The 121,896-nt window shown below is 44.9% G+C and overlaps 11 protein-coding genes and 1 pseudogene across 11 annotated transcripts in view; 5 read left to right on the top strand and 7 right to left on the bottom strand.

The window, feature by feature from the left end:
- Window positions 1-284: 284 nt before the first annotated feature.
- On the bottom strand, window positions 285-6,383 carry LOC128459128 (GTPase IMAP family member 4-like). Its single transcript, XM_053444230.1, has 3 exons — window positions 6,280-6,383; window positions 3,812-5,067; window positions 285-299 (listed from the first exon to the last, which is right to left on the bottom strand). The coding sequence occupies exons 2-3, from the start codon at window positions 5,048-5,050 to the stop codon at window positions 285-287; spliced, it is 1,254 nt and encodes a 417-aa protein (XP_053300205.1). The 5' UTR covers window positions 5,051-5,067; window positions 6,280-6,383.
- Window positions 6,384-6,506: 123 nt separating this feature from the next.
- Window positions 6,507-13,607, bottom strand: LOC128458760 (coiled-coil domain-containing protein 134). The gene is made up of 7 exons (XM_053443729.1): window positions 13,470-13,607; window positions 10,398-10,528; window positions 10,102-10,223; window positions 9,185-9,269; window positions 8,616-8,797; window positions 7,695-7,766; window positions 6,507-7,582 (listed from the first exon to the last, which is right to left on the bottom strand). Exons 2-7 carry the CDS (start codon window positions 10,498-10,500, stop codon window positions 7,457-7,459), a joined length of 690 nt encoding a protein of 229 aa, XP_053299704.1. The 5' UTR covers window positions 10,501-10,528; window positions 13,470-13,607; the 3' UTR covers window positions 6,507-7,456.
- A 1,353-nt stretch (window positions 13,608-14,960) lies between these two features.
- Window positions 14,961-48,879, bottom strand: LOC128458705 (meiosis inhibitor protein 1-like). Its single transcript, XM_053443659.1, is given in 32 exon segments — window positions 14,961-15,907; window positions 16,495-16,622; window positions 20,798-20,932; window positions 21,310-21,455; window positions 21,800-21,881; window positions 23,856-24,034; window positions 25,335-25,419; window positions 25,707-25,879; window positions 27,467-27,577; window positions 27,671-27,787; window positions 29,648-29,831; window positions 29,919-30,001; window positions 30,142-30,355; window positions 30,738-30,888; window positions 31,724-31,904; window positions 33,519-33,616; window positions 34,251-34,311; window positions 35,807-35,918; window positions 36,343-36,490; window positions 36,957-37,034; window positions 37,593-37,739; window positions 37,829-37,963; window positions 39,172-39,271; window positions 40,228-40,347; window positions 40,433-40,547; window positions 41,113-41,291; window positions 41,395-41,595; window positions 44,635-44,740; window positions 45,966-46,039; window positions 47,070-47,120; window positions 48,445-48,568; window positions 48,736-48,879. Coding segments are annotated over 32 exon segments (4,017 nt in total). The 3' UTR covers window positions 14,961-15,852.
- A 2,378-nt stretch (window positions 48,880-51,257) lies between these two features.
- Window positions 51,258-63,985, top strand: LOC128458706 (ankyrin repeat and fibronectin type-III domain-containing protein 1). Its single transcript, XM_053443660.1, has 19 exons — window positions 51,258-51,406; window positions 53,110-53,452; window positions 53,772-54,048; window positions 54,155-54,355; window positions 55,547-55,660; window positions 56,111-56,208; window positions 56,649-56,739; window positions 57,392-57,499; window positions 58,065-58,164; window positions 58,754-58,883; window positions 58,990-59,109; window positions 59,336-59,442; window positions 59,546-59,660; window positions 59,972-60,138; window positions 60,647-60,824; window positions 60,908-61,070; window positions 61,167-61,333; window positions 61,461-61,665; window positions 61,849-63,985. The coding sequence occupies exons 2-19, from the start codon at window positions 53,291-53,293 to the stop codon at window positions 62,526-62,528; spliced, it is 3,183 nt and encodes a 1,060-aa protein (XP_053299635.1). The 5' UTR covers window positions 51,258-51,406; window positions 53,110-53,290; the 3' UTR covers window positions 62,529-63,985.
- Window positions 63,986-64,464: 479 nt separating this feature from the next.
- LOC128458746 (GTPase IMAP family member 4-like) lies at window positions 64,465-65,989 on the top strand (annotated as a pseudogene).
- A 25-nt stretch (window positions 65,990-66,014) lies between these two features.
- kdelr3 (KDEL endoplasmic reticulum protein retention receptor 3) lies at window positions 66,015-69,596 on the bottom strand. Its single transcript, XM_053443730.1, has 5 exons — window positions 69,188-69,596; window positions 68,736-68,836; window positions 68,028-68,186; window positions 67,676-67,928; window positions 66,015-67,232 (listed from the first exon to the last, which is right to left on the bottom strand). Exons 1-5 carry the CDS (start codon window positions 69,276-69,278, stop codon window positions 67,189-67,191), a joined length of 648 nt encoding a protein of 215 aa, XP_053299705.1. The 5' UTR covers window positions 69,279-69,596; the 3' UTR covers window positions 66,015-67,188.
- Window positions 69,597-76,543: 6,947 nt separating this feature from the next.
- On the top strand, window positions 76,544-78,563 carry kcnj4 (potassium inwardly rectifying channel subfamily J member 4). Its single transcript, XM_053443715.1, has 2 exons — window positions 76,544-76,572; window positions 76,958-78,563. Exons 1-2 carry the CDS (start codon window positions 76,550-76,552, stop codon window positions 78,561-78,563), a joined length of 1,629 nt encoding a protein of 542 aa, XP_053299690.1. The 5' UTR covers window positions 76,544-76,549.
- Window positions 78,564-92,754: 14,191 nt separating this feature from the next.
- Window positions 92,755-98,326, top strand: sox10 (SRY-box transcription factor 10). The gene is made up of 5 exons (XM_053443696.1): window positions 92,755-92,817; window positions 94,944-95,779; window positions 97,135-97,397; window positions 97,539-97,615; window positions 97,658-98,326. Exons 2-5 carry the CDS (start codon window positions 95,352-95,354, stop codon window positions 98,324-98,326), a joined length of 1,437 nt encoding a protein of 478 aa, XP_053299671.1. The 5' UTR covers window positions 92,755-92,817; window positions 94,944-95,351.
- Window positions 98,327-102,818: 4,492 nt separating this feature from the next.
- Window positions 102,819-104,741, bottom strand: polr2f (RNA polymerase II, I and III subunit F). Its single transcript, XM_053443742.1, has 5 exons — window positions 104,601-104,741; window positions 104,368-104,437; window positions 103,961-104,091; window positions 103,424-103,495; window positions 102,819-103,283 (listed from the first exon to the last, which is right to left on the bottom strand). Exons 1-5 carry the CDS (start codon window positions 104,618-104,620, stop codon window positions 103,193-103,195), a joined length of 384 nt encoding a protein of 127 aa, XP_053299717.1. The 5' UTR covers window positions 104,621-104,741; the 3' UTR covers window positions 102,819-103,192.
- A 455-nt stretch (window positions 104,742-105,196) lies between these two features.
- Window positions 105,197-111,580, bottom strand: LOC128458713 (MICAL-like protein 1). Its single transcript, XM_053443668.1, has 15 exons — window positions 111,406-111,580; window positions 110,985-111,195; window positions 110,308-110,356; window positions 110,020-110,161; window positions 109,598-109,671; window positions 109,351-109,481; window positions 108,305-108,945; window positions 107,532-108,202; window positions 107,120-107,242; window positions 106,738-106,864; window positions 106,538-106,628; window positions 106,271-106,344; window positions 106,005-106,119; window positions 105,730-105,776; window positions 105,197-105,643 (listed from the first exon to the last, which is right to left on the bottom strand). The coding sequence occupies exons 2-15, from the start codon at window positions 111,137-111,139 to the stop codon at window positions 105,510-105,512; spliced, it is 2,574 nt and encodes an 857-aa protein (XP_053299643.1). The 5' UTR covers window positions 111,140-111,195; window positions 111,406-111,580; the 3' UTR covers window positions 105,197-105,509.
- Window positions 111,581-111,952: 372 nt separating this feature from the next.
- LOC128458720 (ADP-ribosylation factor-binding protein GGA1) lies at window positions 111,953-118,492 on the top strand. Its single transcript, XM_053443675.1, has 17 exons — window positions 111,953-112,038; window positions 113,092-113,176; window positions 113,304-113,379; window positions 113,533-113,631; window positions 113,734-113,857; window positions 114,004-114,104; window positions 114,267-114,347; window positions 114,716-114,853; window positions 114,985-115,066; window positions 115,215-115,328; window positions 115,418-115,558; window positions 115,728-115,792; window positions 115,872-116,059; window positions 116,345-116,571; window positions 116,681-116,850; window positions 116,960-117,070; window positions 117,266-118,492. Exons 1-17 carry the CDS (start codon window positions 111,996-111,998, stop codon window positions 117,374-117,376), a joined length of 1,956 nt encoding a protein of 651 aa, XP_053299650.1. The 5' UTR covers window positions 111,953-111,995; the 3' UTR covers window positions 117,377-118,492.
- A 54-nt stretch (window positions 118,493-118,546) lies between these two features.
- The window catches only part of LOC128458721 (probable ATP-dependent RNA helicase DDX17), a 7,450-nt gene continuing 4,100 nt past the window's right edge, over window positions 118,547-121,896 (bottom strand). Inside the window, exons 12-13 of the mRNA XM_053443676.1 lie at window positions 119,952-120,188; window positions 118,547-119,838 (exon numbers count right to left, since the gene is read on the bottom strand). Of these exons, the coding sequence (XP_053299651.1) occupies window positions 119,375-119,838; window positions 119,952-120,188 (701 nt within the window). The 3' untranslated portion in view covers window positions 118,547-119,374. The remainder of the gene's footprint in view (window positions 119,839-119,951; window positions 120,189-121,896) is intronic.

Genomic DNA, 121,896 nt, shown 5'->3' with positions numbered 1-121,896 from the left:
AATGACGTCCATCCAACCGGGTGACACACAGAACGATGGTGTGTGTGGGATTTGTGCTTTGTGATAAAGTGTAGTGCACTGGGATGAACTGGGTTTAACTGCAGGAGAGTTGATGTGTGATGGTACAGAACATCTCCACAGTCAAAGGATTCAGATTGATGGAGACAGACAGTTTTTAATCTTGTAGAGCCTTTGCTGCACCACAATTATAAAACACAGATAAGACAACAGATGTGTTGACATTAAAACAGGAGGAGAAAAGTCATTCAAATGCTTTATTGTCTTTAGTGCTCGTTTGACTACAACAAAAGTCATAACACGAGTGAACTGGTGATACATTTACAGCAGCTGGTGCTGGATGTTCCAAACTTAATAAACACTTTTCAGATATAGTGACATGTGAAACACCAAAAAACACACAACCCACTGTCACCCTTTTGGATTTAAAATATGATTTAATACGTCTTTTATCCTTTTGTCTATTATTTTAATAAGATCCTGTTTCCAGCAAAGTGTTTCTTTAGAAAGGCCAAAAGAAAAATTCTAAAATTCATGTCACTCATTAAAAAAAACGTACAAGACTTTTTCAGCAGCTGTTTCCAATAGAACTTTTCTCTTTCCTATAAAAAGACTTAAGTTCTTGTTCTAAACCAACCGGCTGATGAGTCACAACATTAAAACAATCGATTCATATAAAAAAAAATTTATGGAAAAAAAAAAATCTCAAGTGTTTAACTAATATCCTTCACCTGTCATCACACTGAAAATATCACTAAACTCTCACACCAGCCTTTTACCAGTTTAACACCACAATGCTCCAGCTACTGAATATTTGAGGAATTTTAATAGCAACACAGACTGAAGGTTCTTTGGAGTGCAGGACTTCATCAGGAGATAATATGATTAATAATTAATTAACTAGAAACCAACTCCACTCTCAGGCTGTATTTTATTTGAGCTAAGACTGCTCCTGCAGCAGCACCCCAAGCTGATACAGTTACATGTCATTTTGGCTGACGCTTTTGTCCAAAGCGACTTACATTTAGTACACTCAACATTTATGAGAGGCCATTTTAGGGGTTCAGTATCTTGCCAAGGACTCTTCGGCATGCAGACGGGGAAGGTTGGGGATTGAACCCCCAACCTTACCACTTTATCACCTAGGCCACACCGCCTCTAATATAGAGAGAACCAAGTACAATGTATTGAAATCCGGTGCTGCTATACCACCCTGAGCTGCGACTATTCCTGCAACAAGACTATGAGCTAATACAATGATACACAGTGCTGCTGAAGCTGAACGACCCTGAGCTGTGACTGCTCCTGCAGCAGCACCCTGAGGTGCTACAGTGGTAGACAGTGCTGCTGAAGCTGAACCACTCTGAGCTAAGACTGATCCTGCAGCAGCACCCTGAGGTGATACAGTAGTAGACAGTGCTGCTGAAGCTGAACCACCCTGAACTAATACTCCTCCAGCATCAGCACCCTGAGGTGCTACAGAGGTAGACAGTGCTGCTGAAGCTGAACCACCCTGAACTAAGACTCCTCCAGCATCAGCACCCTGAGGTGATACAGTGGTAGACAGTGCTGCTGAAGCTGAACCACCCTGAACTAAGACTCCTCCAGCATCAGCACCCTGAGGTGATACAGTGGTAGACAGTGCTGCTGAAGCTGAACCACCCTGAACTAAGACTGATCCAGCACCAGCACCCTGAGGTGCTACAGTGGTAGACAGTGCTGCTGAAGCTGAACCACCCTGAACTAAGACTGATCCAGCACCAGCACCCTGAGGTGCTATAGTAGTAGACAGTGCTGCTGAAGCTGAACCACCCTGAACTAAGACTGATCCTGCAGCAGTACCCTGAGGTGCTATAGTAGTAGACAGTGCTGCTGAAGCTGAACCACCCTGAACTAAGACTGATCCAGCACCAGCACCCTGAGGTGCTACAGTGGTAGACAGTGCTGCTGAAGCTGAACCACCCTGAACTAAGACTCCTCCAGCATCAGCACCCTGAGGTGATACAGTGGTAGACAGTGCTGCTGAAGCTGAACCACCCTGAACTAAGACTGATCCAGCACCAGCACCCTGAGGTGCTATAGTAGTAGACAGTGCTGCTGAAGCTGAACCACCCTGAGCTAAGACTGATCCAGCAGCAGCACCCTGAGGTGCTACAGTGGTAGACAGTGCTGCTGAAGCTGAACCACCCTGAGCTAAGACTGATCCTGCAGCAGCACCCTGAGGTGCTACAGTGGTAGACAGTGCTGCTGAAGCTGAACCACCCTGAACTAAGACTGATCCTGCACCAGCACCCTGAGGTGCTACAGTGGTAGACAGTGCTGCTGAAGCTGAACCACCCTGAGCTAAGACTGATCCTGCAGCAGCACCCTGAGGTGCTACAGTGGTAGACAGTGCTGCTGAAGCTGAACCACCCTGAACTAAGACTGATCCTGCACCAGCACCCTGAGGTGCTACAGTGGTAGACAGTGCTGCTGAAGCTGAACCACCCTGAACTAAGACTGATCCTGCAGCAGCACCCTGAGGTGCTACAGTGGTAGACAGTGCTGCTGAAGCTGAACCACCCTGAACTAAGACTGATCCTGCAGCAGTACCCTGAGGTGCTACAGTAGTAGAAAGTGCTGCTGAAGCTGAACCACCCTGAGCTAAGACTGATCCTGCAGCAGCACCCTGAGGTGCTACAGTGGTAGACAGTGCTGCTGAAGCTGAACCACCCTGAACTAAGACTGATCCTGCAGCAGCACCCTGAGGTGCTACAGTGGTAGACAGGGCTGCTGAAGCTGAACCACCCTGAACTAAGACTGATCCTGCAGCAGCACCCTGAGGTGCTACAGTGGTAGACAGTGCTGCTGAAGCTGAACCACCCTGAACTAAGACTGATCCTGCAGCAGCACCCTGAGGTGCTACAGTGGTAGACAGGGCTGCTGAAGCTGAACCACCCTGAGCTAATACTGATCGTGCAGCAGCACCCTGAGGTGCTACAGTGGTAGACAGTGCTGCTGAAGCTGAACCACCCTGAACTAAGACTGATCCTGCAGCAGTACCCTGAGGTGCTATAGTAGTAGAAAGTGCTGCTGAAGCTGAACCACCCTGAACTAAGACTGATCCTGCAGCAGCACCCTGAGGTGCTACAGTGGTAGACAGTGCTGCTGAAGCTGAACCACCCTGAACTAAGACTGATCCTGCAGCAGCACCCTGAGGTGCTACAGTGGTAGACAGTGCTGCTGAAGCTGAACCACCCTGAACTAAGACTGATCCTGCAGCAGCACCCTGAGGTGCTACAGTGGTAGACAGTGCTGCTGAAGCTGAACCACCCTGAACTAAGACTGATCCTGCAGCAGCACCCTGAGGTGCTACAGTGGTAGACAGTGCTGCTGAAGCTGAACCACCCTGAACTAAGACTGATCCTGCAGCAGCACCCTGAGGTGCTACAGTGGTAGACAGTGCTGCTGAAGCTGAACCACCCTGAGCTAAGACTGATCCTGCAGCAGCACCCTGAGGTGCTATAGTGGTAGACAGTGCTGCTGAAGCTGAACCACCCTGAACTAAGACTGATCCTGCAGCAGTACCCTGAGGTGCTATAGTAGTAGAAAGTGCTGCTGAAGCTGAACCACCCTGAACTAAGACTGATCCTGCAGCAGTACCCTGAGGTGCTACAGTGGTAGACAGTGCTGCTGAAGCTGAACCACCCTGAACTAAGACTGATCCTGCAGCAGCACCCTGAGGTGCTATAGTAGTAGACAGTGCTGCTGAAGCTGAACCACCCTGAGTAACAGTTGCGTTTGCTGCACCTACTGCTGCAGTTTTAGCTGTGCCGACAGCTGCTCCCTCCCGAACTGCAACTATAGCAACCCCAGCTCCCAAGACTGCTCCAACGCTTGCTGCCATCCTCACAGCATAGAACCCGCTGGAACAAACCCGCCCGAGGGCATCCAAAGCATCCTCCCTTGGACTGGCAGCCCCAGTGCCAACAATGGCTCCCATAGAACCACCCACGACCCCCCCTATTGCTGCTCCCACTGCCAGGGCCGTTTTCCCTGAAGCTGCTGCCACTATGGCCCCCACAGCTTTCCCAACCCTTGTGCCTCCCGCTACAGACATCCCTGCTAGTTTACCTGCAACGAAACCCACAGAGTTTCCCAGAAGGTAAGCCCCACCAGCAGCTACCAAAGGGACTGCTATGCCAAACAGTATCCCAAATGCCATCCCCGTGGCTCCAGCAGCTACCATGTTCTTCACTCTTCCCTTCGCTTCCCCAACACACTTCCTCAACATCCTTTTCAGCTCCTCCCTGATGGCAGCTTCCGCCTCTAAAAAAATTGCGTTGGTATAAAACCCTGTGGTGGTCTGCCTCACCATCATGTCCACCTTCATCAGGAGTTCTTTCACTTGCCCTGAGTTACTTGGGTCTTTGTTGTTGAGGACATGGTACCTGCTGCCACACCTGTCAATCAGAGCCTTGAGCCCGGCAGGCGCAGTCTTACTCAGGAACTCTTCAATCCCCATCCCCCCCAAGTCATCACCTCTGGTAAAAAGAACCAGAGTGTGGTGACGGAGTGCCTCCTCCCCAAATATCTTTGACATCTCACTAACAGCCTGGTTCTCGTCGTCTGTGTATCGTCCTATTGGCACCACCAGGAGGAAGGCATGAGGCCCGGGGGCAGAGAGACACAGACACTTGGCTATTTCTTCAATAATCTCCTCCCTGCTGAGGTGAGTGCCCCCGAAACCTGGCATGTCAACCACCATGACTCTCCTGATCTTCCTCCCTGCGACAGCCTCCTCCTCCTCCCCCTCGTCCTCTTCCTCCTCAGCTGACTCTTCCTCTGCGAGCACGACGCTCCCGAGCTCACAGATCTGTGTGACGGAGCTGCCTCTAGTCTTAGACAGGAACTGCCTCTGGCCCAAGATGGTGTTTCCAGATGAACTCTTGCCACTTCCTGTTTTTCCGATGAGGACGAGCCTTAGTTCTTGGCTCCAGCTGGTGTCACAGTCATCACCTTCCCTCTCAGCCTCCATGACACCAGGTTCCATGAGCTCCTCCTCGTCTGCTGAGGGAGGAAACAGAGATTTTGAGATAAACTTATTACAGATCACCTGCAAACACATAGAAACATGCACACTGAATATAAGTTAACTATTGATACAAAAACAAAGAAAAATCTAGCTTTTGTCCATTTAATACCAAGGGCAGGCAAAGTGCTAATATAAAGAATTAATTAAATATCAAGTAGGAAATTAGCAGCAATAAAAAAACAAATAAAACTATAGTCTTCTCCAGTCTGCAAAATTGTTAATAAAAAATACATTTGTCAGGCAATAGGATAACAATATGCTTTTAAACTCGTTAAAAAAAATCTGTATACAAACCATAATTTTGTAATGGATTCTAGAATCCTGCACACAGGTATTGAGGGAGTTGCCAAGACAACTCTGTTTATATAGCAAGCTAGATCAGTGGTTCTCCACTGGTCTGGCTTCAGGACCCACCATCATCCCTTGATGACAAGCCGCAACCCAAATCAAGGAACATTTTCCACTTCTCAATTTTATTTAATGTAAAGATTGTGCAGTTTGAACCTGAGATAGTAAATAATATCACAGTATGCCAACACAATAAAACAAGTTCAATGATAAAAGAAAACGACCAGCAGGTGGCGATGGTAACATGGAAACATTCTCTTTTACACTCAATTAGCTGCATTTTAATTAAAGACCAAAAAGTGCATATTAAGGACACAATGTAAAACAACATACTGTTGGCACTCCGCTGCATTAAAAATCCCCTTCAAAATAAAAGCACAGGATTTTTTTCCTAACACTTTGTTTTGCCCAATCAAGGGCCGCGACCCACTGACAACGGGTGCGCGACTTTCATAGATAGGAAGGGAGCGAGATGGCTCACTCCTCAGCTCGTTCCATCAGCACGTCCGGTAAAACGACGTTTAGCTCAGCTGCACGGCACGAAAAACGCGCGCTATGACGTAACTAACGAATCAACGACGACTACTGTTGTTATTGATTTTCATCAAATAAGTCGATTAATCGTTTCAACACACAAACGACACAAAGACAAAGTCACACTGAAGGATCAAGTATCACGTTTTAACCCTAAACACCTCGCTGTCATTTATTAGCCAACGTTAGCAATAAACTTTCACTTTTGAATGATTACCCTTTAGCCAGCTAGCCTTAGCATGCTGCTAACTTATAACCTTATGACAGAAACGTCAACAATCAACGACATGAAAATTTGTTCTCACCAGACTCGATGTTGTTCTCTGGTAGTTTCGGTTCAGCTGCTGGTTCCTCCTAGACTTTAACTAAAGCTCCACCCAAACAATAACAATGTACTTTGTTATAAAGGGTTTAGTGGGTCTGCCCCCTACTGGCTGGTATGGTCTTTGCTGTGACACACCTACAAACTAAGACTAAAAATAAGACTCACACACCCACACACGCACGCACACACACCGAGAGAGAGAACATGTTTTACATATCAGAGTCACTTTATTTCTTTACATCTGAAAACAAAATGGCTTGTTCATTCTGCAGCAGTGATATTCTGTCTCTGAATATACATAAAGTCTGTTAACAGTCGTTAAACTATTTTATTACCAATTTCCAGCGAAGACGAAAAGAAAATGATAAAGAAACAGAAACAGAAACTGGAGCTGGGAGCTGCAGCTGGATGAGAAGTCTACGGATCTTTACAAAAAAGAAAATCTGATTAATAAGGGATTAAAATAACTCCAGGGATTGGTCTGAACATAAATCACAAATAGAATCGATGTGAAAAGGAAACATGGCTGATGATCCACTCAGATAACAAAAATGATTCAGAATGATTCAAGCGAACAAATGTAAGAAACGTGATTACAACTCGGAGCAGCAGCAACACATCTCACTTCAAAGAAATGACGACAAATGTAAACAACATCTTATTCCATCAAACTGAACCTTTTCAGACACAGACTGCATTTCAATGAGGTGAGGTCAAATATTTATAGATATTTGGCAGCCACGCGTATTCAAAGCAGTCTGGACACGGAACACTGGGGGGGTTTGCAAAGTTCTGAAGCTAAATTTATTGAAATTTCTTATATTCCCAAAGTACAATAATGTAATCGTCAAGTTATCAAAAATGTGTTTCCCCGTTTGTTTTTAAAACTCCCGTTTCACCTTTGACCTCTTACACCGCAGACAGACTCACATCCACCTGGGTTCTACTTTGTTGTGTCACATCGAGGTTTCCTCTCCTCTTCACAACAGAGCACCAGGCTTGTGTACCAGTGACGGCAGCTTTTATTTCCGTCACTGTCATCTGAGTCTACAAGTCAAGCTGTGTGGACTGTGCGGATGCTCCTTCTTCTTCTTCTTCTCCTCATCCTCCTCATCCTCCTCCTCCTTGCCGCTCTGCACAGGCGCCGGGGTGCAGCGCTATAGCTCGGTGCGAGAGCGTGATATACGAGGCCCTTTCCTGATTTCTTTCCTCTTCTCTTCCTTCCTCCTCCTCTTCTCCTCCTCCCTCAGGATCTTCTGGAAAGCCTCGGCTGTGTGAAGCACCTGCAGCACATTAGAAAGGGTCAGAGAGGCTGTGTGTGACAAAAAAAAGAATCCATCTCACCATATATATCCGTTACAGGTTGGAAGGTCCTGACCCGGAGGTCGTACTCACATCGTCTCTCTCTGTGCGGTACGGGTTTAAGAAGTCTGGCGTTTTGTCGATTATTCCCAGCTCCTGTGACATCTGAGAGAGAAGTGGTACAGACAGAGGACAGAGGACGAGAAGAAGAGGGAGAACGTCATCACTCCATCAAGACAGAGACGTGGAAAGGAAACAACACACCGTATCACTTATTCTACAGCTTTAGAGAAGAGGGTCGTGAAATGGAGAGGAAGGTGACCGAGGCACAGAGCGAGGGCAGGATGCACGACTTCAGGGTTCTAAGTGCTTCCAGTCGCAGAATTAATCCACTGTTTAATCCTCTCAGGTCACAGATTAATCCTGAGAGAGTTTAGTTCATCAATTCCCACGTCAGACAGGGAGACCCGACTCAGCTGCTTTGCCTTTTCTTTTGAAGCTTCTAAGGCAACAAACCCCTGGTTGGATAAATGTTATGATGACTTGACACATTCTGCAGCGATGAAAGACGTATGAGCTGACACTGAGAATTTATTGCACCTGTCACATTTACCTCACCTGTGATATATACCATTTAACCCCCTGCACTGAAAAGTATTCATCTATTTAAATGAGGACATATGTTGAATTCTAAACTATAACTATTCTTAATTTGACAATGATTCAGTTTAGAGCAACGAGACCAAACTGTTCTGTTGCTGTAATAAAACCTTAAAATGTGATATTTGACTGTACTAACATTTTGCTCTGGTTTTAATTACAAAGAAAATAGCTATTATTGCCATAATTACCTAAAATCAGACAGTCAAGGCCTTTACTTTGAGCCTGAAACCAAATTAGTCAGTATTTTCAGCTACTTTATCCCGGCAACAACCTTTCCTCGTTGAAGGATTCAGTGGATTGTGATAATACAGTTTTTAAAAGGTGACGGTGCAAGTCAGTGTCTGGTCTTACAAGCGTGAGGACATGCTGGTGGGCTCCTCCGGTGAAAACCCCCGTCTGGTTACAGAAGTTCAGGCCCCAGCGCAGCAGCCCGCCCCAGTCCGAGTTCCGGTCGTAGTAGTGGTGGACGATCCGGGGGAAGCGCAACGCCACGTCGCCGAAAAACGCCGTGTTCTCCACCACATGGGAGTATGCTGCAGGGAGGAGAAGACAGAGGACAATGAAACAGGAGGACATTTTGATTTGTAAGATAAATGTGTGCATAGAAAAACACAGAACATGGCGATAGACAGAGAAGGAAGAGGGACGAATAAACCTGAAAAGAAGGTGAAGATAAAACTCAAGATTCTCCTGGACAGAGAGTTGAAGAGGATGAGGTGACAGAGGTGGAGCTTTCACAGACGAGTAACAGACAAACCAATCAGAGGTGACAGAGGTGGAGCTTTCACAGACGAGTAACAGACAAACCAATCAGAGGTGACGGAGACAGAACCAAGCGTGTGGGAGACACGTTGACCTACATCAGCAGAGACCCTGAAGAAAAAGAAATGATGAAAGTGAGGTGTGAGTGTGAAGCAGACCTTCCTTGATCTTGTCGTCCATGGGGAAGGGGTCGTCCGGCTGCATGTTGGCCGTGACCAGGATCTGCTTCGAGTCCTCCAACACCTTATAGAAGAGACACAGAGAAGAGAAGTCAGGTTTATTAGTTCTACGCTGGGAATTCAAGTTACTGTGGTGAGGACGGAGAAAAAGGGAGTCAACATCGATGCTATTTTTTATATTTCATGGATCCTGAGGGGACTGACACTTATGAGTGAGTGCCACTTGGTGCAGATCTTATTAAGAATCCAGATATGTTTGATTTAAATGGGGTGTGTGTGAGGCGTTGGTTGTTTTGGAGCCAGTGTGGACAATCAGGTTGAGGCAGATTGAGAATTCTTTCCACTTTCCTTAACAAGCCAAGATAAACTGGTACCCTGAGCAGAGCTACCTGCTCTCTGGGCTCCTTCTTCCTACTGTGGCACTTTACACACCACTTCATGATCACTTAGGTAATAAGGTTTCTTCTGAGAGCCGAGATTTTCACAGTTTATGTTTTATATTCCAACAATCATGGCTGAGATCAGAGTCAAGGTCTGTGGAAGGATGAATAAAGAAGCCACATGGGGCAGAAGCTCTATCTCTCACATTCACACAGCGGCACAAGAAATGCTGACAAGGCGATTCAGCCTCCGAAGGTAGACTGTGCTCGTCGTCCTTGTGAGAGACGCAGAGACGCAGAGTCGCCCCCCCCCCCCCACAGTGGGAGAGAGTGGCACAGGGAGCAGCCGAGTTTCGATTTTACATTCAAATGAATGCGAGGAAACATGCTGATGAATGTGTTCGCTGGATTTGAAGCCTTTGATTCTCTTATCCTTCTATCTGCTGAGAGCAACAACATGCTGGATTTCGCTGGTGGCCACACACACACACAGACAGACACACACACAGGTCCTACCTTGAAGAGTCCTTTGAGCATGATGTCTATGATCTTGTACTGCTGGTTGATGTCGTTCAGCTCCACCAGGTTCTTCAGCGCGTTCAGCTGATCCTTCCTCTTGGTCTCAAACAGCCGCTTGTCTGACAGGAGGAGATCAGGAGGGCACACACTCTTCATGAGGGCATTACACACACACACAAATGTGTTCATGAGCATGCATTAGTCCACAGACACACACACACACACACACACACACAGGTGTGACTGTGCACCAGGCAGCAGCAGCAGCCTCCACACTGACAGCAGAAGGATACAGATCTCCAGGTTGGAGTCGTGTCTGTGTCTGTGCGTGTTCGAGTCCGCCGAGCTGAGGGCGACAGCGGCCAGGGCCACGACCACGGCACAGAGACTCTGCATGGTCACCAGGGGGCAGCAGAGAGGCACTCTACGAGACACAGATGACAAGTCATGAGACACATCGATCATCACATTGTTAAATCTCACATTAGTGACACAGGATTGAATGAGTTCAAACCATGAGGGTGAATATCACATTTTCTTTTGATGCAGAAACAATCTCGTCAGAAATCTGGACTTCCACTGAAATGATCTTCTTCTTTCAAAGCTGCTCGGAAAGGTTCCGTCCGCTGTGAGGCTTGTGGAATATGTGAAGCAGAGAGACCAGGGGGATGTGTGGACAATATGGACGGCCAGAGGGGATCCAGCAGTTGAAGAGGAGGCGGGGGGGGGGGGGGGGGGGGGGCTCCTTAAGTTCCTTCTAAAAAACACATCTGATGTCTGGCACTTGGAAAACCCCAGAGGAGCATTTACAGTCTCTCCAGCAGACCGGCTCTCTGCTCTTTGCTCTCTCTCCCCCCCCCCCTCAATCCAAAGCAGCAACATGTTCATTCAGAGGCTCTTTTATTTTATACATTCGAAAGGGAGGCATTGAAAGCATGAGGAGAAACACGACAGCTAAAAATAGGACCTCATCAAATGAAAATTTGAGAGTTAGCCAAATTATTAAGAAAAACACGAGTGGAAATCAGGAGTAACTCGAGGGAGGCAGCAACCAAAGTGTTGATAAAGAGCCACAACACATAATTCATGCATATTTTATCAAGAGCTCCATCAATACACAATCAGAGGGGCGCAAAGGGGGGTAAGGAGGTGGAATGGGAGTAAAGGGGGAGTCAGATTGTGAAGCAGGAGGAGGACGGGAGGTGAGATGTGAGCAGAGGGGTGACGGGGCGGGTGGAGACGGGCGGGCGGGTGGAGGTTGGGAAGTCGGACAGCGAGACCCTGCAGGAAACAAAAAGCTTTCCTGGTGAATATTTCATCTACTTTTGCTGAGACACAGCGATAAAAACAGAAAGACACAGAGATAAGAGAACAAGGAGGAGAAGGAGGAGGAGAACGAGGCTTGATTCTGCTCCGACGAAATTAATCTTTACAAGCTTGGCTGTCAAATCCTGAAAGCTGCCGGACGAGGAAGTGAGCAAACCTCGCAGGATGTGAATGTTGATTTGTCCCCTTAAGGATCTCACTCAAATCAGATTCAGAGCCTGAAGACACTGAAAACAAACTCCCTGACGTTTGCAGCTTCTTGAATTTCTGCTGTTTGTTGTCGTAAAAGAAAAATCGACTTTTAGAGTTTAGAGTTTAGAGTCAGCAGAAAGAAGTGTTCCCGAAGACAGCTGAGCGAGGACAATGTTCGATTAAGGTCCAATTGGTGCATTCTGGGAACATCTTTTGGGTTTCGTCCCAGCCTTCTGAGAAACGCTGCTCTAAATATCCTTAAGTGCCGGTGGAAAGCTTCAGTATTTGTAGAGAACAGCCGCGGGGGTAGAGGGGGGGGGGGGGGTCTCTCCCCCGGCAGCAGCTCATCGGGTGAGTTGATGTTCCGAGCAGGCAGCTCTATATATATATATATACACGTAGCTCTGACAGATATTTATGAGCACAGAGGTTGTCGTTGTCGTTAATGCAGTCAACATATATTTCCAGCAGATGCTAAACTTTTCATGTGGCGAGGGGGAAAAAAGTGCTGAGACCTTAAGAAGCAGCGTGGGGATGTTAAGGAGGGGATCAATCTTCTAATGCCTCCATTAACTGTGAGCAGGCAAACCTAATTACACCGGCTGATCGCTGTAGGAAATCAAAGTCAGAGGAAAAAGCCACCGGTGAAGCACTTAGGTTTGAGGATCAGGTTACACGTGGAGAAATGAGAAGATACCAAGTTCCCCCGTGAAGCTTCTTCTGGGCTGCGAGGGAGATAAATAAGGGATTTGACTGATAAACCAAACATCATCACTTTATCCTGCACCTCTTCTCAGACACACCAGCCCAGCTCCCTCTCCATCATCACAGGATATGTCCTCCCATATTCTGGGGACAGACTCCCCATCATGTGTCCCAAGCTGGGGGGAGCCTGATTCAGTTCTGGAGGTCTGGAGGCAGAGTGGTTCATGCGAAGCCGTGAAAGCCCACGTACATCTCTCTTGGCTGGAGGAGATTTTTCCTCTCAGCCCCAACGGCTCTCTCCTGCAGCACGGAGGCTTGAAGTTTGATTTCCTGTGTGGGAGATCCAGTTTCCAGCTTGGGGCACCGATATCTAATCACTGCATCGAGCTGTCAGGGTGAGACTCCACGCTGTGAGAAGATCTCCCACCACCACACAGTGTGATGCGTATCTGCATCTCCTCTCCCTCCAAAACACAAACACAAACAAATTCAATCCGCTCCCTGCTGCCGACCGACCGACCCGGTGACACTGAGGCCGAGGGAGGGAGCTGAACCCTGAGGGGAGAGGAGCTGCAGAGGGGATGGAGGAGGAGGAGTGGATCCAGATCTCCCTCTGGCCGCCTGCTGAGGAGGTTTGAGGTTCAAGGGCTGACACATTATCTCTCTCTCTCTCTCTTTTCTCTCTCCCCCCCCCTCCTCTATCATCATTCATGCAGAGTCAGAGCCACGGGCATGCGTAATGGTGATGATGGCTGAGTGGAGACTGGCATGTGCACCATCAATTACAGACATGACTTGATTACACGTCCCCTTCATGACCCAGGACCCCCCCCCCGCAGACACCTCGTCCTTCTCGTTTACATCCCATAATTGCACGTTCATTCACGCGCTGTGACGTGAGACCATAGACTGTAGGAGACACGTCCTCGAAGCTGATGAGCATCAATGTCTCTCATCGTTATTTTACATAAGGTTTCCTCAATTGGAAGTGCTCGTTCCGCCTGTCATCGCGGCTCCTCTGCCCCCGGCCGGAGCCACCATCCCGCGGCCAGCCCCGCACACCCGACCCGGTGGTGGTGGTGCTGGTGGTGGGGGGGGAGAAGCGCTGGAGCTTCCAGACACACAACTCGCGGATCACTCACCTTGTTGTAGCGGGGAAAGGGGCAGCGATGCACGGCGGCGATCAGCCCGGTTCGATAACCTCCGGATCCCCACACTGCGCGTCGGCGGCCGGCGGAGCGGTGACGTGGGGGGACGGGGCGGTCGGTCTCGCCCCTCTCGGTCCTCAGGTGGAGCTTCTCATTCACACGCGGCTCTCGCTGCTCCAGTCCGCCCGCGACACGATCTCACCGGCGGCTGCGACCTGGACGAATGACGGCAGAGCACGGAGGAAGGATGTGGTTTCCGCACGGAGGGTTTAGAGAGGGACACACAGGCAGCGCGTGTGGCAGTGATCTGTTTCCCCTCTGAGAGTTTCCTCTGCTGCAGGAAGACTTGGAATACAACAATATAAACATGTGAATATTAATAATATTATCATTTAATCTGCAAAGCTGAAGAAAGAGCACGTGAGCTTTGAGGCTGAATCACCACCTCATACCTGGGGCTGGGAAATATCAGAAATAAGAATCCTCAGAATAATAATAATCATAATTATCACAACAATAAGAATAACTTTATTTGTGTAGCACTTTTCTGAACAAGGTTACAAAGTTCTTCATAATAAATGTTGGCAAAAAATGTATAAAATAAAGGCTGTTCAATTCAGTTAAATATTAAGATAAGATAAGATAAGATAATCCTTTATTATCACAATGGGAAGAATTGGCAATGTATTACAGCAGCAAGAGTCAAAAATAGGTAATAATAATAAGTAACATGCAATACTTAATCTAAGGAATATGAGAAAATATAGGAAAATATTTAAATCCAATTAAAACTAATATATACAGTTTAAAGACATGTACAGTTAATGGACATGAACCATTGTTATTGCCTGGACAAGTGAATATAGCTCAGTTAAGAGAGTAAATGTCCATAATGGGTGCATGTAGTTTAACTGGGAGCAGAGCTGGTTGTTCAGTCTTGCTGATATACCTAATATAATAAGGTCAAGACTTTAAAATGTATAGCGAGGAACCCAACAGAGAAAAAACTCCTCATTAACTGGAAGAAACCTGTAGAACCAGACTCAGTGTGGGCGACCTCTGTCTCGACCGGGATAATAGATGTCACATTATTATTTATTTTTACATTTAAATATAGTTTTTTTTAGCTCCTGAGTGAAGGTCGTGCTTCTAAACTCTTCTTTTTTTGGGCAGAGAATGACAAACGCTTGCTAAACACTAAAACACTTTGGTATAATTATTGATATTGTTTTATTGCCCTGCACTGAAAAATAAATGGTTCACTTGAGCACAAATTAATTCCCTTTGTGTTCTTTCATGGAAAGCTGCCAGGTAAATTGAAGCTCATCTAATACCTCTTGCACCAAATTTATCTGGCACACATGTTTTTTTATTAAACGTGGGTAAACCTGCTTAAATTGAGTCGTTTCCAGTTGCCAGTAGAAACGTTTGCCAGTTTTTCATCATGTTCAAATGTTCAAACTCTCACCTCGCTGTCTCTGCAAATTAACACGTCCGCTTGGGTGTCAAGTTTCCAGCACCGGAGGCAGAGCCGGATAAAAACTTGTGTCAACGGCCAGAGTCTGGAGTACAACCCCCAACCCTCACTGGGATCGAACCTTCCCCCCAGGCACAGGGATTGGCCTATGGGGTGAAGCCAGAAGCCAACAACTGTAATTACCAAGTCAATTACTTCTTTTGCTGCTCTTTCATTTCATGTGTCTCATGAGTCACAGGGATTCAAACGTGTCCCCTGCTCACAGCCTCCGGGGACCCGAGGGATTAAGCAGAAAAACAAGCAGTATTTTAATTTGACAGTTTTTTTATTTCAATTTGCCAGAGAGGCCACTTAACAGAATCCATGAACGTGACTCGCTCGTCCCGATCCTACATTAATACAGTAACGGCAGGTTTGACCTTGACCGGTGCTGAGACTACGCAGCTGTAAAGTTCTAAATTAAGCAACATCTTTATGAAGATCGTGTCCTTCAGGTGGTGAAGGAAGAAGTAGAGATCGTCTGGTTCGGGGAAATTAATGTTCGAACATAGAAGAAGAATCATAACACTGAGGTCGGCCTACAACAAAGGCACAAATGGGTTTTAAATCAGAAATCAGAAAAAGTACAACGTTGCCTTATAATCACAAAAGCTCAGAGATGAGTAACTCGTCTTTAACACCACCTGTGAATTCAAAGTACTTCAGAGAAAACAATTCAAGGCTGTGAAGTCTTTCACTGTGGCACTTAAGTTAGGAGCCTGCTGCTTTAAGATGAAAACAGAGAAACACAAGAAGCATGAGGAACTGCAGGGATTAAAGGAAACTTAACAATAAATTAACAAGTAAAAAGAACTGTTAAACTCATCATTTATAAACTCCATGTTTAGGTTCCCGGGAACATCAGCCGGTTGTCAGAGTGAAATCCGACAGGCAGACGAACACATCTCCAGCGTGTCTGCAGAGACGAGTCAAGGAGACAAAGGAAGGAGACGAGTCAAGGACACAAAGGAAGGAGACGAGTCGGGTTCTGCTGGTTTCTTGTGTTTGTTAACTATAAATATCACACGACAATATCATTTTTATATATCACGAAGCAGCAGCTGTGCTAATATCAAACTGCGCTGACGTTCACAGAGTATATGAGAGTGTGTGGGTGGATGACAGGAAGAGTGCATGCCTGTGTGTGTGTGTGTGGGGGGGGGGGGGGGAGTAAATCAGCATGACGAATGTAGAGCACCTTTAAGTAGTGACTCTGAGTGAAATACAGTTAATGACTCTGATGTAAAACATTGAGACTAAGTGAAAAGCACAACACACACGATAAATCGCCAGAGAAAATCCATGGGGATGTTCCGCTGACTCGGAGGAACAGAACGATTGTGATGATGACGCGTTGCTGCTTTAACAAAACCCCCGTCAGACACACAAAGGCACGTTGGAGGTGTTTGCAGAGTGTGAGTCGGAGTCCCAGTACATGTGAGAGTCAGTGTGTGTGTGTGGATTCTACAGATTAGAGGTTGTTTCACTTCAGCTGAGGGATACAGGACGTTGCTGGGCGGACTGGGAGAGCAGCTCTTGGCTGGTGTCTGGACGCTGAGGGCCTCCATCAGATTCCTGACTCTCTGCTTGTGCTCCTCTGTGGGTGGCGGCTGCAGGAAGCTGCTCTGGACCTGAGCGGACGAAAGAAGAACGAGGGATTTATTCGGTGGTGTTCAGAAGAGGAGGAGAGGCCGAGCGATGTGAGGAGGGAGAGATGAGAAATGGTTTGTGAGGTGAGAGGACAAAAAACCCAAAATACTGAAGAATAGATCAAATAAAATGTCTTCAGAGAGAAAGTGGTGTTGAAGTCTTTTGGCTGGACCAATATCTCAAATTAACTGAGGTAAACAGATGCTATAATGTAATCAGGGCTCATTTACAGACACTGTTGCCAACACACACATTTACTCACTTTATAAACACTTCAATCTACTTTTATTCGTATTAAAATCCTCAAAAAGCTTGTAGCTACAAATTTAGGATAGAAGGATTCACTTCATCAGTCCATTAGACATTATGATGTTGACCTTTGACCTCTAAAATCAAATTACTTCCACACACGGTTCAGCCACAAACAAGCATTTGAACTACTACATTTTTAAATTGAACCAAAGAGCCACTTAGAAAATATAATACCTGAACCCTAACTACCACTTTCCAAAGCCTTCACCTTATCTCACCTTAAAACTGGCCTCACAGTAACAGTCAATGATTAACGTGAGTAATACAGAAACTAACTTCAAACACGCGCCCACACACAGGGGATTTGCAAAGTGCTAAATGAGGAAGCAAGACAGGAACCACTTCTACGGCAAAAATGAAACAATTGGTTTGAGCTGTCAAAGGCACATACAAGAGATAAAATGTGTTCAAAGGCTGTGGAGCAGCAAATGGAGCTGTACTGTGGATGTAGCTGTCTACTTCAGACAGTAGAAAACAGAGAACACTTGCCATACGCAGCATTAAGGAAATTAAAATCTCATGGAGAAAACCATCAAACGACCAGAGGAGGCTTTTCAAAAGGTCACAGATCACAGACGGCAGCTACGGACAGCAGGGGACTGGTTCATGAAGAATCGCCAAGCTGCCACTGATCTGCTGCCAGATCTCTTGCCCAAGGACACTTAGGCAGGTAGACTGAACAGTGTGAATGGATCCAGATTAGTGGAAAGACCAGCTGAACGTCCTGAGCTGCTGACGCCTCCTTTCACACCTCACTGAGATCTTCACATCCAGCCTGAAGATCTGAGCTGAGTGATGATCAAGAACATGGAAATAAATCTGCTTTTTACACGAAAAGAACAGAAATTAACTAATAAATGTCCTGGAGGTCGTCATGAAGGTCGCCTGCGTCTGTTAAGAATCACTGAGTAATAAAAGAATATAGATACAATACTGTTGTGAGCTGCATCAGCACAATTATTGGTACAACAATGTCCCCAGTTTATCATAATCCTCCTCATGGTCGTTATAATAAGGCAGCTGCACTGACGGCTGCAGGGATCAGAGACTGCTGGTATCTCTTGGTTTGAACTGGTGCAGGATTTAAGTTGGAGAGCACGAGAGCTGATGGTATTACAGAGGATAAACAAACAGACGGGATAAAGGCTACATGTGATTACATCATGCAAAGTACTCACCCACCCCCCCGGAGTCAAGGCTCACTCATACGACTAAAACAAGAGCAGATTCTGGATCCAACAAGGCTGCAGCAGAAGACTACAACAACTGACATACTGTAAATTCACCAGTAAGAGAGAAGCAGCATTCGAGATTAACACCTGAACATCTGCTTTTTATTTGGCAATAGCAAGCAAGTGTGTATTTTGAGGACAAGGGGCAGAATAAAGAAATGCCTCTAACACTGTTCAGTAATTGAAAAGAGCCAAAGGGGCGACCGGAGGTGAACGAAGTGGCGTTAACAGGGTGAGAACAATATGGAGTGCAAAGAGAAGCAAGGAAACAGGGGGAGAAGTGAAAGGTTGGGCATTATTAGCAAAAATTAAAAGGGGATAGAAAGAGTCATGGCTGAAACATTCCCACAGGACTCGGGGCGGGGGAGTTATTAGAAGTCTGCAAGCTTTGGAAATTATGAGAAGAAGTTCTCCCCTTAGATCAGCTGTGATCTGACAGGCTACAGTGTGAGCAGAGCTTCTCTCCTGCTTCTACTCAACACCGGATCAGACACGTCCAGTGAGAGAAACATGTATTCAGAGGCGGAAATACCCAGAGGCTGTGAAAGCAGATGATGCATGTGTGCTCACAGTGTGAGTGTACACACACGTACACAGCCTCAGATGGTGGTTGTGTCAGGACTCGTGGGGGGGGGGGGGGGGGAGTCAGATAGTGATGTGATACCAGCTCACTGACAAATGTGCTCAGATAATGTCGCCATAAACTGAGATTTCACTTCAGTGTAAAAGCAGTTTGACAAAAGTCGTGAGAAGCGTGAAGTGTGTGTGTGTGTGTCTGTGTGTGTGTGTGTGTGTTTGTGTGACAGATTGAAGCAGAGGATGACAGGAGAGAAAAATCATACTGTCGAGAATGTTGGGAGAACATTGAACCCTGCTTCCCTTAAACTGCCTCAGACACACACACGCACACACACACACACACACACACACATACACACACATACACACACACACACACACACACACACACACACACACACACACACACACACACAAGCCTTCACACAGTCCATGAATCCCTGGCACACACCGCACTGTGAGCTGCAGCCATCATTCTGTCACTCCTCAGATTCGGAGCCACCTCCAGAATACTAAATGCATTTCTGGTCCTGTACGTGAGCAACCTGATGGAGCTGCTGCTCTTCCGTCTGTGTTCAACGAGTCTTTGAAGCAAACCCCAAAGGGCCTGTATGCAGTCGCTGCTAAGCTGCTGTAGCTTTAACAAGAAGGACACAAGCAAAGAGCACTTTATCAGTAACAACTGCACATCTGCTTATTCAGAGAAGCCAAAAACGTGTCAACACTCCCGGCTGTTGGTGGTGATCTAATAGAGCGGGGGAATGTTTTCTTGGCAGACGTTGGTTTGAATGCCACAGTCCATCTGAGTGTGGTTTGGGACCATGTGCATCATTTTTTAACTGTTTATTCAACAGCTCTCAGCATCGAACACGGTTCAATGAACATGACAATGAGATGAGTACAGATGTTAATGAATCTAAGACACGTTGGAGAACCGCTCACTCAGCCCAGATCCAGAGGTTGTCTGGTTTGCATGTGGCCACATTCTTTTAGCTGTGGGGACACAAATAAGTTCTGGGACACATTGGAAGGAGCACCTGACCCTTAATGACACAATCACAAGAGTGAAAGCAGAGTAAAGTGGAGATAGACAAACATCGTTGTGTGAGAACAGACAGAGAACATGCATCAGCTAACTGGTGACCGTTAACATCCCACTTCACGATGGTCTTTAAACTGGTCAAAGCTCTCAATCAAAGTGGTACCTAGCGTCACTGTGTGAAATGTGTGGAAGTCCCACTCTGTTGTAAATTGTTGGTGCTGCTGTGCTAAGTGTTTGCATCTCACTTGCATGAACAATCTTCCCCTGCTGTCTCCGTCCTGCTCTTCACGGCACATGAGAAGGATTTCAATCTACTCGACGCCCTGTGTGAACTCAGAGTCTGAACTTTGTCTGAACTTGATGCCAGAGCTGCTCCGGATGTGGATTTGACTGGTGTTTCACTGTGTTCAAACATGCATCCATTATATAACATGCCCACTAGCCACACCTCATATAAAACCGATACTGCGTTCAGCAGAAGAGCAGAGTCCTATCCCAGAGTAGAGGTTCATGATGGGAGGAAAGTTCCCCCACTGACGGAGGATCGGGTGTCAGAGTGAACAAGCCTTTTTGGCAATATTTTAGATTTAACCCGAATACCCAAAGGGAAACGGAAAACAGTAATGAAGCAAACCTGCAAACATTGTCTTGAGAAGCTTGCAGCCTCCAGAGGCAACACTTCTAATCAACACACACTTTAACCTCAGGAGTGAGGCTGCCCACAGATCACTCTCACGTTAAAGATCAAACGGAGCCGCCTCCAGATACTGAACCGACAAATCTATCTTTGTAAAAACATCTGGTGACTCGTGGTGTGAAGATTTCCACTCCGCTGCATCCCGACTTAATTTATTTTCTAATTCATTCATTCCAGGAGCTTAGATATTCATAGCTGCCAGTCAGAGGCCTGTTGCTGAGAGAATCTACACAATGTCCTCAGTATTTCATGTGTGTGTGTGTGTGTGACCCTGCATGTGTGTGCACAGTGTACCTGTGTGAGGAGGAGCCTCAGGGCCTGTGCTGCTTCTCGGCTGATCTCCTTCACCCCCGTCCTCTCCACCGCCTCCATCACCTGAAGCAGGTCAGGCTCCCACAGGACTGACGTGCTGCTGTGCTGCAGGAGCTGCAGAACACACAAGCATGCATGCACACAAACACATACACACACACACACACACACACACGGGTAGATATACACATCAGAAGGCACAATCATGCACAGATGCAGTCACAGGCAAAACACTGGAGAATTAGAGGGAGGATGTGTGAGAGGAGATGCAGTTAGAAATAAATGCACACAAGCAAATCACTCAAACATGTTCATCTGCTGAAGTAATTGGTTTTTGTCGTGGTTGATGTTGAAGTGAATTAAATCTGCTTTAATTTTGTGAGAAAATTTAAATCAAGAAAAGATGCAGAGCTGCATTATTCACCAAAGTGTGGAGTAACGTGTTTCTGACGTTTTCATTCCCGCTCACAACCATGTCCAAGATATCATATCAGATTTTAGTGGCATGGGTGTGACAGTGTGGAAGCTCTCACCAGTGTGATGAGTCTGAGGATGGCAGGGTGCAGCAGGCAGCCGTCTCCTGAGTTGAGCAGGCAGTAGAGGAGGAATCGAGTCCATGGCTGGCACACCGCATGTTTCCCTGCACACACACAGACACACACAGACACACACACAGGAAACAGACCCGGGGGAGAAACATGACAAGTGAGGATCCCTAATTCAGATGAGTGCTGTTTAATTTGGTCTATTCCTCCGCGTGCAATTAATAAAAATGTTAAACGACTGAAATCTTGCCAAAAGCCACAACATCAAGACATTAGGAGCACGAAGAAAAACAAACATGCATCCTAATGTGTTGCAGACAGCGATAATATAAAAAGAGAATTAAACACAACATAACAGACACAGCGCTAACACTCTGGAATATTATTTTAATATTGTCTCTTTACAGATTACCGACACTGTCTCCCTCTGTCCTGATACCTGAAGTATCCCTCTTCCTCTGAAGGAAGCCCAGCAAGGAGCTTAGACAGTTGACAGCAGCTCTCAGCAACAGCTCGTGCTTCTAAAGAGAAAGTTAACACACAAGAGCAAAGATGAGTGTTCACACAAAAAAAGAGAATCTTAAATCTCTAAAATGTCAAACCACTGAGTCACAGAGATGTGCCTGTGTGGATTGTAGGATATGAGCACAAACGCAGCAACAAATGAACAGAGAGAAGACATGAACAACCCCCACACCCCCCACCCACAGACAGACACACACACACACACCCACGGACACATGCTTGCTAATGGACAGAGATGAAAAAAGGGAGAACAAGGGAGAATCAGCGGGAGAAAACTCAGATATTTGGATAACACTCGTCTCTCTTGCAGAGTCGGTGCTGCCAGTGAGAGCAGCGTGGTGTCCAAAAATACTAAAGTAGGCCAGGTAGATTTAACAGAGGACAGTGGAGAGTTACAATCTGATCTGGAAGCAGAGAGGAGATGGGAGAAGAAAAGGTTACGAGTGAGAGGGGATGAGGGAGCAATGGAGGTGAAGTGGCTGGAGGTCGGAGGAAGGACAGATGCAAAGAGGGCGGATGAGCACATGCACATTAAAGGGCAGGTTTTAATAAGGGAACAAAAAAGAAGGAGGGACAGAAAGTGAGGAAATAAGGAGAGGAGAGGAAGATCCGCTGTGATGATTCCTCCTGCCACCACACCAGAGCATCAAGAAAGCACAAAACGAGGAGAGAGGAGGGAACTGTTACTCATATCAGCTGCTGCCCAGCAGACGACAGAGCACTGAACCATAGAGCTGGAGCTCTAGTTTTAAACACAGAGGAAATGCCACTGGTGTGGAACCAGAAGCTGCAGACGAGGATAAAAGACAATTCAACATGCACAACATCCAATTATACCAGTTTAATGTTTTATCCAGAGTGTTTTCAGATTGTCAGAATTGTATTTATTCTGTAAATATACATTGTTTATATAAATGATATTCCACGTCTCAGAATCTGAATCCAAATGCACAAGATGGTGATGTTTGCCTCTGGGATATTTAGATTCTATTTATGGATAGTGGGAGGAAGTGGAGATGCTTTGATCATCTTTATATAGATGATGTATAAATACACAGGTTTACTCTTGACCTGTATCCGGATGTCCTGGAACTGAGCACCTCACAGTATGTATCTCACTGGCATAACTTCACACTAGTGCTACTCCTCCTGCAAGCCTTGGGATTCATTGATTCACAAGATCTTTGCTTCATTCATAGACCATTAACTGATGTAAGCAAAGATATGATTCAATGTGCCTGGTTGGTGTGATAGATCATATTAATGTCGTACTGCTATGCACTGTGTGTATTTTCACTGCACAGCTGACGATATGAGATAAGATACATTATGATCCATTTCATAAACAGTGTATATTCTACCTTATTTTCTTGGACTCATATTTTGCACCATATCTCTCTCTGTGCTGGTTTTCATCCAGAAGTAATGTTTCAAACTACCAAAGTCAATAAACCAACTACACGTTATTACATTTTTTGAGACACCTGCGATGCTCTGGCTGTGTGTGTCATTCCGTTATGCTAACTGCTAAATCAATTGCAATCTAGTTTTCTGCAGAACCTTGTTAGTGAACGGCAAGTTCAATGTCATGCTGTCGAGATTCTAAAGATTACCTTTTGGATGTCTCTGCTGCAGGAGACACAGGATGGAGAGAATGCAGAGAAAAGGAGAAAAAGACCTCTGCGTATCATTTGAGGCTGCAGCTCTGTGAGCAGATGGTTGTGTTCATGTATTTGAGGAGAAATTGACTCTGACAAATCTGATGTGAGCACTTTGGTTTTAAATCTGTGAATTTCTTCATATATTATTTACTTCCATTACAGTGGAGAAATTAGTTTTGGTTGTTCCTGCCTCCTACGAACAGGAAATGTGGAAAACGTAGACTCAACATTTTTCTTTTGATTGAAAATAAAACATTATGTTCAAGATTGTTCAATACATTATGTTATAACCCCCAGAAGTGGTACAACCTGCAATAGAAGTCCAGTGAGAGCAGTTGAGAGGCACTGGACCCCCCTGGAGCTGAGCGGGTACAGCGCTCCGTCTTGGACCCCCGGGGGTTCAACCAAATCAGAACCAGTGCTCACACATACGACTGTTGATACCAGGTTAACGTCAAGTAGAGCCTGCAGCAACCTCAGGCCGCTGACTGGAAAGAGAAGTGAGAGAAGAAAGAGATTGAAATGATTGGAATCAGAAGAAGATGGAATGCATAAACACACAGAAAGGAAGTGGAGAAAGCAAACGAAAGTAGAGGGCAAGGCCACAGAGGAAAAAGGTGCACAGCAGAACAGAGGGTGTGAGCGAGAGAGTGAGTGAGTGAGTGAGTGAGTGAGTGAGTGAGTGAGTGAGTGAGTGAGTGGGAAGTGGAAGTATGAAATAGAAAAAGATATTAAAAGCCGGCAGCAGAGGGAATAGAAGCACAGGAGAGCAGCAGAATCACAGATGAAAGGAACTGAGGGCGTGTTTTGAATAGAAATTGTGACAGAAAGGGAGCGAACGAAGTGAAAGAATCCAGAGACGAGTGTAAAGAGTGTGTGAGGTGGTGAGAGACGGGCTGAAGGAAGGGCAGCAAGGCTGAGGGATCAGAGTAGTGATGGAGACACAGAGAGACGTGGTCCAAAGTGACTGCTAAAACACAGCGGGGTCCAATGTGCGACCTTTCATCTACTTGAATTCCACTTATGCTGTGTACACTGAGATTAGAGGTCACTGAGGGACGGAGGAGTCAATTAGCGGCAGCAGAAGAGAGAAGAAGAGGCTGAGCATATACCAAAGAGAAAAAAAACCGAACAGATAGAAAACAGAGAGTAGAAGAGGAGGCAGAGTGAGTGAAGGAGTGAAGAGAGAGAGACAGGCAGGCAATGAGAGGGGGAGCCAATACATCACAGCGATCGTGACAGGCCACTTATCCAGCTGACAGATGGAGACAGAGGAGCAGCAGGGATGATCTGTCTGCGAGTGCTGTAGCAGGATGTGGGCCACTTTATGTAATGAAATTGTGTGTAATGCAAGCCCAGGGTTTTTGGGTTACCTCCCGATGCATAACATTAACAGTCCCTGTCCCCATGAAACCTTAAAAAACCAAACAGTGGTGAATCTCATTAGTCTGTCCTGAGGTTTGTGCACTGTACGGAAGGTGGCTGGCTGCAGTAATCAGAGCTGCTTGACTTTGCTCACATCCGAACCCAGCTGACGTGCACAGTGGTTCAACACATGCGCTCGTGTGGCTGAAATTGAACTGAACAGGAGGGATTACGTGAGTAAAATGGTATAGAATAATTAAAACAAGACAAAACACGAGCTGCTGGAAAGCCACTGGAGTATTCTTAGGTTACACGTGCGTGCTAATCAGTCAGCATTATGAATTGTTTCAGCTTCTGCTGCCTGCATGAACAGAAAGTATTTCAAAAGATAATCATCAGCTAAAAAATTCAGAGTTTTGTCACCCAGCAGGAGATTGTCTGTGTGTCTTTTCCGAAAGAGCAGTCGCTCCACAGCTGCGTCCAGACTCCAGCTGACGCTCTTATGGACCTTTAATAATGATGAAAGATAAAAAGGAAGCAGACGGGAGCGAGGGGAGAGTAAGAAGAATAACACAATTAGGTCAAAAGCTTCAACAGAAGTAAGAATGTATTACGTCTGCCGTGCCAGCAGAGAGCCGAGAAGAAAGTGCATTTTAAACAGATCCAATTTGTGTTTCATTCTGCGCCCCACATCTGAATCTGCGCTCTCATGTACAGGTTCTGTGTCTCGCCCTTGACTGTGGGAAGTTTGGTCCTGAAGTTGTGATAAGAGCAGAGCTGAGCTGCAGCCTGTACCTGAGCTGAGTGAACATGCTGCAAGGTAATGAGGGAGGACAGGAGGAGCTGGCTGCAGCACAGCAGGGAGGAAGGAGGACAGGCTGATGGAGAGAGGGATGGAGCAGAGGAGGAGGAGAGGGCTGTCTGCAGCTGGTCCATCAGTCCACTGTTGGAGAGCAGCATGGAGACAGCTGGGGAGGAGAAGGCTCTATGTCATCACACTTTGATGGGATCTGCACTTGTGCAACTGTGCGTGTGCTTGTGTGTGTGTGTGTGTGCGTGTGTGTGCGTGTGTGTGCGCATGAATAGCAGTTGGTCTGGATTTGTACGCGGTGACACACTCCAGGCAACCACTCCAACAACTACCCATTTCTGTGGCACCTGAGACACCTTTGGGACGTATGTCAACTTTGGAATGTGTTTTAAGCTTGTTAAATATGACACACACACACACACACACACACACACACACACACACACATACACACACACACACAGGTGCTCGAACCTGAATGCAATGATTTTCTCACTTTCACTTTATACTGCAACTGGAGTCTGGCACCTCAGCCTTAACCAAACCAGGTGCATATATATATATATATATATATGTGTATATATATATATATGTGTATATATATATATACACATGTATGTACAGCTGCCAATTGTAAGAACTAGAAAAACTACATTTAAGTTTACTATCTGACTGTTTGCTTTGAGTGTGAGAGACTGAAGAAGGACTGTGCTACTCTGGTGCAATACACCAGCAACTATCTCGCCCAAGGTTGATACACCCCCCCCTCACCACCAGGGATGCAGATGGTGAATAGAGGTACAGGCTGCAGCAGAGGCAGAGTAAACCAATGCTTTGGGCATAATTATCTCCACCTCCCAGTGGCACCCTGCTCTCTGGCCACTGGCCCTATTGACAACAACTGCAGCCCAGTAACCTCCACTGAGGCTTGTTCCCCTCCAAGTCTGCGCCTGCAAATCATTTACGTTGTAATAAAATCAGTTCCAATCAAAACGTCATGTCGTATAATTGATGTTGTTGATATGAGGCAGTGGAGCATGTCTTGATTCATCTTGTTGATTATGTTGACGGCAGCTCACGGTAAATTATTCATTACCGAGTTCCACAGAGGAGCCATCTCTTCTATATTTCGGCTCATTAATTGCATTGTTGTGTTTGTTGGATTCTGTTGTGTTTCCCCTCGAACAGACATGTCTAAAATAATAAAACCTTCACCTAACAGATTCCCTCAACATTCATGTTTCTCTCTTATATGCTTAAAATAAAAATGTACAGTTTTTGTGCAGCGTTTATACAAGACATATACGTCTACTGACCATGCTACTGCACAAGTGTCTGTTTGTTTGTTTTTGTTGTTTTGTCTATGTGTATACAGTGGTTAGTTTTAGCAAGGTGACAACACAACTGTGTGAGAAGCTTTCAGACATGACTGCAGAACTACATGTGCACAAGTGTCCAAGTGATGTCCAGGACTGAGCCACAGCCTCTGCATCATAAAGATCTACAGCAGGTGTCAGCTTGTGTGATTATTATTTCCTCTGTGTCTCAGTGCAGCACATTGTCCAGGGTCAGCCGCTCACCTCTGTCAACACAGGGCAGGAGAGAGACGCTGAACCGGGGGGGACAGAGGGAGCGAGACACAGAGACACAGAGACACAGACAGAGGGGGAAGAGGGTTTGAAAGATGTCAGGATAGTAAGGAGGGTGAGACAAGTATGTGAATCCAGAGAAGAGCGTGTCTAACCTCTGTCAGCACAGTGTGCAGGACAAAGGCTCAGGCAGCAGTACAGGTAGCTGAACGCAGGCAGCAGGCTCTCCACATTGGTCGGTGTCAACTTTCCTGCGATATTACTCACTGACACACACAGACAAAGGGTTGTAGAGTCCAGAGGGTTAATAGATCAGGTAGGTTACTACACTAAGAACCAGCAGCCCCTTTGAACATTACCATGGTAGAGCAGCTTGAAGTGCAATTCATCCGTCTTTCTGTAGGAAGAGGATGAAGACGAGTCACTGGCCTGCATCACAGAAAGCAGCTTCAGCACCAGAGGGAGCGAGTTCACTGCTGAACAGAAAGAGACAAAAGACAAAGTACGACTGTGACCGGAAACTTTAAAAAGAGACAATGGTGTGAGAGACAAATCAGCGAAGAGAAAGAAAGCTGAGAGACAGTGGTGTGTATGTGTGTATGAGAGAGAGGAAGAGGAGGGTGCAGTTAAAAGACAGACACTCATCCTGAATAAACCTTTCATCTCGCCTCATTACTGAGACAGAAACCTGTGATGTTCCCCGGGTAGTTTTTAGACATTGTCCAAACTGACACTGTTAAGTGAGGTAACACGAGTCGGCTGGAGCATTCAGTACAGTGTTCACCAAGAAGAAGCAGAAAGAAGAAAACTGTTTAAAGGTGCAAGAAGACAAAGTGCAGGGTTACCCTAACAGGAAGGAGACTGGAGAAGGATCCGGCAGAGCATTCATCTACATACCCCTTTCACTGATGTAGTGCATTGCATTAAAACATCTTCCCTCTGGATGCTGCTGCATTAGAATAATATAAAGTATATATTAATGCAAATTACAGAAGACTCAACTGGACCACATGAAGCCGAACGCTCTGTAATCCCCACAGGGCCGGGGATGAGCAGAGAGCATGCAGAGGCTAACCACTGCAACAGATTCTCACTCCCCAGCCGGCTCATGGGTGTTCTGCCCTTTAGCTGCGCTCATTAACCACATCCAGTAAACAGATAGAACGATGACACCTCGTCCAGAGGCGTCATATTAGAAGTTCTAGAGTTTTAATATCTGATATCTTGAAAGTTTGCCAATTTTAGCAGGCAGTAAACAGGAGGCATAGCTGCCTTTACAGTTTATACCCCTTGCATGCACTATTTATACACACTAATAATGACTTTTATTATAACAACGCATTCTCATAACCATGTCATCACAGTGTAGAAAATGCTGCCTGGTTTATGGCCCAACAAACATAAATTGTCACAGGTAATTCTATTTAATGATCCAGTATAAACGAACTATTACACTGGGTCCTGACGCAGCGGTCCAACAATTATTAGGAGGCAAAATCAGGCGTAGAATGTTTTAGCCTCGTTTCCTAACTTATAATTAGATGTCTGAATTAAAACATGATTTATTGTGATTATATTTTTACATACATATGAAGTTTGTTTATTTCCAGAGTGAGTCCCAGAGATAAAAGTGTCTGTCATAGGGAATGTGAGGTACACGATGTAATGGCCGTTCTCTGGAGAGACATTTAACAAAAAATATCTTTTACTAATGAAAAACTTTCCAGTCAATATGGAGACACGGGCATCTGAGACAAATCTAGCTCGGGTGTGGCTGATGAAGTTGACTCCTTATTAAACTGAGATTTAATTAAGAAACTTTCAGAGTTTGCTGTGTGGGGAGAAAAACGACTGCCAGGCTGGATTTGTTCTACTGCGTCTCCCAGTGCAGGAGCCCACTGGGAAGACTCATATACCCGCGTGCATGTGTGGGTGTACTATTGGTTTTGAGCTCGTACAGAGTTGAGACAATTTCATTTAAAGCTTCCACTTGCTATGCAAAGTCTTAACATGTTTGTCTGAGGCATAAAAACACAGAGGAGGAAAACAGTGTTGCATCATAAAACGTGAAATCAGCCGAGTAAAGACCAACATCTATCTCAAGTGAAACGAGCTGAATCTGGTCTTTAACGATATATAAAAATAAAAGAAATATTCCAATTTTCATCTCCTCTACATGAATCTCCTCTGATAAAAACACTGCCTGAATGATTATGAAATGTCCTCATGTCGCTCCTACAGGGTAATTGCATTTTTGTCTCAAATGCATGCTACAGGAAATTCAATAACACTTGTACAGATTGAAAAACTCCCTCTGGCAGTTAATTGTCTCTTACCTTGTGTGGTGTGTCCCTGCCCGAGCCCATGACCCTGAACCTCCACACTGAACCTCTGTAGTGCCTGCAGGAGCCTGGGTTTGGCACACAGATCCACCTCGTAGTCTCGTCGACCACCCAAAAGCACTTGTAGCACCCCCAGGGCTCGCTCTGCCAGGGGGGGCTCCCTGGTGCACAGCATGTCCTACAAAAACACACAATCAAACACAAAGACACAAACAGACTAGAAATGAAAGTGTGATCATTTAAATGTGACCAGGTTGTTTCTTACCAGAAGGGTCAGAACGACAGTCGGGTACTTCAGAGTCAGAAGCTCCACGGTTTCTATGTCTGGCTTCTGTTCCGGCCTTTCTCCTGCATCACCTTCTTCACCTGCCTTAACCCAGTAATGACATCCAACCGGCTCTTCATCAGTTCAGAAGAGACTATATAACAGTCTAAAACATTCTATGCAACAGAAATTAACTTGTGAAACTCAAAGTTCTGTCTGAGACCGACGTGGAAGAACGACGGCTCCCTCACCATGGACGTCCTGGCATCCGCCTCCTGTGTTTGCTTGGTCAACCAAAGTTCCAGGACCAAGGCCCCAAATTTCTCGGCCAGCTCCGGATAGCGACAGATGAAGTGGAGGAGTGCGGGATGGTGAATGTAGAGGGATGAGAAGCTCTGGCACGACGACAGCGCCTTGCTGATGCAGCTCAGAGGAGCCTTCGAGTAGGTTGATGAAGAGAGATGGATAAGTACTTTATTTCAGATGAGCCCACACACACACACACACACAAACCCCAATGTAAGACTACTTTATCCTTAGCTGTCAAAAAGGTTGATCTATAGTCATGTGCATCACAAGGTTTTATGCATCAAAAGATGAATATGAGTCTTCTAGGTTTGATTCTCAGTGTTGCGTGGCCTCTGGTCCCAGCACATGATGTCCTTGTCATCAATGGTGAACACCTTCATCTTCACGAAATCTTAAATACAGTTTAATGTGGCAGTGCTTGTAGGCAAACTTTGTCTAAACTGCACTTTGATACTGCACCAGTTTACACAAGTGACAGGATGTGTTGTGTTTACTGAGCTGATCAGTTACCCTGTCCAGGCCGGGGCTCTTGTCCTGTGTCACTGCCAGCAGGTAGAGGGCAGAGCGGAGCACCGAGCGAGGCAGGAAGCAGCTGCCCTGCTCCTGCACCGACTGCAACAGCCACAACACGCTGGAGAACACTGTCTGGTCTGGGAGGAGCCTGACACACACACACACACAGACACACAGACACACAAGAATGAGGACACTAACTTATTTCCAACACTCATACGTGTGGCCAAACATTTACATATGAATGTACACAACCATCAAGACATAGAATGTACTTGAATGTCAAACAAGCATCAGCAGACACGTCGGGTGTGTGGGTGACAATGTGGACAAATATACAAACTCTGTGTGCAAAGCAAAGAGCTACAGGTGCGTGGTGATGTCACAAACCTCTGATGCTCTCATACATACACAAACACAGTGAGTTGGAATGTGTACCATCGCACAGACACGCCACCAGAAAATCACCACACTGATGCTGCTTCGACTTTCATGAGCCCAGTCTCGTTATTTAACAGCCACACGTCGTATGGACAGATCTTAGATCAGACTACACGTCGGCTACACACTCAGTCCTTTGACGATGTAAATCTCCGGCCACGGCTGACATTGATCTTGATGAGACCACTTAGTGGCAGGGAGAGACTTTCATGGCCTCCCAAAAGTTTAACGCAAAACCGAGGTTTCACTGAAGGACAGATCCAACTTGCTGATGTATCTCCGAGATCATAAAATAAGTACTTAAGAAAACCCTCACAGGGCCGTGGAGGTGCTGCTAGAGCAGGGAGAGAACTACAACCCCCATGCAAAACCAACTAGTTTCCTGCTAGAGCAAAGTGCTATCAGAATAAATACATGCTGTAATATGTCACTACAGTGATTCTCTCATTTGAACTGTGGATTTTTTTTTAATCCAGACATTACGGCCCTGTGGCATACAGAAATGATATGGGAGAATAAATGTAGTACACCTGAACACCTACCTGTCTCCCTGCTGCAAGGCAAGGTGCAGCATGATCACCACACAGTACTGAGTGGCCCTCGGCCCTTTGTGTTCAGACAGCTGGAGTCCTGGGGCCTCGCACAGCAGAGAGGGCCAGTCAGACAGACGCCGACACACAGAGGGAAGGTTGTACAGCAGAAGGTTCTCCACCTCCTCCACATCTGGAGGAATGAGCAAAGAAACTCAGAAATGGAAAAGAACTGAGTTTAATCGACACTAGTAAAAGGAGGAACAGGACAGACTTATAGAAAGAGGGAGAGAGAGATACTGTAGGAGAAGTAAGCATAGAGAATCTGGAGGAAGGAGAGAGATGAATGATATCAAGTAAAACACAGCAGAAGACTCCCTGAGGCCTCATTTAAAATGGCCTATTACTCATCGATGTTATGTTTATGACTAAAGCCAAGCCAAAGCAGTGATTAATGCAAAAATGCATCTAGGGGAAAAGTACACTGATTTCACACTATTCCAGTTATCTATATTATAACCAAAATCTAAATCCATCATTAACCAAGCAATGACTGTCATCGATGCTTCAATTAAATTGGAATATTCTGAGCAAATGTACTCTAGGAAAGTTGGAAGAACATTTATTTTTTCTGAGTAAATGAGGTCCCTGAAGAATAGGAAGACAAGATGAAGAAAGCACGTGGAGCGATTTGAAGAAAAACAGTAAGAAGGGACGTGAAGCTGCGAGGGATAGATGAAGGAGGGACCGTGATGAGGAGGGCGTGGACGTCTTCAAGGACGGGAGGACTGAACGACTGGGAGAGGGGGGGGAAAAGATAATTATGTGAATAATACGACATAAGATGGGAAGAGAGAAAAAGAGATATACCAACTGCTTTGAGACGTTGACGAGCAAAGGAGGGGAGTGAGGGAAGCGGAGAAGAATATGAGATGCAATAAAGATCGAGTTGAGAGAGAACCAGGGAAAATGGTGCTGTGCAGTGAAGTCTCTTGCAGGACAACCCAGGCAAGAAGGAAGGAGACAAATGTAGTGTACAGTATGAGGGAATCGAAGGGAAGCTGGGCTGCAGCTCTGAAAGAACTGACACAAAGAGAAGAGTCCCTGATGCATCACTACACACTGACTGTAAAGCCAAAGCACGGTCTGTGGGGAGTGAGACTTATAATCAGCCAGTGAGGAAAACACAGTAAAGAAGGTAATTGGAGTTCAGGAAAAAGAGAGAAAGCGGACAGGAGATAAATAAAGACAGGAATCAAGCTGGGAGATGGCCGCCTGGCCGGCTGCAGATTGATGGCAAGACAGAGCACAGAGGTCTGGAGCTCCACTGTGGAGGAATAGTGGGAAATAAATGGCACTGAATAGAAATCGAGGGAGCTTCTAGGATGACAAAGTGGGAACTAAGAGAATGTGAGAGGGGGAATAATAAATGGGAGGAGAGGAGAGGAGAGGAGAGGAGAGGAGAGGAGAGGAGAGGAAGTGGAGGACAGGCATTTTCTTTAATAACCATAGATATGTTACGGGCTGCAGACTTTCTGTAGGTGACTTCAAACCAAAGTATTTTTATTTCTTAAATACATTTCTGGATGGGATCTTTAGGCTATTAATAAGATATGATTTAAACTTCTGACCTGATATTCTTTCCACAAAACTGTTCAACCTTGATAATAATCAGCAGTTTCCTCACCACAGCTGCCTCAGGTTAGTGGTAGCTTCACACAAAACTGACAGGAACAACAGGGTTTTCACTGGTGCAGCATGTAGCTCTGTGTGCGGTGCAAGAGTGTGTTTGTGCATATTTGCATACCAGACTGGTAAGAGCCAGAAGCAGGGTCTGACTGGGAAAGTAGACACATACTGAGTTTCTGTAGAAAACCACAGCAAGACGCATTCAGATCTGGGTTCCTGCGAGACGGAGAAAATAAACATGAATACAAAGAGAAGACAGACGGATGTGAGCAGGAACACTGAGAGAAAGAATAAATGAGGACACCTGAGACAAATACAACACACATCCTCCACAGTTCACGACCAACAGAGGGAAAAAGAACTGTGAGACACGGGAGAAGCTCACAACTTCGACCTTTCAAATATGAAACAGAGACACAGTTCAGTTGCATTACAGCTCAGAGCAGAGGGGCCTAAAGCCTCCACAGGCAGCCACACTTCTGACCACACTAACTAACACAAAAGGACAAACAGACACACTAACACAATGCAACCACAAAAGCACATTTGCTCACATACACTTAACTGTGAAATCTAAATACACGCATAAAAAGAGACGGAGGCTTTGAAGCTGCAGATCTGTCGCTGTGAGACGAGGCTGAGAAGACGGCTAACTGACAGATGCCAGAGTTGTGTTATCTGTCTCAATGTGCTCCGACAGAGAAGGATGAAAAGAACCTAACTCTCACAGTGGTTTAACTCACACACACACACACACACACATTTTTTACACAACAGTGCTTTGTTAATTGCTGTGTAGGGGTGCGACTGAGTATGTGTGTGTCCCTCGAGGTTATCCTGTTACAGTTACCTGTTTCCCGCACAGAGCAGGCCTTTGTGTTCAAGAGCCAGCCGGAAGAAACCAGAGGATGCTGCAGGGAAGAGGAGGAGAAGAGCAGAATAAAGCAAGGGGGGGGGGGGTAGGGAAGAGGAGAAAGTTAGATAAAAATGTTATTTATGTAAATGTTTGCACCTATTGTAAATCAAATTCTGTGACTAAATACCTGAATATTAGAAAAAGGCAAACAGTCTAAGGACAAAAACAAATCTTGGGTTCGACGTCTCATTGGTTTTAAATGTAGAGGAGGAAGATGCCTCTACTGAGAGATCAGTCACATGGTTTAGTCTCAGATCGTGACCCCCCTAGAACGTCACATTTTGATTACCCACAGGTTTTAATGCATCTCTCTGCACACATTAATTCTAAAAATAGACTATAACATCAAAGAATAAAAGCTCATCATATACATCAGAGATAATGGGACATCCTGTGTTATTCAATAGGGAAAAACCAGGTCATAACACTGTTTAATGTCTTTTAGTGCCGTAGTGAGAGTGAATGAAAATGAAAGAGAGAGAGAGAGAGAGAGAGAGAGAGAGAGAGAGAGAGAGAGTGTGCTTTTTAATCTCATTTAGCTACTAGCTCACTTTCTTCTGGAGCTGTGCCAAGTCGCTGCTCAGTCAAATCTGCAGAACTCTGTTTCAGCGCTCGCAGCACAAATATAAAGCTTATGTTTCTTCTTTTTGATGCCGCTTCTTGTCTAAACGCCCCGGGCAAGAAGTTCCCTGTCAATAATTCAGGCTCATCGAGTCAACTGCCAGTTTTTTAGAGAGAATTGTTTAGTGCGATGTTACATTTAATCACATTATTACCTTTGAATGAGAGAACGATCAACTGTTGCTGTTTTGGAATAAGTTCAAAATTGCACAAAATATGGATTTTAGTTTTGTAAACACTCGCGAGCGATAGAAACCACTGAATGTTCCCACGGTTCAGTGGGAACATTATGTGATAATGATGTTTTTGCATGATTACATTGGAACTGAAATTGCTTGGGGTTTTTCATTATTTAGTTTAGTTAGACATTTTAAATAAAAAAAATTACTGTAGGCAAGATGTTGAAGTGAAAACATAAATCTTGTTTAGATGGGGCGGCTGTGGCTGAGGGGTAGGGTGGTCGTCTTCCAACCTGAAGGTCGGCAGTTCGATCCCCAGTCTGACCCATCTGCATGCCGAAGTGTCCTCCCATAGAATAACAAAGTGCTGCGAGTAGATGCACTGTATGAATGTGTGTGTGAATGTAAAACTGTACTGTAAAGCGCTTTGAGTGACTAGATCAAGACTAGAAAGTGCTATATAAATACAAAACCATTTACCATTACAGTTCTCTGAGGTACATATATGTCACTGGAAAGAATTTAGCCCCAGTTTGTAAGAAGCCAGCAGTAGTAAGACTGAAAAGTTTGGCCACTGTGCCAGTCATCTCCGATACTGGTTTCATGAATCTCACCACAGTTAAACAGAACTTTGTGCAGTGATACTAGATTTAAAATTTAAATCATGGAATACAGCTCTTTCTCACTCACCTAGCTTATTTGCAAAGTCAGGCATGAGGGGCGGGAGGAGGGTGAACTGGGAGGACAGGATGGAGTAGAAGTACTGCAGTATCTGAGCGTTGGGTGCACGCTCGTACATCCTCTACACACACACACACACACACACACATACACACTAACATCAAATCACAGACAAATGACCAGGACTTCAACTGTAAACTAAACATTTTTCTTGTCTGACAGATTTTTGGCTGGAAGGGAACGAAATTTAGAAAAGTATTATATTAAACAATTAGTTGCACTACATCAGACTCAGTGATCGATGGATCAAACGTCCCTGTGTTCACAAAGGTAATGAGAGAAGAGTCTGTGTGGCTGTGTTTATTAATACAGTCATTTAGAGGGAACAGCCGGACAGGGCGCGATAATCACTGTGACCTATTTCTCAGAGAGGAGGGGGGGGCAGTATACATTTCTCTTGTGTCTGGCTACACTTGTGTGTTTGTGTGAAGTTTAAGGTGAGATGATGAGTTGGTCGTGTGCACGTGTGAGTGTCAGAGTCTCACGGTGACGGTGGGAATCCAGATGGAGTCACAGCAGTGAAGCAGAGTGCGACACAGAGACTCCAGTGAATCCTGAGAGGAGCCTTGTCTGGACGGAGCAGTGAAGGCGTTCTCCTTCAGAGCAGGGTCTGAGGCACACTGCTCAGCCAACCTTGGATACACACACACAGACACACACACGCACACACACACACACACACACACACACACACACACCGGTATAAACTCAATGTCTTAACTAGGGCAGTGTCTATTCTAAACCTGCCTGATGGAATGGGTTGTTCTTTGCCTGTGGTGATGCTGGTTGCAGTCTTCTTACAGTAACTGTAAAAGTGACCTGCAGTAATTAAGCCGCAACCAGTAAAGACCGGCTGCTGGACCACAGAACCCTGAAGCCACGCCCCCGCTGCTGCACTGAGAGCTGCTCACCTTTTAATTTAATCTAGGGGAATTTGAGTGTTTGACGATATGACAAAATAAATCTTTAAATCAACTTCAATCAATAAAGTTCTACTAATCACTGAACAATGAATTGACTGAACACTAAGTAGATCAGTTTTTTCGCTCCTGAACTTCCTGCTTAACTCCTTGAACATGTGACTTGACAGCGCACTGACCTGCATGCAGCCTGACAACAAACCAGGGCCTGGAGCAGAAATCCCTCGGACCTGGAAGCCTGGCTGCTGAGGCTTGACCTCCTCACAATCCCCTGGAGAACAGAGAGAGTGAGACGGGAATGAAACAGAACAGGGGGAGAGAAGAGAGCAGAAGTGAGACGAGACACGAGCAAATATGATTACATCACCGAGGAAATTATCATTTTATCAAAGCATATCATCCAAAAGATTTCCTCCAGGAAATCATTAAAGATTTATCTAAAACAACAACATTTCTTTCTTGAGACCAACACCAAGAAAACGCTGAAATCTACAGTAAATATCTGCCTGTTGGGTCCAATTAACAGCCAGTGAAGATTAATCTTCAATCTGTATTATGCCTCATTATAAAGTGAGTGCGATTATAGATAAACTCATTTTTTATTTAAAGTTCAATTATGTCAACCAGGCAAATTTTGATAGTTAAATAACATTCACTGTCACGATATGCAACAGTCTTCCAGTTAAGATTTTGACAGGGATCAGATAAGGACACACTATTAGGTCAAAATATTAAATGTCATTATTAACCACAGGAAACAGTATTTGGAGAGTTTATTCATGAGAGGGGAGCAAACAGACATTTCTCTTAACCACCAGTTTATGAATGTTATTATCTGCTGACTCACAGAGCTTCTCCGCTGAGTGGAGGAAAGTGGGGACAGCTCAGAGAATCTGTCTGTGATGGCCTCCACCAGTCTTCCCACCTCGCTGTACTGTACTGGTCTGGCCTGGTGGTTCAGTCTGGAGAGTTCAGAGCGGATTGTGAAACAACACATCCTTGCTTGAGTGTCCTTGACAATGTGTGAGTCGGTAGGTGTGTTTGTGTTCACCTGAAGAGGGCGGAGGCAGCACTGACTCCCTGTGTGGCCACCAGCAGGCAGGAGGAGGAGACTCCGGCTGCCACGGCCTCTGAAGCCGCCACGAACCCTGGACCGCTGGGGAACAGACGCACGCTCGGGGGCTGCCTGCTCACATACACATATAGACATACTTTTAAAAAATGACATTAATTCAAAGATAAATAAGTCGACTGTTGATGTCGCTAATCAGCAAAGAAGAATAGATCCTAGACCAGACAGAAAATAGGGACAAATTCAACAAGAGCCAGTAAATATGTAAAGTTAAATAGTGTTGCACTGTAATGTTGAGTCCTTGGCAAAAGTACAAAGACAGGGGGCAAACTTTAGAGATTTTAGCTGATAAATGTTTTCCACATGGACGTGAATAAAGGCCCAACAAAAAGCAGACCGGCTGTTCTTTTGCCTTATACCTGTCATTGTTTGGCTTGATGTGCCAATACCAACAATGACAGTTTGCTGAGTCCTTTTGAAGCCTCTGTGTCACTCACCTGCAGAGAGACAGACACTCACTTTCTCTCTTGCACTGCAGGTTCACACAATAAACAAATAGTGCTGACCTATTGGCGTTACAAAGATCACCAGTTTATGTCTCTGGTCCATGACGCAGCGCTACAACATCTGTTGTGCGGTTGTTGTGCTGACTGGCTCGCTGTTGCCACAACACGAGTCGCATACGACATCTTAAATAACACATCCATGCACATAAAGGTGCGCGCACACAGACACACACACAGGCTGGTTCAGCACTTTAAGAGCTCTGGTCGAGGCACTTTTTCAACGTTCCACTCAGCGTAAAGGACAAATTTCTCCTCGCCATTTGAAATCTCTTCTCCTCTGTCTCCTTGCCGTGTGCCGGGTGGAACATGCCATTAAAATGACGCCAACCTTGCAGAAATATGACAGTGTTTTACAGGCTTGTGATATACTTTCATCCGTGAGCCAGCAGACAGTTAATTCAAATCTAATTAAACTTGTAAGTGCACCATATTTAACATATTACTGTGTGTCAGTGAAGCTGAAGATGTCCACGCTGTTCGCTTTGGGTATAAAATGAAATCATCATCATAAATGTGTGAGGTTTTGTAGATATTACAACAGATAATGCTGATTGAGTCAATGGGTCACTAACCACTGCAAAATCAATAGTCTACAGATTAACTCCTTTAAAATATGATCACTATTCCAGATCAGCAACATATCTTTGCAGGGATCAGTTCAATTTCTTTGCTCATTGACTGAAAATCCTGTTCAAGGGAGCTGCAGATCCAGTGGAGTGGAATCACTGTGGCAGTGTTCCAACAGACCAGTCTCACCTCTCCAGTATCTCAGTCAGGAGCAGCAGACCTTGTTTCTGCACCTCCAGGTTGGACAGCCGCTGAGCCTCCTTCAGACTGCGCACCAGGGATTCAATACCTAACACACAAACACACACACACACATACACACACACTGCGTCAAATACATTCTAATAATCAACTTTACCCACAACCAGACATGCGGCCCCCTCTCCAAACACTCACATTAGTCCGATCTTGCTCAGTGCCAGAGTTATTAGAGTGGCTCGACTACACTAGAGGCTACGGCAATTTCCCATCTCAAAATGAGTGCCATGCGCATGAATACAAATACACGCACAAAAGGCAAACCAACACACACAATAGTGCACGTGAAACAAAGTGGCAGTGGTACATGTTTCTCATTATCTGTAACACAACGTCTGATGTAGCTCATAAAGAGAGAGTGGCTGCACAAGATGCACTGTTTCCTGGTAAATTAGCTCTGCACTTCAAGTGTGTTCGATTATTTATTGAAGTTGAAGTGCTGCAGGATTAAAAAAACACCAGTGGAACCTGAAATACATCTAATGCAAAGGTGCACAACAAACACATAAACCCACATGACACAACTGTGGGTCAGAACAATGTTCATCATGTTTTGTTGGGACTGATAATCACTCTTTGTTATTGTTATGTCTTGTCTGATTTGTTGGATGTGTCAGATGTGTTGCCAAATCAGCAGCAAAGTTTACATGAACCCTGCAGTAATAAAACATCAGAGCAACACAACTTAAAAAAAAACTGAATATTGCAGTAAAGTGTGAAACAGGAGTAAATGACTCCACCACCACCTGGAAGGTTTCATAAAAATGTAATGTTACTGATTGAGACGTTTCTGTGTGACCTGTAACACGGCTCATCTCACCATCAATTACTCATCAGCAATAGTTTTCTGAAACATTAACCGATATACCACCAAACATAAAATGTAAGTTCTATTGGGAGACACACACACACACAAAGACACACACACACACACACACACACGATGATGCCTCCTGAGTGTTTGCCTGTCTGTCTGAGTTCTCTCACCATAGACAGAGTGACACTGGGAGAAGAACAGCGGGTCCTCGGTCAGTAACACCAAACAGCTGTAGACTGACCACAGCAGCATCTCACTGGTAGTACTGGCCAGACGGTCAAAGAGAAACTCTGTAAGAGAAAAGAGAGAGAGAGTTTAACAGGGATGACAGAGAGAGGCAGCTGTTGGATGTGTGTGTCTGTGTGTGCACATCACCAGGTATGTCCGCCTGGATGAAGGGGGCGCTGTACTGACTGGGAGAATGAACCAGCACAGCGGCAATACACTTGGAACTGGTCACCTGCAACATCTCATCCCCACTAAGCAGCAGCTGTAAGACATGTTTCATGGGCTTGATATGAATCCACCAATCAACTGAAGACATGATTTCAGGTTACTGATGAGAGACATGAAGTAAATGGAATCTGCAAATTAGTTTGATTTATTTTATTGCTTAGTTTTAATGTAGAACTGTTCTTTGCCTTGCAGCTAGAAAACCATTTCATTTTCTTTGCCTACAGTTTATAATAGCTTGTAGTTTTCAGGCAAGACTGATTAACAGTGAATTTCTCTGGTGGAATTGATTCGAAAAACAACACGTTAATTAGGTTTTAGGATATAACTTAGATTTGGGTGATTATTTAGTCAAGAGTTACTGATCTAGAAAAAGAGACACTACCCACGTCATGAGCTCTGCTGTAATGTGAGTCGTGACCCAGATAATCTAACTACACGTGGATTTCCCAGACACGAAGAGCAAATATTTGTCCAAAGTAAAACCCTCCTAAATCCCCATTCAAAGGCCCATTAATCCAGGATCTGAACTTCTTGTTATGATTACAGTCAGAGCCAGAATGCAGGTTTTGGGAGTGGGAGCAGGATGTTTAGACAGAGACCTGTTTCAGTATGAGAGGCAAATGGCAGCAGTCAAGAGATTGTTGCTCTTGGTTTTGGCTGAGGATCTGGCTGTTGTCGGTGTGGATGCTTTGGTTCTCATGGCACATGATCTGACTGTCAGTGCAGTTCATCAGAACCGACACAGCCTCTGCCAGCTGCACTAGCAGCCACAGCAGGCCTGAGAGATCAGAGACAAGCAGAAAGAACAGCATGCACGTTCAACCCTGGAAAAACTGAACAAAGGTACAAATCATAACATAGAAAAATAATGTTTTTCTCACCAACACAACTTCTGATGAGCTGAGGGGAGCCTGCATTGGCCAGGGTCTGCAACAGTAGGACACACAACCTGTCTCTGATGGCAATGGGCAACGACTGGGCTGCAGATCCCCTGAACAGTTTGAGCCACACATACAGGACCGAAGCCTTCAGGCCTTCATCTGGATAAAGCAGAGCTGAGCACAAGCTCCCCAGCAAGGACCCTGGTGGACAGAGCGGGGAAACCGAAGCATAAACAACACGTAACAGCTAAGAGACAGGTAGAGGTAGAATGACTGAGTAAGTAGAGGAGGGGAAACCCAGAAGATGAGAAGACCGTGAGGGAGGAAAGAGGAGATTGGTAAAAAAAAGTTCAAACTAGAATTGTCATCCTGCAGTTTTATGCCTCTGCCAACAAACCTTTGACCCCTGAAATCTAACCAGTTCATCTGTGGGTCAAAGTGACAACTGGTCAAAATTTGAAGACATTCCATAAGGGCACATTAGAGATTTCATCTTCAAGAGGCCACTGGGACTTTGACCGACAAGGATTCTTAAGACAGCGTGCCCAAGAGGCTAAAAGGGGGTTTGTGATGTCACAGTAACTTTGAGATTAATTTGACTTCGAAACAATATCGGTCTCAAAATAATGTCGAAAATACCAAAAATACCATAGTGGATGAAAGCAGGGGACATGAGAGCCATTTAAACAAAATACAGATCAGATAATAGGTACTGGTAAACTGCATGAATATGCTGCTGCACAGTAGGAAAGAATAATTTATAACCAGGCTCTTTTAGAAGAAGTATCTTTACACAAGTGAAATAACCTTGAGTGTTCAGATGGTTATTATAAAAAATAAACTAGTGCAGTATAAAATCAAATTATTAGATTCATTAGAGGCCACACAAGACGGAAAGTGAGCCATGAAGACAGGAGGCTCGAGAGAAGAGAAGGCAATGACTAAATCAGTATAAAGGAGTGACTAAATAAAGAATGTTCATATTGGCAGGCAGCACTGGAGCTGGAAGGAGACGGAGGAACAGAAGAGACAGAACCAGAAGGACATGACAGAGTAGGACAGGCGAGCCCGAGCCCAGCTGCCCCGTGAAGCAGATGAAACCCAATGTGAGGCAGGAGAGGCTCCCAGACATGTTTGATTAAACCCAAATGTATGAGGCGGCCAAGATGAGAGCCGGGCGTACAGAGAGGAGGGAGAGGAGGAAGATAAGACCTCCACAGACCGAGGAGGGAAATGGAAGGACTGCGTAAAAGTGGTTAGAAGGATGGGTGGGAAATAAAAGCCTTACTGTTGTTTAGCACCACATTTTTATGACACTCACATTCAAACACAGAGAACTGAAACATAAAGATTAAAGAATGTAATGTTCCTTTCTTTGTCGGAGAAAAACTAACGGCTCTGTTGTTTTTCACCCTGCTTGGCAAAACCCCTCCGTCTCCTCTCAGCTTCCAGTGTATTTAATCTTGTGACCCACCTGAATACATAACCCCAAGCACCAAAACAATTCTCTATGTATTTCTTTTCCATCTCTGGATAGATATATAGTTTAAAAGTACAGAGGGACCTGTGGAAATATCTTTTCCATATATGTTCTTTTGAGAGAAGGTAAGTCCTAATCACTGATCTGGTCTTCCTGGCTTTATCTCTGTCTGCCTTCCTCTTTCTCTACCTCATTAAAGCTTCCTCCTGCCTCCCTGCCTCCTCATTGTGTCTGTATCCACTCCTGAGTCAGAACCAGAGGGAGTGGGACACCAGCCAGGCAGAAGCAAGAGAGGGAGGGTGGAGGAGAGGGAACGAGAGAATGCAAACAAATGCAGGCAGAGAAAGGATGGTGTGAGACCAGCAGAGGGGTTAATCAGTTGGATAGGCCGACAGACAGATAGACGGAAATGCACAGGGTGCTCTGGGCTCGTGTTGTCACTGCCGCGCTGCTGTCGTTAGTGCAAACAGCCCTTCAGAGACATGCTGAGTGACAGACCACAGACAGGCGCACACAGTCAATAGTGGCCGCCTGCATCTCTCCTCAGCATCACAACAACCTGCCGCTACCTGCAGCTGCTCAGGGGGAAGCATGCAAAAAATACATGGGAGGTGGACACACACAAAGCATATTGAAGAGAGGCCGGCTTATTTGGCATGAGGCTCACAATTACTCTTGCCTGTGAAGAGAGGCACTCAGGCATGGCACCAACACAATACAACACACATAGACGCCTGAAGTAGTGTAATGGTTCAGTGAGGAGACAGACCACCATCAGGCGGTGGTGGCAGAGATCAAATCGGCGAGTTTGCGTGAGAGGGGCTGGTTAGGGGGCACCATCGTTCTGCCTCACCACACTGCAGAGTTATACACAGATCTATAGACACACATGTATTTATGTGGTGCGTGTGGGTTGATTTCAGGGAAACAGTCGGATGAGTGTGTTTGTAACTTTATATTTCTCGCCATGAGCTGGTGTGGCAGTGGCGGCGCAGACAGAATTTTAAGTGTGGGCACAGCACGGTTATCTCCACGCAGCCGGAGTGAAACTAAAAGGTTAGAACAGTTGAGAAATTGAATTGAGAAAGTTCAGTGCAGAGGATATGTAAAATAGAGTTTTGTAACTTCTCATAATTTCACGGTAGCAGAGGGTTTGGAACCGAGTGCAGCCTACAGGAGTGTTCCAGCTGTGTAGTGGATTCTGTTTCTATGCAATTAAGATAAAATAACCAAAATCTAAATATGCTGTATCGTCACAAATTGCTGGATCTCAGCGTCTGAGGTGAACGGACCCTGAATTAACTTTTATTTGAATTGTGACAGCTTGATGAGCCATCGGACCTGAGCTGACTTTGTGTCACAACTGGATTCTTTCTGTGGATCATCTGTCTTCCCCTCGGGGCAAATGTATGTGCACAAGGAAGTCAGCGATCTGGGTTTGCTACAGAGCAGTCGGTTAAAAACTGATAAGGTTTACTTGCTAAAAGACGATTCATGGAGGTAACTGCAGCTTAACCTTGGTCCATTATTCAGTCTCCCTAACTATGAACATCAGCTTCTTCATCCGAAAGTTAACAAGGCAGCGATGTGGATGCTGAAATCATTTCAGTTCATCAGCAGAATAAGCTGCACATCAACTCCCCTCTGTTCTTGATATGAGCTTTAAAAAATTCTAAACTTACATGAAAACACACTAATGTTCTTGTGAGTACATCAGATGCTATATGACACGTGATTGTGTGTCTGCGGCATCGACTCACCGTACTGAGTCACCAGAATATTGGCCACGTTGCGGCCGGCTTCCACCAGGGTCCCCAAGAGGTTGAATGTGGGCTGGAAACCTTTCAGGCTGTGCTGGTCACTTAGCTGGACAAAGAACGCACACATTTAAAATCAATAACAACAGACACACATATATTTAAAGGAACTTGTCTGGAGGTAAATGGCAAAGAAGCACACAGTGTGACAGCCCTCCTGATTTCTGGCTTGGTCTGTTTCTTCCTTGGAGGGAAGAGAAAGAGCCTCGTTATCACATGTCTGCTGCTCCTCAGCTACTTAAGCTGCTGGTTTCAACTGGTTTCTCTCTCTCTGGTTTGTTGTTTGTGTTCAGCTGCTCTTGTGTTATTTGCTTTGCAGCAATCCCAACTGTTGATTGACATACTTTAGTTTGATATGGTTTAATTTAATTTCTGTTGATTTCAGATTCTCTAGATGGATGCAATCCATCTAATCAGGTAAACATTTCTAGCAGATTTGAAGGAAATCCCTCTGCTGCTGTGTTCCCAAGACCAAACGCATGTCTTGTGAGGGTCACAGTGACATTGACCTTTAACAAAATACAAAAACTAATACAAAAGAGAAGACATTGTGCCACCTTTGAAAAATTCCCCAAAGGCGTTGTTGCGATATTGTGTTGATAAGAATGAGATGGACAGACACGCCGACAGATGGAAAAGCAGAAAACATAATGCCTCTGGCTCCTGGCTCCTGCCGGTAAGGAGACAGAAAGATCTGCTTTCAAGGGAATTCATTATTTCTTGTTTACTATATGTTGACAACAAATCCTGCTGCAACTACTTTAACACTCAACTCCAACACTCCTGTTTATTCTGCAGAGCCACTGACTTATTGAATTCACACTCTCTTTGTCAGAGGACAAAGCTGCTTCTTTTTCCAGCTCTCAGTCATTACATCTTCGTAGAGTCAATGGAGGGTGCTTAAAATACATTTCCCTGAGAATGGTGTAATTAGGCTCTTTTCTAGTTATGTAAATGAGACTTGTCGGCACCTGTACTTGGTGCTATACATCTCTGTCATCATCAGTATACAGAGCCTTACTGTTTACCACCTGCAGCATCAGCTGCTAAGGGAAGCTTTTCCACTACTCCCCCAGAGGTGTCACAACAGCAGCAAAGGGGGGGGGGGGGGGGGGGGGGGGGGGGGGCACACGGTGTCTGTTTACTAAACAGCCCTCGGAGGATACGCTGCTAGTTACACAAGTGGCGTTAAAATTTGATGATGTTGAGTGTGTTCCCGTGCCTGTATGTGAGGATGATGTCTCTTTGTGTGTCTGTAAATGTGTTTGTCTCACCTGTTTGTCGATCTCGTCCAAAACAAAGCGAAATGACACCTCGCTCTGGAGCTCTAAAAGCAGCTGAACCAGCACTGACGCACGCATCACAGACACACACATCAAACAGAAACCCACACATAAGCATTCATTAAATAAACACCAGAGTTTAACACACTTTCACACTTCCAGGAAAATCTCTGCAATCTCCTGAAAAGCACCACGACAGTCTGAGGTGCACATTAAATAAAAAATGATGAGTAATCATGTTATGACAGTGGCACATGTTATCTTACTGACAGTTATTGTGATAACATGTGTTGCTCTCCACAGATTCCTGGTGTCAGTATTCTTTATGCTATCAACAGTTCATATTATTCATTAACATAAACTCTGACGTCATCATCACAAGCACCAGGTCAATCCAGGTAAAACCACACATCTCACTAACTGCTTGGGCTACTTCATTGATTCTCAAAAAGTGTCTCCTCACACACATAGGGATATTAAAAATGCATTATTTATAGAGCTCAAATTAGATTCACAGTATGTTCTTCACATGCATATTAACTGTGCATGAAACAAAATCAGAGTCAGATTCAAAACACTAGACTTACTTCTGCAGCAAAATGATCCCTCAGGCATTATGAAGAGAGCTACCATGAAATCTTTCTGTCATTTGCAGTTTCCCAAACATATCCTCACTTTAAAAGGCTTAGTTACAGCGAAACCAAATGTCTGTGTGCTACAGACGACTTGTTTGCTGGGAAGCCGACATAAAGAGAAGATAGAGACAAATCTGAATATAGCAGCATAGAGAAAAGTAAGTACTTCAACTGTGCACGGCACAGAAATGAAAGAATATCAGCATGAGAAAAGGAGGTCAAAGCCTTCAAAAAATTTCATTTTAGATAATGGTTCTATTGAGTCAATGCAAAATTACCTTAGTTACCAGCAGCGACCATTATCCCAGTCACAAAGGGTGTGTGTGTGTGTGTGTGTGTGTGCAGGTCTCAGAAAACGACCGGGTGCATGTGTGTGCACTTTCAAATTATCTGCATCTTATATATTATCTGCCCAGAGAGTCTGTGCACGTGAATGGAAGAATATGAGGAATGTGTTCACCTTGCTGAACCTTCTCCAGGGCGCTGACGTCCTCCACGGTGTGAAGCATCCCTGGGGACAGAACAAGAATGACACGCTTAGATTTAAGCAGCAGGCTTCACAGACACATAGAAATGTACAGAGGTGCCATGGAGGTATAATAAGAAAAATGAGGTTAGAATACTGATTCATGAAAAAGGGGCGAGCAGTAGGGGTGTGCCAGCTTTAGAGGATGCAAGGTACAGACACATTAAATGGGGATTTAGGTTGTGGAGCTTTGGGCTCTAACTGATCCTAAAGAGTCCTAAAACTACAGTGTGTGTAAAAGCTGTGTGAGAGTCACAGATGTTACATAGTCTGTGTGTTGGATTAGATTTAGACAAAGCGAGTTCCCTGCAAGCATGTAAACAAGTATAATGTGTAGTGGGGGGGATACAAGGGATATTTTAAATTGGATTACGCTGCAGCTGAGTTCAGAACAACATCCCACAAGCACTGTAATGGCTCTTTTAATGTCTTGTCATATTTGGCCAGAGCCTTTACAGACAAAGCATTCTACCCTATATCCGCTCATGGCACTAATTTGATTAGAAGTAAAATTATATTGGCCCAACTATTTAATGCAGCAATAACGTAGAGAAATTCATCAAGTGACGGGAAAGTATCGGCAATGTCCTCTAATGATGCCAAACCATTACAATCGCACTGTGGTATAATCACAGCAGCGGTGGAGAATGAGTTCAGTACCGATTCATTCCCTGTGTAATGGCTTAATGTGATGAGTTTTATATGAAGACTTTGTCTAACTGTGCCATCGGCAGAGTATTCAAATACATACATAACAAGCACAAAGAATAATAGTCTATTCCTCCCAAAGGCTTTCACATTATGTTTCAATTGAATTCCCCTTCTATACTATTTGACAGTCGCTGATGTTTTATGCCAAAGTTCCACAACTTTACTGGAGCTTCTTCAAACATAAGATTATTAACGATAACTTTTATAGAGAAAAGCATTTAAACACAAACAAAACATGTCCATCTGACCATAATCCACATGAATGATTATAGTGGGTCGGCTATGATAATAAACTATGGAATGGCTATGGAGGACAACAGTACATTTCTTTGTTATTTATGGAATCTTTTTTCTATTGTTTTGATAAACTGGAATTAAATTTACTATTGTGAAGAACCCTGTTGCTTGCAGCTCAGGTAAAGTGATAAGATCTGTCTGTCGATCTCTGACCTGGCAGAACAGCAAGTTCCAAGAATGAGGTAGAGATCCAAGAAGATGGAAACACAAGCCACTGATACGTCAAGTGTGAGATGGATAATCTGTGTTTCCTGCGTTCCTGCAGAGGCCTCTTGTTTTCTATCTAGTAACTGGTGCTCACCCATTAGTGAGGCTGTGAAACGCATCAGGACTCGCTGGTCCTGCTGCAGCAGCTCCTTCATGGCCCCTGGAGAACACTTCAGCACCTCAGTGATACCAGACAGGGCGAAGGACTTCCTCACTGACTGTACAACACAGACACATGTAGGGAGAGGGGTTAAATAAAACCAGTACAAACAAGTGACTGGGAGAGGACGTGTTAGTGGAGAACAGTCATCTTTAGCCTAACATTCACCATCTGGTCAAATGAACATAGTGGAGTGATTCACTTATATGTCAATACAACTCTTACTGCCATGTCGTCACTCTCGATCATCTCCATGACACAGGCCACGCAGACCAGCAGCCCCCCGCTCTCTGAGGTCACCAGGCTGCGGCTCCACTTGGGGTCGTGTCTGAAGTGGATCTTATCATGGACGATTTCCCTGCTCGTCATTTCTGTCCCGTCTCCTTAAGGAAGCAAACGCACAACCTGGCTGATCAACACACGATGAAAAGTGCAACTCACACAGGTGGAAAACAAGCTAGCTAGCTAGCTAGCTACTGTCACAAGCTCACAGGGAAGCAGTTTGTTTGTTAGCTCGCTAATTAGCAGCTGATTAGCAACTTACCTGTCCTGTGCTAGAAAAGTTGTGATGACGCCCTCAGTTAGGATATGTAAATTTAATTTAGTTCATTCGTTAGATGGATAAATTTATGAAGTAGATCAAAATCACATCAGTGATGCAAAATGGCGCCATTAGCCTACAATCCCCCTTTTCAATCAAAACTTTATTGAACACTTTTGTTTTGACAGAATGTACATAAAAAATGTTTAATAGTAAAAAGTACTAGAATACTGATAAAATATTCCTCCATTAAAAAAATAATAAGTTTTATTAAAATTAATGAATAATAGCAAACAATATCTGGAGGGGTTAGGTAATGTACATGCTATATATAAATACACTTTATTACAGGATCAAGGCCCACATGGTAAAAAAAACAATACATATATTTTTTTTTTTCACTATTTAAAAGTGATAAAGATGGTGCATTCAGCGAGTCTTTATTCAGTGGACCTCTTCAGATTAAAAGGGTAATTAAAGAGCTAAACCGAATGAGGAGGAATGTGCAGTTGTTTCCAAACCGTCAGGAAAGATTCACAGAATATTAAACTTTTTTATTTTCTTCTCAATGGTTTGTTCTCCCACTGCAGAGTTCATTTATTTACACAGCAGTAAAGTGCAGCCACAGTTCAAGGTGTAGAGCTCGTTATCTCACATTTCAGCCAAATGTTTATATAATTCACGTCCAAATAAAGTACCAGCACCAGTTTATACTCTAATGACCGTCAGGGGTGAATAATAAGCTGTGAGTGTGTGCAGGGGGGTGCACGAGTTTGTTTTGCAGCATCACTTACTGTGAAAGCCACGATTCGGTTATCACCATGACAACAAAAGCCTCTCGGCAAGTGAGAGACGGTCTAATGATACGAGTGGGGGGGGGGGGGGGGGGGGGGGTGTCAGCCACGACCAACATGTCAATGTATAATCTCTCTGTGCTTAAACACAGTTCTGTGCACGACATGAAATGAAGCTCGGTGCGAGTGTGTGTTGCAGTGTGTGCATGAGTGTGTGCATGAGTGTGTGCACGAGGCTGATCTCTCATAGTTCTTCTGTGTGTAACACAAGTTTCCTTTGACACAACGGCTGTGCTCCAGCAAACCCACTGAAGGCGCAGTGCAGTCTGCGTGTGCAGGAAGTGGTCAAAGGCTTGTTGGGCTGATGAGAGGAGAGAGAGAGGCAGACCTGTGACAGCAAGGGGGGGAAGATATTAGTTTCTAAAGTCTCCATCTGCACTGGGACAGGAGCTCAATCCGTCAGACTGTGCAGGTGTATTGGCCCCTAAGAGAGAGAGAGGAGAGAGAAAGAGGAGAGAGGAGAGAGGAGAGAGGAGAGAGGAGAGAGGAGAGGAACCAACAGAGAGACAGACAGAGAGCCCTCCTCAGAGCTCAGGTGGGAGCCGACTCATATATCTGTCAGATTTATTTGACAACCGTTTCACACAGATAACTCTTCAGGGGCCCAGTGCAGCACAGAGAGAAATGGATTCAGCTTCGGTCCGAGCACGAGCGGAGACAACTTAATAAACCGTGACATGCAAACATTTTCCACTCCATTGCTGACCCTTTGATTTCCTGTCATTTTACTACATATATCTTAAAGCACCTGGGTGTCCTGTCCCCCCCCACACACACACACAGTTTCTCAACAACACAGCAGGACAATTCAACAACAAACTTTAAAACCTCTAAACCACACATGTTCAACACTTACCGTGACCTTTTAACCGTCCCCATGTAAACACAGAGCAGGTAGGAACCAAAAGCAAGGGGAATGGAAATAAGAATATAAAAGTTAGCCAATGTACTTATAGTTTTGTATATTCTTTTCTATGTTTACGTATTGTTAGGTGTTTAATGTATTTTTAGTTTTGTTTTGACTTGTGACGCACTTTTTTAACAATGTTTAGAGATGTGCTATATAAATAAAGACATTATTAATATTAATACAGATATTATATTTAATGTTGAAGCAATTTAAATTACTTCTGAGATATTATAGAACTTAATATACAACAGAGTAGTTTTAGTAGTTTAGTATGTATATAAAAACAAGTATTAAGTCGTAATTGATAAAAACATGTCTACAGTAACTAAGGTTTCACAAATTTCCAAGAAGAAGAAGAGAGAAGTAGGAAGAGGGCGGGACAAGGCACCCGCGAGCGCGTTCGTGCATGTGCGTGCACGTGCACATACGCGTGTTTGTGTGTGTGTGCGTGTGTAGGCAGTGAGTCTCTGGTGCTGCGTTCAGGTGCGTTTCACCCTCAGAGGTGAACACTCCTGAACTCGGGACGATGGATTAACTCCGATCCGCAGGTTTTTATCTCTGACAAAAAAACAACATCGAGGGAAAGTGACGGTAAGAAGAGAAGGAAAGTTTAACTCAGTATTTAACTTTTCAGGGCGAAGCTTTATTTTAATTTAACCTGGTTTCACTTCATTGTAATTTCACTTGTTCCTAGTTTGTGTTAGTTTATTATCTGTCTATGGTTTTATGAAATTACGATATTCACATAGCATTCCTCAGGATTAAATTGATTCAAGTTGTTCCAGGATGTGTTGTATCTTGTAACTCACTTTTTAGTTGTGTTAGTTTCTGTGTGTGTGTGACGCTGAATCATGCTCTTGTTGGTAAAAAGCATCATAATCTGATTAGTTTGAAGTTTGGTTGCCTCAAATAATCCACAACTTTAATTTATTTAACTGCAGATACAAGTAAGTCATATTTTCCATAGTCCTTCACACATATGGATGTACTGCATTATTTTCTGGTGCATTCTTAGTATTACTCATCAGATGTTTCCAAGCACAACCTGTGAGCCGTAGCAGAGATAAAAAAAAAGAAGAACTTCACCACAGTGTGAGATACTGACGTGCAACAAAAACCACAGTTAATCAATGAGTCTATTAATACATCAGCTCAGTTTCTGTTTTAATTGTGCACATCTCCACCCGGCTCCTGGGCTGTTATTCACTCATCTGTAGACACTTCTCCTCTCAGGTGTTTTGCCTTGTCGCCTTCTAGTGTTGCCTCAAAAAAAAAAGCTAAACACTGAAGCTACATCTCCTCTTTCAAATGTCTCGTCAGCACTTTCCACGACTGATCTAAGACATAACAAACAAAGAGGGCAAGACTCCACACCAATAACACGGCCCCCCCCCCCCCCCCCCCCCCTATAGACAGACACATGCACTCTGCAGGCCACTGAGTCACACAGTGAGGTAGCATGTGCAGTGGTAATGTGTCACTTGTGAGATGTGGCGTCATTGTGGTCGGAGACATCTCATTGTGTCCTCAGATAGCACCAGCAGCCAGGGGAGTATTCAGTCTCACACGGGGACAGGGAACCACTCAGAGGCCGGACTGGACTTGATAGAGGGATGAAATTCAGAAAAAGCCCCGAAATTTGAGGCGATCCACTTTCCCCTTTGGACGGGAAAGAGGTGACGAAACAGAGACATGACAGAGATGATAGAGTTTTATTATCCTGGGTTTTGATAAAGATGCTCTTCAGATGTGAATGCTTGGGGCGTCTTGTCTGTAGGGCTGTGAAAAGAGAGTGGGAATGAGAAAGAAGACAAAACATGAGAGAGGACACTTGTTGACTTTGTTAAGGAGACAAAAAACTATGCCACATGGATACGCTTCAAGTGTTGAATAGGAAAAATTGTGAAATGTGATTTATTACAGAAATGCAAATGCAATGGAATAGTTTTTTTTAATTCATTATATGAAGAGATTGTCATTTATTTGGCTTTGCTACATGAGAAAGTTTATGTGGGGTTGTTGGCTCTGTGGCGCTGAGAGATTCCATTCAGAGCAAATTAAAAAAACCTGGGCCACATCATAGAAAAGTAGAGAAAAGGAATAAAAGGCAAACTAGTTAATGCTTCAAGGCGTTTTCTCATCTTGCAACTTTTATCCATTCATCCACCCACATAGCAGCTCCCCATGTACTCGTCCTTCAAGTCAGTTTGCTTTTAATGTAGAATAATGGGTGTGAGTCTGACTGTATATTTTGTCCTTTTTTATTTCCTTCTCTTTCATTTTCACTCCTCTAGACTTGTAATGACTTTCACCTTTTTCCACCTTCCTCCATTCTTCTCATCTCGTCTTCCCTCTCCAGTCCCCCTCTCCATGAACTAACCAATCTGTCACACCTTCAACTAGTTCTTCACTCTCTCCAGCGTTTCTCCATTGTCCTGCTCTCCCTCTCCTCTCCTCTCCTCTACCTCTTCTGTCATGTCTGTATCCATGAGGAACCCCCCACAGCGCCGGCGCTCTCTGGGTCCCGTCTCACCCAAACGTTTATACAGAAACCTGTCCGTCAGACTGAGGGGTGGAGAGTCATCTGTTTCCGGGGAAGTGGACAAACTCAAGCACCTCAGCAAGTCTGCAGACGCTGTAAGATATATTCTAATTGTCATTTTGAGGGGAGGTGCAGTGTCTGGAATGAAATGTCCTGTCCTCCTGACTGGGCTTTCATTACGGCTGATATATACAGTATTAATGTGATATCCCAGGCGAGGTTTTGATTCATGATTTGATTTATGGTTATATGTCCTAATTACTGTCACAGCCACTCCCTCCTCCTTTGGAAAGTAAACCTCCTTCCTCTCCGGTAAAATAAATCTATGCTCCCTCTTTTTCTATCTGTCTCCCTCACCCTGCCATGTCCTCCACTCTCTCTCTCTTTTGCTCCCTACCTCCTGCTCACCATAAGTACACCACCCTTTGGGAGGCCGTGGAGAACGAGGACACTTTGGCTGTACAAAGCCTGCTATCCAGAGACCACATCAGCAGTGGAGGAAGAGGATGCGTAGGAGCAAGCCTGTGGGAGAGGGGAGAGAGGAAAGAAAGGGACTGGGAGAGAGAGCGGGTGAAGGGGGTGAACAGGATGAGCGAGCAGGGCCTGGTGCCCCTGGACGTGGCGGCCCTCACGCACAACTCCCCTCTGCTCCATGTGCTGACAAAGGGCGGCGCCAGGCATAACCCCGTTTGTAAGTCTTATAAAATACCAAAAGTCACCAAAATGCCTGTCCTGAAATGATGTCACAAGTCCGTAGTTCAATGCAAATCATATTCAGATCTTGTTCTTCCTCTCAGTGTGCCGACCGGCCGAGTGGGCACTCAAGCTGGACACTCTGGTGGCACTGGCAGGTAAACGGGTGGAGGAGCGGAAGAAGGAGTTGATGAGGAGGACCAGCACCGGGCCTCAGGCGCAGGCTGACATCCAGAGACACATCCGCCTCTGGAGCCTCAGGCTGCAGCTGTACTGCCGCATGAGAGAGAATTTCCAGAACACAGGTCAGTGGGGCTGGGTGAGCTGGTGGCTTTTCCGGAACCCGGGGCATCGGACACAAACTGGGTTGTTTTCTTTCTGTCAACACTTGTTAGTGATACAGACATTTCCTGTCCTCCTCGAACTCTGTCTCAACAAGTTAGAACTATTATCTTTCTAAAGTCCTGCATCCCTGCTGACAAATGTTACAGTCATCAGGTATTCAGCCCAACGACTTTCTTAAGTTTCAGTGACTTCTCGACTGAACTCCTCGGTGGCCTCTCGAAAGTCTCGCTCCAACTCGTTTCACCTCATTCAAAATTCAGCGTACTTCCTTGCTTCAACCTTTCTAAACTCTTCCACCCCCGCTACACCTCCTCCACCAGCTGTCTGTGTCTGCATACATTTAATACCTTGTTGTTAGTGTACACACACACACACACACACACACAAACAAGTAAAAATCCACCTCTGCAGTACCTCCAAGAAGAGGTTTGATGTTACCTCTGTGTTGGTGGGTGTTTCTCCGATTAATTATCATCCATAATATTATAACCATCCAAGGTAGATTTACGAGATTGTGAAACGATGTTAGCTGGAAACACTACACTACCCAGAATCCTCAGGTGCAATAGCACTACGATATATTACAACACTACAAGATGTGTAGTTCTTTTTGTGAGGAATGTCTCAGACGTCAATGGGAGAAATTATTCAGAAACTTACATCCAGAACCAGAGCCGTTCTAAAAGTGGGTTCCCGATGTTACGCTCCATTTGGCCTCTAGGTTTCCCCGCTCCAACCGGCTCAACTCATCTCTCCATTGGTTCAATCCCATGTTTTTTTTTCAGAATGATGTGATAATGTCCCCCTCTGCACTTACTCTAATTGCTCCGTATAAACATCTCTGCTTTGCTGTTCTTTCATTTCTGGATAATGCACTTCCAGTTTTCTTCCCTGACTGCTTTATGATGACAGTGTTACTGTTGAGAGGCGGCTGAGCACAATAGCTGAGTCGCTGCTCACCATTAATTACTTTAACGACCAACATAAACGTGTCAGCTGTCAGATCTGTGTGAGGGCAACGGTTTAATAATCAAATAACCACAGAGGTGGCTGCTGTTTGACTCAGGCAGAGTTCATCTGCTGTCGGCGTTTGTTATAATTCATCACTGCTCAGTTTGAACTCTGCTCTGCCTCCTACGTGTTTCCCCCAGAGCTCCCAGGCCCCCCCACTCACGTGTCCATCGTGGTGACCAGCACGTCCTCGTTGTTTGTGACCATCAAGGAGCCGGAGGGTGACACCATAGGGCTCATCACGCGCTACAGAGGTAGGTGATTGATAACAGGAGTTTTGATTTACAATGGATGGATAGATAAATAAGAGCTTGAAAGAAAACTACCAGAGACCCGTTGGCTGCTAATGTAAGCTAGTGTGTGTTACCCCCCCCGTCTAATCTAATCATTTCAAAATTTGAGTCGGAACCTGGTCCAGATTGGCTCAGGTCATGTATCCACACTTTAAGACTTAAAATGGAGGGAGACATGATGGATAGATAAAGGAATAGATGGAATATTTGCTGATTGGTCCAACAGGTATAACCGCTCTGTATTTATTCATCTAGTTTGCTTCACACATAGTTTTACGACTTCCAGATTAAGGCCAGATTAAGCGCAGGTGCAACAAGTCCCCGACAGTGTAAAACACCCAAGTCCTTACTTCTGCACGGGGCGGGGGGGTTCGAGTTAAGCCGGAGAATAATCTGTCAGTGTGTTCACAGTGGAGTGGAGCTCCTCAGACAGCTTCAAACGCATCCTGTGCTCAGCCCAAGTTACAGAGACCAAGAATCCCTCCTATAGTGTCAAGGGACTCATAGATGTAAGTCACTCAGTACACACACACACACACAGACACACACAGACACACACAGGCAAGCAAACAGCAAGGCATCCACAGATTCTAGCTGCAAACACACACACACACACACACACACACACACACACACACACACACATACACACACAGATATACAAACCTATATTTAAATAGTTTGGTGACATGTAATTATACACACACATACTGTATAATACACACACACGATAGCTCTTGACCCACACACACACACACTGTATTTATCTCTCCCAAATCATCATCCACTGTTCTGAACCACTTCCAATGTGAGAACACTTGTCCCTCTCAACTTAACCAGATGAATTCATAATGAGAGCAGTGTGTGATTTGCTTTGTCCCTGGAACGGAGGATTCATGAGGTTAATGCATGGTAATAATTTGGCGGTCTGGTGCTTCTCTAAATGCAGGGAGTGCATTACTTTGTTAGAGTGAGTGCCTACAATGTGAAAGGATGGGGTCCGCCTCAGTGCTCCACTCCAGCCAGCGCTGCCCCCTCCAGTGAGTATACTGAACTGCAAACTTGGATGAATGTGGAGTTTCCACAGTGAAGGGGCTCCGTTCTGTGTTCTCTTTGTCCCTGTGTCATGAAATCATTTGGCTGACACCAAGTGTGATGTGATTCCACTCAAGGCTGCTAGATTAATGAATTATTAAAGATGGCCTTGTGAGTCAGTGGGCCTTGTCTCCAAGGCACTCAGAGTTAGAATTCAGCTCATAATCTTTCTTGCATTGCAACTTTTGCAAAGGCAATTTCATTTATATTGAACATTTTATTTACAGAAACTCACACTACACTAAACAAACCCCCCAAAAAGTTAGATATAGAGAGACACAGATGTTTCACATACTGTGATTTGCTGAAAGACATGTTGCATGATATTCTTGAATTTGAGAATATGGTGAAAAATATTAAAATAAGTGCAAACATCAGAATTGAAGCACAGTGTTGATATGAGTGATGTTCTGCATGTTGCACTCAGTTCAAATAACTTAATCTAACTGGTAATTCATGTAAAAGCAAATATTCTCTTGGATTTGTAAAAACTCAATATTCAGCAGTCGCCTGCGGACGAGCTCTTAATGTCTTGGATGATTATGACTATTTGAAAAGAAAATGAAAGTGATGGTTTCTCTCTTGCCTCCCCTGCAGGTTGGAGGGAGTGCACCGGTGTGAAGTCACAGTTCAGAAACCACGAGGGTCTAGTGAGGAAACTGCTGGAAGACGCCAGAGAGCCACAGTACAGAGGATACTGCATAGGTAACACTCAGATAATAAAGATCACGTATATCCAGGTTCTGACTTTATACTGTAAACATTAATATTTGTTATTGTGTAGTTTTACAATATTGCTCTCAGTGTTATATAGTACCATTAATATCTCTGAATAGAACAAAATCTGTCTTACTTATAGTATTTAAATCTATTACACTTCTCTGTGCACTTTGCCTATATCTCAAGTTTCTAAAGGAAAATATAAAAGTCAGATGAGCTTCAAAGTGTGAGTTTTTATTTTCAAAGTATTGTTGACGCACACATGTTTTTGTTCCTTTTTTTGTCTGTACATGAATACATTATTACACTGAAATGTCAGAAAACATATTGAATATCAGGAACATGCAGCAAGTTCGTTGTGATATTCCTAATATGCTCATATTGCTGCGTTTTACTGTACAGAGCTTTATATCCATGTTCTTCATGTGTCAACTCTTCTCACTACAGAGGGAAAACCTTGTCACACCCAGTCAGAGCGTTTGCAGTGAATCTATTTTGGCAGATAAAGTGATTCTCCTCCCATGTGATCCTCCTCTCCTTCTCTCCACAGAGAGCTCCAAGCCCCAGAGTCCCAGCAAGCGTCTGTCTGTGTCTCGAGGCATCAAACAACTCTTCCAGTCTGCCACCAAGTTTGTTCGCCTCCTACAAAGGTAGCGCTCCATCTGTCTCACCTGCCCAAATTACCGGGAGGGTTTGGGGGAGTTAGGGCATTGGGAGTGATGTGATCACAGCAGAAAAGTGAGTCCCAGCTCCCGAATCTGTTCAGCTTATTGAAGAAAGAGCAGAGGTGGCTATTGAAGTTGCTGCAGCCGCAAGATTGATGATGATGATGAGTCGCAAGTGACGGGTCCAGACTGAACTGTCACTTACTTATAGTGGAGCACATTTAGCACATCACAGTAGATAAATGGGACGGCTCTGATGGAAGAGACGGGAGCGCAGCTGTTATAGAGAGGAGCTCCAGCAATGCTTTAAATCAAGTAGAAGTTAATAAGACAATGAAGGTGGGACAGGTAGTCAATATAGGTTTGAAACCAGACAACAAAAGAAAGACCAGATATTCAAAACCAAAGTAGAAAACATGAGGAGAAATTTGTCCTAAAAACATAAATCAAAAGTCCAAAAAGTGTTTCAAAAGCTCAAATATATAAATCTGAATATTGCATAACCTGTTCTTTTGTCTGTTGATGATTTGATTTCATCTGTGTGTTTGGTCTCTTCTCATTTCGATCGGAATAGGGGCGTGTACTTGGCAACTGTGTTCTACCACAAGGAAAACATCCTGGTGACGGCTGAAGATCAAATCCCGCTGGTGGAGATCCAGTGCTGCTCCACCTCCATCACCCAAGACTTCCTGTGGTTTGCTAAGGTGAACTGTTTGTGTTATCTATGTTATGTTATTTGAATTGCAGTTTGAAATGGATGTAAGCTGTATACTTTATTTAATGTAATGTAATGTATATGTTCCCTTGCAGTTGTCCTGTGCCTGGCAACAAGTGCCCTGGCTCCAGCAGGCTCTGTTCTCTGCACACTCCTCCCCCTCCTCCCTCCTCCAGAACAGGCACAACATTTTAAGAGCCGTTTCCCAGCTGCAGGTAGGAAGTTAAGCGGCTTACTCAGCACGATGAGAATTATTACAATGGGTTAATTGCTTTTTTAATTACCTCTTTACATCACTTCTTCCTCCTACTGCCTCTATCTCCGGCTCCAAACCTGTGCCCCCCACAACCTCAGATTCACTGCATTAATCCCTGATATCCTCATTTCTATTCATTCATTCATCCTCATGCTTCTGTTTCACCTCTTCACACCACCTTTCAGTCTTCCCTGGGAACGATGGACCTGGGCCAGGTGCACTACGAACCAGTGAAAGACCGGCAGGGCAACGTACTCTTGGTGACTCTGAAGGAGTTCCCGAGTCTTCCCAGGTGAGACTGAGCCTTTTGTTTCATTCTGTTAATCCCTCAGCTTTTATTCCCTCCACATAGAGTCCATGAGGATTCTAACTCTAACTCTAACTCCCCCTCCCAGTCCTCCCGACCCTCCGCTCCACTGGATGCCCTTGACCCGTCTGGAAAAGAACCGCAGCAGAACTCCTCTCCTGCCTGAGCCCACCGCCATGGACATGCTCTTCGAACAGCTCAGGGTGAAGCTGCATATTTATTTGTGTTTGTGTATGTGTGTAAAATGAGAGAGACAACATCTTTCATCGTGGACACACAGCTACGTGCAGCAGAATTGATTGAACACTCAATTCATTTTGTCTGAGTGTTTTCGCCACTATATTATTCAGCCATGTTTTTGCACAACTCAAACAACCCCAGACACGCACTGGAATAAATGAACCCACAACAAAACAAAACAAAATGAGATGAAGGAAACAGAAAGGCCTCTCAACACTCCATCTGAATAATGTCTCTTCAAATCAGCAACAACATGTGTCTCTCTGTTGTGCAGGAGAAGCTGTCCCTCCACAGGCACAGCATCCAGTGGGCCCAGTCGGGTCTGTACGTGGGCATCCTGAAACTGTGCAGCTCGGTAGAACAGATCCGGGTTCTGGTGCCTCAGAGGCAACCCAATCTGCTCTGCCACACGCGGGTCCGACACAACTCCCACGTGTCCAGGTAACACGAGCACTGCTGATCCCATCCGAAGTCCTCCTCCATATTGAATAGTGCAAATCATACTTTTATCGTTGACAAGCATTCTCCAAAGCCAACTCACATGCTTTAAAAAGGATATAGTAAAGTTAGTAGTTTTGGAATTACGAAGGAAGACAGTAAACCGCAGTTTAAAGGTTCAGTGTGTAGGATTTAGTGACATCTAGTGGTGAAGTTGCATGTGGCAGCTGAATACCCCTCCCCTCACCCTCCCCTTGCAAACATGAGAGAGAACCTAAGGAAACCTCCACTTGGCATAAAAACTCAAAAGGCGTTTAGTTTGTCCAGTTTGGGCTTCTGTAAAAAAAAAACATGGCGGCCTCCTTGGAGAGGATCCGCTACTGATGTAAATATAAAGTATTTAAATACAAAGGCTCTATTCTAGGGTCAAGAAAACAACAATTCGTACAATATGGAATATAAATATTATTATAAATATATATATTATTATCGCTGCATTGTTGTGCCACAGAGAAGAGTGGACGTGGCTCCAGAGTCATGTTTACACCGCGACCAGTGGCAGCAACCAGAACCTGTTCAGCGGCGAGGACGAGAGCCTGATGGAGAACAGTGGACTGGTGGAGTTCGTCAGGTCCCTGAGAGCCGCCATCACACATCTGCTGACCAAGCTCAACATCCCCCTCTACAGGGTGAGACTCCTCTCAATCAGCTGCTTTCTACACGCTCCTTAATGCCGGCATGTTGATATTCTGTTGTGCCGTGTCCCCCATAGGCCTACCAGTACGGTGTGTACACCCGCGAGCTGCTGCAGTTTGGAGAAAAACTGTCCGTGCTGCTGCTGCTGCCTCCCAGTGAGGACTTCAGCTCCAGTTACTGGCCCCTGATGGGCACCAAGGAGCCCGGCCTCACCATGCCTCTGCAGACCTTTGAGCTCGGTAGGACAAACGGCCGCGGTCCATAGATGGATTTTTTCTTTGAGTCTTTTTCTCTCCCTTCTGATGTCAAGATTTCTCTTTCTTTTTCATCCCCAGTTCACTTCTGGACGTACGAACGCGACTTCCTGACCCAGTACTGCCAGGTCTGGGTGAGGCTGGAGCTGGACACACATCTGGCCCAGCAGGCTCTGCGGGAGGCGCTGGACACCAAGGAGGTGCAGGAGGCCCGAGAGCGGCTGAACCGCATCACCGAGCTTTCCCATGTGAGATCATGAACGCGTGTATAGCCTCAATGAGGGAGATTAATAAGAGATAAGGCTTTAACTACGTTTGACCAATCACTGAGGCCACCCAACAGATTAAATAACATGTGTTTTCTTGCTTTGTCAGCGTCTGGACTTGGTGTGGAGGGACGCCCGCTGGATCATGGACTGTCTACAGTGCGTTCGGTCCAAGCAGTGGGTGGGGGCGGTGCCTCTGGGTCTGGTGATGGGCGGAGACCCACCGCCACGTCCTGATGGTGAGGACGAGGAGGAGAGCTCGAACGTCAGACTGACGTGGCCCAATCGGATGCAAGTACAGAGAGCCAATACAGGTACGATCATGATGTGGATGTAGATGAGACTTAAGAGACTGAGGCAGGCAAACGGTTAAATCCTATAATCGTTCTTCATGTGTGGAGACAAACTCCAGGAAATGTACAGACCAAATTTTCCAGACATTTTCTTGACTGATGCTGTAAATCAAAGACTAAGACATTTTTCCTGTTTCCCTTCAGAGAGTTTAGTCAGCTCGACTCAACCGAACGTGGTCACTGTGGAGGTTTCCCCTCCAGCAGGAATCACGGTCGCTACTGAAGGCTTCGCCAAACTGGCGTCAATGGAGGGCGTGGCAAAGGGAGGTTACCCTGTGGATATCACCGGCCAATCAACGGCGGACTTGACCAACATTGGCCCGTCTGAAATATGTGCAACCACTTTAATCGAGTCTGGACTAGAGCCTGGTGCCGTCGCTCAGATGGACGTAGGGTTCACGGTTCTGGACGCGCAGGAGGCCTACAACAATGAACAGGACTTTACTGCCAGCATCACTGAGGTAATCCGACCGATGGAGATGTCGGAGTTAGTGGACATCCTCCCGACACTGAGTCTCATCGAGGAGGAGACCACCACTGGTCCGCCCACACCATCAGTCATAGACGTGCTGGAGAGCTTTGGACTGGGGATCGATGAAAACAACACGTTGTTCGACTTGGGGAACTTCGGTTTGATCAGCGAAGCCGGGACCCTCTCCCAACACAACCTGCACTGTGACAACAGCAGTGAGGCCCACGGTGAGGATGTGGCGTCACAAGAACAGGATGCGTCGGCTTCTCGCGCCGTGTCGAGAGCCACCGGTGGTGACTTTCCAGTGAGAAACCAAGTGGAGTGGGACAGACCCTCCAACAGCTCGTCCTGATATCAACTCAACCAGCAACTACTTTGAACTTGTGTCCTTTTGAAACCACAGCCGGCTGCGCGCCACTGGTTCCTAGAGTTTTAGGTTTGGAAATTACTTTGGATCAGTTCCAGTTTATCTGGATTGCTAAGGCCCCTTTAGGCGACATCCATACTACAACGTTTTCCTGTGAAAACTCTGCTGCAGTTACACCGGGCGTCCACACTACTCCGGAGTTTTAGAGCCGCTAAAACAGAGAAGTTTGGAAACTCTGCCGGTCTGGATGAGCAGAAACAGAGATGTTTGGAAAAGAAGATGCAGACACACAGTTTGCTGTTTGGGTATTTTCAGTCACTCCATCCACACTACTATTATGAATAAAAACGTGGTAGTGTGGTTGTAGCCGTAATGAAAGTGGAATTTACTTGATCATCATCATCGCCTTCCTATAACTCAGCAGAGGTTTTCTTTTACTAATTCGTTAACACTTTCAAAACTGTTCCTCGTGCAAAGACCAAAAATGTATTTGTTCACCTGAGCAAGACAAAAGTAAAACGTCTGTTCACAGCTGTATGAATCTCTAATGGAACCATGTGAGGCTTTGCAGAAATCTTCAGTCACTCTTCATCCACCTGTTATAAAGATGCCACGTCTGTGTTTCTCTTTGAGAACATGGATCAAAATGCATTAATGCAGCACAAAATCTATATTCCAAGTCCACAATACTTACATGATATATACATTGACTTGTGTAAATAATGGATTCTTAACGGGGATTCAGTGACCTCTAGGGGTCTTCAGAGGTACTGCCAAATAACTGTCTAAACATTAGAAAATCTAACTTTGCTTGAGAAGGCAGACACAATCCTTTACATACACATGATGATGAACTAGTCAGTTATGTTAAATAGTAATATTTAAATTTAACTTGAACGTGCAGGTGCAGAGCAGCAGGGTCACATCTCAAGTAATATCATACATGTCTTCACTGTGAAGGTGAAACATGTAACAGACACACAAATGACAGTGAGTCTGAACTTCTTCATGTTGATGTTTTGTATTTTGTTGTTCACTGTGTAACGAGTGATTGAAGGGAAACTGTGATGTGTGATATTTGTTTGTGTTTCTGTGTGTGTTAGCCATCTGGAAAAAGGTGCGAGTGGACAAAAGTGTTGAAGCAATTGAGAAAAAACTGTTACAGGGGAAAATCCAAGTGACTCTTTAGATAGAACTTCATCTAACGCTGATCTGAAAATGGAAAGTGAAAAGAGAAAGACGCTGTTACTCGACTTATAATAATAATATATGTGGTTTGAACTTCTCTTGACCCATAGCTGATCGTTTCTAATGTCCGGTCCAGCAGAGCTTCTCGATGCAAAGACTGAAGTTCCAGTGGCAGTTCTGTCACATGACCATCCATCACACTCACTACAGCGTGGGGGGGAGAACAAGTAATAAAAAACAACTCAAAGCTGAAACACTGTGATTCTGATTTGTTTGACTTCTGTGAGTTTTTAATTGTTTCAAAAAAATTTTTTAATCCTGCTCATTAAACATTTGCACAGATAGAATTAGATTATACCGCCCTCCAGTGGTCAGAGTAGAAACTGCAACAGCTAATTCAGTTTTCTTATAGCAGGACGTATATTTCACCAACGTGATATTATCAGGACTCGCAGTGAAAGTTAGTCACTGGTGTAAAAACCAGTCTCCTCTTAATAATAACTTATTTGGTGTTGTAGTTTTTAGATTTTTGTTTTGGAGGCGGAGTGGAGCATCTCTCTCTCATCACAGGACTGCGACAGATGCGCAGATGCTTCTAGCGGTTTGGTGGAAATAGATAAAAAAAGATAATTCAAAGGAAAAGTGCATCTGAAAACACACGAGGTATTTAATAGTCGACGAATCAGCGTCAGGACGAAGGTTGTTGCTTTTAAATCACAGCACGTCTGTTGGGATGTCGTCATCTGGAAATGCTGCGTCACATGAAGGTATGTGGATTTACTGTCATCACTATCATCACTGTCATTAAGACTGGACTGTATATGATGACAACTATTTTAAGTATACATCATACAAACCAAACAGCATGTGGTCCTTAAAATGTCAAATAAATAAAATAACCCAAATAACAAATATAATAACAATCATTGTCAATGTACTTTAAATATTTACCACTGAAATCTTTAAATGCAAGTGACAACTGGTCAACATGTAAAGATAAAGGCTGACTTGACATATCGTGTTCAAGAGGCTGAACACATGTTGTGTGAGGTCACAGTGACCTGGACCTATGACCTTTGATCACCCAAATATAAATCAGTTAAACCGTGAGACTAAGTGGACATTTGTCCCAAATTTAAAAGCTCCCTGGGCATTCTTAAGATATCGTCCCCAGAGGCATAACACATCATCCACGCTATATAGAACCAAAACAATTATTATTATTATTATTTGCTCCACAGTCTGTGCAGCATCATCCCCGCCACCAGGGGCCGACCCCCTGAGGCTCGTCCTGCTGGGGAGGACGGGAACAGGCCGGAGTTCCTCGGGCAACACCATCCTGGGCAGGTCGGCTTTCTGGGCCGACGTGTCCCCCTCTTCTGTGACCACGCAGTGCAAGAAGGAGACTGGGACAGTGCACGGGCGCAGCGTGTCTGTGATCGACACCCCGGGGTTCCTCCACACACGGCTCCCCCCTCAGGAGGTCATGGCGGAGGTGGGGCGCTGTGTCGTCCTGTCCTCCCCGGGGCCCCATGCCTTCTTAGTCACCCTGCAGCCCTGCAGGTTCACAAAAGAGGAGAGGGACACCCTGGAGTGGATCAAGGCCACGTTTGGTCCTGAGGTCTGCAGGTTCACCGTGGTGCTGTTCACCGGGGGAGACCAGCTGCAGGGCAGACACACCGGGGACTTCCTGAAGGAGAGCAAGGAGCTGCTGGAGTTTGTCAGCAGCTGCCGTGGAGGGTATCATGTCTTCGATAACAGGGACAAGACAGGAGAGTCCCCACAGGTGGAGCAGCTGCTGAAGAAGGTGGACAAGATGCTGGAGGACAATGGAGGCGTGTGCTACACCAACGTGATGTTCAGGGAGGCCGAGATGATGACCAAGGACGCACAACAGAGGATTCTGGGAGGACAACAACTGGGGTCCCCTCAGAAGTTTGCGGAGGTCAAAGAGGAGCAGGGATCAGAGTTAGAGAGGAGGAGGAGGAGGGATGAGGAAGAGGCCAGGAAGAGGGAGGAGGGACTTTTCTGGTGCGAGCTGGTGACTGCGGTGGGGAAGGGAGCCGCAGAGGGGGCAGGGATCATGGGGGAGGACGAGGGGAAAGGGAAAGTCGTGAAGAAGGTGAAGGTGATGGAGAGGGCAGCGGCTCTGGCAGCATCGCCTCTCTCCATCACCTCTGCTGCCAAGGTGGTGGGGGGGGGCCGTGAGGGAGGGGAGCAAGGTGTTGTACAAGCACCGGAAAACGTTCCTGCACTGAGGGAGACTCGACTGCTTCACATGTGGGGGGGGGGTTATGGTCTTTATTCAACAACTCACTCATTCCACTGTGTGTCACACATCGGATTTGTCTTAACACTGATGCACCAGCACTTTCAGCCCACCCTGCCAATGCATGTGTGTGTGTGTGTGTGTGTGTGTCGGGGGAGTTTACAGAAAGGTAAACATCCTGGTGAGTTTCCGTCCAAAGAACAACACCACACCCTTTATATGACTGAAGTCATGTTATAATAAAATAAATGTCATAGCAATTGTGTGCAATTTGCCTTTGTGTCAGTAACACGCTCTACAGACATTTTACAGATATTGAAAATGCTTTGATGTCGGATTTCACCTCAACACAACAGGACAGTCAAAGACCCGGGAGGGACTAGAACACATGTTTCACTAAAGCGTCTCAGCAGCTGTTGGTTCCATCTTTGGTTCCATTGAGGAAAAATACAAAAGAATTTTTCCCTTTTTTTCTCCCATGAAGAAACTTTACACGTTTGATAAAAAAATACAACGATGACAAAAGAGGAAACAGTCAAAGTTAACATAGTTGGCAATTAGGAAAAATGATGCTTGCACACCATGGTTAATAAAGAGTGTGTAATCACATGATCAAAGAGGAAGACACTCAATGGATGATTACAGTGTCCACATTTACAAATACGATAATATGTGTAATTACTGTAAATCCTCAGGAAAGACCAGTGGTGTCTAGAAGTGTTTGGGAACTCTCCAACAGGAAAAACTGGATCTGTAGCTACACTGTGTGGCAACTAAAGCTCAACACAATGTGACTCTGAGAGCTGTACAAAAAGGCTTCCGCAACTTTCAGGCACATCATTTTGTGGATTATCTCTCTGCAGCTAAAGAGGGGAAGCTAAAGACCGACACACAGTTTGCATAGTGTTCTCAGGGACACAGCTACAGTGTCACATTTCAATCTTACAAAAACAAACAAAAATACATCTCTAACTTATAAACACACACGCTCGCAAAACGCACAGTCGCAAACACAAACTACAAGTCGGACAGAAATTCAATATCGAGAGTTGCAAAACTTGTTTTGGTCTAGAGAATCAGGGCAGACCTTCAGTCTCATTATTGATAAACACGTGTACAGTTAAATGGCTGTGTTGAAATGCGGCGCGGTCGCAGGCACAGGTCGGTGGTTTGCCGCAGACTTCTGCTTTAAACCGGCATCGGCAGACTCATCTTTCCTTTTCCTCGAAGTACTGTGACAGGGCAGGGGGACAGAAAGAGAGGACAAACCAGTTAGGATTTAAAAGTGAAAGACTTCCCCTCTGTCCTTGGTTTACCAGCTGAAATAACACCCAACACTATTCACACTCACGTGACCAGATTCCTACTCATCTCTGTGTCTACTGAATAACTTAACAGCTCACAGTAGACAGACAATGCTATTCAAACATTATAACTCATTAAATAGATTAAGTACATTTACAGCCCGGGGCTAGGTTATTCTTTATATCTCAAATTAAGGAAAGGACAGGAAATATAACATAACAACATTACAACTTATAATAGTTAATTATATCAACAGAAATTCAGGTGAAGGCTTCTAGATTCCTTGCACTGATCTGAAGGGATCACAGGCACAAGCCTCCACAGTCAAAAGTATTTATACTAAATACTTTACGTTTATATCTCTACTGACCTCTTGTGACGTAGAGGTAGAAGAAGTCGCAGTAGAAGATGGTCTGCACGACGCCGGACACCACCGCGATCTGGTCGAAGAAGCCCTCCGTGTGGTAACGCCACACCCAGTTGGCGATGTAGAGGGCTCGATAGAGGCCCAGGAAGAACAGGTAGTGGGTGGTGATGGACTCCGCCTCGCCAGTTTTGGTGATCATGAAGAGCTGGGGCATGATGGCCACCGCCTCCAGGAAGATGGAGAAGGTCCAGAGGATCTGGGTGGAGGCAGCAGGAGGGAGACACGTGAGTTTCGCTGTTATCATCTTTCAGTGGAGGCATTATAAATATGAAGTTTAGTGAGAAGGATTGTTTACCTCCATCGGGGTGAAGGCGTAGTTCTCCAAGAAGGACAGTCCGATGACGGGCACCAACAGGAACTCGATGCGGAACGTATCATTCTCCGCGTTGAACGTGTTCCTGAAGCGCATGTAGATCAGGTACACGGTGGCATAGGACATCGCCAGGAACACCACCTGAGACCCGGGGGCAACATGGAGGAGGCCACAGTGAAACAGTGAAGGTCCCGCATGCAGACATTTTCAGGTTCTTAGAGTCAGCTACTAACTTACAAACTTTAAATCAAAACCGTGTGTGTTCTTTGTTTTAAACAGTAAAGATAAGAGTTGCAGTTTTCGAGCCATCCTCTGTTTGTTTTTCATTTGCTGAATTTCTCACTTTACTGTCTCCTAAACTTTTTGGTCCCCGTCAGGATCCTGTAGATCGATGACTCAGGTTTTCCAGCGATCAGAATGTTCAACAGTTTTGATCTGTTATCTCGAAGTTGAGATCTACCTCAGTAAGAAGTGAGCCACCTTCATTAAACTGAAAACTCTGAGTTAAACCTGAAGTTACCCTGATAACCACAAATCCTGCTTCATAGCACAAGCTGGTGGTGAGAGTCACACACAGAACAAATCTATGTTTTCCCTGGGGTTGTGTTAGGAACAGGAAACATGTGTGTGTGTGTGTGTGTGTGTATGTGTGTGTATGTTTATCTGTGTGTTTGAGATGTCCACACTTACCTTCATGACCGTGTTGTAAGGAGAAATGAAGACGGTCAGTAAGTCGAGGTACCTGGTGGTGAAAACCAGAGCAAACAGCACCTGGGACTTCCCGGAGATGCCTAGAGAAAAAGAAAAGAGATTATCCATCACAACAGGACCAGTGCAGATGACGTGGTTCTGTCACTGCTGGTTTTCTGGATTGAATCAGAGCAGAAAGCAGCTGAAGATGTAGTCTGATGTGGAGAAGGTGGAGCAGGCAGCAGATTGCTCGGTTAACTTTGCCACGTCGCTTCCACTCGTGCAGAACTCCTCAGCATCGTGCAAACACCAAACAACACACACATCTACAGCAGGTCTGTAACATGCATAGTGTGTCTGTGCACTGGTGCATGTGTAATGTGAGGCAAATCCCAGTAATACCAGTGGTGTAACAGAGGAGTGGGGGTGCTGCTGTGGCGGTGTGAGGCTACCTGCACAGGACCTGGACTTCCATATCTTCAGGAGCAGGAGGATGATGGCCACCAGGTGAGACGCGTCACCCGCCAGACGGAAGACGTTCATGTTGTTAACGTTGTGCTTCAACAACAACAACAGCAACAAACAGAGTCTGGATACTACAACAACAACAACAACAACAACAGGCCTGACACGTCCCCAGGAGACAGGGCAGAGTTAGTTAGACTCCACAGAAAACTACGCCAGCTAAGAGGCTAGGAGGACTTCCGGTTCGTCCAGCAGCGCACAGGTCGATCCTCTGGAGGACAAAGTGAGTGACGGTGGAAGTTCGGAGGTTTCTGGGCTGAGTGGCAGCAGGAGGTGCAGAGGAGAGGAGATCCAGAGGAGGTGACGTGGCTGACAGCTCACACAGCAGGAGCTAGAATCAAGCTAACCCGGATCCGGCATAGGCGCCGTTGTTCCGGCTCTGGTTTTTCAAAGTAAAAATCGCGCCTAGTCTTTACGCATATTTGCATTTGTCGTTTACCTCCATGCGTCTTTCTGTAAAACGTGCGTGTGTCCCGGCTGAACTCCACGCGTGTACACCGCCAAAAACAAGTCATAGAGGGGTTTTGTTAAATTGTGCTATTGTTGTATTTTGAAAAGCTAAATCCCTGCGTGTCCACCGCTGCTTGATTTATTTCCGGTTAACCTCAGTCATCTTCAATAAGCTGAGGGTAACAGCAGGTGGCGCTAGACTGCAGGCAAAAAGCAATTAGAAGAAATTTTCAATGGGTGGAACTTTATTATGTCTATCTATCTATCTATCTATCTATCTATCTATCTATCTATCTATCTATCTATCTATCTATCTATCTATCCGTCTATCTATCTATCTATCCGTCTAGATAGATAGTGAATGTACTGGCCTGGTTAACTGTAATTAGACGTATAAATGTAATGATATAATCAAACTGTGATAATCTCAGATAATAGATTCAGTAGATGACATCAGTGTCTACTGGTAAATGATGAACAATCATCTGTAACATGTAAATATCCCATCATGCACTGAGAGGTTTGACTTCTCTCCACTGACGACGTGCAGCATTCATGATTTCCAGTGTTTTAAAATGTCTCTTCTCCTGATGTTTCTCCACCCACCTCCCTTTCTTCTGTCCTGTGAATCACCATCAGAAACCACTCGCCCTCCATCTGTCATCACTGTGGTGTCTCCCCTCAGATCCCACCTCCTCCCCTGTCGTCCTCCTTCTCACGTTTTGAATCCTACTTTCATGTTCGATGCAGTGGAACCGGCACGGGGCACCTGAGGTCACAGAGGAAACGCTGTCAGCCTACTCAGAGTGCATGTGTGGTGCATGGAGAAGTGAGGGGGCACCACACAGCACCGGAGAGCACCGGCCTCCTCCTACACCCCTGAGCCTTCTGAACACAGAGCCTGGGCCCCTTCATCTGCCACTGGACTGTTCCAGCAGAGGTGTTCTTATCTTTTTAAAGATTCCGCTTCACTCGGCTCCTATTTGTGTTTTACTTCAGACGAGCATGTGGCTGGAGGTAGATCAGCAGACAGGAAAGGTGCTGTGTAGAGAACATCCTGTGGACAGAGCTGACCCATATGTGCTGTAGTGATGAGGTTGTTCTGAGCAAAAGGTTACGGGAACCTAATCCGACACCCAGGCCTGATTAGTAGCTATTAATACACACACACACACACACACACACACACACACACACATGTGGCCTGAGGAGTCTGTCCTCCCGGTCATCTCCTCCCTGGACTGGACGACCGTTTGAAACCCTCCATCTCCTCCCGTCCTCTGACACAACCCATCTTCACCTCTGCTTAGGAGATTCAGGTTCTCCCCCCCCCCCCCCCTCCCCTCTGTGCGTTTGTTTGCAAAGCAACATTACACAAAAACAACTGAACACCTTCGAGGTCAAGGAAAAACCCATTATATTATAATTAAAATGCATCTATTTCTTAATCATTGCTAGAATAGAATATTTTGGACTGAAATCTGGGAGTGTGTGAAATTTGGTGCAGCTTGATTTCAATTTCAGCAGTTTGGTGCCATGTCTGTTTGATAATCACGCAAAAATGAGCCAAAATGACCTTGTGCATCATTATGATTTTTCAGGCTCTATATTCTCTCAATTCGCCTCTTGATTTTTTGCATAGATCTGATTTTATTATCAGCCTGTTTACCAGTGTAACAATGAGGAAGCTGTTCAGATTCACACCGTGGATTTTCCTCCCCTCGGGCTCGGCTGCATCTACAAAGACTCATCTTCTTCTCATCTGAGAAAGAATTCAGAGAAGCCGCTCGATAACGTCACCACCTTCCTCTGTTGTGGGTCGACTGCTGAGTGAGGCTGACCTGCACCAACCAGCAGACGTCTCCAGCCGTCTGTCCCCAGTGGAAGCAGTGATGCAGTACGGGGCTAAATGGGACAGGCTCTGTGAGACTGGTTTCATATTCATATTCAGATATTATACCTGTGGATTCTGGATGAAGATCAGACCGGTAAATGTGAGAGATGACAAAGTTACACCGCTGTTAATGTAAATTACGAAGCTGGTGGAGCTGCACCATCAAAGAGTTGTAAGGGAAGGAAGAAGGAGAGAGAGGAGAGAGGAGACAGTTACATACTGTAGTAATAATAGTGGAAATACCCATATGTCTAATGATGTTATCAATAATACAAATAGAAAATGTAGTAGTAGTAGTAGTAGTAGTAGTATCAGTCCTGCCTATATTTACACGGCATGGTACAGTTACATGACAGTTGTGAGTACACCTGAAGTAAGATACATTAGTCACATGAATATTGTCTGACTGGGAAGTTTGTGTCAGTTCAACTGAATTTTTAATAACACAACAAAACATATATTGTTTTTTTAAAAGGAATTTATTTGATCTCACATCAGGGAGTCTTGATTGATATGACATAGAAATGACCCGGTGGCTGAATGTTTATTTTCATTTTTAATAAACACACAGAGAATGACGTGAGTGGTATAATTTAGTTATTTTATATTATCATATAGTACTTTTTACCCATTTGCTCATTCTACAATTTTTTGGAAAATCTTTCCAACAGCTCATTTTCAACTTAGCATCTGAGAGTTTCTTGCATTATATTGTAAATTTTGCAATCCATCCCTGGATGAGAGGAAACAGCCTTTAGTGCTCACAGAGCTGTTGGACTCTGTGTGTTGTTTCCATGCAAAGCTTCATTGAGATCCCTGTATTATAATACATTATTTTAAAATAATGTTGTCTACTCAATCCCTTCATTTCCAAAATGTCATATTTCCTTTGTCTTCCACCTCGTCCGCCTCATGACTCAATGGAGTTTTCACTGGTTTCCACATCAGGCATCATTCAACACCTACACATGCTGGGAGAGCTCAGATAAAGTGGCAGCCCCTCTGTAGTCTCATCTCCTTTTTCTTTGCTCTCCTCTCCCTCCCTCCAAAACCCAATCTCATCTGCACATGGAAGATTGACACAGCATTTACAGCTGGGGGGGTGGGGGGGGGTGCATGAGTACGCACAGGAGAGCGCTCACAGACAGGATTATATCAAGTGAAGGAGGCGGCGGAGGACAATGCAGGATTAAAAAGAGAGAAACAGCAGGGATGGAACGATGAATAAGCAACAAAGGAGAAACTAGAAGAAGAACGTGAGGAGAGAACCGGGGACAACGAACCCTGAGGTGTCAGGATGTGGGACCACGGCCCTGGACTGTGAGGGGGGGGGGATTTTGAGACGTGTCAAGGAACTGGAAACACAAGCGAGTGACAGAAAACAACAACAACCTTGAAAGAGGTGAGTATCATTTATAACAAGTTTTTTATTTGTTGATTAAAGTTGATTGTTTACATCTTTGCTCTCCAGAGCTGTTCTAACTTTGCACCCAGACACTCGTCGATTTCCCAGATTCCTCAGGGAGATAAGAAGCTGCGTCAGAGAAACTAAAGCTCAGGCATCATGGAAACTGCTGAGTCGTGTGTGATCAAGTGAACAGTCACACTATTCCTTCTCATACTCTAAATCTAAGGCATGACATCACCTGGAAGCAAATGAGGACAATATTCAGACAATGATGCTGATTGTGATAAGATGTGTTACATAAAAATAACTCTCCGCCCTCTTTTCCAAGCTTTTGGTCGGTTTGTTTATTAGAATTTGTTCGTCATGAAATCGAACCAAAAATAAATGCATCTCAAGGTGAAGCCTCATGATGCCTGAGGGCGGGAAAATAACAGAAAACACAAATCAACAGCTTCTTACACAACGGATTCAGTTTTTCAAATGGTTGTGAGCTCAGTTTTTGATACAAACTGTGTACAACACCTATAATTCAAAGAAAATGTGCAAAGTGTTAATTTGAGACCAAAACATAAAGAAATTCATTGCTGAGGGTTTAAGTCACCTTGACCTGAAGATGTCTTGCATTCAGATACTTAACACTGATGCATTTAACCCCAGAAACTGACCAATAATACTTATAACAGGTTAAAGCTGTGACGAGCATAGACGACTTGATGAGCTGCAGATGATAAGATGTAATGTGATGTAATGTGATGCTTTTAAACCTGTCCCTGATAACCAGATAAAAGGGGATCATGTGGTTAGACCGATAGAAGCAACTGACCTGTGACACAAACGGGGGAAATATAGTTTTGCAAAAATGAAAATAGGAAAACGCTGGAACAAGACAAAATGAAGCTAAACCAGTTCAGAGGTTGTCTGGGATGTGATGATGGTGTGGGAACGATGGGCTGCTCTGTGGGCTGGCTCGTGATGAGCAGAGGTGAAGCCGTGCAGGGAAAGTGTTGATCTGCTCTCACGTGTTTGTTTAACACGGTTGTTTGACGCAGGGAAATGAACATGGGAAGTTCTCAGGGGAATGAGGATTAACATATCTTCACTAGTGATTAATAAAGAGCGTTAATCTTATCTAATTTGGTCAGAGGGATCCTCATCTGTGGGGAATTACATCACAAATGTTCCTCCCATTAAGAGAGTAAATTAATGTTAGAAGCTTATTCTTTTCCTTTTAATAAGAGAAGGTTTAAAGAGTAATTAAGTAAGTAAACAAGGTACAAAGTGCTTTATAAAATAAACAGATTTAAAACAGACCAGAATGAAAACAGGAAAGATAACAACAAATAAAATACTAAAAACAAACTAGGAACTACTGGTAAATGTGGTTAATGTCATCTCCAGGGAGAAAGAGACAATGAGCCGATCCACTCGAAGTCACATCTGTGCACAGAGCTCAGGTATTTACACTGGATGCAAAACTTGCTGATGTAATCGTGTGTCATCGCAAAGGCTTTAGGGGAATGGACACTTCTTCATCTTAATCCCGAGGGATTACCAGTCAGGAGATGACCCCCACTTTCTTATTTTAGTGTGGGAGGTTATTAATCTTGTGATTTACCAGATTAGGAGTCAGTCATGCAGAGAAACAGGAAAAGAAACTGCAAAGTCAATTGATTTTTAATTAAAAGAAGACAATTAAATGAACAAACTAATAAGGTTTTCAGTCAAATTCTATAAAAACACAAAACTTCAGAGAAATCATGGCAGTTTGGCTGAATCAGTTGGAAAAAATCTTATAAAACAATCAGACATATTGTCTCTTTTCCTCATTTATATTTCTACTCAGTGAAAAACATAGTCTCCTTTAACTGTCAGCCCCCCCCTCACATTTAAAATCTCCTTTAGATCGAATGTAGATGTCGTGTTGCTGCTCTCGTGCCCTTTCAGTCCCACCCCCCCCCCCTCCTCCCCCCTCTGACTCATGTGATAAGAGCACTTAATACTCCATACTACCCTCCCCCCCCCCCCCCCCACACACACACACACACTGTGTCTGTGATGACTCCCTCCTCTCCATCCCCCAAATGCCACGGGAGATGGGTTCCCATGGAAACCAGCTTCTGTGAAAGTCCAGTTTTTAACTGGTGACCACTTACTGGTTTGCACTGGTGTGTCTCATCTCTGCTGCAACAGAACCGAGGCCACCAGAACCCGGATCTTTATCTGGATCTGCATCACCTTGCTCTCACACACACATAGATATCAGTCTCTATGAATGATGGAGAAAGTCCTGATCCAGATCCAGATCCAGATCCAGATCAGAGCTCATGATGATCCGTCCGGTTGCTTCTGCATAAAACTGTTTAAAATCCAACGATCGAACATAATGAACCTGTTGCTCCGACAGTGAATCATCCCAATGTTCACTGGTTCCTTTTATAGACAGAGCCTGAAGGTGGAAGATGTAGTTTCACAGCTGGTTGGTTGGAAGCTGAGCTCACCTGTGAGGAGCCACACACACACACAACATGTTATTATATAAACCTCATACTCAGTATTCACACATGAAGATTGTTTCAACCTGAGCACATTCACTTCCCTGAGATGATTTTACAACACCTGTGTCGTAGAGAGAGAAGTGACAAAAACAAACAGCGACAACCTATTGGAGCTTGTGTTTACCGTCTGATGGAGAGATTACGTGAGAGGATTTTCTTTGTATTTCTGGACAAAAATAAGTCCTGAGCTCGACCGGTGTTATTTAATACCCGGGGTCGTGCAGGAGAAAGGTTGTTAGGCAGTTGTGTGCTTGTGTGTAAGTGGGAAAGTTGTACAGTTGGAGAGGAATCTAATGATATTTGGATTTTTAGGTATATCATGGAGCATATGTGTCAAATCAAAGTGCGCTCACAGATGAATAACACCCACACACACGTGCAGGATTTTTCTATCTCTGTTGAATAACACATGGAGACTTAAGACTTATTATGAAAAGATAATCCTTTCATAGCTGTATGGTTTCTCAGGGTCAGACAAGGTCACAGCTCCTTAAGACATTTCACAGAAGCAGATCAGGATTATGTCTTAAATCCGCATCTTTAATTTAGGCCTGCAGCCTGATGTTTAAACACATTGTGAAACCAGAGTCACATCAGGTTTAAAAAGAGAGCTTTGTGGTCATCAAAACCTCTGGAATTTAATAATACAATTTTTCTGAAGCTACTTGTTCTTCCTGTAAATGTCTGTCACTTCATAACCAGAAGGTTCTGGGTTCGAACCTGATGGCATCAGGCTCTTTCTGTGTATGTGCTTCCCATGCAGGTAATATCAATATGAGACCAATCGAGCCCCCCCCCCCCCCCCCTTGACCTTCCAAGTACAAGTGGTAAAGATATTGGAACTGATATGTTCATGTCATTCTCTTCAGTGGTCTTCACACTGACTCTAACCCCGCTTGGTGCTGGAGACCTGGTCTCCGGGAGCAGGACAGAGTCTGGCCTCGGACCCTGCCCCCCCCCCAAACCAGTGATCGTTGGTGCCATGGGATCAAGTAGGTCCAACAGGTGAGGGATTAACAGGGAGTCAGGATTCTGTACTGAACTCTCTGATAATGATGTGGTCCTGGTGAGTTTTATAAAAGTTTCAAAACTTTGTTATATGTTAATTTCGGAAAGACGGACACTGACTCAGATATAATCCAATAATCTGTGAGGATCCTTCTCACGAGGCTAAACTGAACTCACCTTCCCAGCAGGTAATCCTCCTTCGAAAGGAGAGCGACAGGTTCGTTTGATTCACACCAGGATCAGTCTGAAAGATTTTGATTGGTTATCAATAACCCTGAGGTCAGGGGTGAAAGACAGGACAGGTGTCTAATAAAAGACGACCATAGACTGCACGTTTCTACCATTTCCTGACTCCTTAACTCCTCCTCTCTGCTGTTGACAGGTACAGCATTGTGTCGGGCGTTTTACCGGTGGACGAGCGCCAGAGGATCGCCAGCTTAGGACTCTGCAACGGCCACAGCTCCACCAGCTTCCAGCTGCGCTCAGCCGGCGACACAGAGACGGACGACAGTCGGAGGAGGTCGGGAGAATCGGTGGTGTCCAGCTCGACCACACACGGAGGGATGAACAACTACAACGGAAAGATTCTGACGAGGGGCTCCAACCAGGTGCGGAGCAGGTTTGTTAAGAAAAATGGACAATGTAATGTTGTGTTGACCAACATGGAAGACAAGGGGCAACGCTACCTAGCCGACATCTTCACCACCTGCGTGGACATCCGCTGGAGGTACCTGCTGCTTATATTCTGCACCAGCTTCATGGTGTCCTGGTTTTTCTTTGGCATCATCTTCTACACCGTCTCCCTGGCACATGGAGACTTTGAGGAGCACGGGCTGGTGGCCGGGGGCTCACATGGACCCACCCCTGGACACACACCTGGAGGAAAGCCACAGAGGATGCCCTGTATACTTCATGTGCAGGGATTGGTTGGGGCGCTCCTGTTCTCCATGGAGACCCAGACCACCATTGGTTATGGCTGGCGCTGTGTTACTGAGGAGTGCCCGGCCGCGGTGCTAACCGTGGTGGTCCAGTCCATCGTCGGCTGCATCATTGACTCTTTCACGATTGGCACCATCATGGCCAAGATGGCGCGGCCGAAGAAGAGGAATCAGACCCTCGTGTTCTCTAAGAATGCCGTCATCTCCCTGCGCGACGGCAAACTCTGCCTCATGTGGAGGGTGGGCAACCTGCGGAAGAGCCACATCGTGGAGGCTCATGTCCGAGCACAGCTCATAAGGTCCTACGTCACCGCTGAGGGAGAATTCATCCCCTTGGAGCAGATGGACCTGAATGTGGGCTACGACGAGGGCACCGACCGGCTCTTTCTAGTGTCGCCACTGGTAGTAGTGCACGAGATAGACAAGGATAGCCCCTTGTATACTTTAAGTCGAGCTGATCTGGAGACAGATGACTTTGAGGTTGTGGTGATCCTGGAGGGGATGGTGGAGGCCACGGCCATGACCACCCAGTTCCGTAGCTCCTACCTCGCTCGAGAGATCTTCTGGGGTCACAGGTTCGAGCCTGTGATCTACGAGGACCAGGACCGCTACAAGGTAGACTACTCACGCTTCCACAAGACCTACGAGGTGCCGTCAACGCCTCACCTCAGCGCCAAAGAACTCGGCGAGGCCGTGAGTCGAGCCTCCTCTGCTGCTTCTCACCTCCCTGCATGTAGATCCACTCAAGACTTGATTCCCAGGACGCTGAGCGCCTTCTGCTACGAGAACGAAGTCGCCCTGAGCTGCGGGGAGGACGAGGACGACATTTTCGACTCCTCTCAGATCGTAGGGAAGGAGAGGCCGGAGGAGAGGACCACCTCAGTTTCTGTAGACTTCCAAAATATGTTCCAGGACAATGCCACCATGACATCAGGCAGTCACAGCGTCATGTGTGTTCTGGACATGGACAACAATGAGATGGAGTTTGACATCCTGCAGACGGCCATTCCTCTCGATCCTGTGACCTACAAGAGCGAGCAAGAGATCTGAAGAGCGAGGGGGGGGTTACTGTCACCTGTCCGTCTTCACCCAATAAACTGGAGCTGCTTGTACAGATATCTTAACCCCTTTGCCTCCAGTGTTGTTTTATATTTGTATTTTGCAGACCTTCCTCTGAGAGACAAAACAACCACAATCAATGCTTGATAATCTCAAGTCGTGTGTGTTTCAGGCTCATCGTGCTCGGCAGTAGTTCTATGTAACGTCGGATATTTGAGCTTTTATTTGCTCGTCTGTTTCGTTCAATCTTCGTCAATTGTCCCTGAAACTCTCTTTTATCATATAAGTTTCTAATGTTCATAAAGAACTTGACATTAACTTGCTTGACTGATCTTTTTTGAGTGGTTTTGAGTGGCAGTGAACAACAGCTGGTGTTGAATTGTGTATTAAGTCGACCTGACAAGAGGAAAACGACGGTGGTAAATGTCCCTTTGTACAAAACACATAGTCGTTTGTTTTCTCTGCTGCAAAGTCTCCCTGCTTCGTATAAACCAGAAGATAAACCTCCCTCTGATCGGTGATTAAACTGCACTGAGATCCTAATGGAAAAGCACTGGAGAGAAATATATCCAGAACTAAGCACTTGACTCCTCCTTCTGTTGATGTTGCAAATAAATATTTCCATCATTTTGTGTGTTTGTCCTTTTGTTTTTTGTAAATTAGTCCTGATCAGAGAAGCAGAGGCTGTGAGCTCATCTGGAGCCACTAGGTGCCTCTGCTGCCACTTCTATCACAGCAGGGTTCAAATAGAGCAGTGAACCAGGCGGAGAAGGAGTGTCCCTGAAACATATTAGGCTTTAATGTCCCATTAAAATAATGTGAGCTTGTTAATAATCATCTTTCTGCAAGCTCGAGACATCATCTCTTGTCTTTTCACAAATTCTGGAAACCTGTGTGCGTCTTTTACTTCATGTCAAGAGATGGAAAAGTTATTTTAAAGTAGCAGGTGGTCAGGATTTGTCTGATCTCTTTCTGAACATTGAATCTCTTATAATCATATCATTACTTATATCGGATCTTTGACTGAGGAGAAGTTGCATTTCACTCTCAGATAAACACTCACTCTGTCAGTTCATCTTGATTTACAGCTGCTTTTATCCTTATTCCGTGTCATTTTCACCAGAACATTGTAATGAAAGGATTCACAGTGTGTACAGGCAGAGGATCATAATACAGAACTAATGGATACTGTAAATATCACCATTTAACATGTCATGACAAATCACTAATCTCCCAGTGCCACTGATAACTTTGTCTGTGAGCGATGATCCACAGTCGGTGGTCTGTTCTGCTTCGTCACTGTGATGGATCGACTGTGCAAAGCGGCAGCAGGAGCCAGATGAATATCAGCAGCCGCAGAGAAAGGCCCGTTTGAGAGACGCAGCTCTGGATTGATACGCTCTGATGACCTTTACGTTAACGAAGCATTCAGAGGATTTCAGGGGAAGAGCGACACCGCAGGAGCTCCGAGAAGAGCCGGGGACACTCGGTCCGTCTTCTCCTCCACGTTGGTGTTACTCATTCCAAAAACCAATGCGTTTAATGAGCTGTTGATTCCGGTCCTGCACACTGACGAGGAGGTTTTCATTTCCCAATGTTCCCAGTCAATTCGATATCTATAATTTTCACGATAAATGTCACATTATCATTTCTTATTTATCTTAGGATCGGACTTTTGCACCTGAGTGTTAGTTGTAGTATTAAACTCTTCTTTATGGGCAGAATATGACAAATAACCTCAAATGTTTTACTCCTAACTGTGTTTGATCAATGCATAAGCAATACATCAATATATCGTGGTGTCTTGTAATATTTCTATCCATGAAAGTAATATTGAATAAGTCTTGATGTTGTTTTATTGCCAAGCCCCACCCGATGTTATTTAAGGCCAGAATAAGCAAAGACACAAAAAATGAACACACAAGACGAAAGAAACCCAAACAACAACTAGAATGTGACTCTTAGAGATCAGGCCTAATGGTTCCCTTGAATTCAACCAAGCTGCACAACACTGCTCACATTCACAGATATTAGTTCCCTAAATGTGCTTTGTTTTCTTCTTCAAGTTCCAGGAATTATTCTCTGGGAAATCTAAAAAAAATCTCATACAACATTCCTGGATCTGCACCAAAACATAACGAGTTGTTCCCTGACCCACATCACGTCCTTCCTCCCAGTTTCATGGAAATTAAAGAAAAACAGATCAAATCAGGGACAGTTAACCCAGAGACTCCAAAACAAACTGAAACACATCGGGTGGAGATTTAGTAAAATTCTACATTGTGTAGATGAATTATTTGTTTAGTGAGATGTGCAGTGACGTTAAATTTACAAACTGGATTTGTGATTGGACTCATGAGATACTTCCACACAGGAGGAATCCACGCCAGTGACATGCAACACATCTGGTTTTGAGTCTTGTCTTTGGAGAAACTCTCCAGATGTGTTGACATCAGGAAGAACTGGTCATCGCGGCCTGCAGAGCTAATGCAGGGGAAGTCAGTGCCCCCTGCTGGCCAATCATCAGGAAACTCATAGAGATCACAGATTTGAAAAATTAGGTCAGATTTGTCTTAATACTTTGTCGGCATAGAGTCGAAAATGGGGGGGGGGGGAATAAAGTGTGTTCTGTGAAAATATATCTTTTATCATATTTAATTATATCTTTACTATATCTGATGTCTGACAAAGGAGAACATGCAAGAGTAATGCTTGGATGAGGACTTCACACGCATCTTATAATTTTAATTTTCAGCTGGGTAAATTCTCTATTCTAAGGTTGTCCCTAACGTCATTGAGATAATGTACATGTCACAATTTAACACTTCATGACAAATGACAAATAATAAGTTACAGTATAAAGGAGAAGTAAGGGTTGATCAAAGAAATCAATGTTTTGGTTGTCCCATCATCTCTGACGTGGTGGATGTCAATGAGAATATGAGAGAAAGCAGCTGTGTTTATTAGGAGTTAGTTTCATCACATCGCCATGTTAAAGTATTTCACTTCTTCATGCCCTACATGGTCCTACACTCTTATTAAATAATTGCCCACCATCTCCGCTTTGTGTTTTCCGTCTAGATTTTAATCAAATTAAAATGACTCACTAATAGTGTCACTAATGAGAGACTGCCCCCTGTCAGCCCCCTCTTGCTGGTCCTGTCATGAATTCAGCTTAATTATTAAATGGGCCTGTTGCCGTTCCCACGCACGAGAGGCCGACGCGTCCGGAACCTCTGAACCTGCCGGAGAGACGTTCCTGTCGGAGGATGAAAGGAGGACAAGGGGGGGGGACTCAGTGGCTGCAGGCTATCATCTTTTCATTAGTGGGCCAGAGAGCGAATGAGTGAGTGTGATCAGTGGGACGGTAAAAGAGGAGAAGTCGTGGGCCACATCAGCTATTAGGGTGATTTGGGGGCTTCCACTGACTCCTTCTGTGTATTGTCTCCACACAGAGCTCAACAGTGAGTCTTTGTGTGGGACATTTAACTGCCTGTTAGCATGCTAATTATGGTGTGTGTGTGTGTGTGCGTGCGTGTGTGTGTGTGTGTTGGTCATCGTCTGGTCTTTTCCATCCCTCCATCTCCCTCCTGAGCTGTCCTCTCCTCCTCTCCTCCTCCCCCTGCTGCACCGCTGATCCCTGTGTTACTGCTCTGACCTCTTTACAAGCCCCTTCCCCTCGGTTTTGATCTGTGATCTTTATTCCTCAATCTGTGTGTGTTCTCCCCAGTGTCCTCTTTGGTCCGTGTCTTTTCTTTTTTCATAATTAATCAGCTGCTTCTGATTCTGCCACGCTCTGATCGGTTTGGCTTTGACTCCGATGTTTAAAGATTCGCTCCCTCTCACAGGACATTTTCCTCGCATTTAGTGATGGAACAAGCTGATTTCAGACATGCAGCTCTTTCATCAGAGACAAAACTCTGCAGCCATCGTTGAGCCTGTGCTTCCTTCCTTCCCACCTGACTCCCTGCTGCAGGATTAGAGGTGTGTGATTACAGATTCCCCAAATATTTCTGGCTGTAGGAAGGCAACCTGCTTCTCAGAGGTGATCACAATAACAGAAAAAACCTCCCTCTTCCAAAGACTTCACTCAAGTCACTCAAACAAACCGAGTCTTATTTCTGAATTGTACTTAAAGACGTAAAATTCACGATTTCCACTCAACAGTCTCTTGCGTTGTGAGATAAAACAACAACAGACATCAGATCTGTTCATTTCATCTCCTCCCCAGTGAATGTCCGTGTCAGACGAGCGATAATTCATACTTCTGCTCGTGTGTTGATCAAATAAAAATCAACAGGCCCTTGATGTTGGTGGAATGGTATCATCACAACTGATCATGAGGAAATACCATTGAACACTGAGCAGCAACACACATTTCTCGCCCGACATCGACAAGGCCGGCTTTGTTGGACGGGCCAGACTCCGACACTGATGTTACATCTGATATGGACGCTCCTGACTCACCAGGAGAGAACGTCCATCACTCAAGACGACATGAACGACAAGAGCTCTGCCTTTTTAAAGTTGTGTGTTCATTTTCCTGTTGATATCAGTGTATATGTTTACATCTGCTGCATGTGTAGTGTGTGTGTTCTTTTCTGTCAGGCCTTGATTTAAAAGATCTTCTCCTCAGCTGAACTACAACTGTCTGATCATACTTGTGTCCATTGTAGTGTTATCTAGGAAGCCCTTTGAGTGTTGTGCTCTATAGGTCCCATTAATAACTTTAACATTGTGTACACTCTATATATAACAGATTATTATGAGTGCAGAGTTTGAGAAACGGCCGCGGGAGAAGTTCTGGAAGTTTGTTGTCCCTCTTTCAATGGGGCCGTAAAGTGTATTTGAATATTGGCCGAATTTGTCGTCCACAGTGTAGCTTGTGTTTACCTATAGATGATACACACACATGTGACTGGCTGTGTTTGTGTAGCTGTGGGTGTGTATATGTATCACCATAGCATTTTACCCTAATATTATATATGTGAAGAGTATTTTCAGCACGTATTTGCATTTTTCTGGTAGTTTCCAGGTTTTATTTTAGTGCATGTTTGAGGGCATGCGGACGTGTTCATCCACGTATGTACTTCTGTGTTTGTTTGTGTGTGTGTGTATAAGTGTGTGTATGTGCGTGTGTGTGTGTGTGTGTTTGAGTGCATGCGAGCAGCTGTGGGCCCTGTGTTTGAACTCTAGCTCACATGGGCAGAGTGAGGGAGGGCCGCAGGGCGAGGAGGCGATGGGAGAGGGGACTGATGCCCGACAAACTCTCCATCTCCCTCTCCCCTTTCATCTCCCTCTCCCGGCACCAAACAACAAACTCTTTCATTCAGGCATCTCTGCGGCCAGCCGCCCCCAGACCCTCCAGGCCCCCACCCCTTCACGCTGCTTAATTCAATGTTCCGAGAAAAACTCATGATTGGGAAATGACTTTTCTTGTCCTCCTCCTTTTCCATATCTCCCCTTACGAAGCATCGTCCTCTTCTCCTGAAGTCTGTTTTTTAATTTTCATTGCAAAACAGCTCCTGTCCTGAAAACAGGAACTGGACAATGCAATGATGGGAGATGAGCAGTCAAAGGGTTCGATACACCTAAGACAGCAGAACATTACATTACAGGCATGGATGAGAGGTTATAGTGCTTGGTATAGTTCTTGAACAATAACGTAACTCAGAGACAAACGTTTTATCGACTCCTCTGATGTAAAATCTAATTTAAAAGTGAAATAATTCATTTTCGACTGTCAACAGGTACGATGTCAGATTTAACCGAACTGGTCTCTGCTCTAGTTTCACCTCCAGCTAGGAGGATGTGTGTTCACCTCTGTTCTTCATTTCTGAGAGAGTAGATTAAATATTAGATCCTCTCATTGCTCTCAGTAAATATAACAACAATCACAAAAGCATATTCCTCTCACTTAAACCTGAACTGAGCCACTTGCAATGAGCTACAGTTGATTACATTTAATTAATATGTATGTACAGTTCATTCATACCGATATTTGGGACGTGCACATATTCAAGCCTGTGCAGTTGCAAGGAATGATAGAAAAGGTTTTAATTTACTTAAATATATATAAATGTACTCAACTCATATCTGAAAACATAAAAGTACTTATCCTGCGTGATTCAAAATGCAATACCACTGATGTGTGATCATGTCCGCCATGTGTAATGTATAAGATATATAAGATGTAAAACATATTTTCTAAGATGATTACTTGTTTTGTGTGTAAAATGTATTAATAGTGAGTCTGCAAAAACAAGGTCCCTCTGCATTCTATACTACACTGTATTTATCATGAATTGTGCATTAATTGATAATGATATACAGACATATATATATATCTATCTATATAGTACATGATTAAATGTACTCAGTAATTTTCCACGAGTATGTCTCCATAGTGTCTGAAATCCAGCTAAACTAGATGTTTAATGAGAATTTAGTTTTATGTCCAAGGGGAAAAACCTCCGGAGATAGAAAGAGTGAGATTGAAGAAGATCTGCGAGAGGCCCATCACGGCTGCGTGATGATGTCCCGGACAACACGCAGCCAGACATGCTGCAGCAGCGTCCGAACAGAGGACGCCATTGTTGCCGGGCCGAATTCTTGAACACCATTTTCTGCATTTTCCTGCAAATGACTCAATCTCCTCCTCCCTCGCCTCTCATTCCGCTCAATTATCATTTTTCAGGCATGTTCCCTTGTCCTACAGAGAGACGGGCAGTTTGGGAGTTTCCAACTCTCACCGTGAAATCTGCTTATATGTTTAGAGATGTGTCTTTCGTGCTAGAAAACCACACACATGTACACACACATCCAAAGTGCATGGCAGACGAGGAGGACGCTGAGGGTAAATGAATAATGTGACTGATTTTGCTAGGGGGGGGGGGGGGGGGGACAGGGGACAGTTGAGACGGATACAAGGCACCATTGAGGATTCGCTTTCTCTTATTCCCCCGGCATCATCCCCCCATTTTCCTGGTGCCTCTTGTTGCTGTCACAGCTGCAGCGTGCACGCCTCAGAAACCCACAGCTTAACGGCCTCGACACAAAAGACTGTGACACTCGACAGTGTCGGCTCAGTGCGGCCTGAATATACACACACAACAAAAGTACATTGATACAGAGCCGAGCTTTAAAAGTCCTGCAGCTGAAGTATTAATGCAGCTAAGATGCATCAAGACATTTTGACATATTCACAACCAGTGATACAAGATTTCAAATCTGATAAAAGTCAGTGACTTGATGAAGTGGCTTCAAAGTGTTGTTCAAGCAGAACCCCAGCTGTAGATGTGACACAGTCATGTGACAGGCTGAGACACAGTGGGGCTTTGAGCTCAGGGCTAACATCACAATGATATCATGCTCTGGATCGACTATATGGCCTGGCTGACTTGAACTAGATATGATTTTCATTTTCATTTGTTCGTCTGCTGTGAACACAAACTGACGCTGATGAGATTTCAAATCCATTCTTCAGGAGTTCGGTCAAAAGACAAAGTTTCGGTCAAGCTGAGGATGTGACCTCTTGTCGGGGTCAAAACATTATCAACGACAGCAGGGTTCATCCTCAGAGAACCACGAATTCGCAGGAAGGGTGAAAACTTATTAAAGAGTCAAGAATCACTTGGGTATAACTTCATTTACTCTCTACATACCAAAGATGTCAACCCGCTGGGGGCCTCAGACTAAAAGGATTCATCCTCTGGGGACCATGAGTCCATAGGAATCAGCCTGAGGCTACATCCATGTTTTCAAACTAAGATGATCTCTGACCACACAAATGTTTCAGTCTTATATCAGTTTGAATCCCCGTCCATACAAACACGCCTGAACCTGGGGTGTACAGTTGTTGAGTCAGGACCTCGGTGGTGGAACAGCAGCCATGATGTTAGTCAAACTAAAAAACACTCAGAGACGTGTTTCCAGATCATTTCTCCCAACTCAACTCAACTCAGCACAACAGTTTTAAAAATCGTCTCTGAATCATTTAAAAGGATATTTTTTCACAAACTTACTGAGTCAACACAACTTAAGCACAGAGGTCACAGCTTCTGAGATCAGGACATATGAGCCTCGTTCTGAAAAACAAGCGGGAGTTTGATTCCAGAACACCGGCAGAGCTCAGCCGCAGGTAACTGAACTCTCCATCCCACCAGGGACCCTTACTCTAATACACCCCCCCCCCCCCCCCCCGCCCCCTCCAGCACCACCAACACCCGCTCAGCCCCCATATATCAGTTTCCTTTGGATGTCCCCCCTCACACAATCGAAGTAACTAGATTCTTTCCTTTGGCTTGCAAGCGGAGATATGAAGCAGAACACACAATGGGCTATTCATTAAGGTAGCCACACACACACATACACACACACACACTCATAGACACACACACGTACCCAGAAGTTCTTGCATATAAATTCACATACACACATTTAACACACAGCCGGTACCCCATCTCACTACCCAGCTGCAGGGAGAGCCAGTCCAAGCTCTTACAAACCCCTGAAACACACACACACGCACACGCACACACACACACACACACACACACACACACACACACACACACACACACACACACACACACACACACTAACACCAGTCACTCAAGGACAGGACTAACACTAAAGAATAGGAACTTTGATGCTTTGAGCACAAAGGCAGGATTCACAGATGTTCAAAAGAGGGACCTATTAAAATGTAACACGGCTGTGTTAATTTACTAAGGAGGATGAAGAAGAAAACAATGAAGCATCAAATATTGAATTATTTTCTTGCGTGTTTTAACTGGATATGTAATTCATATTTACCACTACTGAGGGATATTATATAAACTATTGAAGCTTATACATTTAAATCGGCTGAAACTTCAAAAACTCAGAGTTCCACTTACGCCCGACCTTCGACCTCCCGGAGGAACTCAAGCTTGAATGAGGCTTTTATGGTAAAACTATGAGACAGAGTTGATTACGTTCATAATAACTTAATAACGGCAATAACAGCAGCTCCACCGGATCCTTGTGCAAGCTTGACCGACTCACTTCACTCAGGGAGCGGCGACAACACCTGCTCTGTCCTGCACAGGTGCATGCAGGGAAACAGAGAGAGGGGGAGGAGGTGGAGGAGGAGGAGGAGGAGGAGGAGGAGGAGGAGGATGTGATATAAACCTGCACAGGCACCAAACTCCAACTTCAACACGTGCACTTTGAACACAATTTCAATTCTGCCTCACAATCCAACAAAGAGGTAATGGATAATTAAAAATTAAGATAAAAGGTGGATTTCTAAATAGATTAACTTTTGTGAACCTGATTTTTTAGCTTCACTGAGTTTGTCCCTTGCTGCAGCTTCAGCCGAGCAGAGCGCCGCCATTTTAGCTCCGATACAAACGCTGTGAATTTCAAACCAGCTCTTGGCCGTCAGCCTTGTGACACAGATGTAGCCTCTAGCAGCCGTTTCCAAATCCAGAGCTGCAGACGCATCCAGGCCAAGATGTTCTCATCGATTCAACAGAAAGTCTCTCCAATTAGACCGTGACGGAGAAAGTCCTTAAAACAGAACAGGGGAGAAACAGGGAAGAGAGGAAAGATGTGATATAAGAGTTTCATAAAGGCCGAGCACTAGAGATTTTAATCTAGTTAAGTGAACGGTGGTGACTCAACCTTTGTATACCCCCCCCAGTCTTTCCCCGGGGGTCATCTGTATTCTCTGACCCCTCCCGTCTGCAGGGCAACATTTACACAATCACATATTTGCAGATTCATTTAGATGTGCGTGTGTCTCAGCCTGAGCTCCGACTCATGACCACACGGCACTGAGGTTGTTCTCGCCCCATTGGGACGCGTCCCGGCCTCCTGTGAGTCAGCAGGAGTCACCACGTGAGGGGGTTTGCATGAACCAGAAAACAAACAGGGCGCCGCTCCCTTTGCCGAGGAACGCTGGGCCTCCATAACACACACAGGGTAAACCCGGCTTCATGTTGTACATATAAAATAACTATAGCAAGTAAAAGGAATTGTTGATTATAAATGTAATAACCAGCTCCTCCTATTTCACCTAAATCCACTGGGCCTCATGTTAGAGCTGTCCACTACTACTCACTAACTTCCTGTCCTCTGTGGGTTCACACAGGATTTGAGTTTCAATTTAAATCGGCTTTTTGTTCTGTGACATGATTTGTTATTTTCCTGCAGCGTCGTGTTTATCATGAATCTCCAGTGATCGAGTTCATCTCCCACAGAAACAGAATCTGTGGATATGTGACATGTGACCTGAAGACATGAAGTTAGTGTGTTTACGGATGTGAGGTGACCCGGCGCCCGTGGGTGGGGCCCCGGCCTCGTGGTCACAGCACAGCAGGAACGGCTCCTGTAAACCCACAACCTGCTGACCGTTAACTGTCACTCAGGCTGCTGTTCGTGTGTGTGTGTTCAAGTCTTCTTCAAAACAAACTACATCATCTCTGTCACATGACAGGTTGTACCATCCTGTTCCTGTGTGTGTGGGTGTTTGTTTTTATCTCTTAGTTTGTCAAAATAACACAATTTGTCCTTTCCTCTGTTCTTTTTTTAAATCTTGTAATTTTTTATATTATATATAGTTCAGTCAAAAGTAATTATTGTCTCAAATGACAGAAAATGATTTACTTTAAAAAAAAAGTTTGAAGTTGCAGACTGAGGCTCAGCAGTTAAATGGTTTTTGATAAATCTAATTTAGTAAAAAATCATGTTTGTTATTATGGATTTTTCTTATTCTTAACGAACATTATGGTTTCATATCAATGATATAACATCACATAGTATAGTTTTCATTTCCTTTAATAAAGTTAATTAAAGATACTCAGTGGCAGCAGGTTACTAAAGTATTTATTTTACCTCCTGAAATAAAACTAATATAAAGCCCTGATGTTTTGTCTCGTTTCTTTGACACAGTTTCAATGTTGCTTTATCTAATTTAGTATTTAAGTTTATTGGAAGTTGTAGTTTTTTCTTTTAATATTTTTTTTTAAGAACATTAAATCAAACGTTTAATATCAATTATTTAAAAACATGTATTTTGCCCTAATTTCAGCAGCTGCAGAGCAAGTTAAATAACATTTGTCCCATTTTTCCTCAGGACAAACAGAAAACAAATTAAAGGCTTTTAAAAAACGGTTGATTAGTTTATTTGTTTTTTAAAAAGCTTCATCTCTGTTTGATTAATTTTCGTCTGAATGAGCTCTTATAAAGTGAATATTTGAAATTTATGAACAAGAATAAACTAAATCTTCCTTTTCTCAGTTTTCCCACCGAAAGTTCAAGAGAAAATCTGAATAGAATATATTTACATTTTGGAATTATCAGTGTAAATCATTTCAATCATCATCAACACTGGGAATAAAACCTGCAGCGCTTCATCATGTCATCCCAAGAAGGATCTTTACTCTCTGTCAAACTCCATCACTTGACTTTTCATTCCCTTTACTTTCTCCCCACCTTCATTAATTGTGCACACACACACACGCACACACACACACTCACACAAACACACTTACACGCACACACTCTCAAATACAAACACTCACGTCAAACCGAGGCCCGGGCCGTAAATCCTCAGCGGCACAGAGGGAGAGAAATCCCCGGTGTGTCTCCCCGCAGGTCCCCGGGTGAGAGCTCCGGGAGGCGGCCGGTCCCCGCAGCAGCTCCCGGGCCGAGCCGCTCCGCTCCTGGAGCTTTTATCTCGATATGTCAGAGTGTGTGTGGACCCGGGTGAGAAGTGGCCGTGCAGGGGGAAGACACGAGCCTTTTTGCTGCTTTTCTTTTCTTTTTTATGTGCACAAAACTGCTGTTTGTTCCCCCCATCTTCTCGTTTCAGGGGGGAAGGGGGGTGCTCGTTGCGATCACATGATTACAATTCACCTGAGATCGCCTAAAACAAAGGGCGCACAGAAGAGGAGGGGAGAGGAGGAAGGAAGAGGCCGAGAGGCGGACAGAGAGATGCTCTCATGGCCGGGACGCCCTTATCACACTCAACATTCATGGGTCGGGAAAAAAAGTGGAGATTTTTTGGGGATTGGGGGCCAGTGTGTCGCACGGCGGGGAAACAAGGGGTCATTGTTGTGCAGAACAGCGCGTGTGTGTGTATCCGTGCGGCCCGGTGGCCCCTCTCCTCCGGAGCGGCTGGGGCCGAAGTACGCGCCGCTGCTGCGGCTGCTGCTCAGCACGAGGAGAGGATGCAGCTCCATGCATCTCCTCTGAGGCCTCTAATCCATAGTTTAAATAATAAAACAATACAAAGCAATATAATAGATCTATCTGAAAATGTATTTGTGCCATTACTTCTTTAAAAAATACCATATATCTTTTTTTTAAATATAGATTTAGGACTGGCCTGTAGAAATCTACATTTTTACATTTCACCCTTTAAACAAAGTGGATAAACTCACTTTACACTTAAGTCGTTCACTCGTTGGCTCTTATCTGCGCACCTTTATTTAAATGTGATATTTTCTCCTTTAAGCACATTTTATTTGTGACCAACTCAATTTGATAACAGTGTTTTCAGACCTCAGCTTCTGATTGACTCTGAGGCACAGAGCCCCCCCCCCCCCCCTTCTTCTCTCAGGCCTCTATAATCGAGTTATCTTGATTTGTGGATCAATCACTGACAGAATTTTGTGCTGCCTTGTTCCAGCTTCTGGAATCTGAAATTTAAAATGGGGAACTTTTTTCTCAGCTGGAGTTTAAATCTGTCAAATAGATTTTTTGTCTTGAAGCCTCGGATATTTTATACTTTTTGAGGCTTTTAAAAAAAGCATTTATATGCTGCAGGTTGTGAAATTCAATGTTTATTAATTGATTTCAGAGTTTAATTAAAATGATGGCACTAAATTGTGTCTGTGGCCCTGCAGAGTCGATGTGCTGCAACTGATACAAGCAGAATACATCATATTTATATATTATAATTTGACAGCATGCGCACACATGCAAGTACAACACAAGCAGACAGACACATTGCAAATACACACAACACAATCCAATATGGAAACAGTTGTGCTCACAGGGGGCACACAAAAGTAATGAAACCTGGATTTATTCAGGCCTATTGACTTTATCCCCATTGTCCAACACACAACTTCAGTTCAATAAAGTCACAAATTGTGTTTCACCCTGATTGTGTCCCCGGGAAACACTTCTATCATCTTGCAGAGAGTTTGTGAATTTGGATGTTGTGCATGTGTGTTGCAGAGTCTGTTCTTTAATTTTGCATTCGCTTGTGTTGTCTGTGTTGTGATGAGCTGTGTTGAGCTGTGACAAGCTGTTGTGTTGTGCTGTGTTGAGCTGTCTTGAGCTGTGTTGAGCTGTGTGGTGTTGTGTTGTGCTGTGTTGAGATGTGTTGAGCTGTGTTGAGCTGTGTTGTGTTGTGTTGTGTTGAGCTCCCTCAGTTACCATATGAAATTCCGTTCAAGTTAACTGAGGCCTGTAGGATTTCTCAGGTGTGGAACTACACAACCTAAAATATACCCTACACGTGTTTAGTTGATACTACAATGAATATATACATTTAACTATATAGAAAGTAACCACAGCAGGGGTTCAATCTTACATACATTAACTGACTTTGTGCTTCTGTGTGTGTTTCTTTATCATATTTGGTTGTGTTGTTGTCAGTGTAGTCAAATAAAAGAAGATTTTGTGTTTATTGCCGTGTGTTGTGTTGATCTCTCTCTGCACCATATGAACTCTCAGTTGTCCAACTACAACAACAACCTGTGACAGAATATGCATTCAGCTGATGTGTGGATTTCCCCTTTTGTAACACAACCACATGAAGCATCATGGTGTTAAAATGCATAGAACACAATGTATGAACACTGGAACCTCGTGTTCAGCCTCCAACCAATTTGAGAAAAAACTAAAAACCAAAAATTTCCTTTAGATATTTTTACACTTTTCTTTTAGAGAGAGAGAGAGAAGGGGAGGTGGGGGGGTGGATGGATGAGAGGGGAATTACATCCCTCAGCCAATCAGAACCATCAGAATCTGCATCATGTCGTTGTACTGCTCCTTTAAGGCTCGTCTGTTTTTTTCAGGTCCCAGCCTCATACAAGGAGCTCTTTAAGCCCCGGTGCGACACACAGAGCAGGCATTCATACTCGGGCAGCGCGACGAGGGGGCTGGGGATCGAGCGTCACTTTGGAAACTCGGGAACTCACGGATTCTCGTGCTAAACCGGCGACCTCCTTTTCTCACTACTGAAGTAAGGCGCTTAGCATTTCCATCTCTTTCCTCTCTGCTGCCTCTCACACCGAGGGTTCAATGGATGAAGCCCGACTCAGAAATACACCTTCACCATTAGAATTATTAATTTTATTGTTGTTATTGTTGTTGTTTCAGGGTGTGTGCGTAATGGGACTGTGGCAAAATTACTTAATTGTTTGTTGTGAAACTTCAATGTCAGATTTTAGGATCATCTGAGAATAACCTGTTGCTTTTACAGTTTTTAAATGTAAAACAAACTCTTAAATTTGCTTTCAATGTTTTTTATTATAGAGAATCTGTCATTATACGATCTGTTTTCAATTGATTTCTCAGATGATTTCATTTTGATGTGTTGCTCATCATCACGTTTCAACACTGACGATTATCCTAACCACGGATCTTTTGTCATAGGATTCAGCAAAAGCAAAACCTATTAGTTTTTAAAAGTTGGAAGAGATTTGACAACAATCCACAAACAAACTATGCGCTGTTGTAAAAAACTAATTGAAGTAGGACATTTTTCTAACAACCAACGGCAGTAATGAGTTCACAGTCCCGGAATTCATCACACACAGTAAATATGTTCTGTAATGAAAATACTGGAGCTCAAAGTAAATGTCTTCAGATAAGGATTCATATGAGATTTGCTTTTACAGACTCTAACTGGCGAGTTAAGAAAAGAGACGAGTCTTTATTTCCCATCATTTCAGAAATAACTTAGTTAACAATTTATATGTTCAGTGACAAAAAGAAATTGTCCCAACTCAGTCAAGTGACTGCTGCTTTTTGCTTTCGTTCATGAGACGTTATATGTGATTACAACTGAGCCTCAGAAAACACGTGCGTAAAAAGGCGTTCGGTGCCAATTGCGCACGACGTTTTACGCACGGTGCCTCTGCGTTCCAGACCCGATGACAGCCTGTAAAGTGGCCCCGTTACCAACCAGGTGGAGCGACTGTCATTTATCATTAATGCGCCTCGGACAGAAGGTGAAGCTTCGCCCACACCAAGCTTAATTAAACAGATGCTGGACTTTTACTGAAAAACCATTGGTTCATTCAAAAAAGTGGTTTTAAAACATTAGATCAGACAAAAATGTATAAATTAATAATCATGTATGTTCATGAATCCTTTTTACTCCTCAAATATAAAAAGGTGAGTGTGAAGTGATGGAGTTCCACATAAGAAAACTCAAACTCGCTTCTGTTAGTGTCACTTAAACGTGGGCGAGATTCACTAACTCCCCTGCAACATGATGCCAGAGTGGGGGGGGCGAACCGGCGCCGCTGGTTCACGGGAAGTTCGCTGATTCACGTCCAGGACGTAAGGTTCGGGGCCCGGGTGTTGATTTAATGGGTGAAAACAAGGACGCATTTTGCAGCCGCCGATATAGACTCGCTCCTGTTCCACAAACACACTGTGTCTTAAGTCACACGCGCGCGCACACGAGGTTTATATTTCCAGCGCCAGGTTGTGTTTATCCAGGGACTGCGGGGTATAAATCCAAGACTGTGCTGCCCATTACAACACCTTGTCCCCGGGGAGCCTGGGATAACTGCGAGCCCTTGAACAGTAGCAGTAAAGGGTGGTGGGGTGGGGTTGGATGGGGGGGGGGGGGGGGGGGGGGGGGGGCTCTGCAAAGATCCAACTTATATTTTTTTTAAAACAGACACAGAACAAAAAAATAGGATATGAACTGTTTCAAAAAAAGTAGTTCAGACATAATTCTGCGCCTTTTACGCACATGAGCTGGATTTACAGCCGAGGCCTCAGTGGGGCTTTTGTCTCCTTCCTTATTTCAGAGGGTTGTAAATGTTGACATTTAAAAGAAAAGCACTTGAGACTCTTCTCATGACTGCGTGAATGCATCAGGGATAAAAGATTACAGATGCAAAAGTCGCTGAAAAGGTTAAAACATCTGGGGTGGGGCCATCAAGTTAGTTTTTTGGTTTGATTCCTCTGTGGGAATGTGCAAAGTCAATTCTCATACAGTCCTGACTTGTTAGCAGAAGACAGCACCTCCTTCCACCCTCCCCAGATGTGCTGGTGAGGTTGTAGTCGCCCAATGAACCAGGCTCCGTCCCTGCCCCTGATCCCACTGAACCCCTCACCGCTCTGTTGCAGGTCTCTGCTGCTGAAGTCCACTCGCGGGATCCACGGAGGAGAGAGAGAAGGGGAAGTCCGGAGGGAAGTGCGTGCGGGTGAGTTTTGCGCAGAGATCTGTGCATTAGCAGGTAAACTGGGGTCCAAGGTGCGCACTGAGCCGCCTATGATACCAACCACCCGGATGGAAAGAACTTTAATGTGGAATCCTCACAGAGTTTTGCAACGGAGGCTGAGAGTGGAGACAGACTGGCAGTTTATATTATAACTTAGAGGAGCCAGAGAAGAGACAGGTTCAGATCAGCAGTCAGCCGACACTCCGTACTCTGTAGGATCAGCAGCGACAGGGACCCGAACAGGCACAGCTCAGCATTATAGGAACAGGCCCTCGCGCCCTCTGCGCACCTGGAGGTCCGTGTGTGTAGGAAGATGTCCAGAGACGAGCAGAGCTTGTCGGAGCAGGAGCTCAGTCCCGGCATGTCGGACGACAGCCGCTCCCTGTCCCCGGGTCACTCCTCCGGGGCCACGGGCAGCGGGGACTCGCCTCTCCGGCAGCAGGCGCAGCTGGCGGGTCTGGACGACGCGTCGGCGGGCTGCTCCTCGGTGAGATCCGAGGACGAGGACGAGCGCTTCCCCGCGGGGATCCGCGAGGCGGTGAGTCAGGTGCTCAACTGCTACGACTGGACCCTCGTGCCCATGCCCGTGCGCGTGAACAGCGGCGGCAAGAGCAAGCCGCACGTGAAGAGGCCCATGAACGCCTTCATGGTCTGGGCGCAGGCGGCGCGGAGGAAACTGGCCGATCAACACCCGCACCTGCACAACGCGGAGCTCAGCAAGACCCTGGGGAAGCTGTGGAGGTGAGGAGGACACTTTACTGTGATAGTTCACCTGCTGTCCACTTTGTGTGTAGCTGGGAGTCATGGACAGGGGGTGTTGGAGGAGCTCAGGACATGTAGGGGACAGTGGAGCTGCAGACACTCAGATATCTACCTCACAGGCTTTGATACTTCTTAATAAATGTTCTGGATGAATCTTCAGGTTTCAAGAAACATTTAACACTTCATTAAGGGCTCTGAGTATTTTGGGTAAAGGGGTTCAGGAGAGGTAAAAGTGTCCGTGGTCAGAATATTAAGTATAAAAGGACAAAGCGTCTCTCTTGTTGTCCCCAATATTCCCCAGAAAACCTGTTTTCCACGCTCTGAATAGCAACAACTCGATCATCTGATCTCTACCACCTCAACCCCCCCCCCCCCCCTCATAGTCCCCACCTCAGAAAGTCCTACCCCCCCTCACACGGATTTAACTTGAGGCCAGCATCGTGCTCGTAGACTCACACCAACACCGTGGTGATTACATTGATTTCACAACTGCAGGCCCTTGTGCACGTGGAGTTTTCATTCCTCTAATTTTGTCTTAAGTCTTTCTAGTTTTTTCCCTAATGTAATGATGGCTGTCTTTTTCTAAATGAGCGAGGACACAACACCCCCCCCCCCCCCCCCCATGTAAGTGTATCTGCGGCCTAATGTTTTCTGTAAAATGTGTCTGCTGTGATTTACTTAGTGTGACGTCTGAGAGATAAGTCTCATTTTCCTGCTTTTGGACACGGCTCAGCAGCTGAAGAACCAGAGTCTGTGTAGCTGCCGTGGTCACATGTCCCCGAGTCCAGACTCATTTCATTCACCGTTTAACTCTTGGCCACTTGACTGGACCATCACAGTTCTTAAAGTTTAAACGTCTGCTTTGCTACAACACTCACCATTTCCTCCTCAGAAAGGTCAGAGAGGATGAATTCATTAGCGTTGTGGGGATCCAGCATTAATTAGATGAAGACTTGACCTTGGGCTCAGGCCTGATTGGTTAATTGGCTCAGAGTCAGGATGAGCAGGGAGGCTGAGGAAGGTCGGGGGGTTCTCATGCCATCTCCAGCCATCAGTGGTATTAAGTAGCTCAGGTCAAGTTCTCAGACAGGAAGGGTCTACGGCCTCATTAAGTCATTAGTATCCAGAAGTCAAACCCCCTGAGGCTGACATCAGATACAGCTGTGAAGAAGCGACCTGCTGCAACATGTACTACAGCAACTACATCAAATAAAAAGTTGTAAATTATTAAATCCTCTTTTATGATACTATATTTACAGCAGTGTGCGGCGTGTGTTGAGTTTTCTTCTCTTATGTTAACAACCGCCTCCATCTTGGTATCTTCTTTCCACCAGACTCCTCAATGAGAGCGACAAGCGGCCCTTCATCGAGGAAGCAGAGAGGCTGAGGAAGCAGCACAAGAAAGATTACCCTGACTACAAGTACCAGCCCCGGCGCCGCAAGAACGGAAAGCTTGGCTCCGGGTCCGGAAGTGAGGCCGAGGGCCACTCGGAGGGTGAGGGCCCCCACACCCGCTACAAGGGCCTCCACCTGGATGTGGCCCTAAGTGGAGGAGCCCGGTCCCCTCTGGCAGATGGGCACCACCCTCATGCTGCAGGTGGGCTGCAGGCTCCACCCACTGATCCCTCTTACTTGTGTATTAGCCTGGATGCAACTGGGCAGTGTGGTACTCAGACATTTAATGGTTTTGTGTGCCAAGCAAAAGAGCTGTAACTTCATCTGTCTTGTGTCCCTACAGGTCACAGTCCCCCCACACCCCCCACCACCCCCAAGACAGAGCCTCAGTCTGGGAAGGCAGGAGATGGGAAGAGGGAGGTTAATGGGAACGGGGTCTCCCGTGGCACGACCGGACCGGAGGGAGGCTCGGGTGCTCCGGGATCTGGGAAACCTCACATTGACTTTGGTAACGTGGACATTGGTGAGATGAGCCATGAGGTCATGGCCAACATGGAGCCGTTTGATGTCAATGAGTTTGACCAGTACCTTCCCCCTAATGGGCACCCGGGGGTGGGGCAGAGTGCTGGGGGGGCTGCAGCTGCAACAGCCTCCCCTGCCTCGGCGTACACCTACGGCATCTCCTCAGCTCTGGCAGCGGCCAGTGGACACTCGGCTGCCTGGCTCTCCAAGCAGCAGCCCCCCCAGCAGCACCACCACGGCTCCAGTCTGAGCTCAGACCCGTCCAAGGCCCAGATTAAGAGTGAGGCTGGAGGAGCCGGGAGCCACTTCGCAGAGGCCGTCACAGCGGGGTCCCATGTGACCTACGCGCCCCTCAGCCTTCCTCACTACAGCTCTGCTTTCCCCTCACTGGCCTCTAGGGCTCAGTTTGCTGAATATGCTGATCATCAGGCCTCGGGGTCGTACTACGCCCACCCAAGCCAGGCCTCTGGGCTGTACTCTGCCTTCTCTTACATGGGGCCCTCCCAGAGGCCCCTGTACACGCCCATCAGCGACCCAGCCAGCGTGCAGCAGTCGCACAGCCCCACACACTGGGAACAGCCCGTCTACACTACCCTGTCGCGGCCATGACAGATAACGATTCCAGAGGGCACTGGTGCAGGTTCAGCCCCCATGTCAGACCCACGGAGCTACGGCGGCCACAGCAACAACAACAGCCGAGCTGCTGGTGTTGATGGTCAGAGCGCTCTGGGCTGTGGGGAGTGGGCCGGCACCGGAGGAGGAGGAGGAGGCTGGGGAGGCCCGAGGGGAGGAACCCCGTTCTGCGCCTTCCCGGACGCAGAGATGCTGTCGCAGCCCAAGTACGAGCTCGGCCCGTGGTGCTTCCGAGGCGTGGTTGATTATTAGGGAGACGGACAGAGTAGAAGTTAGAGTGTGTTACTTTGACAGAGCAAAGAAAAGAAAAAAACACTCACCGAGCACTGCAGAGTTTCAGGTTAGATTCCCAGTAGCACAGCCTTTGGCACAACAACACACAGGAAGTGGTCACAGGTGTAAAAGGTCATTGGTTTGTTGACTCACTGCGAATCAGAGGAGGTAAACTGTCCCCCAGGGGGTCGACAGGGACAGGGACAAATGGACCCCAATGAAAAGTACATCTGAAGATGTGATCAGGTCAGAAGCTTGACCTGTGTAACGTAGAGCGGACTGAGAGGGAGTCACTCTCATCTACGTACCAGGAGAAATGGGAACCAATCATTTGACTGTGGCCCATTAACTTCTCAGGCAGACAAATACAACAAATACACTCTGTTGGATTCTGAGGAACATTTGTCCAGATTTTATTCAAGTTATTGTGCCGTGTTCACTTCAAAAGACTTTTGTGCACGATGAACATACATGAAGGAAAAACCATGTGAACTTTTTTGAATTGACCATTATCAGGATGGTCGCTGAAATGTACTTGAAATAACTAATGTACGTGTACTGATGCAAACAGATATGAAATATTTGTAAAACAACCAAAGTGTTGAAACCAAAACTTCCTACATAGAGAAGAAACTGACATTAGAGAGGCTCCTCCCATCGAGACACTTAACACCACCTGACGTAGCTTCTTTCTTAGATCAACTTCTCCAACATGACGGATATAAAATTCTTTATAAAAGTCTTTTGGTAAAAAGTACTGATGAATGATGCTTCAAGTTCGTATTTGATGTATTTTTATACTTCTTATCTTATTTGAATAAGAGTCATGATCAAGACAATTCTATTTATATCTTGAATTGTGTTTTCACTGATTGAAATGTCAGAATACAGATTATATGATAGAAGCTTTTACCTTGTTTTCACTTTTTAGACTGTGACGATATCTTCAAACGCTTTTTGCCATTATAATCTCCCCTGGAATCCTGCACTGCTGCTTTCATCTGCCACAGATAACTTTTTTTTTTTTATGTCAAATCTTTTTAATACAGTTTTTGTATCTTTAGAAAAGCTATTTTCATACAGTTTCAGTTTGGGTGATACTCAGCCAACACTGAGAAGCAGTTTCCAGAGATTAAAACCAGCAGAGTTTAAACGTTTTAACACAACCTAATATTAAACATGAACTGGGCCTTGTCCTTAACAAAACTCGTGACTAACACATGGAGCAGTGAAGAGAAAAGCTGTTTTTTTTCAATCCGGTTTGTGTCTTTTTCTATTTTTTTTTATGTAAACCATTAGTTAACCAGTTTTTTTCCATAATGTCTTTTATAATCTCTGTGGTGAATAGTGTGTTTCCACGTTTAATGTCTCTCCCTCAACACAGAAGTGTTCAAACATCCTTTATTTGCTTTGCTATCATGTATATCACAGATATGAACTCATTAATGGACACAGATGTAAACGATCTGCATGCAGCACTGCTTGTTTTAAATCACGGTCCAGCGGTGCTATAAGCCCATGTTGATTTAACCATTTACCTCCAGCACAAGTAACCAATTTCACATCTGTGTTGTTTTAATGTTGCTTTGAATTCTGCGTTCTCCTATTAGTTCTGTTGCTTCTTGTGTGTGTCAGTTAAATGTTTTGCTCCATTTTGAAGAAAACGTTTGACCATTTCTGCCATTTTAGTATTTAATCTTTTCCTTCATGTATAACTGTCGCCACAACTTCTTAATAATAGCGAGCCGTATCATGTGATGCTGACTAATGATCTTTTACCCTCACACTTGAAATAAAGCTTTTATTTCTGCTTTCATACGAGTCTGCCTCTTGAAACCTTTCAGTGGAACAAATACACACCTCAGCAGCCTGAACAACAACTGCAGGTCGACGAAAACCAAACAATAACCGGAACAAACCCCATTTTCAAACCACTAATTGACCCCATTATAGAAATATTCCTTTTGTTCGAGCAGCCCTGGACTTGTTGTCATTAATCACACAACAGAAGCACATGCCTCCGTGGCTCAAAGCTCTGCTCACATTCTCAGAATAATCTCTCCAGCTAATGGGTAATTCACTTTAACTGCAACTCAGAGCTTCAGCAGTCCACCACTGACCCTCAGCAGAGTGTGTGATGGTGTGTGTGTGTGTCTGTGTGTGTGCAGGCGGTGACTGAGACAATGCGATACATTACAATACCAGAGGAAGTGTTCATATTCACGTATTGTCGTTCGCAGTCGATTTCTGCAGATGAAAAGTTCCCCCGACAGAACCTGAGTTAATATGACTGGTTCTACTGGCCTATATGCATATCTCAAGTTAGTTATAGTCTGCATGTGCATGTACGTGTGCGTGTCGCAGGTTAAGCCCGACTCCTAATTCCCTCCCTGTAATCGGCTGTGTGATACTTTGCAGAGACAAAGAGGGCCATTGAGGGAGAGCTGGGCCGGGAGGGGGGGGTGAATCAGGGCAATGAGGCAGCCTTACCCATAACTGCCTGGCCTGTAGCTTCACTGGGATACAAAGGGACTCTCATACACTCCCTGCACATAGACCCTGCTACCCCCCCCCCCCCCCCACACACACACCCTCCTCTCTCCCGCACACTCACCCCGTCCACGGAGAAACGAACTCTTCAGGTCGGAGCGGCAACGGGAATCAAACATTCCACAAGTTTAACGGAAGTGACCCGGAGAGAAGACGCAGGTCGAGGCAGGTGTCCACATCGATCGTCAGCACAGCACGGCCACCGACCAGGGCAGAGCCAGATCCCCAGCAATGTGTGTGTGTGTGGGTGGGGTGGGGGGGGGTGGGACACACTGACACATTGAAGACCTTCAAATCTGGTTTGCATACAGGAGAATACTCGGTTGATCTAATTCTGTAAAGTGACATGTTCGACATCAGAGACACAAACCAAGGCCCTGAGCTCAAATGTAAAGCAAAACAAACACAAAGCTGGAATCATATCGGACCAAATCTTATACAATCTGTAAAGAAATATACAATATGTGTGGAATCAAAAGTAAGAGTCCACCCGATTTGTCAGAATGTATCATCCAGCAGGAACCTGATGTGAGGAACAGTCGGGGCTCAAAAGGTAAAAGAACAGAACTGCTGGAAAAAGAAGGATCATAAAATAATTGTGTGAAGAAATGAGTTTTACAAAACTGAATCAACTGGAGACGAAGAACAAATCTAAAAAGAAAAGATATGACGATATGAAAAACAAAAATCAAATGAAGTAGAGTGAAATAAGCCAGAAACCTCAGCAGGGCTTAGATCGACCTGAGGCTGGCCTCACTGTGGTGGGTGCTGCTGAGTGTCACATGGTCCCCCCCCCCCCCCCCCCCCCGACCCCCTCTCCATCCCGTGAAAGGAGTGTAACGCCGCCCTGAGGCTCTGTCTCACAGATTAAAGCAGTTTTTTTCCCAGAAACTACTAACATGACTGTGGCTACACCCAATAATAGAGACCAGTTCAAACTGGCTGTTTGATAACGATGTTTTTCATATTTGTGAGACGGGTTAAAAACAGGAGAGAGAGATTCACACCTCCTGCTGTGACTTTATCTGCCACCAACAGAGAACATCAGATTGTGTTTCAGTTGTGATGCCTTCATATACAAAGTGTAAACACTGAAAGTACATCACAGAGCATCATGACAACTGTAACACTGGATCAGATGCAGAATTGGTCAGGCTGTCAGTCACTCATGATATGAAATAAACAGGGTTGTAAATAAAAGAAAGATGTTTGAAAGCTCATAAATTAGATCTTATTTAACTAAGAAATCAATATTTGACGTGATTAAAGCAGAATGGAATCTGTTCCCCTCACATCGAAGATCATCTTGTATAAGTGTTCAAGTTGATCTGTTTTCTATTTATAGAGTTACATAAAAAGCTGCTGTTGAATCTTTGAGTTTGTTGAATAACACAATGTCCACTTGGAAATATTGTGAAATGATTTCATGTGGAGCTCTAAAAAACATGATAACCAGCCCTTTTATCAGTATAATATAAATGTAGGTTGACGATAAATTAATTAAACTTCTACAGTTACTTCACTTTAACTTCTTCTTACCAGATTTTACCGTTAACTCCTGTGACACAGATATGAACGATGAGTGTTACCTTCATATTGCAGTGAGTGAGAGTCGGTGTCAATGAATCATGTGAATAACACAAAGTTATTTATACAAAAGAGTTTATTCTAAACTATAAAACAGTTTTTTTTACACAAATCACGTCTTTTCTTCAAAACAACAAGTTACAACACAGGAATATTTTTGTAAAACAAAGTAAAAGTTTGACTTGAGTTACATTTCCCCCTGGTGGCTGTGAGTCAACCTGCAGCTGAATTAACAGATGGAATCGAACTGAATCTCACCATCAGTCCGATCGTGAGATTTTCAACTGACATTTCAAAGGTTTTGATTTCAACCGAGTCACGTTAAAACTTTGTGGATCTTATGGAGGCACGAGCGACTGATGCATCAGTCTAAAGCCTCCGGGGGGGTTTGAGCAGCTGACTGACCTGGAGGGTGTGACTGGATAATTTAGTTTAATCTGTTATGATGAGCTCGTCACAGCCCCAGTCCTCGTAACTCCCGTCAGGAAGGTACCTGCGGATGATGATGGGAATCTTTCTGCACCTGTTGGGGACGATTAGAGAAGTCAGGGTGAGACATGGAAAAGTGGAGAGAAGCTCAATGCTCTGCTCTTTACAGAAAGACTAAATGAAACCAAGACAACAGAGATAATTGAATTTAAACTATAAAAGAAGATCACTTACTTGAGTTCCTTCATGGCTATTTGCAAGGGGTCGGTTTCTCCCTCCAGCTCCACCATGACTGGAGCGCACATCCTGTTGGACACGTTCATATCACAGTCAAAACAAACATGACAATGACAATCCTGCAGTGCAGTGAGGGCACAACATTAAAGATATCGATAAAACTGTTTATCTGATCGTATAACAGAAAATCTGTTTCCTATCTGCTGCCTTGTTGATATATTGTTGAACATCCGAATATCTTTGACCAAGCAGCCCAGTATTAACACACATATATTTCACATTATCAAATTATGGGATGACTATCCGAGGTTCTACAATCGATTCACACACTAGATCTTTTTCAAAACATGGTAACGTAAAGTGAATATGATGACTGGACATTTCATTTCCTAAGGAGTTCATGTCTTCTGACTTGATGGAAATGAAAATGATGATTTTGGGAGAAAAGGCTGAATATTTCATTTCAGGCCAGGTTGTGTTGAGGTAAGACACAATAACTGTGTAACCACGGGTTCTGGGACACACAACACTCACGCGATCTGCAGCGCCCGTGTCCCCAGCACTCGGGCCCTCTCGTACTTGGTCATGTACGGTGTCGTGATCCTCTTCAGGTTCGCCAGGTTTCCGTCTCCTGCCGGGAGGATCTGCACACGCTCCCGGTCCTCCTGCAAACACGTGGACAACAGGTTGAGTCTCATGGATCATAACACACGTAGGAGGTGGCGACAACAAACTAAATGTACTTTGAGCTGCTTAAGTGAAACACAAAGCAAATATCAGAATCAAATATGAGAATAATCTACTTTTATCTATGATCTATTCATATTTTCACATTGTATTTATTACTTATTGGTCGTGACTTATTGGACGTGAACTTGCTTTTTACCAGTAAACACCAGAACAATATGTGACACATCTACTTGATCTGCTCCAGAACTTACGTCTTCCGGGTTTTCCAGATCATCTAACCCCTCGTCCTCTTCGGCGTCATCGAAGTCTCCATCATCGAAGCTACACACGTGACAGAAAGTTTGTTAAGTTAAATATCTCAGATCCAGGTTGACGTGAGAAACACCGGAGCTGCTAGCTAACAGGCTACACGTTAGCTAGCAATGACGTGTAGAGTTGTGTAAATACGTAAATGTACAAAATAAACACACGCGTCGTTACTCACTTGTCTTCGTTGTCGGACATGTTTGACGTTGACGCTCGTTTGTGTCGCTGTGAATCTTTAAACCGCGAATTAGCGAAGAAACTGTTTGTTGTCAACACGAACCCACATGAGCGACAGGACTTCCGGTGGCTGAGTGCAGCGGGGGAAATGTTCCGGCCGGTGAAGAGGACATGGTTGATTCGTTCCGCTTGTTTTCCAGCGTGATCATCTGTGCGTCACAGTATTCAATGTCTCATGTTGTAAAATCAAACTAGTCTGATTTTATTTGATTGTTTCACACAATTGATATCTGTTGTTAAATGTGCAGTTAGGAATATGTATATCATTTATATATATTTATATTTTTACACACTAAAGAACTCAGGAGAAACTATCACCAGTCTTTATTTCAAACCAGTATATCAGAACCAAAACCATTTAAATAAGAAAATGTTCTTTTTAAATCATACAATTCTACACAAGTTGGTTTTACCTGTTCTGAGTAAATTCAAATTCACCTTTTTTAAAACATAGTTGATCTCTCGCTTCTCAAAAAGAAGTTTGAACAGTTTGAAATAAAAGTAAAAATAAAGTTATTTTCAATAGACAACACATAGAACTTTCTCAAATAAATATTTTATTGCTTACTTCTACAAATACAAGTATGTAACAAAATAAAGAAACATTAATATTGGCTGCATACAGCAACATAGAAAATGTACACTGATACCAGTTAAAAAAATTAGCAGGGATAGAAAATTAGATTTCATCTTGTCTACACTACAGAGCTGCTCTTCTTATTATTAGTATCATATTTCATATGATAATCATCATCTGTGGTAAAAATAAATATTAACACTTTCAAAATCTAAAACCATAAAACGACTCTGTTATTTCTGTAAAATCTGTAAAACATCTCATGTTCGTACATCAGCTCTTTTTGTCCGAGGAGCCCTTGATGCTTTCTGCTTTATGGTTGAGCATCTTGAAAACATTTGTGGGCTTGAACTTTCCTTTTGCCTTCTTCAGCTCCTTCAGCTCCTTCAGCTCCTCCCTCTGGAGCGCTGAGGAGGAACAACAGGAGAACACACGAGTTGTAAGAGGAATGGGAAAAAAGTTTGTAATTTAAACTTCAAAGTTGTTTTCTCACCTTTGTTCTTCTTCTTGTCCTCTGAAAGTTCATCTTCTTCTCTTTCCCTGATAAGGGTTAGGGTTAAACAAAAGCTGAATTTCAATATTACAACATAAAAGTGAAGTTCATACCTCCGCAATGGCTCAACAGTTTACTACATCCTAAATGTACAAACTCATCTATACCGTTAACATTTTAAAATAATTCCCCTTCCTTTAAGTTTCATGTTAACCTGTCTGACAGTGACTATGAGTGTGATGACACCGTGTATCATCTTTTATTTCCCTCTGCACCTCTGCCTGTCCACATCCAAGCTGCTGATGATCTGGTTCCTCTGCTCGATGATGGCCACCAGCTCTTCCATCAGCCGCTGCTCCCGCCCCCGGTCCTCCTGACTCCAGTCCGTCTCTGAGGGAGCAGGGGACAGCGTGTGAGCATTCAACCAACTGTTGGGTCTATTAACATTACACAGGGACTGACAGTGATATAATAACACAACATACATCCCCTGTTCAAGGTTCAATCCCTTAATGAAACATAAATAGCATCATAAACAAACCAGGTCTATTCAGGATGCATCTGAGCTCATACTCCACATCCGCCTGTCTCTCCTCTAACTTCTGCTGCTTTGTCCTGGGAAAGTTCAAAACAAACACAAATCAGGAAAACCCCTTTTACACTTCTGAAGAATAAGGCACGAATCCAAACCAGGTTTAATTTATCTACAAAAAACACATTCATAATCTGAACAAGACAAAGGCTCCTGCTCAAAGGACAGAAACATCCTCAGGAGGCTAAAAATAAACCACTTGACTTCTGCACTTACAGATAAAGCAGCTCGGTATCTCTGCGCACCAGAGCTTGTTTCTCATGGAGGAGAGAGAACCACTCCATCAGCATTCGCTCCTCCTCTTTATCTGGAATAAGACAGGACAATCACAGTGAGTGTTTAGATGATAGATGGATACTTTATGCTCAGTGAATCACGATAAGAGGGATTTTGTGCCGGTGAATAATTGTCGGCACCGTTCCTGCAGTCTCTCAGGTTCTTCTCCAGCTCCACTCCTCTGTGCTGCAGAGCCTCCAGACGTTTCTCCACCTCTCTCATCTCCATCTGCAGCGCTTCTGTAGAAACATGTTGGTCCGACTGCACCTGTCAGCAACAACAACAACAACAACAACAACAACAACTCAGGAAAATCTCACTCAAAAACGTGACGTGCAGAAAGAAACCTGCAAAACCATCTGTGAATTTACATGTTGTCCCTAAAGACTGAAGCTTCCAATGAGAGCTGCAATAGTGATTGTGGACAGAAACAATTAACTTAATGATGGACATATCCCTTCTATTAAGATACTATATACCAATTATTATTATTATTATCAGCTGCCTTTAGGTGTTTCATACCTTCCTCTTGATGAGAGGGAAGCCGTGTCCAGGAGCCGGCGCCCGTTGAGACGTCAGCGCCTGGAAAGTCTTTGATTTGATCATCGTGGGATTTCGATCAAAGGGATTCTCCCTGCAGGTCGGCTGCAGACCAGAAGAATACATGTGAATATCAGGTTGAAATAACATCAGAGAGAATTATCCTCATCTCCTCCAAACCTGTTTAACCTGATGTGTTTACATAGCATTAACATCCCATAATAATCCATGCGCCGTGTAGCCTGTGATAACTGTTAAAAAAAACAAAGTGATCGTGTCTGTTTGTCTTTCAGTTTTTCTCAGCAACCTCCCATCTCAAGAAAAGAGACAGTCACCTCCTTCTCCATTCATCTACCACTATGTTCCCTCCTGATACTGGGAGCTCTGGTCGTACCTTACTTTGCCACCCGGAGGCTGATTCACTCCCTAGACCGGCCGGCAGCGAGGAACCTTGAGAGTGGGCCGACGTGATGACGGGCACAGAGAGACTTCTGGGTAAAACGGGACTCTGACCCTCATCTGGATCAACATGTGGCGATGCAGATGCTTCAGTCACATCTGGGTGTGAACCACAGGTCCCTCCGTTTTCACCCACATGTGTTGAAAGGATTTGATCTGAGTTTGCAGCCGGTTCACTGGACGTCTCCAGACTTGCTCCCCCTGGTGGAGCCTTGTTGTAATCTGTTGTCTCAGCTGGAATCTGTTCATCCAGCAGGTTTACATCCGATTTAGTATTTTCATCAGATTGAACAATCACCTCTGTGGCTCCGATGATCTTTACCAAACTGCCCTGACTCTCTGAAAGGAGCACCTCCACTGAGGACTCTTCCTCCTCCTTCATGTACTCCTCAAATGGATTGGGGGGTGTCACTTTGGATCCGTACCAGGGACCCTGACGTTTAGACACAGATTTGGTCCGAGGAGTGGGCACCGGGGGGGGAGCGGGAGGCAGCTGGGTCCAGGGTCCTGGGTGAATGATGGTCATCCATGGATGGCTGGGTTTCAATGTAGAGCTTGACACCTGAGATGATCTGAGTGGATATATACTCTGGTTGGATGAAGCACCTGCACAGACGAGAAAGAGAGGAAACCAAAAATAACTACATCACAATACACAGATACAGAAAGAGCTGAAAACAGCAGTGGTAGATTAACATGTGTGTTTACCAGCAGCGGGGGAGCTGGTTGTGGTCTGGGAGGTTCTGGTCCTCGGTGCAGGAACAGGGACCACGGATGAGTCGGACGTTTCTCTCGGTGCTGGAACCTGCTGACCGCTTCCTTCCATCACTCGTCCACACGGCGAGGAGGGTTCAGGCAGCTGGTGAGTCTCTGTTGGTTCTTGTTGTGTCTCGCCATCTGTCTGAAGAGGTGCAGCTTCATCTTTTCCAGCCCCTGCGGCCGACCCCTCACTGGGTGGAGGAGGACGAGGTAGAGGAGGATGAGGTGGAGGAAGATGAGGAGGTGCTGGCGTCTTCAACATGTTCTTCGGTCCAGCAGCTGAGTCTCTGTTATCTCTGCATTCCACCTCGCTGCTCCTCTCCTGCGCCTCTGCTGCTTCCCAAACCGGTCTGTCCCGTGACTCTGTTGTCTCAGTGTAATGAGGGACGCTGGAGACAGCCAATCCACACAGAGACACATAGCCTGACTGAGGGACACGTTTGGGACGATCCTCAGCAGATCCAGTTTTCTGTTTGAGGTCAACATGAGTGTTTTTACTGTCTGTGAAATGGTCGCTGCAGATGAAGGAGGCAGCGTCACTGCCCTGTGTGTACGACTCTGGTAAGAGAGTGCTGTGGCACAGTTTGCACCTGGAAGACAAACATGTTGTACTGTGAGAGGAGTTGATAACACAATGATAACTCAAATATGCTGAAGAAAACAAAGTGAGACTGTCTCTGCAGTCGACCTTCTATCCAATCAAGATGAACCAAATCTCACACTCATACATATCAGTTCTCTAAATGTGCCTGATTAAAAAAAAAAAAAAACATCTAGAAATGATTCCCTTGGAAATTAGAGGAAATAAATGTTCCATCTCTCAATATTAAACAAAGTGAACCCAGTTTTTGATTATAAACCTCACAGCAAACAGACGAATAAAAATGAAAACATAATTCTGCAGAGGTCTTAAATCCTCTCCTCTGTCCCACCCAGGTCTAAACGACCGGATGGATCTGGATCCTAAAGTAAACCCTGCTGTTACAGTGTGTCACCTGAAACAGCTGCGGTGAAAGACCTTCCCGTCGATCAGGTGTCTCTGGATGAGGTGGACGGGCTTGAAACACAGATTACACACCGTCCGAGGCCTCGTGGACAAACGATCGGTTTCCAGATGAGTCGAGCTCTGAAACCAGAAGAGGAACCAGCAGCTCAGACAGAGAAACCCACAGCTGAGGTGAACCAGAGTGTGTGGAAACAGGATCCAGGATGATTGTGTTGAAGCGACGGAGACTGATTTACCTTCAGGGGTTTGAGACCATCAGGAGTTTTACTCTTGTTGAAGACGAGCGATGATCTCGAACCAGAGGAGCCTGCTGCTCAGTCAAGAGAAGACAAATGGAACACAGCACAGTTTGATACATAGTTTACAAAGTTTAAAATTAAAACAAGTCTTGACCTTGAGGAGACGTGTGAGTCCCACTGTCCCCCCTCGAGGACTCACAGACTTTCAGGCGTCTTCCTCCTAAACCTGACCTTGTGAAGTATGTGAAGGCTCTCGACATTGGGATTCAACCACTGCATCATCCTAGAAACCTGTCAGAGACCTTCACCACCTATCTACCACCGAGTCAGATAATAAACCTGCTATCAGACAATACTGCTGCAAGCTGCTCTAAATAAAGAAAAGGTCGAATGGTGGAGGTCTGTGGAAAAGTACAAACCCTGAGTCGTCCTGTTGAAGACGCAGTAGAAGTATGAAAGGTACGAGATGACGCTCAGACAGTCGGGGACCCGGGTGGACACCAGTTCTTTTGGGTCCAGCAGCGCAGGGATGCCCAGCTTTGTTTCTGCAACTTGAAAGGCCTGCACACCACGAAGGGGACAACAGACAACAAAACATGACTCATACAAAATAAGAACTTTATAGGCCTTAGCTTTGGTAAGAGGAAATAAATACAAAGCACATAGGTGAGAGAGATATTCCAACAACATGGAGGTCAATGACTCACCAGTTTGTGATTGAGATAAACATCGTGTTTGGAGAGGGAGCGGAAATCTCTGGATTGAGAGGAAGGAAAAAATTCAGGGATTGATTAAATTGGGACGAGTAAAAACAAACAAACTAAAACAGTTAACTTTTAATAAAATCGATGGTTAACAAAGCAAAAGGAGTTGAAGATCACAGATTAACTAGTTGATTAGATTAGAGTCAGGTTCAACTATTGTTCCTAGCAGGTAAAAACAAACTGACTAATCCCATTTAAAGGCCGAGGAGGGAGACAGAGAGAGATTAAGCAAACAGGAGCAGATTAGTCTGAGTGAACCGGTCGTCACTCTGCTGCAGATTAGACTGCACCTTAGACAGGGAGCAGGCTCAGGGCAGAACCAGTCAATTATATTAAACAAAATGTAAATAATAAATATGTCGAATTAAATTTAAACAAATACAAGACAGAATGTTAAATGAAAATAAAATAAGAATAGAATGAATTGAATCAAATAGAGTACAATGGAACAAATTAAATAAATAAACAATTAAAGTTGAAAAAAAGTTGCGAAAAATATTAAAACGAATATTAAAATTAACATTCAAAATAAAATATCCATTTCCAGCAACAGATCGGCCTCACATCGCAGTGTGACTGAACTGGTCCGCAGCTCTAAGTGAAACGTGAGGTCCACTTACATCAGGTCCGGTCTGTGTCTGTGGATGATGGCACAGAATGCGAGTCCATCTCTGAACGAGGTGGACATGTTGCTTATTTCCACGGAGGGGTAACTGGTGCACGTGACTCTGCACCAGTCCAGCAGAGTCCTGGGTGATGGGATGAGCTCAGACATGATGTCTGCACGGACATGGCACTTGATGATTCACTCGGATCTGTGCAGCTCTGACTCTGAGGAGGAAACAGGAAGCAGAGCATCTACCACATATGCAAATACTTTTTCTGTGCAAAAAAAAATCAATACAAAAATGTGCAAAGCGTGCGCATCACAGCAGGAAGGACTTGACGGTTGTTAGAATAAAAAACACAAGGGTTTTACATCGCCTCATTGTTTCCATCCACAAAGAGTCGCACGGCTGCTCAACACAAAACAGCACAAACCTGCAAAGCGCTTCTGGAGGAGCCGTCGATCATCCGCCTTCCGAGTCTCCTGGAGTCGATTTGTTAGAAATAGAAGTTTGAAGTTTTAGAATCCGTTACTTTGCAGCCCTGTGGCTCCTTGTTGTGCTGCACTCTGTGGGTGGGATGCACCATAGCTGCCGCTGGAGGGCGACACCGAGCTGCTGTTCCACTATAATTAGGAAGGGAGGAGGTTTCCGGTTTCAGGCACGTGACAGAAAAACTTAATTAAAACTAAAGAAAATAGTTTATTCTGTAAACGTAGAAATGATTCCAATTTACATTTGGTTATCCCATTATACCTTGGCATTGTAGAAACTGATATGAAAGTATCAAAGTATGATGGAGACGTTTGTTCAGAAGATGTATTGATTCATGTCATTATCATTTATTCATTTAATGAGTCCGAATCACATTAAGTCATGTTTTTAGAACATTTCAGTTCAAATAATGAAGAATTGTTATAGATAGCAAATTGTGCTTTTATTTTTATTTTCTTACGTCACATCCGCTTCTACAATCCCCTCTCGCTTGCTCTCGCGATACTTCCGCTCCAGTCAAATCTCGCAGTGATGGCTGCTCCTCCCGACGCGGAGACGCTGGAGTCTCGAATCAGTGAGTATTTTAAACTTGTGTTAGCGGGCCTGTGGTGCGTGGAGCCCCGGGTCCTCGCCCTGCACCGCCCGGGGGCTGTTGTGGAGGACATGACAGCCCGCCGCGTTGGACCGGGCTCCGGCTGAGGGGACCCGGAGCCTGCCGCCACATCCAGGATGCTAACGTAGCTCCCGGAGCTGCTGCTGTGGCCGGCTGCTGTCAACACAACCCGGGCTGCACAGCTGCGGCACACACCGTGGGACGGGACCGGTGTGGAGCCATCTGAACCACATAGGGTCGATTCCCACTGGGGAGTCGTTCGAAAGTCCGAGAGACACTTAGCGACAAGCAAGCTAGCTGTGTGTGTGTGTGTGTGTGTGTGTGTGTGTGTGTGTGTGTGTGTGTGTGTGCGTGTGCGTGCGTGCGTGCGTGCGCGTGCGTGTGTGTGTTTTGTTAAAAACATAGATATTCTAAACTCATCATTCACATTCGTAATAAGAAAGTACTACTGTACACAGTGTATGAATATTGTGTAACAGTTTGTACTTGTTGTTGTTGGGCCGGTGTCGTGATGACTCATTTCTCAAACATGAGTGATATGAATAATTCAATACTCGCTGTGATATAGGTCACAATGTTTTTGTTGAAACTGCTGATACATGATGGTCCTGTGTGTGTGTGTGTGTGTGTGTGTGTGTGTGTGTGTGTGTGTGTGTGTGTGTGTGTGTGTGTGTGTGTGTGTGTGTGTGTGTGTGTGTGTGTGTGTGTTGCCTCACTAAGGCCGACAGAACACTCACAGAGCTCAGGTGTATTAACAAAGTCAATGTTAATGTTGTGATCAATAAAAATACACTCAAGAATATCATACTTCTAATGAGACATGAATCAAAAGAACCAGCATTTAGATATATCCTCTCTCTGCATTTTGTTAAGTGATGGAACTAATATTTTAACTGATTAATAAACCCTTCAAAAGAGGACATGTCCTTTCTCTGTCTACTGCAATGAACATGATATTTACCCATAAGGATTATTATGTTAACCATGTCTGACGTCCCTTCACTCACATTTCAGACACGGCTACCAACCCGCTCAACAAAGACACAGACTGGAGCAGCATCCAGGCCTTCTGTGACCAGCTCAACAATGATTCAAAGGGGTAAGACCGACCACAACTTCCTTTCTGATGCTTTCCTCAATGATCATCTGGTTGTTGCTGATTTCTCTCAACAGTTATTTTAGGTGTCTCTCCAGTCATTCACTGTCATCTGTATTTTATGTCACAGACCTCAGCTGGCCACCAGGCTCCTGGCCCACAAGGTCCAGTCCCCACAGGAGTGGGAGGCCATGCAGGCTCTGCTGGTGAGTTCACATCTGATCCAGAGTCAGAAATATCAATATGCATCCCGATCCTACATGGACAGAATGAACTGTTTGATTTTCCAACAGGTTCTTGTTCCTAATACAATATATTGCTTTTCTCGTTTCCCCTTTTTTATTCTGTTTCCCAACAAGGTTCTGGAAACGTGTATGAAAAGTTGTGGGAAAAGGTTTCACAGTGAAGTCGGCAAGTTCCGTTTTCTGAATGAACTCATCAAAGTAGTTTCTCCAAAGGTAAGACTTTACTCCCTGTGTGCTCGTTTATGTCATTTATATATTTCTTTGTATATGCTTGTGTGTCTAAATCAATGTTGTCGTCCTCCATGCTTCACTCAGTACCTGGGCTCACGGTCACCAGAGCCAGTGAAAAACAAGGTTCTGGAGTTAATCTACAGCTGGACTCTGGGGTTACCTGACGAGGGCAAGATCACAGACGCTTATCAGATGCTGAAGAAACAAGGTGAGAGGCCACTTGTCCTCAGAGGAACATATATATAACTTCTGAAGTTGTAGTGAAGCCCTAAAGGAGCAGCTCAGCTAAACTCTGATAGTACTCTTTACATGGTAATACACTCTTTGTCTTTTTCATATTGTGTTTGTGACCAGGTATAATTAAACAAGACCCAGAGCTTCCACCTGACAAACTACTGAACCTTCCTCCACCCAGACCCAAGAACCCCATTTTTGAGGATGAGGAGAAGTCAAAAGTAAGATTTTTTTTACACATAGCTGTACAAGTTGCATAAATCTATCTTTTGCAGTATGAAGTCTATATGAGACCTGAGCCAGTTTCTCGCTCTTCTCAAGATATCTAAAGACTGTTGACTTATATTTCACTGTGTGAACTGAGGCTGTTTCTCTTCTTTCAGACTCTGGCTCGTCTGTTGAATAGTTCACATCCTGACGACTTGAAAGCCGCCAACAATCTTATCAAGGAAATGGTCCAGGAGGTAAAAGCTCTTTCCATCTCCTTTATACTCATGTTTCCTGTTTTATATAAACTCCTTATGAGCCTTTTCATGTGAGTTTAAGAAAAGTTGAATAAAATCTGAACAATGCACTCATGGCAGGAACATACGCTCGATGAGGAAATGGGTTGGCTGCCCTGAGGGGGGGGTTGTGTGTTGCTGGCAGAGTGACTCAGCAGAAGTTGAGATTAAATTAGTCCTGATTTAAAGAGATCTGCTCTTTGCTCTTATTGCTGTTATTTTCAAACGTCCTCTCTCTTTCTCTTGCTGTTCTTCTGCATTCCGGCCATTCCTGCACTTCTCTGTGGCCACGCCCATCTGTTGATGAATGTATCTCCTGCCTCCCTCAGGATCAGAAGCGAGCGGAAAAGGTGTCAAAGCGGGTCAACGCCATTCAGGAGGTGAAGGAGAGCGGCGCTCTGCTGACTCAGCTCCTGCAGGACTACGACAGCACAGCGAGCGATCCGAGCAACGCTGAACTCGTACAGGTGATCTGACTGACTGCTTTAACCTGAAGGAGTTATCAAACTGTTCTTTCTGTGTTTACAACTGTGGCCTGAGCTGTGGATCAGAAAATCTATGGCAAGCTTTTAATCCTGTTTGTGTGCTGTGTGGTCAGGACCTGTACCAGCGCTGTGAGAAGATGAGACCGACACTGTTCAGACTGGCGAGCGACACAGAGGACAACGACGAGGCTCTGGGTGAGGGTTTGTTCATCCGTCTAAATATCGTGCAAACGGGGAGAAAAGGGATGAGCCTCGTTTATTAGCTGCAGAATCGTTAATATCCTTCTGATTGATATCAACACGATGCAGAGATGAATGAGGATTTTCTTGTGTGTCTCTGCAGCGGAGATCCTCCAGGCCAACGACAGTCTGACTCACGTCATCAACCTCTACAAACAGCAGGTGAAGGGGGAGATAGTAAACGGCAACAACACGTTAAACATTCAGAAACAAACAGGTGGGTGAAGCTGCAAACAATTATTCTCATCAATTCAGCTTTTCCTGGTTTCAAGCGTTTCCCTTCTGACTCGAACCCGTTCTCCACAGCCCTGCTCGATCTGTCAGGACTGGACACGTCGCCCCAGTCGCCTCCTTCCTTCCCAGAGTTTCCCACTCCGACAGACGGCTTTACCGCCCCCCCACAGGAGATGGGGATGAGTCTCCTTGACGACGAGCTCATGTCCCTCGGTAGGAGCGCGTCAGGCCTTTTCTGTGGAGTGTTTATTTAAACAGCGAATGAACCGACCTGGTTTTAAGAGCAACTACTGAGGATTGTTCGGGTTTAAATTGAAGATGAAACATTTCTGGAAACACTGTTATTTTATTTGTGAATAATGCCGCCTTGTGCATCCCACAGGTTTAAGTGAAGGAACACACACCTCCAACCCTCCTGAGGACTCCACAGCCTGGGACTCCTTCCAGGTGAGTGCAGGGAGAATGAGTCTTGTAATGTGAATGGGATTAATATCGTTTGTAAAACAAATTCTTCTTCTTCTTCCAGTCTTCTGACAGCATAGAGACCGACATCCCTTCAGCACCAAGTCTCCTCCTGAGTCCGGACCCCCCCTCCCAACCTCAGCCCCTGTCATCTGGCTCCACACCGGTTAACTCTGCCCTGGACGAGCTGGACCTGCTGGGGAAGACGCTGATGCAGCAGTCTCTGCCTCCAGAGGGGCTGCAGGTCAAATGGTATTCACCTGAAATTATACTAACACCGTCACGTTGCTGCTTCATCTATGGAGGACAGTCTAGAGATGGTCTTTATATTCTGTCGTGTGTTGGAAACATTCACTTTCTGTCTGTGAATCCTCCAGATAATCTGCTATATTCTCCCATGAGCTCACTCTGACATCATCCAGAGTTTTAACTGGGGGTTCTGGCAGGAGAAACTTCAGAGGAAGTCCGCAGCACCTGACTCCGACCGTAATCCTGAGTTTGGTTTGACAGATGGTTTGAATATTTCTCTGCTTTCAGGGACAAGCACCAGTCCAAACCAACACTAAGAGACCTCCAGAGCAAGTCCGGGCCCAACATCACCCCAAACCCAATCCCAGTGTTCTCCACTGACCATCCTGCACCGCTCCTCGACTCCCCCATCCTGGGAACCACGTTGCTGGATATTCCACCAACTCAAGCAGAGACGCCTCCTGCTGAAATCACCCTGACTGATGTTTTTGTACCATTAGAATCCATTAAGCCCAGTAAGTAAACAGAGGTCACGTGACAGCTTGATACCTCTGCTACCTGAGTACATGTTAATGGATTATCACATATGCCCTCTCTCTCTCTCTCTGTTCCTTCTCTCTACAGGTAGTCTGTTACCTGTGACCGTGTTTGACAAACACAGTCTGCGGGTACTCTGTCATTTCGCCCGCGACTCGCCTCCATCTCGTCCTGATGTGCTGGTGGTGATCATCTCCATGCTGTCCTCGGCCCCGGCCCCCATCACCGAGATAAACCTGGAGACGACCGCTCCAAAGGTCAGCCGCGAGAAAAGCTGACTGCCTTTGTGTCCTATTGTGAAAACACTTGTGTCACCAGCTGATTTTGCACTTTACATTTATTTATTTTTTATTTTATTCCCTGTAGTCTATGGCAGTGAAGCTGCAGCCTCCATCAGGAACTGAGCTCCCGGCTTTCAACCCCATCCTTCCTCCTGCAGCTGTCACACAGATCCTGCTGCTGGCAAACCCAAACAAGGTAGGTTAGGATTTCTAACTGTCCAGACCCTTTTCTAAAAGATGGTCTCTGTAAGATAAGATAGTTAATGTTTCTGCTAAGTCTGGTTTTAATTAGTTATTTGATACCATTATGCTTTTCAACAGAAGTTTTCCATCCAGCCGAGTGTCACTGGACGTTTAATAATCTCCTCTCTTGTGTGTGTGTGTGTTTCAGGAGAAAGTGCAGCTCCAGTACAGATTGACCTTCAGCTTGGGAGAGCAGGAGCACAGTGAGAGCGGCAGTCTAGAACACTTTCCTCCTCCGGACACGTGGGGGAACCTATAGCATTTGAACACAACCAGACAGACTCTGCCTTCACACTGAAGCTTCCTTCTTAAACCAACCCGACTCTCAACGTTTCCTTTCTGCTCACTTTCTTTGCTTGGTACTTGATTGTTTTCCCTGGATCACGCTCACGCTCCGTCTGTGTAACGTGCGTTTGCTTTGCTCTAAATGAGTCTTGTCTGTTGTTTGTGGCGGCTTCAAAACAAACCTGGAACCGCTTCCCCCCCCTCCCCAGAAGCTGGTGCAGTCTTGTCATCTTTTTAACAAACAGTGCTGAGAAAGAAGAAAACAACAACTTGGGGATATTTGACAACTTAGTTTGTTTTCTTTTTCCAGCCGAGGCACACAGTCAATTAAAAGTTCTGTTTACGTTCCTCCCTGCTCGTTCTGCAGACACAATGAAACACAAAATGCTTAACACAATCCAGAACACCAGGAGGGAAGTCATGAGCTTATCATTGATGCAGTTCTAATCCTAATCAAAACAACTCAAACACACAATCACACCTCTCTTGTGACGTCTGTTTTTGTGATGAGTGAAAAGTTCTGAACACTTTTTCGTTTGCACAGAGAATGTTTTTCTTTTTTCTTTGCTTTAGATTATATGTAAAGAACAAAAGATACCTTAACATCAGAGTTGTTTATTATCTGCCACATGTGCCTATTTTGCAGTTCAAACTTTAGCGTTTAGTCATTTGGATGGATTCATTTTTTTCCATCCGTTACTTGTCAGTCATATTGGTTCTGTAGTTTGTCTGCAACTTTATAACCTTAAATCGTTAATATATTCAAAGTGTTCAGTGATATGAAAGTTAAATTTAGTCAAATCTTTACTTTAGCTGGAGATTGAGGTTTATGATTTCAACATATGCAAACTGAGCTGCACACGGGTGCTTCTCCCGCTCAGCGTCTCAAACATGACCAACTCTCTGCGATGCATGTTGCTGAACATCCCCCCCCCCCCCCAGTCACGACCCACTGCACTAATCTCCAATATGACGGCCTTGTAAATACCAATGATGACAGTCCTGTTGTGTACAATTGACTTGTGCAAAGTGCAAGAGTATAACAATGGTAAAAAGATTCAAAATGGCTAATAAAGTTTTTTCTTGGTGATCGGACGGCCTGTTCATTTCTCCTCCACCTCCCAAGGACTTACACTGACACATGTTTATCTATTGAAGAGCTTTATTAAACATGAAAAACAAACTGTAAAAAAGGACTGACTATTATCTAGGAAAATCTCATATCACTGCAGCTAAAGACTGAACCACACTGGTGATTAAGGTTTGTTAGCAAGCGACCTTACAGAATGTGAAGGAGCAGCTCATTTACATGCATGTGGCTGCACAGTCGGCTCTGAGCCTAAATTAATATCTATGCCCTGAAATCATCAAGACAAACGTCAAAAGAAAATGTTCAAATGGGAAAATCACATCATGGGAAAAAGCATTTTACCTTTTTGCTCAAGATATATTTTGGATCCCCCGTTTTCTTTTTAGTCTCAAATGATTGTGACTTACAAAGCTTCACATCCAAAAATAAAGATATTTAAACCAAAACAGAAAAAGGTTTAATACAAGAATTAACCTACCTCTGATTAACTTAAAGAAAGATTAAGATACCATGTAGTATAAGAACCCTGTAACAGCTCACAATACAAAAACATTTGTATAAGACAATATTAAGTGACACAGAAAAACTTCTGTCAAACTAAATAAACTAATCCTGATGACTTTGACTTTAAATTGTCCAAAAAAAATAATTGTGTTGACCACTTAGTAAAAAATCCAGGCACCAGTCTGGATGTTTTAACAACTCTACTGATACTGAAGATAAGAAGTAGTTTTAAACGCAGTGAACTGACGGGTTTCAACCAAACAAGCTCATTCTCTAAATGTTGAAATCAAGACATTACTGATTGACTGTGTGTGTTGTGCTGTGTGTGTGTGTGTGTGTGTGTGTGTGTGTGTGTGTGACTGTGGTGCCCAGATCACATTACTTTCTACCTGGTGGAGGAGGGGGAGGTGGAGGAGCAAACTGGAAAGGCGAGTGCCCCATCAGGCCCATCATGGGCTGGGGGGGGTTGAACTGCTGGGCCATCAGAGGCTGGGGAGCCGATGATGCCGTGGGGCTGTCCCCTGAGCCGGTGGCGTTCCTGGAGCTGCTGTACTGGCCACTGCTGCTGCTGCTGCTGCCGTTGTTCTGGTCATACGAGTTGGAGCTGGAGCTGCGTCCTCCATCCCTGCTGCTGCGATCTCTGTATGAGGAGGAGGAGGAAGAGGAAGAGCGGTCCCCGTCCCGGCCACTTCCACCGCGACTGTCTCGACTGTAGTTGCTGCTGCCGCGACTTTCCTTGGAGCTGCCGCCGCTTGCCGATCGCATCCTCCGCTCACACTCGTCCTGGTACATCAGGTTGGGATTGTTAGAGTTGGAGGTGCCACGGAAACGGAGACGGCCACCTGGAAAGGATGAGAGAGGAGAGAGAAGGTAAAGAGGGGGAATTTATCTCACTCGAAAAAAGACTCTGACATTGAGTCAATCCTAATCTAATCCAGCAGGATGCGTCACTCACCTCCGCCTCCTCCTCCACGTCCTGTGTCCACCATCTGCAGCAGTTTGGGATTGATGGCCTGTCGGGCCTCCTCCAGCACCCGGATCAGCTCTCGGGCCTGCCGGAGGTTCCCTGGAGTGAAGAAGGTGTAGGCTGTGCCCTTGTTGTTGCTGCGGGCTGTTCGGCCGATGCGATGGATGTAGTCCTCCGATGAGTTGGGATAATCATAATTGATGACAAACTTGACATCTTCCACATCTTGAGGATGGAACAGAGACGGAAGAGATAAAAAGAAAAAACAAGTCAGTAGAGAACTAACACTTGCTGAAAACTGAGTCAACCAATGGAGTCGATTCATGAATCTTTAGGTTTTGTGCTTTTGAAAGTGGGAACATTCAGACAGACAATACCTGCAAGACCCCCATCATCCTCTGAAAGCAACACCTACCTGTACAGTCAGCGACTACTTGTCAAATATACAATTAGAAAATGATTTCACTTACCATGCCAATTAAAAAAACAGCTAGGGGATGTGGTATAATTATTAAATACTTGCACACGAGCAAATATGTTACATGCAGCCAAAGCTACTGAGGTAAGTGATGCTGAATAATTTAGAATATATTAAGAGAAAGTTTGAGAACCTAGTGGCCCAAAACTGAACACCTGATTCTTCAGTAAAGGTTTTTTAAGCAGGTGATGAGTAATGGCTCAAGTATCAGAATCTACTGGGAAAGTGAATTTCTTTCTTTAAGGATAAAAACAAATCAGAGGTGTGTTTCTCGTTAAGGTCGACAAAAGTCTCAGAGATGCTGCTGATTACAGAAGAACTTTGTTTTGGAAGCATAATGATTACGACCGGCAGAGGAGAAGATGGGGAAAGGTGTTGGTACTTACCCTGGATCAGAGATTTAGTGATTTACAAAGTTACCCCTCTGTCACCTGACCCATCACCAGTCCTGGGAGGTCTGCAGGGGAAGGAGGAGAGTGCACAGGACAAAGCAGTCCCTTCTCCAACCTCCTCCAGGACACTCCCAAAGCTGGGAACTGTCAGGGCCAGAGCTCCAGCTGTACTGGGCTGTGATGGGGTCCTACTCTAGTCTTTCTTTGTACCTCTTGGTGTCCCCAAGCCTTCTAGTGACCTTGAGACGATACTGCTGGATATGGATGGAGAGGACTTTACTGAATTATTATATTTTAACTTCGGGGAGCTCAAGTCTTTGTCAGAGACTTATTCTAGTAGCAGAGTTGCTTTTTGGGGGTTTATGGTCTTTCAGTAGTGTGGCTTGTTCCAAATTCCTCACAGGTAACTTCCAATAGATACAGAGCCCAGCTTCTTGAGGTTAGTAAAAAGAAACACACCAAGAAGAAGGCACGAGGAAGTTGGATTTGAGAGTGGGCTCTAAAGTGGACGTTGTGTCCTGAAGGTATCTGCTCGTCCTTATGGAGCAAGTCCTCAAAAGCTGCTGAGTTATTCACAGACATAACCGGTGGTTTAGTATGAAGTATACAAAGAGAAATTGAAAGAGGGACACATTGTGGATTTCATATGTCAGAAATGGTAGAAAGAAAATAACAAGAAGGTGGAGAGCACAAGGCAGGAGGTTGAAGGGAAAGGGTGGTAGAAAGAGAAGGAGAGGAACGAGAGAAAGAAGGACAACAGTTAAGAGACAGACGTGTTGAAAAAGACAGAGAATAACAGCAAAATGAGAAAAAGAAGAGATGACACTTCAGGGAGTAAAGAATCAGAGAGAGAGTGAGCGCGAGTGAAAGACAGGACAGACAGGACACACAGGACAGACAGGAAAGAGAGGGAAGTCGATTATAGAGAGGTGGCTCCTCCAGGCCAGGACTCCTGCCAGCCAGGACCAGACATGACGTCCGCAGAGGGAGAGGCCGGCCGGCACAGCCAGTGGTGGGGGGTGTCAGGGGCTGGCATCAGGGGGCAGTTTAGAGGGGAGCCTCC

The sequence above is a fragment of the Pleuronectes platessa genome, chromosome 16 (genome assembly GCF_947347685.1).
Source record: "Pleuronectes platessa chromosome 16, fPlePla1.1, whole genome shotgun sequence".
Classification (NCBI taxonomy): Eukaryota; Metazoa; Chordata; class Actinopteri; order Pleuronectiformes; family Pleuronectidae; genus Pleuronectes; species Pleuronectes platessa.
Note: the sequence above shows the minus strand (reverse complement) of the source record. Positions and strands in the feature narration are given on the sequence as shown.

What these genes read in the sequence shown, in the direction of transcription:
- LOC128459128 (XM_053444230.1), bottom strand. Translation starts at nt 5,050, where the DNA reads ATGGAACCTGGTGTCATGGAGGCTGAGAGGGAAGGTGATGACTGTGAC.
- LOC128458760 (XM_053443729.1), bottom strand. Translation starts at nt 10,500, where the DNA reads ATGCAGAGTCTCTGTGCCGTGGTCGTGGCCCTGGCCGCTGTCGCCCTC. An exon ending in TGCTCAAAGGACTCTTCAAG is followed by an intron (nt 9,270 to 10,101) that starts GTAGGACCTGTG and finishes CTCTTCTATAAG; the next exon opens with GTGTTGGAGGACTCGAAGCA. An exon ending in GGACGACAAGATCAAGGAAG is followed by an intron (nt 8,798 to 9,184) that starts GTCTGCTTCACA and finishes TCCTCCCTGCAG; the next exon opens with CATACTCCCATGTGGTGGAG.
- LOC128458706 (XM_053443660.1), top strand. Translation starts at nt 53,291, where the DNA reads ATGTCTGTATCCATGAGGAACCCCCCACAGCGCCGGCGCTCTCTGGGT. An exon ending in GTACAGAGGATACTGCATAG is followed by an intron (nt 57,500 to 58,064) that starts GTAACACTCAGA and finishes TTCTCTCCACAG; the next exon opens with AGAGCTCCAAGCCCCAGAGT. An exon ending in TGCTCTTCGAACAGCTCAGG is followed by an intron (nt 59,661 to 59,971) that starts GTGAAGCTGCAT and finishes TCTGTTGTGCAG; the next exon opens with GAGAAGCTGTCCCTCCACAG.
- kdelr3 (XM_053443730.1), bottom strand. Translation starts at nt 69,278, where the DNA reads ATGAACGTCTTCCGTCTGGCGGGTGACGCGTCTCACCTGGTGGCCATC. An exon ending in CTTACAACACGGTCATGAAG is followed by an intron (nt 68,187 to 68,735) that starts GTAAGTGTGGAC and finishes CCCGGGTCTCAG; the next exon opens with GTGGTGTTCCTGGCGATGTC. An exon ending in CTACCTCTACGTCACAAGAG is followed by an intron (nt 67,233 to 67,675) that starts GTCAGTAGAGAT and finishes GCCCTGTCACAG; the next exon opens with TACTTCGAGGAAAAGGAAAG.
- kcnj4 (XM_053443715.1), top strand. Translation starts at nt 76,550, where the DNA reads ATGGGATCAAGTAGGTCCAACAG. An exon ending in GGATCAAGTAGGTCCAACAG is followed by an intron (nt 76,573 to 76,957) that starts GTGAGGGATTAA and finishes TGCTGTTGACAG; the next exon opens with GTACAGCATTGTGTCGGGCG.
- sox10 (XM_053443696.1), top strand. Translation starts at nt 95,352, where the DNA reads ATGTCCAGAGACGAGCAGAGCTTGTCGGAGCAGGAGCTCAGTCCCGGC. An exon ending in GCACCACCCTCATGCTGCAG is followed by an intron (nt 97,398 to 97,538) that starts GTGGGCTGCAGG and finishes GTGTCCCTACAG; the next exon opens with GTCACAGTCCCCCCACACCC. An exon ending in CAGGAGATGGGAAGAGGGAG is followed by an intron (nt 97,616 to 97,657) that starts GTTAATGGGAAC and finishes ACCGGACCGGAG; the next exon opens with GGAGGCTCGGGTGCTCCGGG.
- polr2f (XM_053443742.1), bottom strand. Translation starts at nt 104,620, where the DNA reads ATGTCCGACAACGAAGACAA. An exon ending in ATGTCCGACAACGAAGACAA is followed by an intron (nt 104,438 to 104,600) that starts GTGAGTAACGAC and finishes TCACGTGTGTAG; the next exon opens with CTTCGATGATGGAGACTTCG. An exon ending in ACACGGGCGCTGCAGATCGC is followed by an intron (nt 103,496 to 103,960) that starts GTGAGTGTTGTG and finishes CGTGTCCAACAG; the next exon opens with GATGTGCGCTCCAGTCATGG.
- LOC128458713 (XM_053443668.1), bottom strand. Translation starts at nt 111,139, where the DNA reads ATGTCTGAGCTCATCCCATCACCCAGGACTCTGCTGGACTGGTGCAGA. An exon ending in GATACCGAGCTGCTTTATCT is followed by an intron (nt 106,345 to 106,537) that starts GTAAGTGCAGAA and finishes GAACTTTCCCAG; the next exon opens with GACAAAGCAGCAGAAGTTAG. An exon ending in GGACAAGAAGAAGAACAAAG is followed by an intron (nt 105,644 to 105,729) that starts GTGAGAAAACAA and finishes GTTCCTCCTCAG; the next exon opens with CGCTCCAGAGGGAGGAGCTG.
- LOC128458720 (XM_053443675.1), top strand. Translation starts at nt 111,996, where the DNA reads ATGGCTGCTCCTCCCGACGCGGAGACGCTGGAGTCTCGAATCA. An exon ending in AGGCCATGCAGGCTCTGCTG is followed by an intron (nt 113,380 to 113,532) that starts GTGAGTTCACAT and finishes TTTCCCAACAAG; the next exon opens with GTTCTGGAAACGTGTATGAA. An exon ending in CGACGAGCTCATGTCCCTCG is followed by an intron (nt 115,559 to 115,727) that starts GTAGGAGCGCGT and finishes TGCATCCCACAG; the next exon opens with GTTTAAGTGAAGGAACACAC.